Here is a 132,500-nt window from a genome sequence, read left to right on the forward strand (position 1 = left end):
TGAAGTTAGAAGGGTAAATGCATGCCAAGAGCAACAAGATGTCTGAATTGCTTTATTTGAGTGTGTAGTGTATGTGGACTTCACGTTCACTCTGTGATGCTCCTGACCCGAGAATCTTAGTGTGCTAATCTACATATTACCTGTTTAACATCTCTATAGCAACGCAAGCAACTGCCAACATGCGTCAGAGAAGTCCGTGACTGATTCTCAGTCCCTTTTCTGGTTGCCATGGACACGCTGGGGACTGACAACATCAGTGACGAGTGTCAGAACAGAGGAGAATTTCAAATGGTTTGTCATTAGCGGTCATCAATTAGTGGTTGTTAGTGCTTTGTACAGTCACACTCAGCAAAATGCCTATTTTGGAATTAACATCTACAGTGCTGATTGCTCTTACTGTGGTCATTTGTGTGTGGTTGAAAAGTTACAAACACTGCAGGTGTCAGTTCAGCACTGGGGCTTACTGTGTCCTAAAGCCCACCCTTGACATAGAGTATGTCTGCATGCTGACCTAAATGACTAGTGGACTTACATTCATCTTTAACACTAGTGATTAAACCAACACGAATCTAAAAACAGCAACATGGACCCATAAGGTTTTGAATGTTTTGAAGGGTCCCTTTCATGATGATCATGAAGCATCTGGAGATAGGAGTGGAGGAGAGGAGCAAGGAGAGGAGGAGGGGAGTGAGTGCAGAAGAGAAGCCCGATCCACCTTGCTGAGGGCTTCCACCCCTACCCCCCACCAGGGCCCCTGGGCTCTCTCGGTGATGCAGCCAAGCGGCCTGCTGTTAAGAAGAGAATGGGCAACACTGAGCCCAGCTCTGCTTGTTCTTGCCCTGCATTATTCAACTCACACCTGCGGTAAGCCGCGCCCGAAGCAGCACAGCACACACAATTGCTCAGTCTTTCACATGATTTATTTTTAGAGCCATATTGCATCCTCCCAGTCCTCTTGCTGCATCAGACTCAGCTATCCTTGCACATGCAGTAGGCTACTTTTACTGCAGTCCCCTACACACTAGCAGACATATAAGCTTAATATTCTCAATCTTAGCTTTATTGTCTCCCCAAGTGGTAGTGCTAGTCAGTTCCCAGTTATTATTGAGGCCTTCCCTGTCACCAAGGAGCTTCCAACCTGGGAGTCTGAGGGCACTAACTAGCCAGGGCTATATATGTGATCTAATAGATTGGCTGGCATTGCTAATCAACAGGGAGTGAACTGAGAGCACGGCTCAAAATCCAATCAAATCCTGATGGCTACATTGCAGTCCCACTATCAATGAACATCCTGTTTTACTCAGAAATATGTCACGTTAGGGAAGTAAAATGCCTTAATTTCTTTCGAAGTTTTCCTACATTTTCAATGTAGCTCTGTTGCATGCATTTTAAATGCCGCCCTTACAAAATAAAAAAGAAGGATTTTATCAAAGCATTTTATCAAAGCTTTTAACAAAGCATGCTAAAAGACAAGTATATCAAACAAGATGTAACTACAAAAAGAAATACAACAAATGAATGCAGGCAATCATTTAACCACTGAGAAGAAAAGTAGGCTAATAAAAATTTGAAAAATAAAAATCTGTCTCCTCACTTCTTCTCTCATGACTCCTCCTCCACCTCCTTCCCAGGCCCAGCACTCTCCCTTTCCATTATAACAACACCCACTCAAGGGAATAAGGTAAGAGAGAGTCAGACAGAGGGACAGGGTAAATGTGTGTGGACAACTCTCTGAAATATGCACCGACTGCTGGTTGTTTAGAGGGACGATCGGCAGCTCAATACCTACCTATGGTACATCATCTCTATCCCATACATCCTGTGCACAGCACCTGGATAGGCACCATTCAGAACACCTATCTTGATGAAAATTCATACTACTATATCACATTTAAGAGCATTTGCAGTTCTGCTGGGAGGGGGAGAGAGAAGAGCCACATGAGTAGCTAAGGAGACACAGGAAATGGTCGGTGTGTAGCCCAGGACATGCTATCGCACCACAGCTGTTCCATCTTACAGCCCACATATGCCCTTTCTACATTGCTATACATTCTTATTCAGCGATAGCCAGTATCTGTGCCTTCTTTGGAGCAGATGAGAAGGTGAGCAGAGAGGAAGTGTTTATGGGGTAATGTGGTTTATCACACGCTAAAACTAGCCTCACTGAAAGAAAATCTAATAGCATGCATTATTGATGCTCTCCAGTCATGGACCCATATGTAGGAACCACTTGCAGAAACAACAGCCTCCGTTTTACTGGTGATTCCTAAATCTATTTACATGCTTGAACTGGTGGCTGATACAATGAGATTAAACAATTTTTGTAACAATTAGCTCATAGAGCACATTGTTTTGAAGCAAAGCCTCTTAAAAATGATGTTATTCTAACAAATAGGTTAAATGAATTTCAGGATAGTTAATCTAGACTCTACTTCCTAGATATTTTATATTTTGTATATTTTGGTGTGGGATATTTTGTGTTTAATTATATACTTCATAATTTACTTTTTACTCTTTGTTTGGGAACTTCCATATTTGGAGTCCAAGTCTTTGATGCTGGCACACAGACACACTTCTCTTTTCAGGATTGGGGCCTCACCTACTGATGACATTCCACCATAAGTCTGTGATCAGTTCTGCATAATAGCATGTTTAAGATGTTGTACACAGCCCTGGATGGCCCCAGCCAGATACTCCCACTAACCAGAAAATGAATTAGTTTCATTACCATGATGTGTCGCATGAAAACTGTTGTCTACAAGGAGCTCTTTATGCGATCCAGGCACAAAAAAAATGTCACTAGAAAAAGACTACAAGTAGATGACAGTATTTTTTTTTTTACCCAGTTTTGTTCAAAAACCCAGATCAAACAAAATGACCTCTGAGTGTAAAAGCAATTTTAATCCTTTACAATATTAAAATGACAAAAAGCTAAATCAATATGAATTTGCCATGAAGACACAGAATGAAGAGATAAGATTAAGAAACTCCTTTGTACATGAATCTTTGACAAATCCTATCCTGTTATTGAAAGCACATCTTATATAAAAGACTTTGATAGCTTTGCTTTCTCCTGAGCTGTGGGACAGTAGTCTACTCTCACCCACATAATTCCACCACCTAAACAACGCCAAAGGCAAGCAATCCAAACTAATGATATGAGGCACATTCATCTCCACTTTTCAGGAGAGTTTATACAAAGAGCCCCTATAAACAAAGCTTCTTCAGGACTGGCACAAAACAATTTCTCTGGTTGGTGGAACATCCTGTTTGCTAATGCTGAATCTTGAATAAGTCTGGCTGTAGTGACCTCAGTTTGGGGATTTCCAGAGTTCTCCCGTGACAGTGAAAATGGCCTCTCTCTTCCAGAACAGAGAAGCTTTTCCTCTTCCTCATGGTTTTATCAGTAGTGACCATCAGTTGGACTGGATTTATTTTAGCTTCTGATCAAATAACTCTGTTGTTTTTAAGTCTGTTTGTCCCTCAGTCTTGTCTTTTCTCTTAACAGTGTCAGGGGTACCTCATTAAAGGGGGGTGGGGGTGAGGGAGTGAAGCAATAAGATATGAATATGATTATGTTCTTTGCTTGCTTCTGCCTTTCCTGACATTCCCACTTGAGACAAGCAAGCTTTGAGAACAAGAATGACAACAGGGCTTTTAGACTCAAGAAGGCTCTCTGATGGATGATCCTTGATGGGAAAAAGATAACTAGGCACTTGTTTATCTGGGAATTAATATTTCAAAACAAATCCTTGGTTAGGTTGTATAGCCAGCACAACAGCTAAAGCCAGTTTTTCTTGCTTGTGTGTGTGTGATGTGGGTCTGTGAGACACAGTTGGCTTTCTCTTAACACAATGGAAATTAAGGATAGGTCTCAGAGACATTAAGTTAGTATGTGTACAAATAGCTAACATGGCGACCAAAACCTTTCACTGCAGTTTATACAAACTGCCATGTTCTTAAATGACTGGAATCACCAGCCCAAATGAATAATTTATGAATTAGTTGAAGGCTTCAGCCATTGCAGAATCACAGGTGTCCACACAAACCTACATTTTATGGCATGTAGAATTTCAACTAAAACTGCCAAACAAGTTTTTAGTTGAAAATGCCTTCAATACCCTTAAGAAAAAGCCTGCCTTAGGGCTCAGATTGTCAAAGAGATACACCTTAATGAACATGAGGTAATACACATACTGATATAATAGTCAGTAAAATCTCTTTTAAACTGCAGCACAAATCTCAGTAGAAGGGCTTGTCTTGGGAGCTTTAAGTCCAGTCATGTCTCTGTCAAAAATATCCTATCCAATGGGTTCCCTCTCCACACACCAAACTGGTTTAAAGTGGTGTTTTCTGTTTATGTGAAGCTGTTATATTGTTTGATTAGATTACATTGGCCATTTTATGCTACTTTATTCTCTGAGCTCTCTGTACAAGTGCTGGAGCAGCAAGCTGTGGGTCTGAGTGCAATCGATGAATATTTCATCACTTTGAGACCTGACGCTTTCTCTGAGGGCAAGTCTTTGGTGGACTCTGTATGGTAATAACACTGTCCCAGCCCGATCTGGGCTAAGGAGTTTTCCAGCACATATCTGAACTCGAATTCAGTGTTCATACACTAAGGAAAGACCCTTGTGTATGAAATTGCCACAAATTCATGCCTATAAGGAGTGATGGTGAGTATGTAGCATGCACATGTGTGTGGGTTAGTGAAATGGGGGGGTGTGTGGTTATCTAATGTTACATGTTACATCATAGGCCTTTCCTGAGGCTTCCTGCATAAATTATTGGAAGTAATTGTATGCTGAGGTTAATTGTGGTATAAGCATAGGATTTTAAAGCAGTTAGTAAAGCAAGCTAAGTTTTGCTGAATAATAAACAGACAAAACCTGGCTGATTCCTTATTTATAGCATTGGAAAAAAAAACAGTGATGGCTTTGTCATGTACCACTCCCTTACAGGCCTGTCATCTTAGGGGCTATAGTAAAGCCTACAACCAGTCCTATACAATACGCCTAAGACTGTAGCCTACTGTAGTAGGCTGGTAGTAGTGCCTGAAAATCAGACATCTGAACAACATAATAGGAATTAAACCAGCTTTAGCCTTCTATCCATCTTTGGTATTGACCTAACGCCTCACTAATGAACTTGCATGGCCATGCACTGTAAATAATTTCTACACCTCTCTAGTGCAGCTCTGCTGGGAACATGACAGCCCCAGAAATGAGAGTGAGAGAGTATGTCTGGGTGTAACCTATCAAAACACCTCAGAGATGCTCTGACATTCGGGACCTAGATGTGACATTATGCTCTTGGAAATCATGTAGAGAATGGATGATGTGATTTTATTCAAAAGTCCTAGAATACAGCCAGTAAATTCCACCAGAGTGCTCTTTATCTTGCTTTAATCGGAGGCATCTAAATGGACATCTAAGCCTCAGATTTGTGAGTACTGTCATGAAAGTTGAGTCTAGGGGTGTCTGGAATGTGCTCTGTCATATTCTTTGAAAGTATCTGAAGCCATTGCTCTTTAAGAACTAGCTCCTCTTATTAGAACTTCTCTAACCTATTGGATGTACACAAGATTGAATCCTGGAGGGTTACAGCACAGTTTAGAATTTTCTCTTCATTTGCCCTATCTTGCTCAACTGGATAATTAACTGATGACCGTGAATTGGAGCTGCTATGTTGGAACCAAGAAAACGATAAAATGTGGTGCTACAGCCCTCTGGAGTGGCATTATAGTACTCTACTTTAATTATATCAGATAAACAGAGATATGGTTCACACACCAGCTCTAGTTCATAATTGTAAATTCAACTATAAAGTTAGAAAATCACTCTACAGGCTCTGCTTGACTGGAGAAGACAAAATCCTTTGAGTTGTCACTGAATTAAGCTTTATCAATCAAACTCTTCATATTATATTCATGCCCACATTTGAGTCTTACAACAATCACCTGGATGTGGTACTGAAAGCTCTTAGTTACACACAAATGAGACACAATTACAGACAAGTGAGAGCAGGAGGAAACCAGGATAGCAGTCACACCCATTTGGCTTTAAGCCACAGCAGAGAACAGAAGACAGGTAAGTGAAGTGAAACTGTCTTCATAGTGAGCAGCTTCCTAATGTAACACTGGCAACCTCTGCCTATCACAGAAGCGCATGGCACAAACTGTTTATCCTGGCAGCTACTGTGATCTATCCAACGCAAATGAGTGAGATCGGCATGGCAACAGGCACCCGGGTAATCAGCAGGCTTTGAACAGAAGCTGGCAATCAGACTAATATCTATCCTCCTCATCTCTGGGGAGTGCCCTCGGCACCCTCCTCCCCTCTCCCCTCTCGCCCCTCCCCCACCAATCTGCAGTCCAAATTTCCTCTCTGTCACCCTCCTTTATTCTGTTGCTGGCAAATTCTGATGGCCATGATATTAGACAATCAGAGATTGTGGAACCTTATGACTGAGGGACAAATCGAGTCATGATTGATTTCGGCGTCTTATTTCCTGTTGTGTATCACGGTGTTGATCAGTGCACACACAACCATCCTACCTAAAGGGGAAGTATTAGAACAAAATGGTTTACTGTAATTACAAAGCTTCGTCCCTGAGCACAAATTGAACAGTTACTTACTAAGCCTATTCAGCATTTTTGAGCATTTTTTATGTAGAAAACACAAATCATTTCCCAGGTTAGTTTCATTAATCATTCTATATAAGACGGAAAATACAAATATATAAATTTGGAATGTTCAGGGCAAGATTACAAATTATTTTAAGATGCATGTCTTTACAAATCATTTTATGTTATACGGCTTTACAGAGTAGCAGAATGGCACTCTTATGACATTTGATAAAATTAACAAAACTCCAGTGGGGTCACAAAGTTTCAGCAGTGGAGATTCCCTCTCTGTGTCGATTTCAGAAAGTGATCTCAGAGGGAGTACTGGTCCAGGCAGGAATGACTGAGCTAGCACATGGGATGAGTGATACCTGTCAGCAGGAAACCATCTGCAGCGCGAGCCCACAGGCTTCATGACTCAGCACACCTATCACTACCGCAGCAACATAACGGGAACTTTGCTGAGGTCTTACCACACTATTGCATACATCCATTGTAAATTGTGCTTTAGCAGGTTTTAAAAGCCAGTTCTTTTTTTGTGTCTTAGAAATATACTTTAACAGGACAGTTTGCATCTTAAATGCTCAGAATATTAAGGAAGTGCATGTAAAAATGAATATGCATAGTTAAAGTGCATAGCTATATCAATTCTAAATGAGTTAAACTGAGAATAAAAAGTATTCATTTTCTGCAAATCTCATCATCTCTGCCTGAAAACAGAATTCCAGACAGACAGGTCTTATGACTTTTTCCATAGCTGCCTGTCTCTGTATGTACAGGATATACTGAAAATAATTGTGTGTGGGTATCAGTGAGCAAGGTCTGTTTCTAGGCAGGTTTACAGGAGGCCAGACAACACCCTGCGCTTTTTTATCCCCTCCTCTTCCCTGAACAAGCTCACATTACGTAAGAGTGCTCCATCGCGCAGAAAGTGTTAGCTGACAGCCTGACTGATCTAGTTCACGAGCAGCGATGGCTGCAGACTGCCTGGGGGAGGTGAGGATGGAGGGTGGGAAAAGGGACGCAACAACAGTGCCTCTAATGATGTACATGTGCCGTGTTGCTTCTGACTACATTGTGAGAAATGGACATAACCTAACAAGACTACATCTACATAGAGTTGGATGGACCACAGGCTGAAATGAATTGCTATCACATTCATTGAAGCCATACAGATTTATCTTTCTTTTTTTTTTTTTTAAAGTAAGCCTCCTTGACTGCCTCTCATATGGCTAACCTGTGAGACCATTAACCGCCCGGGCTACAAAAATGCTGTCCATCTCTCCCTCTCTATTCCCTACCACCATATGAGTGTTCCACTTAGAGCACAGAGGATGCAGCATTTTAGGAACTCCAGATAAACCCGTGATACTCCCTGAGCACTCAGCATCCTGCATGCACTGACACATCCTCCATGGCTGCTAGCTCCCATGTGCGCTTCAGATAATGGAGTAGCTGAAGCCAAGTAGGCTGGATGCTTGCTGAGAGTCAGCATGAGGGTGTTACTGCTCTCTATCACCACTGTAGCCTAATATCCCAGCCAAGGAATCAGGACTATAGAGAGGATTATCTGAAGAGGAGGTACTGCATGAGGTACAAGACCTCCATCAGCAAGTCATCCTTTATTCTGAGCTGTAAAGGATGGGGACCCCAACATCCTTCACTCTGACTTGAAAGGGGCTGAAACAGAATAAAAGGACTGAAACAGAACTTGAAAATGGCAAAAGGTTTCTGTATCTTGTCAGTGCACATGAGAGAACAGCAGTGACATTGATGACATCTGTCAATGAGGAGTGACTATATCTACTGGTGTCTCTATAAGATTTTTAGTGTTATTCCTTACACTGTGGTAGGATTACAGGGACAAGAATCATTGTAAGCCTGTAAATGATCTGCAGTTTTTTCCAATGTGGAGCATATCAAATTACCCATTCTTTTTCTAGAAGGTGGAGGCCATGATATTTGCAATGAAAGGGCCACCACTTCCTGTCAAGGATCCATAATGTTTTGTTTGGTATCCTGGGTCTGATTTTAAAGGCCTTTAGCACATGCAAATATCTGCATGCGCAGTTTTGGCGACTTTGGACTCCTGCAAACATGTGTGCTTGGTAAAATCAGGCTGTATAAAACATGCCCAAGTTTGTAACATTAACATGAGGCTAGTTTACACCATCAGCCAGAGGCAACATTTGAAGAATTAATTCTCAGGGAGCCTCTTTGGCTTTTGACCTCTTTCAAAGATAAGCAGGTTTATCACTCACTGTGTGTCTCTAAATGACTCTACTCTACATGGAAAGTGAGATTCAAACACTGCCATTCAGAATGGCTGTATCCTTTTCATAGGTCATAAGATAAGATGGATGAGTATTGTAAGTGTAAAAAGCAAACCATCAGTGTTAGAATATGTAAAACAGTTATTAATTCCCATGTTAGTTATTCTGCTCTGTTGACTTTTGGCCTGCGACACTATCCTTCCTTCAGTAATGATTCTGCAACTCTGTTTTCATAAAAACATTCAATTTATACAGTGTTCACTAACGAAAAGATGTAAAGGAAATGTGCAGAGTAATATGAAGTGCCATCTAAAATTTGCACCCAGTGGAACAAAATAATTTTATGTGAAAAACATTATGCTAGTGATACAGTATTAACAAATATCTGGCAAGGGGAAAATGGGCACTTAACATCACATCCAATCAATACTGCAATCTCCACTCTCCTGGAATAAAATTAGTCATTATTTAGACTCTGTGTAGGTAAGCATCTTAAGTGCACTGCACTCACTACACTCACTGTCATCTTTCTCTCTTCCTCTCTCCTACAAAAAATAGTACACTTCCCATTAATGATTCATTCACTTCCACTGTAACAGACCACAAGGGTTTTGACCTGCAGTTCATTTATTAGAGATAAAAAGTACAACAATGCATAGTCATCCTGGTGACCACTATAAAGTAGTCCATCATTAAGGAGAGTACTGAAATGTATATTCTTTGACTCAGGTGAACAGTTGGACAAGGAAACTTGGTGTTTACATCAGCTGTAATTAACTACACACAAACACAGTGAGGTCACACAGTAGTGACTGGGAAAAACTCAGCTGGTAGTAACTGGAATGAAAAAGCTATCAGCTCACTGACATATATGTGAACTGCTGACTTGCCTTTTGGAGTCAGTGGTCTGGTGCTGCATGCCTACACTGCAATGGTTGTCCTTCAGGTACAAAAATCAATACAACACAACACCTAAGTGTTGGTAACTAAATCAGAATGGGAAGCTGGGAAATTGGTTGAGGGTCATCATAGCTTCCTGTCTAATTAAACCTTCTAAACCCAACTGTGTAGCACAGAGGTGCAAACTACAGCCATCTCTCAGATTTCTGGGGCAATGGTAGCTGCAATTCCCATGTGATATATGCTTGCCAGACAATTGTCTATAGATAGACATGCACAACCAAACTAGATCAAGCTTCATTTTGGGGAGGTGAGAGCAATCCTACAAATAAATGATTTTCTTATAGCAAATTAAATAATCACAAACGGCTACCCTCTATTTAATCACAGTGACTACTCAACTCATTGCTACAAAAATCTGCACCCTGACCTATAGCTACAACACATACAACAAAACGATGATATAAACAAGTGAGGGCCCACTTTGAGCCTTTTAGCGAATAAGATTAATTCTTGTAAGTCTATTCACGCATCTTACAGCGTTTGCTGGCATACATAACGATTAAATGTTCATCACCTACGGATGACTTAGATCAGGGGAAGAAGATACAGGTATTAGCTACTAATTTTCTAGGTTAGCCTACCATCTCTTGAGTCCAGCCACGCCCGCCGAGTATACAATATGGAGGGGGCTGTAACCGTCACGATAGTGACGTATTTTTCCTTAATCTCATTGGTGTAAAACCCGTGACTTCAGTTAAAACCCACCTTTATTCCCCGCGCTAGGCGGATATTGGTCAAATTCTCTGGCGTCTAACGGAAAACTGGACCTCGAGATACATTGTTATTGGTTGGCCCAGCCACTCGCCACACCCACTTTTTCATGTTCGGTTGACGGCAATCGGAATCTTTTCTCCCTCCAAACTAGCCGAAGAGGGTACTGGTTTGGTGGGGTGGCTTACTGGGACGCTGTGCAAGGTTGGCAGTTTGTCTTGTTTTTTTTCTGTCCGTCTTTGTCTCTAGATAGTCAGAGAAACGCACCTTGAGGTAGTTATTCGTGCGAAGTGTTGCAGTTTGGTATTGTGTGAAGAAAAACGGACCTACGAGAAAGATTCGGTCAGGCGCTAACAGCTACGTTAGCTGTGCTAGCTAACTAGCGTCTGTCTAAGAAAAAAAAAAAATCAGCAGCTGTAGCCAAGGATGGATGCGGTGGTAGCACGGTCCTTTAGGCGTACGCCTTTTAAAAATGACATCCACTCGTAACTCGTGTTATTTCAACAGTAATTTGAAGTGGTAGTAGAGTAGTGGCATTTGGTGTATTTCTGGTGGTTGTAATGGTTCATAGTAACGTTAGCTAGAAGCAACAGCAGTTGAACTTGTACGGCTTTAATCACCAGTCGTTCACCACGTCAGGTGAAGAAACTGGATTGTCACAGTTGAAAATGCGCATTTCTCTTTTTGCGTTGATTGCATGAAGCAAAGGGCATTTGTGAACGTTACGTTAAGAATAAATGGATTTCATTTTCTGACACACCTGCTTTATCTTATCCACCTAATCATCTAGCACTAGCTAGCTAACGGCACTTTTCTACATAGACATTCATGTAACGGTACATATAGGTGTTTGTAGGTGGGGTTTACGTTATCTCCCCGCTGCAGATCTTTAGCCTAATTAACATATCGTTAGATTAGCTAGTATTGTCGCTTGATTTAATCAGCCGTTCCTGTTCTGTAGTTGGTGATGCAGAATAGATGTGATGATAACGTATTTTGTTAACAGCTTAACTCGTTGGTCAATATCTTCCCATTCTGCAGGTGCGCTTAGGACACTTCAACTGCTTGCCTCATCCGTTCTTCTCATTCTTCACTCTCGCTCCTTCGACTGGACACACCACTCAAAACAGAAAGAGGAATAGATTGTATTTTACGACCAGACCATGGATAAAACGGAGCTCATTCAGAAGGCCAAGTTGGCGGAGCAGGCTGAGCGCTACGACGATATGGCGATGTCCATGAAGGCGGTGACGGAACAGGGCGCCGAGTTGACGAATGAAGAGAGGAACCTGCTGTCCGTCGCGTACAAAAACGTGGTCGGGGCCCGGAGGTCAGCATGGAGAGTTATCTCGAGTATTGAACAGAAAACGGACAGCCCTGAAAAGAAGCTTCAGATGGTGAAGGAATACAGGGAGAAAGTGGAGTCCGAATTACGTGACATTTGCAACGACGTGCTGGTAAGTCATTGCTGAGATACAGGCTGCAGTTTGTCGATGCTAAATTGAGTAAGGTTTCCTGTCATAAAATCTAAACGGCTATATGTGAATGTAAAACATTTATGTGGTTAATAAATGTTAGACAAGAAACCTACTTAGTGATATCAAACTCAAAAATGTGAGTTCTACATGACAGACCATGAACCTTAGGGTATTTTCACATTAACTTAATGCTCAAAATAAATGTAGGTTTATGGTACAAAATATCTATGGTGGATTATATGCTTCATTATAGGAATGACATTGCAGTGTGTAGCTGATTCTTCTCTGGAGCAATGCAGTGATTGATTCATGTAATGGTGCAGAGGCGAATGACCTGCCCTTTCAACTACTTGCAATCAATATGTGTAGCAGGCAGTACTACTGCATCATTCTCCTCCCACATCCAGTGACTTGGATTCTCTTTCATCCCTTGAATTTGCTAGAAATTACTGTATTTCTTCCTCAGTGGAAGACCACTGAATATGATCATAACCAACTCCCTTTATGGTGTGTCAAATTAAGGAATTTCCTGAATATGATTTAAGGTGAGCTACTTGCCATTGGAGCTGTTGGATGAGTCTGTCCGTTATGAAGGTGTCAAGTGCTTTTTTTTTTTTTTTTTTAAGTCTTACAGTGGGATTTATAATTGTCATTTTTTAAATGTTGTGACTAATTGGCTGAATAGCAAAGTTGCTTTGGTTTACAGTTTATGCAGTCTGTATGTTGAATAGCAGAGTACTTTTTCTAGCACCAGCTAAAGATGAGGTGTGTGGACAAAGCAGAAGTTCTCTTGGATTACCTGCTTCAGCCCCCTAGTGTTGGCTAACCTTCTCCTACACACAGACGTCCCACATGTATGTGTTTACCGTGCCAGGCCAAGGGAGGCTAGGCTGATGTTTTTTGCGCTGATTGATGGAAGATGGCTCTAATGGGTCCCTGTCATTCAGGAGGTGGATGTGGTGCTGCTCTACTCTTAACCTACCCAGCTGTACTGAGCTGAGGAAGTGCGTGCATGCTGTCTTATTATAAATAGGCCATCGACTTCAACTTGTGTATTAGCGGTGAGGTTTGTGCTAAGCTTCATGGGGCACTAATCTTGCAGGGTGATACAGTTCATATCAGGGTCCCCTTTAAACTGTGCTGAAACTGCACATTGTTGTGTGTTGCAAAAGGATTGATTTATCAAACAACTGATATACAGAGGACTAGTTTAAGAAGATTGTAAAGCTAGGAATGAGCATGACTGCTTTTGGTTAAGTTCACTTCCCAACCTTACTGATTGGTGATGATGAAAAGTTACATCACTTGTCTTTGGAATGCACCATTTCTCACTGATTTATAAATGTACGCTTAGCCTGAATTAGCCAAACAGTTACTCAAACAGTTACAGCAGTTATTATATGTATTTTAAACTGTAGCGTGATGTGATTCATCCATCCACATGGTTCAAATGACCTTGTAAAAAGGAGCTCAACCTACTTTTCTGGATTGACATTCAAAATCATGTTGCACAGTGATTGGCTAGGTCAAAACACTGAGGAGCATCAAAGATGTCTGTTTTTCTCTCTTATGGTGATGTAGCGAAGCTGTTTATAGACTGCCGGGTCCCTTTTAGAGGAAGCAGTGACATGGATTTCTTGGTTTAGGCTATGCTGCTATGTGGGTTTTTTTCACTGCACTTTTTGAACAGCAGCTTTCTCCTGGAGATGCTCTTTTCATTATCCCTACATCCAAATGATGAGTGGCAAGGTTCTCTTCTCCACTAGCTAGTAACCCTGCAGTGCATATAGTCTTAAAAAGCGTAAACAAAAAAGCAGACACATTTAAATGTGGTCAGTCTCACACTTGGTTTAAACTGCTAAAGACTTGAAACTTGTTTGTTAGAAAGATATGGATCATAGTGTTTCAGAGTCCAGTCGCATCAGTGCTCATGTCAGCTGTTTTTTCACCTCTGAGGTGAAGCTGATGATTATGCATTAGAGTACTGATCTGAGTGGCACTGAGAGCCTGCTCTCATTTGACCTGAGGGCAATCCTCCCATCCTCCCATCCACCTTTCTTACTCAACAGCCTGGATTTCTCCTGGGCAAAAGAGCATTTTAGGTTAGCACTGCTGTCCTCAAATGCTTGAGGAAAGGGCTGGGTTTTCACACAGGATGTCTGCAGATTGTGCTACACCAATGCGTGCATGCATGTTTGTCTATTTGATTTGCTTGGTTTGCCCTTATGCACCAAGTCCCAGATCATGGTGTTGCGGTCAAGAGAGAGAACCTCTGTATTTCTATTTAACCTATTTGGTTAGCAAAGCTGCATGCTTGGTTTATATTGTTTTTGGATGGTACAAGAAAATGTCTGAAACCACAATAAAAGATACCAGTGAAAAATATTATTTATGATGTGTGTAAGCATTACTTACCTTTTTTTAAAGAATTTCAGAAGACTCTGAATTGGTATGATACAATTTTGCTATCCCTTTGTCTTCAGGGGCTCCTGGGCAAATATTTGATTGAAAACTCCTCAAATGCTGAGAGCAAAGTCTTCTATTTAAAGATGAAGGGTGACTACTACAGATATCTTGCAGAGGTGGCCTCCGGAGATGATAGGAAGGGTAAGTGCATTTTTTTATATATATATATGTGAATATATTGCTCTTTTTTAATATATATATATATATATATATATATATATATATATATATATATATATATATATATATACACACACATGTTTAACATGTGGATTCATTGTTTAACCTAGTGTGATCTAAGGAAAAACCATTTAGCATTCTTAAGGGTTTTGTTTTTGCAAGTCTAAGTGGATCAATGTCAGGAAAGCAAAGGTGAGAGAAGGTCTGTGGTCTACACTTATCAGCTTGATTAAGAAAATGTATGGATAAGAATTGGATTAAAATGTACTTGGATGTTAGAACCAGCTGGGGTCATTGACTGGTACCACTGTAGTTTTTGTTGCATTTGCAAAATCCCTCTCATGGTTGGCTTGTAAAACTCTAAAAATTCCATGAGTAGACAATCAGTTTGCCTTTGTAGTAAAGGAGTTTAGTAAGCTTTTTTTGAACCTCCACCACCACTCTTGGCAAACATCCACGCCCTGTTATTGCTCTTTTTTGTTAGCATAGGCTACAAAACTTATTTGTACCATAATTAAAAACTCTTTAGCCACTCTACCTACAGTGGAAGATCTGTAGAACTTGCTAAAATAAAGACTAAAATAAACTGCATTTTAATGGATATAGCATTAGTCAGGGGCTTTTTGTTACATAGAAATGTCGTTACAACCATAAATAAATAAAATTATCAGAAAGATTGTATATGCTGACAATAGTATGTACACAACAGAATCTCCGTCTGGTTGCAACACAATACCGAGTACAGCACAGAGGTGTAGTGCAGAAGTCCGTTGGAACAAGTACTGCTTTGACCACTCCCACAAGGCAGCCAAGGCAAAAGACACTACTGCCTGTTTTTGTTTTGTTTTGGTTTTTTTTTGTCTTCCCACTCTCATAAACCATTATCTGTCCATTTTAATTTGTTGAAATGGATATCCTAGCACTGTGGTTATTCAGTTCTAGAGTCCACTACTGTGTTAACGAAAGTCATTATAGGGAAGCATCTGGAAAGGGGTGCAATAATTATTATAAAAACTTAATCATTTTCTTTTATTACAGTGGACAGTGTGATGGATGTGAATTTGCTTCTGAAATGAACTTCAGAATTGCTGTCATTTGTTGAACACAAATTTCACTAGTTCTGACAAACATCAGAAATATGAACTGATCAAAGCAAACCTGATGCTGATAACCTTTTCATCATGTGCTTCACCATGGTAAAGGCTAATCAAGTGTTTGTGTGGAGAGACTGGACCCAATATCCATTTACTTGCTGGGTGGGGGGTTAAGCTTGTAGGCTTAACTAAAGATTAATACATTTGTATTCCAAATGTTGTCAAGGAGCCTTGCAGTGCCTTAGGGCTTCCTTTGGTGTCAGTGAGTCAGTCTACTCAGCCCCTTGCCCAACTGGGGAGCCTCTTAGCCAGGCTGGCTTCTCCTCCATTCGCTCTCCACAGCCCACTAGCTTGTGCCTCCTGCCTCATATCAAACTGTCAAAGAGGACCTGCATTCCTCACTGCTGCTCTTTGTTACTGGGCAATGAGAGTAATGAGATGGTGACATTTAACCTATTTCTAGTGCAGCATAATACAGTGTGGTTTTATTGTTTTATTTGTTCTCAGCTATACCTTATCACTGATACCATCAATAAACTCAACTGGCCAATAAATCCTGAGTTCTAAAACTATACACAGGCTGTAATGTTGCCTGTTTTCTAAAAAGAAAATAATAATAATGTCCTCCATGTTGAGCCTGTCTTTCAGTAGCATCTTTTGTAAGAAATGAAAGTGTTACAGTGTGATGTCAACTATTTCATTTGTATTATCATTTTGTGTGTAATATTTATTTTCCCTTGTCCCCCATTTAGACACAATATCCAACTCCCAGAGTGCCTACCAGGATGCCTTTGACATTAGCAAGAAGGAGATGCAGCCCACACACCCTATCCGTCTGGGTCTGGCTCTCAATTTCTCCGTCTTCTACTATGAGATCCTCAACTCTCCTGAGCAGGCCTGTGCATTGGCCAAGCAGGTGGGTGATGCTCTCTTCAGCTAGGCAGCAGACTGGTGTAGGGAGCTTGGTATCTATGCTTAAGGCTGGTTTCCCAGAAATGGTTTAAGCCTTAGCACAGATGCTTCACTAGTGAATTACCATTTGCTGTTACAGGAGGGTAAAAACCATGTCTGGAAAAGTGGGCTGTAATATGTGAAGGTTTGCTTTGGCTGTGTACAGAGGTTTTACACAAGTGTACAAAGGTATAAAAATTGATGAGGCAAGGGGTGAAAGAACAGAGACCAGGGTAGGATTTGGAAAAGATACTTGCACATTCCTTTATGCTCCTCTTTAACCAAGCTGTATACTTTTGGTTGATAAGCCAATAGTCTAAAATGCTGCAACAGCCCATTTTGTGGTGGCTAGGTTGCCTAATGAAATGCCCAGCCTCTATGCTTAGCTATTTTTCAGTTAGGCTAGATTCAACACATGCATTTTCAAGTGACATTAGTGAATGGCTCCAACTAATTTAATGCAGAGGTATTTAGGTCACCTTGCCTTACATTATATTACACTAAGTTATGACTATTAATTTTTATTAGCCTGGCCACCACAAATTGGGCAGCTGTGGATTTTAGGTGACTAGCTTATCAGCCCAAAATATATAGCCTGGTTAAAGAGGAGCATAAATGAATGTGCAAGGCAAAGTGTGCAGTTCACAGTGGAGGGGATAGAAAGCCGGGCACTCTTAACTCCTGGAGATGTAGTGTTATTTTGGCCAAAAAGTTGGCCAATGCCAACCTCTGCCTGTGAAATTTAGAGATCACATCATTTCTTGTCATATCATGCCATTGTGGCTCACAAGTTAAATATGGCACATGTGCCACATATGTTAAAAGTAATAAACTGTGTGCACTAAGCGTTAAATTATTGTAATATACACTGAATGGCAACTTTATTAGGCACATCTGCTCTTTTACGATTGGAGCCTCCCTATATGGAAATTAGATACATTGACCCTGGAGTGCAGCATGAAATCAGGTGAGCTTTGGATCAGGTTCATTTTGAAATCATATTAGAATAGGGAAAATCAAGAGATCCGCACAACATCAAACGAGGAATGGTCATCAATGTTAACTAGCCAGGGCCTGTAAAACTGCCAACCCTGTGGAGTTTTCTTGTGCAACAGTGTCACAAGTATACAGAGAATTGTGTGATCGAGGAATAACATCCAGGGAAAGGAGATCCTGTGAACATAAACAACTCATCAATGAAAGGGGTCAGAGAAGGATGTTGAGAATCTACTGACAAACAGGCGGTGCACAGTCAAGCAAGATGCAGCTGAATACAAAGCTGATGTTCCAACTAACATATCCGAACTCGCTCGATGTTTTTTGTCATGGATGGCCTATAACAGCAGATGACCAGTTTGAGTGCCATTGTTGTCTAAAGGAAACAAATAGGCAAGACTCCTGGTGGCAAAAAGCACAAAAATTGGATCACTCAGCAGTTGAAAAACATTGTCTGGTCAGAGAATCCAGATTTCTTTTGCACCATGCTTATGGGAGTATCAGAATTTGGTGCAAGCAACATGAGTTGATGAGCCCTTCCTGTTAGGTGTCAACAGTTCAGGCTGGTGGATGTAACATAATGTTGTGGGGAATGTTTTCTTGGCACACCCTGGGTCCTCTGATACCTGTGGATGGACTTACCTAAGCATTGTGGTTGGCTAAGTTCATCCCTTCATGGCAGCTGTTTACTCTTTGGCAGAAGGTTCCAGGAATATGACAGCGTTTTCCTTGCTTCCCTGGACTTCATAATCCCCAGGTCTTAATCCTATAGAGCATCTCTGGGACGAGCTCGAACAGGTTGTTCAGAGCACATCATTACCTCCAACTAATTTGTGGCAATTGCAAGACGCTATACTGTCCACATGGGCCAAAATTCCTGCAGAACAATTTCATTTCCTTGTAGAACCTATGCCACTACGAAGTATTTTAGTTCTGAAGGCCAAAAGAAAGTATGCTATGCTGCTAGATGGGTGTGTCTAATAATGTGACCATTCCATGTAGACTGTTGAATTCACAAAAAAGGAAAGGTTTTGTGAATGAACTATACAGCAATGCTATGTCTAGCTAGCCTGAAGTGCTAGCTGTGCTAACACATTCTGGCTTGTTTTGCAGGCCTTTGATGAGGCTATTGCAGAACTTGATACACTGAATGAAGACTCCTACAAAGACAGCACACTCATCATGCAGCTGCTTAGAGACAACCTCACAGTAAGTCCCACACCCATACAGCTGAAGGTCAGGTTCAGGTGCAGAGATGTTACATATGTGAATAATGCTTGATTCTGAAAGTCAAGAATGAAATTCACATTCAGCATTTAAGAGTGCCTTTCTCTTTCAGTTATGGACCTCTGACAATGCAGCAGATGAGGGTGATGGAGGAGAAGGAGGAGAGAACTAAGATCCTGCCTCTTATCTCCACTGATAAAAGAAAAGGATTAAAAAAAAACTTTTTACACATTTTCATTCCTTTTTGTTTCACTCATAATTATTCTAGCCATGTAAACAAACCCATTATCATTACCAATGAGCTATATGTAAGGAAATTCCAATCGTCTTGTTTCTCCACCTGGCTTGTGGTTATGATGAATGGAAAAAAAGTTAAGTTGAAGTAACTCCTCCATTCTTTGGTTTTGTGGTTTTTGTCCTTTGGCATTTCTGTGCAGTGTCTGCTGTAGAAAAGTATTAGCCTCACCTAACGTCAATTGTCCGTTAATTGTGAGAGAACAACTAGTGTATGTCCTCTGCGAAACTGGTGAATTAGAGTTGCAATGGGAAGCAAAGGCTGGCTCAAGCAGGGCAAGCTTTCTTCAGCCATGCTGTGTTTCTCTGTATTATTGGCAACGTGTTTGCTGAAGATTTAATCTCTTGTGGACCGTCTTAATGTTGGCTTGAACACTCCCCTACTAGTACTGATGAGATTAAAGGTGGCTGTTTTAAACACACACACACACACGTATGTATGTAGGCTCTTTCAAGCAGGGCTTCTCATAAGCACCAAAAAACAAACAAACAAACAACAAAAAAAAAACACTCCATCCTGGTGAAGAAGTTCACTTTGTGTTATTTTAAAGCATGTCTCAAGTCAAAAGGTGCCACTTTATGATCGCTCATAATGGACTATTAAAAAGCATGCCTGTTTTTTGATGTACACTGGTATGGAAACCAATATTGCATACATGTGCTCTATTGTTGGGTTAATTACTTTCATTGCAGGGTTGTTCACATGTTGAGAATCTTTGATTTGTCCAGTGATGTTGATAGATATTTGCACCACTATTGTGTTTTTGCTAATCATTGATTGTAGTTCCCAAGAGCCTTGTGAGAATGTTAAAATTCCCTATGTAACGGCTATGTAACCTGAATTAAAATTATCATTTTATAAACCATATATTAAATCTCTGCCTTTTACTAAAGTTGATAATGTGGAACCAGTATCGGAATGCTCTTCAGTGAAAGTACCAACTGACTAGCAAACGTTAAGCTTCTTACATGTCGAAGGTCTGTCTGTCAATACTTAACGATAATACTGTTAAGACTGGGAAATGTAACGTTTCTTTGGGGGTATCTGGAGAATGTTGAAGTAATCCAATTAATTGGTTTATTATATAAACCAAACATCTCCACTGGTCACAAGCAAAATATCGGAGTGATGGAGGCAAGAAATAAAAATAGCATAACCTTAACGACCATGACCAAACACCTCGCGGGCCGAATATATCCTCTTACGTAACCCGAGCTTAATGTTAATAAAGTTCAAATGAGCGACGTGCGAATCGGTTCAATATTTGTGCACAATTGCATACATGGTTAGGCCCGTTTTAAATGGAGCTGCATGTTTCTGGGTAAATGCATGAACCAGTGAAACCTGTAGCGTGTACAGTAACCGACTAGTGTCTGGCTTCTTTTTTTCATATCCACAGTAGTACTTCCGGGTGTTTCGCTCGCGTTTGAGATTTTTTCTGTTTGGAAACCTTTTCATTGCTTCGCCTGCGTAATGGTGTGTGGTTATGATTGCGATAAAAACAAATGTAGTCCAAAAGTAAATGTGTTTCTTTCATTGTAAATATTAACGTGTTACGTTCTACTTTTGTCCCGTTGACACCGAGAGTCGACTCCATGTCCAGATGTTGAACACAGCCACATTCGCAGTCCATCGGATAATATGTTGCTGCTTGTCGTGTAAAGTAGGTTACGTTGCTATGACTTTGTCTTCTGCGAAATGAAACGCGTCGTTCTAATTTTAGTATCGTTACTTTTGACGGAATGCTCAAAGAGTGCTCCCAAGGATGCCTTAAACGCCGAATATGGTGAGTTTGGGACAGTGCAACTTGAGAGCCTTCATCATGTGATGTCGGTTCCAAAGACAACTAGTTGTATTCTTTGTGAACATGATTTTCACTAAAATAAAAACTCGTATCATTGGTCTGTTTTCTAAGTTCAGTCAAGAGTACGTTTGTTTTTTTTGTTTTTTTTTCCAGGGCTGAAGGTTAAAATGGCATACCTTTTGGATGTGAATATCAACTTTTTAAGCATATCTGTAATTTGATATAAATATGAATGGTCTAAGAAATATGAGTTGCAGAATCATAGTGTTTTGGGTGTGATTTTTTTTTTCTTTTTCAAGAGAATACTTCTGCAATGAAGTAGACACCAGCTCAATTCTAAGGTGTTTTAGGTCTCATGTTATGTTCTTCCAGGTCACCTTGGTTCAGTGCTTTCAGACTTCGATGTGCTGAGCTTGTCCAGCCTGCAGCAACACTCTGTTCGTAAGCGAGATGTGCAGTCACACACTCATGCGGAGAGACTAATAAGCTTCACTGCCTTACAGAGGTCTGTCCACTTTGGTCTCTAGCATCTGGGTGTCTGTGTGTAAGAGTTCTCAGGTGCACATAACTAGTAAGAGCTCATAAATCCAGGTTACAACAGTAGCTAGGGATGGACCATGCATAACTGACTGTAGTCACCAATGAACCAAAATTAAATTGGTCTTTATAGCTGAGTGTCATGGTGAAGTTTCATTGCTTGTAATGCAGTAAGATGCATGAAGAATGCATGAGTGATGCCTCTAGCTCTAGTCTGGGCTGTTCTGCCAGGCACTTCCGGCTCTACCTGGCTACCAATACCGAGCTGTTCACAGACGACTTCAGCGCTGTGGTGATGGGAGTAGGCCGCACGCAGGAAGCTTATGAGGTCCAGAGACAGAACTTCTTCACAGGCCACGTCATTGGTAGTCTTGTGCTCGTGCCAGTCATAAATCTGAGTTATAAATTAATCAGTGATTCACCAGCATTGATAAGTGCTGGCATAACATACTTGTTTTGTGTTTAGTTCAGCATAAGAACAGAACACTGCCAATAAGGGCATATCTTTAGAAACATTTCTTAATTATTTGTATTGTGTGTAAAGGTCATAGGATGAATAATAGATACTGTGTACACTGTTTATATTTGCTGATTTCATATATAATTTGTTGATTTCATATATATGGTTTGTAATGTATATGTACCTTTAATTACTAAAAAGAATTAACAAATTTTCACTATATTGCTTGTAATTAATTAATAGGTTAGTTATTATAAGTAGTGTTTATACAAGTTACTGCAAATTATTGCTTCTGCAGAAAAACCTTATGATTACATTTTGACCAATGCTTTAAAATTTGTTTTAAATGGATTTCTTTATGGGTAATATGCGTTACATCATGAGTGGTGTATCCTAGACCTAAGATCTTCCAGTGCCCTGTGCCATCATGCCTCTGTACACTTGTAGGGGAGGAAAGCTCACGCGTGCAGGCTCACATTGATGACAGTGACTTCACTGCCCACATCCTGACTGATGAAGCAGAGTACAACATTGAGGTTAGTGATATGCAACTCCTGAACAGTTGCCCTTGCTTCCTGCTTCTTCTCTGTCCAGTTCAACCTGGCCAGGAGCCAGCCCACATGTACACTTGGCTTCCTTCTAACAGTGATCACGTTTTGGCAGAGCATCAGAATGTAGTGAACGTCTGTTATAGTGTGTGAGCCTTTGGGTGTACTCTGTGTCTTGTTGTATATGTGTTGTGTATAGCCTCTGTGGAGGTTCACGGAAGGTGCCCCGGATGGACGCTTGCTGGTGTATCGCTCGGAGGATATCCGGAACATGAGCCGACTGGCTGCCCCTAAAGTGTGTGGCTACATCACGACACCGGCTACCCAGCTCCTGCCTGAGAATGTGAGAAGAGCCTCAGCACTGGAGGAAGAAGAGGAGGGTGAGGGATATAGAGGTTATGAAGTGTGCTGGTGTGAGACTACTTGCGTGGAACACAATGTTTTTGTGATCATATTTGTAGCACTGTCTTCATGATTGTTTTGCTTGTTTGTTTGATTGTTTTTTTTTGGGGGGGGGCGGGGGTATAGGTATCTATTTTACTCTTTAAAACAGCACATTGTCTATATGGATTTGGCTGGCCTGCTTTGTGGTCTGGGACTCATACATATTCTGCAGCTCTTTGCTCAGACACTGTGTGTGTGCTCCTTAGCCTCCGTTTCCATCGTGAGGCCTCATTATTCACGGAGGCCTAATTAGGGCTGGCTGTCATGGCACAGGGAACTGATGCCATGTCTGTGGGACTGGGGGTGAGGGTTGAGAAGAGAGCCACTGTTTACTGTTCTCCAGCACTGAAGAGCCCATGGGCTTTCATCATGCCCCGGACAGCTGGAGGGGCGCTCTAGGGTGCCAGAGCTCTGCAGTTTGGGAAACTGGATGATCTTAATGATCTATGATCTTTTAAATGTGTTTAATATTTCCACCAGCCCAGTGGCAGGAAAATCATGCATTGTGATTTCAAAAAGAAGTGTCTTTTGCTGGTGCTATTTTCATAACTGTCCTGAGTTGTCAGAAGAATTTAAGGACCTCTTGTCCTTGTGGCTTGTGCCTGCACATCCTGTATTACAGTTTCTTCCACAAAGCTAGTCACTTTGAAGGATAAACTGCAGTAAGTGCCTTTTCTTTGCAAATGTTGCCAGTTCCCGGGGTCGCTGACAATGGTATAAGAGATAATGGTAAGTCTAGAAAGGGCCATTTTTTCACCTGAAGTGACATTAAGTGTGACAGGTCCACCACGTTTTGGTGCAGGTCAGAGCAAAAAATGTCATCTGCTATTGCAAAATGTAGCTGTTCTCTATGATTTAGGTTGCCTGTTGTTGGATAACAATGTATACATAGTGTTAACTAAAATTGTGGTATTCTGTCAGTGGAGTAGACAAAACATTTTCCAAATGAACCCTTTCAGGAGGATGTTTGATTAAATTATTCAAGTTTTATTAAATAGTACATTGCAGTTATTTGAGCACATTTTAGAATTTGAGTGCAATTATAGAGGTTCAATGTTAGCATCATGAAAATTGATGTTAGCGTTTTCTGACATTCACACCCATTTGATCAAATTTCACAGCTAGACCAGCTAGAACCGATCACATTAGAGTGATCATACCACTCCAAAGGATTCAAATTATCACTACTCTCTCTCTCGCTCTCTGTCTCTCTCTCTCTCACACACAAACTCACACTCTCAGTGTCTTGTGCCTTTTCACAGAGCACTTGAGGGAGAGGAGGCAGGCAGTGGACCACAGTAAAAACACCTGCCCACTGCTGTTGGTGGCAGATTATCGCTTCTTCAGACACATGGGCCGCAGGGAGGAGAGCACTACCATCAACTACCTGGTGAGAGGACAGGCCACTCGCTTGGTTTAGGAACAGCATTTAATAGTTAGTAAGGGGCTAGTATTACAATAAAAAAAACTTTGAATAGGCTTTGTATGGATCCCATAATCCACACCTTAAGATCTTGGAACAGAGAATTTCCCTGTAGGCTGTTTTTTAGATGTAACATGTTCAGTGATGCCATGTTTCACCCTGCAGATAGAATTGATCGACCGCGTGGATGACATCTACAGAAACACATCTTGGGATGAGGAGTTCAAGGGCTATGGTGTTCAGATCCAGCAGGTGTGTGCTGATGTGGTCTTCTCTAAAGAAAAGTTCCTCTGGAGAACTTTATTTGTGGTTGTGCTGTGGGTATCATTGGTTATATCTTCTTTATACAGGAGCTAACCTGCTACTTTTTGTTTTGCCAGATTATAATTAACAGAAACCCCACCCCAGTGGAGTCAGGAAAGGCCCACTTCAACATGAAGGGGAGTCCAGTGAAGAACAGAGATGTGTGGGATGTGAAAAAGTTGCTGGAGGTCAGAATTTTTCATCATGCCACTCTGAATGGCTACAGTAGTTCCACATTATCACTGTGTGTATCAGTCCTAACTAAGCAGTGCGTTTGCTATTGTTTTTTAAATTAGATTCTTTGGTTCAGCCCTTGAAATGGTGAATCGATAATATATTGTTACTCTATTGTGTCTCTCTTTCCTGCAGCAATTCAGCATTGACATTGCAGACAATGCCTCCAGGGTGTGCCTGGCTCACCTGTTCACCTATCAGGACTTTGATGAGGGCACGCTGGGCCTCGCCTACGTGGCCCCAGCAAAAGACGGAGTTCCTGGAGGCCTCTGTTCCAAGGGTGAATACACTGTTTCCTCACCACAGTCACGTGGTGTTCCCGCTCCCTTGTAAAATGAAGGCAACCGTAGTTTGCTCTTAGAAAGCTTTACTAATCAGTGATGCTAAAATCTAAATGCGCAGATACCTTGTCGATCTGTTGACACAGTAAATGTTCCCATTGTTTTGCTTCTGTTTGCTTTTTTAAAGAGGGCCTACAGTCGAGTGACCACCGTGCCATGTTCCTGAACACAGGTTTAACCAGCACCAAGAATTATGGGAAAACTATTCTGACTAAGGTGAAGTAATGCATCAGGTGTTTATGTGCATACAGCCCAGACACAGACAAAATGGAGATAAAAAAACAAACAAACAAAAAACCCCAAAATAAAACCAACTGAGCCCCATTTCTGACCATAAACAGGAAGCCGATCTGGTGACCACTCATGAGCTTGGACACAACTTTGGGGCTGTCCATGACCCAGACGAAGTTCCTTACTGTGCCCCCAGTGAGGAACAGGGGGGCAAATACGTCATGTACCCCATTGCTGTGAGCGGGGACCGCTCCAACAACAAGGTTCACATCTTCCTAATGTACCGTTCAACCACTGTAGCGCTGTTACGCTTGTCTTTTAAAGACAGCTTCATGCCTCATTTGGCAGTTAGGCTGACACCTGTGTCATGTCCTTGTGCTTCTTCCCAGCTGTTTTCCAACTGCAGCAAGATCTCTATAGCCAAACGGCTGAGGCACAAAAGTGCATCCTGTTTTAAGGAGAGAAACAGTAAGGTGTGTGGGAACTCACGGGTGGAGGAGGGTGAGGAGTGTGACCCAGGGCTGCTCCACCTCAGCACAGACCCCTGCTGCACCGCCACCTGTAAGCTGCGGCTGGACAAGAAGTGCAGGTAGAGCGCCCTCGTGTGGCCAAGCTATAGCACGCCCGCTGAACAGCAGAGGAAAAGCTATGTCATTCCTGTGTTTATGATAAAGCCTTCATTATTATAACTGTTTGATGTAATTAAAACAGTATTCAGCATTTTTGTTGCATGCTGACATTGTGCACTTGTCTCTGTCTCCTACTGCAGTGACAGGAACAGTGCGTGCTGTAAGAACTGCATGTACGAGAAGCAGGGCAAGCAGTGCCAGGAGGCCATTAATGCCACCTGCAAGGGCGTGTCCTACTGCACAGGTGACACTGAGCTCTACAGGACTCAGATAATGTTAATGTGCTATTTCCTAATTCTGGTCCTGCGATATCCCTGCACATAAACTGAGCAAATTATAAAGACTTTTATAAACAGGTGTGTTTAATCAGAGAAATGACTAAATTGTACAGTGCAATGATAATCCCAGATCATAAATAGCCAACCCCCTGTTGGAAAATTGCATAATGAGTGTGTACAAATAAAGCGGCACCTGCGATGGTGGTGTAAACATTCTCACCTTTTCTCTCCACCAGGTAACAGCAGTGAGTGTCCTCCTCCAGGGAACCTCCCAGATCACACCACGTGTGTGGACAGTGGTCAGTGTCTGAACGGAGAGTGTGTGCCCTTCTGTGAGGCTTCTCAGAAACTGCAGTCGTGTGCCTGCAATGGTGAGCATTACCCTTGATGCATTTAGCACTGAGCCAACTCATTGCAAAGCAGATTTGGGCCAAATTACACCTTGTAAATCATATATTTATCAGTAAGGAACATTTCACTGTTTAAAAAAGTGAAACATTTGGGTTAGTTGTGTTTGTCACATTATCTATCAAATCATTTGTCATGTGGGTTAGCACATTGGGCTAACATAGGTTAACATGCTCTTGACCCCCCCCCCCCCCCCATCCATGGCACAGTGACGGACAGCTCGTGCCAGGTGTGCTGTCGCAGCGCGAGTGGTGTGTGCATGCCGTACCGCGACAAGCAGGGCAGCTTCCTGTACCTGCGCAAAGGCAAACCCTGCACCGTAGGCTTCTGCGATGGCGCAGTGAGTGACCCAGCGCGGATGCACTCACTTCACTCGAGGAAAAACACTTTCTTTCTGCTCTGCACTGCAGCACCTGCAGAGAGCCGAGTCTAACATGGTGCGCTTGATGTAGAGCTGACGGTAGATCAGATGAGAAGATTTGCAGAAAGAAAATTGCCCATCGTTGCGCTGCACTTATGCTGATGCTTTTGAAGGTGCGATCTTTGCCCGTTGATGTTGCTCTTGCAGGGTAAGTGCATGAAACAGGTGCAGGATATGATCGAGAGGTTGTGGGATTTCATGGACAAGTTGAACATCAACACTTTCGGTGAGTCATTGATGGACCACAACTAGCCACACGCCTGAGACAAAGCGCATATCGTGCACCGGGGACAGCAAAGGTGTGAGAGGACTCTTCTCTTCCCTCAGGGAAGTTCCTGGCTGATAACATTGTGGTCTCGGTGCTGGTTTTCTCCCTGCTCTTCTGGATCCCCCTCAGTATACTTGTCCACTGTGTGGTACGTCTCAAACACACGTCAATTGTCCTTCTGTGTGATTAGCACTTTTCTCAACAAATGTGTCCATAATTATTGCTGTTTACAATATTTACATTTTATTTGCTTCTACTCTAGGACAGGAAGCTTGACCAGCAGTATGAATTCAACACTAGATCACTCTTTTACCCCAGTGTAAGTAATAGTCAGTATGACAGTATCATTGATGCTGTACTGGGCAACAGATGTCATTATCATGCGTATGTGTTGTCAGAATGCAGAGTTGCTGAGCACCCTGGAGTCAGCCTCCGTGCGCATCTTCAAGCCTCCCCCAGCGGCTCTCTCTGTAGTGCCACGGTTCCATAACGCAGGCCCCCTGCAGACCAGCACCCCCCCTGTGCTTCTGCCCCCCGCCAGCCCGGCAATGACCATCTCGGGCCCACTGCCCAGCATGGAACACCAGCGCATGGCCACAATCCAGGAAGACCCAAGCTACGACTCCCACCTGGGTGATCAGGCCCCGGTGGAGGAGTTTCCCATGCCCAGCTCCATCCCCCGCTCCTTCGAAGACCTGACGGAGAGTCGGGAGCAAGCCCTGCCTTTCAGAATGAACAGACACAGGCCCAGGAAAAGCAAGGAGACTGAGTGCTAAAAAAAAAAAGAAAAAAGTGTGTTGCTTTGCTGAAGAGTTGAGAGCTGAGCATCACAGTGGAGTGAGTGAGAGTGACAGTATGAGTGTTAGAAGTGAAACAGAATAAGCGCTGCTTGCATAAGTAATGTGTGGGATGATGGTTACATAATGCTCTTTTAATCTATAGTATTCAGAAACAGCCAAACTGAAGGCAGCAGGCATTGTGGACTCTGAAATTCCATATGGCGTTAAGAGTGTTTATTGCCAAGATGACTGTATCGTGGTTGCTGAGCTGCATTTTGGGATATGCACTATGCACACAGTTCATAGGAGATCTACATATATGTGAGCAGCTTTATTGTTAAAGGCTGTTGAAGCTATTTACAAAGCTTTTTAGCTAGAGAGGTATGAAGAACATCTGGAGAAGCATGTACAGTGGGCTGGGTATGGTTCATCTGTACTTTTGTTCCTGCATATACATAACTGCTGCAACTTTGGACCTCTTTGGATAACTATAGATACTGTTACAATTGAACTTTACAGAACATAATGAATACTAACTGACTGCTGGTTCGTTAGGGCAGTGTTATGATCTCCCAGTCTTGGCGAGTTCAGCGTTTCCCCTACATTGACGCGTGTGGTGCAGGTGTTAGCTGGAGCATTTATCTTATATTAGCCTGTAGCTGGAGCATGCAGAGCTCTACCTTTCAGGAGAGAACGTTGTATAGCAAGAGGTGTAACAATAGTTCCATACTTGTAATGGTGTTACACAGATGTTTGGGGTTCTTTCTCATATTCACCAGCAACATAAAACTTACCAGTATCTTTTTTTTCTTTTTATTAATCAATTCCAAGTTTTCTTTTCTGGTGCTCTTTTATGCCAAAGATTATCTTACACAATTTACTGACATTAGTTTTTTTCTTAAATAACTGATAGTAGTTTATATTTAAGAAGTGGCCTGTACGTGCTCGGCTTGCACTGTGTGTACAGTGGGCAGATAATTGGCCTTCTGACATAATTCGAAAATACCAGTAATTCAGTAACTATATTTGTGTGAAATGTTAATGTAATTTTTTTTACTGACATCCTGTATTCATTGTACCTTTGGGTATATCCAAAGTGCTTTCTCTTGTGCTGTTTTGTGGATACTTTTTGTTTACTCTGTATTCTGCCACATTCAATCACCTATAGTACAATAAGCACAAACGTGCATAAAAACCCAGATCTTTGGACTTAGTTACATTGCAATAAATTAGCATAAGGCCGCATCTTCCACTGTAGTTTAAAAGAAACTGATGCCCAGTATAAATGTGTTTTATGTTGGATTTTATATCGTTTCATTTGTATGCATGTTTTCTTTGTTAATATATCCTAATGGTGATTTAACTTGGTACTTAAAAATGGTCGGGTGACAAACACTGCTTTATACATTTAAGATTCTTGTTTTTCACCTTTCCTCTGGTGTTAAATTCTGTGAAAACCTTTAGATATTGAACTCCTTCAGTCAACAGCACTGCAATTGTTATACTACAATACTGACTGAAGTATTAAGAATGTGCACGTCGTAATATTTTTGATATTTGAATGAGTTCTTTCTTAATACAAATTTTATTTACACAGAATATTGGTTACTTTTGTGTGTTTATGATATTCAAGTGCAATTGGGTCTAGAGAAGTGTACTTTTTAATTAAGTCAAAAATATTGATCCAGAGAAATAACATCTCTACTTTGAACATATTAAAAATGAAAGAGACATATCTGACACTATTACATATGTATTCAATCTACATCTGCCCATTTTCCTTAATTTAGAAATTTAACCCTAGGCCCAGCATCCATTTCTTTAGAGGTGCACTCCTTTTGTCATAATTGCATTGCCTGGTCCTGTGACCCAGGCTGAGGGGCCCTGGTGCCGTCTATCTCCTGGAGTTCTCCTTCCAGCTCACATCACTGGGTTCATGGCATCATAGAGCCTCTGCACAGCCAACTCCACCATCTCTCTCAGAGACTCATCATCCGCACTGCCTTCCTCATACTGCACGGTCTGCATACAGGGGCAGAGAGCTCATTAAGAACACAAAACACACACCTGCCACTTTAGAGCCCTGATAATCCTTAACTTTAAATCCAACCCTATCCACATTTTAACTTATTTTCCACTGTCTTCACACCTGACTCATAAGTAAAAGGTGGGGTGGGAAATCTATCATAATCAGCCTTTATAGGAGTCAAAGGGGCTATATTTGGGTTCTAGTGCATCACACTCACCCTCGTCTCCAGGTTGATGTAGGCAGTCTTGCCATCCACTGTTATAGACAGATTGCTTTTATCCTTGAAGTCTACACACTCCTCACCAAACATGTCTCTGTAAAGTGGAGGATGATGTGTATGCAACCATAATTGCAGATCATTATTATTATTACTGCCTACTGTTAAACTTGTTACGTCAATCCAATGTTCTAAAACATCTGTGGGCTTCTTACTGGAACATGATCTGTAGTCTGTTCTGGAACACGTCTAGATCCACCTTCTCTTCTTTGGGCTGTATGACTAGAATAAAAAGATTGCTAGATGTAATTGATACACTCCATTTCACATGTCTGACATCTATGGCCCCCCCTCCACCAAGATAAACTTTTATTTTGTCTGCTAAAACCATGTTCTTACGTTTCTGAGCTTTTGGATTTGACTGCACCTCCAGGACCACTGTGGTGACTGCATCAGCATACATATCGTTCAGCGGGTTGGCGATCCACTGTTACAGCACAGGCACATGGACATTTCAGTTAACATTGATTTTCCTATGCAAACATCATCAGGGCACACAGCTGTGCTGCATGAGCCTTCTCTCACCTCCAGTATGACCATGTTGACATCATGAACCAATGTGATGCTGTTAAAGATCCTCAATGTAGTTTTCTCAGCTGCTTCTACCTCCTCTACGTGCCCTAAAACACACCCAACCATACACACACACCCGAGTTGGCAAGAAAAGCCATTTTAGAGTACTTTGCTAGGGTTTTCCTTGTATAAAGGGTTTATGGCACTAGAGTGTACACAGCTCCAGCACAAACACCCAAGTTAAGTCATGCCAAGACAATGCTTTTACGAAATACTGTCCAAAAAACAAACAACAAACACCATTGTATAGCAAATAGTGCTTATTACACCAGATATTGAGACAAATTCATAAAACCTGATAGTAACTGCCTCACAAAAATGTGATATGGTAGTTAATTCTTAAAGTTACCATGGTGATATCACACTAGTGTCAACTTACTGTTATGTTAAATCACTTGTGCCCAAAATGAAATCCTTGAGGTAAATGAGGTCTTATATATTGAAAATTCACACCAAATTGACTAACCAGGTCGTGAGGCCAGTGGTATGCTGAAAACTGTCAGTTACATAAAAATTTAACGCATTTGAAACCTTCACCAAGATGGCAATCTGCTTGGATGATGACTTATATTTGTTAATATCTGACTATATCTGTTTATAGTGTCTTCCTTATTACTTAAGTATACATTTCTTAAGGCAGATGTTTGTGGGATTCAAGTCAAGCAAGTCACCCATTTCTTTGGGTACTTCTACTATTGCACTCCAAAAAGACCAAAAATCTGACTTTTAATCAAATGCCAATTAACTAAACGTGTACACACTCAGAATTTGTTGATAAACCACAAGTGTGACCAAACAATGTTGATCATTCAATCCACGGTTTCTTACCAAGAAATATACCAGTGGACAGGTTCAGGTTGCAATTTTTTGTGGAGAAGCATTCTATTATGAATCGCTAATGTCATTTGCAAAGGAAGAATGAAGCATGAGGAAACATGTTACCATGGTGTTTTTTGCTGTTAACACACAGTGCATTTGTCAGTAGGTTTTCTGAATGTGGCCCAATTTTTACATTCCCCTCTCCCCATATTCTACTTCACACACACACGCAGGAAACGAACCTGCCAAATGGTGCAACTGGCTGTGCAGTAGGGTGAATGGTCCAGTGAAGGGAATGGCCTGAGACTGTTTCACTGTGCTCATAGCCAGGTCTGTGTAATCTACACAAGGAAAAGAAAACATATGAGCATGCACAATCCTCCTAATCTCTCTTGATTATGCTCTGACAGTACAGCAACTCACTGGAGAGGTCTGAGGGGGTCAGAATGTGGTAACTGAAGTTCCGTTTGACCAGGATCCCAGAAACCCTTTGGCCCTGCACACACTTCTTATCAGCTAGAGAGCCCATCACCTGGGTGATCACACACACACACACACACGGTAGAAAATTGGTAAGATACCATAAAAAATGAACCGGTGGAACCCAATGTTTATACTACAAAATATCACAGAGTTTAACACTGACCTAAACATACTGCATACATCAAAACAGAAGACCACAGCACACAGAAGGGAGGCGAGTTTTCACCTTAGCCAGTTTCTCTCCTCTGAAGTTGAGCGTGACAGCCTCAGTGTTGCGTGGGTTATGCACCTCGATATGGACCTCGTCATTGTCTTCATACTCTCTGATAAGAGCTGCCTTCAGACGGGCCATCTCATTCTGTTCCCCATGCACCAAGATCTGGACATCAGGCACATGATGAGGAACACATCTCTATTAATACTTAGCCTAAAGAGCAGCAGTGATCAGAAGGAAGGCAGATCTCGAAGGAGACAGCTCACAACGTGGGGGGGTTTGAGCGCGCGGATAAACTCGCTGGTCTGCTGGTAGTCAGTGTGGGCTGAGAAGGAGATGTAGTCCACAGACATCTTCAGCTGAAGCTTCTGGCCCGACATGGTGGTGATCTCCTCCGGCTCAGACATGATGTGCTGTATGCAGCGCAGACAACAGGGACACGAGGGGAATGGTCATCACCTGCCCTCTCATTTGACAAAATGCAGACTGAAGAGAGAGAATTGCAAGCTAAATACTTGAGTTAATGTGGGCAGGGAAAGGTCATTTCAGGTCTACACCTTAGCGAGGGTTCCCTCCACGCAGTAACCGGCGATGATAACACCATTCCTCTTGTCAGTGCACCAGCTTTCAAACAGCTCTCTGGAAAGACCACTCTGCATCATACCAGGCGATGCCATCACCACACTGGGGCCGATGTCATCAAAATGATCCATGCTCTGAAGGAGGTGACAAAAGGCAGGAATAAGTCATGGCACAAGTTCTGCCAAGTTACTGACAGTGACAAGCCTAAAAAAACCAAATGTCTGGATATGTACTGAATGACCGGACCCATTTAATCGCATTACATTAGTGGGAAATTTTAAACAACAGATAACTCCAGCGACTGTAGATTGAAATTTTGTTGCAATAATTAAAAGGCTTATTTAAAACAATTAATATGTGCTATCTACGTTACCTAAATAATTCACTAACCATCTTACACTAGAGATGAGCACAGATCTTGCCATAAAAATCAAATGACAAAACCTGCCACACTTCCAAACTATCTGAATGTCTAAATATTCCTGAAAAATTTTAAGTGCCTATGACAGATCGTCAGATGCACGAAACCGCTTCTGAAGGAGGTGAGAATATGGCCAGCAGGAGCCATCTCTGCTCTTCAGGACTGTTTTGAAGACATCATGGATCACATTCAAGGAGGCTGCTACTGATGGTGACACTGTTAACCTGGAGGAGTATACAGCACCAGTGATTTGCGACATTAACAAGTGCATTGATGATGTTACTGTCTCCAAGACCATCATTACACACCCCAACCAGAAGCCATGGATGACTGCTGAGGTGAGGCATGCTATTGAGGACCTGTGACTCAGCCTTCAGAGCAGGCGACAAAGAGGCTCTTAGAAAAGTGAGAGCCAAACTGTCACAGGCGATCAGGGAGGCAAAGCGTGCACACGCACAGAAGATCCACAGACGCTTCAAAGACACCGGTGACATACGGCACATGTGGGAGGGCATTCAGGCCGTTACAAACTACAGGAAAACATCACCTTCCTGTGATAGTGATGCCTCCCTTCCAGACGCACTGAATGGCTTCTTTGCACAGTTTGAAGCACAGAACAATGTTGCAGCGGAAAAGTCCATCCCTCCGCAAAATGACCAGGTGCTGTGCTCGACTGTGGCTGAGGTGAGGCGAATTCTGTATGGACTTAACCCACGGAAAGCTGCTGGACCAGACAACATTCCTGGTCATGTGCTCAGAGAATGTGCTGACCAGCTTGCAGATGTCCTGACAGACATCTTCAATATCTCTCTGAGATGCACCGTTATCCCGATATGCTTCAAGAGTACTACCATCATCCCCGTGCCAAAGAAGTACACGGTGTCATGTCTCAATGACTACCTTCCTGTCGCACTCACAAGCATTATCATGAAGTGCTTCGAGAGACTCGTCATGAGACACGTCAGGACCCAGCTTTCCTCTTCTCTGGACCCCCTCCAGTTCACGTACCGCTCTACCAGATGATGCCATCTCTACCACACTTCACCTGGCACTCACACATCTGCATAAAAACAGCACCTACGTAAGAATGCTGTTCATAGACTTTAGTTCAGAAATCAACACCATCATTCCTCAGCACCTGATTGGAAAGTTGAGCTTACTGGGCTTGAACATCTCCCTCTGCAACTGGACCCTGGATTTCTTGACTGGTAGACCTCAGTCAGTCCGGATGGGGAGCAGCACTTCCAACACCACCACACTGAGTACTGGTGCTCCCCAGGGCAGTGTACTCAGCCCTCTGCTGTTCACATTGCTAACTCATGACTGTGCAGCAATGCACAGTTCGAATTACATCAAATTTGCTGATGACATGACTGTGGTGGGTCTCATCAGTGAGGACGAGTCAGCATACAGAGAGGAGGTGCGAGAACTGGTGTGCTGGTGCAAGGTTAACAACCTGCATCTGAATGTTGACAAAACAAAAGAGATGTTGACTTCAGGAGAGCATGGAGAGATCACTCCCCACTTACCGCCTCCCCACTTATCAATGGCTCCTCAGTGGAGACCGTCAAGAACACCAAGTTCCTTGGTGTTCACTAAATGGAAAACCTTACCTGGACCCTGAACACCAGTTCCATTACCAAGAAAGCCCAGCAACATCTCTACTTCCTTCAGAAGCTGAGAAAAGCCCATCACCCATCACCCATCCTCACTACCTTCTACAGATGTACTGTAGAGAGCATCCTGAGCAGCTGCATCACTACCTGGTTTGGGAACTGCACCGTCTTTAACCGCAAGACCCTTTAGAGAATAGCGTGAACAGCTGAGAAGATCATTGGGGTCTCTCTTCCCTCTTTCACGGACAGCTACACAATACTTTGCATCCGCAAAGCCACCAGCATTGTGGAATACCCCACACACCCCTCACACAAATTGTTCACCCTTTTGCCATCTGGAAAAAGGTACCACAGCATTCGGTCCCTCACTTCTAGACTGTGCAACAGCTTCTTCCCAGAAGCCATCAGACTCCTGAACTTTGGCTAATTCCGATTCCAAACAAATGGACACTTCTATACACACACATACACACATGCTTATACACATTCATGCACGTACACGTACACACACAAACACACACACACACACACACATATATCCATCCATATACACACACACATTTTTTGTATCGGACAAATTGTTGAAGTCAAACTTCACACACACATAATACACACTCCTTTTGCACATTCTTCCTCCTTGCTGCTAGAATACTGTACTAAATCAGTACTGTATTCTGAACTGTTTCTGGCTGCTACTGGTGACTGCTATGTTCAGTATAGCATGTCACTGACTTCTATGCACAAACCTGCTTTACATATTTCCAGTACTGTACTGGTCAAAATAATGTGCCGTCTGTTCACTGTGTATTGGTCCTGTCTTGTATTTATTGTATGGTATTATTGCACTCTATTGTATTGATTGCACTCGTGTAGCGTGTTGTCTGTTGTACTTGTTTTGTTGCACCATGGTCCTGGAGAAATATTGTTTCATTTTGCTGTATATTTGTATATAGCTGAAATGACAATAAAGCCTTTTGAACTTGAACTTTGACATGTCTGTGAGTTCAGTGCAAGCCTTAAGGCTCGTACAAAGGATTTTAAGAAAAAACTCTCTCTTCTGGTCTATTTTGACTATAAGAAGCGATATATTTAACAACATATTTAACAATTAGCAGAAGCACATTAGGGCTCAAGTTAGCCTAACAGCGGTGCTTCCAGCTTGCAGTGTCCACCTTGAGATTGCTGATGTGCTTGAAGACAAAGGGGTTGTTGATGTTGATGGCTTTTCGGATCTTGTCGTTCATGGCATTGACGTAGGTCTGGTACACTGCCATGCACTTCTTGGCCAGGGACGAGGCATAGTAGATAGGAATGTCATGGAGCTCTGGATGATTCTGCCAGTACTCATCTGAAAAGAGGCCAGAGGCGCCATCAGTGTCACTTGGAGTTCTTCCGTACAACATGACACAACACCCTCCACTATTCCAGAGCCTTTACCCAGAATAAGCAGCAGCTCCTGGGCTCGACCCAAGGCGAAGACAGGGATGAGGCAGCGGCCTTCCCGGTTCACTATGTCATGGACTGTGTTACAAAAGCGTGCTTCTCTCTCCTCTCGCTTCTCATGGATGTGAGTGCCATATGTAGACTCCTGTGAACAGGAAGCGGTGAGATTGTGTTATACTGTGCTCTGAGTGAAAATTTACCAAAATTGGGAAGGATTAACTATGTCTAGTATGACATACCATAAAGGTAACTGTTTGATCCTTACAACATGAAGCTACATAATCAAGGGACTATTACTCACAGTGATGAGGATGTCTGGTTTAACACTGGGAATCTCTGCTGCCATCAGATGTCTGTCTTCTTGACGAGAGAAATCTCCCGTATAAAGAATCTATTTAAAAAAAAGTAGACACTGAGGAAGTTAGGTCCATCATAACATGGTGTGTGGGTATGAATAAATAAATTAACTCTCTTCACCCACCTTCACACCGGCAATTTCAATCATGAACATGGCTGCCCCCAAGACATGGCCAGCATGGTAGCACCAGAATTTAATGCCAGCCACCTCTTTCACCTCATGGAAGTTAATTGTCTCAATCTTATCCATGCTCTCCTCTAGGTCTGTCTCTGTGTACAGCATGTCATCTGCTGAGATATTACTTCAGACACAGACAGGAACGGAACATAAAAGATTGCCATTATAATTTATCACTCACAGAAACCTTGAATTCTGAATGTTTTATTCATGTAAAAGAAAAGAATGTGGTTCCTATCTACCTCACTTTGACGTAGTCTGAAAGCAGCCACCGGTAGATGGCTTTGGTTGCATGGGTCATAAAGGTCCTCCCTTTAAAACTTGTTTTCTGTAAAAACCATGGCAACGCCCCACAGTGATCCAGGTGAAAACTAAGCGTGGAAGAAAAACAACGATATTGAAACATAGTTCAAGTTGAAATACATCTATAAAACTGCAACACTTAGCTATAAATCAAACCGAACAGAACTCACTGGCTGATGAGGAGTAGATCGATCTCAGCAGGGTCAATCAAATCAATGTAAGGCAGTGCATCCATTCCTTCTAGACCAGGGTGGATGCCACAATCCAGCTGTTAAGACAAAAATTATAGCTAAGGCGCTGTTTAACATTTTCATAAACCAAAGGTTCAAGCCAAAAGAAACGTACCATAATTTTACGTCCCTTGAATTCCAAGATGATGCATGATCGTCCCACCTCTTGGCCGGCACCACTGTCATTGATCCGAATGAAGTAGAAGAAAATAAAGCATAAATACGGACACTCGTAGCAATAACTTTGAAGACATATTCACAGCTAATTACTGGTTTAATTAATCATTGCCTCCTCATTTAAGTTATTTTATGTAATCTAACAAGGCCAGTCACGGGTAGGTTCATTTTGTAAGAACTACTTTATCAATACACTGGCACGAAACAGATGGCATAACTGGCACAACCTACTAGCTAACCCTACCTAGCTAGTACTAATAATCAGCTGACTAACACTAGCCAACTAGCTAGATAACTAGCAAACATTTAGCGGGGACACTAGCAAGCTAGTTAGCCGTCAGCCTAGCCTGCTAACTATAATGTATGAGTTTGAATGAACGCACAGAGGTCTTATGAGTAGCTGATCACTTTCCTCAGCGGGCACCGGGACATCTGATTTACGCTTTGTAGCCATATTTACAGAAGGCTTTTAAAGAAAATTTCACTAGTTAGCCAGCGGTTAACTAACTAATGCATTTCCAGCAAACTGTTTCGCTAATATTAAAAAAAAGACAACGCGTCTGCTTTCACTTGTGGTGTGAATATCGTCTACAACAACAACAACATCCGATATTGAGCTGCTAAAGTTCAAAATAAAGGTCTGACCTTTACTGCAAACGTAGTTTGAATTTATTACTGTAGCGTGATAAAACAATTTTTAAAAATACGTTAAATGTAATTAGGGAAAGAATACATTTATATAATGTTGGATTCAGTGGAACGGTCTTTACCGGCCATTTTGCCAATTTAAAATATAGGCTATATAATTTAGAATTGCTGTGTATTATAAATGATTGTTGTTTTGTATTTTTATAAATAGCAGACTGCTATTTATAATTTTTATAAATTGCAGCTTTAATTTCCTGGCTTGAAACAATAAACAGTAAAGTACATTAAGTGGCCGCTCCCTTTATTTTTACAGTTAACAGTTCTAATTGGGCCAGCTTTCTTCAGTGTGCTTCGCTATTGGCTAACTACTTTGTCTGGCCAAGTCTATCAGTAGCGCAGAGGTTACCAAGTCAAAAAGCACCAGGTAGAACCACCACCGGGTGGTGTCTAGGGGTGAGCGGACAGAATTAAAAGGGAGAAGCCATGGACAGATATAATGTTGCGTCTATCCGTTTCGGTCGTTATGGAGTATTGTAACGTTTTCTTAGAAGCTGTTGTTACTCATTGCATGTGATCTTTATTTATTTCTGTTAATCAGATGGAACTACTTTAACACTGAAGTAGATTACTCCAGTGTTAAACGGGAATAAACAACGAAATCTGAACTAATAGTCACTTCGTTCTCTAGTTATAGTTTTCCGTTTCGGCAAAACTTAATTTTATTTTGATTAAGACTGAAGAAAGACAATAGTCATGCCAGACCAATTAACAGTGTCTGAGTTTATGGACATAACCTTTGAGGACTATAAAGCGCCAACAACTTCGATTTTTACCACCCGAATGACTCACTGTCGGAACACAGTGGCCGCGTTGGAAGAGGTGAGTGAATAATTATTTTGTGAAGCGAAGCGTACAAAAACATTTACACGTACAAAAGTGCAGTAAGGAACTTTATTTTCTACACAAGTCTTCCGATTATTAAGATACCTATAAGATATTTAGCGTTTAACCACGTTGTTTGCTAATGTTTAGATTCTTTGACGAAAGAGGAAAGCAAAATTACTTCCTTCTTTTGGAATCAAAGGTTTTCCAATTCGAGTTTTGTAGTTGGAGGTGAACCTCGCCCATAATGTTCTAGGCATTCGCACGAGTCGTTCACTAGACTGTTGGTCTGTATTAAAGTATTCTGGAAAAGATGACTTGGTCCATGATTAAGGCCCGGACTTGTTACAGTCTACAATAAATGTGTGATTCACAGTGGTAGTTAATGTATTCTAGTCTAAATTCTGTTATTATTATTTCTGTTATTCTGCTCTAAATTCTGGCCTATTCTGAACATAGAAGAATCAAACTGTAATAAGAGAAGCTGTAGTGGAACTTCTGAAAACAGTGCACAATTGAAAAGCATTTGTGTTCATCACAGCCTTCGGAAGATAAAACCAACTGCCAAATAAAGGATCAGTAAGATATAGCTGACTACTAAATAAAGGATCCATAACTATGGTGGAATCACATAAATAGAACTGGAAAAACTTTTTTTCTGTAATTGAAATGTATCACTGTTTTATATACGCCATAATTATGTCATTTTCCTTTATGTGTCAGAAGAAACTGAAAGCTGTCCCCTGTGTCAAATTTCCACATCTTACATTTTAAATAATAGTGAATTAAATTCTTTTGTTAGTGAGAGACAATCCCAGTCATGCTTTTGCACCTGGAGACTTATGTGGCCTTTGAACTCATTCCCCTGTGGTACATGATCTTGGGTGTGAACTGCAAGGGCCTTATAAGTATGAAACAAAGATTTGGAGGCAAAGTCATAAATATTACATATTCTAGTTGCTTAGAGAGCATGAAGATGACCAAGCAGCAAATGTCTTTTGTTTTGTGAACATTACAAGACCAGTCCCTCCCTCATTGAGACCTGGGGCGGGGGGTTTCCTCAACTGACCAACACTACCAGCCACAGGATGCTACGTAGGTCTGAACTGACTGCAGTTCTACATAGCATCCCATGGCTGGTAGTTTTGGTCAATGGCTTTAGGCTAGTAACAAGGAAGTGACCTTCCCTCATGGCTCACAGCAGATAAGAGAGTCTGCTTCTGGGTGCTACTTGGTGCTGGCTACCCTGCAGGAGAGGAGGCTGATAGTGAGTTGCATGTATCACATGCAAAGACCTATTGTGGTATTGTTGTAGATTGTTGGGGGGTGGGGTGGTTGAGTATTGAGTGTTCATCTCATCATTCACTCTATGAAAACATTAAAGTTGTTTTGGTACATTAACTGGTGAATCCCTTAAGATATACAACTAAGGACAGACACACTCACACATACACACACATAGAGTAAAGATTGTTGTTCATTCTAATTAATGGGCAACACTCCCCTTTCCAGTTGTTCCACAAGTGCCCTGCTTAAACCTTCCTTTAATAGAAACTCGGTGCACTGTGCTTGTGCTTTCTTTCATGTTCTTGATTGTTCTGAAATGTGTCCCCTGAAGGGTCTGGTACTTCAGGGACCTGTTTACACCTGCCCATTCTATTTCTTATTTATTCTTTCCCTTTCCATTTAGTTACATTAATCATTTAATCAACTACAATGGATTTAAGATGCAGATTTGATGTCCAGATTTGAATACCACTGTCTTAGGGCATGTGTGCAGGCGCATTGACCCACAAGTCCTGAGTCTCATTAGCACTGGAAGAGTCATCTGCGAGAAGCCCCTCGACCGTGTTTACTCTGACTGCCGAGGACACAGTGCAGATAAATGTCTGGTCTAGTGGGTTTGCCTTGGTGGTTCCTGTGTAAACAGTGTCTGTGAGCTGTTGGTCTGCTCCTTACTCCTTCATTCACTCAGAGGTGAATTCACCAAGTGTGACTCACTCAGAGAGTTCAGGGCATTGAGGTGCAAAAGCATTTATGTGCTGATGAAGGACAAGTATTAGAACTCTGCAAATGAATTTAGATATTTCAGCCGGTTACTTATTCGTCTGTGTCATTAACGTGTTATTTAATCTACCATAATGCTTATGAGGCAGTATGGTAGCATTATAAAGCATTACAAAGTATTATAATGTATTAGAGGTTGCTAGTAGGCTTTACAGTGTGGTTACTGTTATTTTTTTTCCATGTTGTTTTATTGTTGCATGTTTCAAAATTATTCAAGACTGCTGATAACCACTCCCAATGACTAATGTACTCAATATTTAAAGACTGGGATTATAAGTCAGAGCCAAATGAATTGAGAAACCTTCCTGTCTCATTCTCTTGTTCAGTATCCCTCGTTTAAAAATCATTCATTATTTTGCAGGCTCTAGATGCAGACCGCAGTGTTCTGAGTAAAATGAAGAAGTCAGTCAAGGCCATACACAGCTCTGGTACCAGTGAGTATGCCAAGTGCTCATGTCAGCCTGAGTCAAGCTGTTCTTATAGCTACTCTTCACACAGGCTTCACACCACACATCTGGCATTTTTAGGCTTGCCACAGTAGCTCAGCTTAGATCAAAACCACCAGAGTAGCAATGGCACCTTTTTTTTAAGCACCCTAACCAAAAACGTTTTTGCCAAGCTTTACCAGACAATGGGGGGAAAAAACTCAGGCTACCTAAGAAAGAAAGGATAAAGTAATAAGATCTCTACAAAATTTGATGTGAGTTTTGTTTCACATTCCTTTCATTCCACCCACCAGTGACTTGTCTTAGCAAGCCTCTCTCCCTCTTTATATCTCTCCCTTTCTCCCCCTCCCTTTCTTTCAGTCTTTTTCTCTCTCTTTCCCTCCCCCCATCTCATCAGCACAAGCTCTTCTTAATTGCGCACTGATGTGCTGAAACCCTTCACGTTGCTTCATGCCAGTGCATGAGCATGTTTGTCAGAGCTGTGAAAGTATTCTGCAGCCCTGAATAAGGCAGCAGTGTCTGTTGGTGCATTAACAGAGAGCAGCATGGTCGTAAGGCCCAGGCTCCATATGAATGAGCAGAGGGCAAACTTCTGCAAGCTGCAAAGCATGGGAAAGATCCAAAAGAAAATGATCGGTTGGCTTTCACTGTGAGAAATATTCTGATTGAGTGAGAAAGTATTTCACTTCGTGTATTTCACTTCCCATGATTTCAGCAGTTCATTGTTCCTCCTAAAGTTCATTTTTCACCTCCATGGGTTCATAAGAGAAAACGTTGTACATGACAAACGTGCAGAGTGAAAAAACTTGTTAGAGAAGGAGATTATTTTAACCTTAGTCAGAGACCATAAGTGTGATATGTAATCTTTCATGTTTTGCTTGAAAACCACATGTATACTTTGAATACTGCTCAATATCAGATCAGTTTATTGGGTGCCTGCCCATGTGGCATTTAACGACATAAGAACAGACACTGACCTCATTCCACTATCAGTCCAATCACTATAGAAAAGAGCCCTTTAGCAAGTTCAAGGGTTGCTGTCAGTTTTCTATACTCTCTACCCGTCTCCACCATTTCCCTACACACCTAAAACACTGCTTTGTTTTCTGTTGATTACAGTTTGTAGTTTTGTAATGCATATATATAATCTGATGCTTTACTAGCCCAGTGCTCTCTGACAGTGAGGTCTTCATGTTAAAGGCACAGATTGGTGCGGATCTGATCTGTGACTGTGTATGTGGATTTCCCCAGCTCACGTGGAAAATAAGGAGCAGTACATCCAGACTCTGGAGAAGTTTGATGAATCCTGTGTGTACAAAGATGATCCAGACGTGTGCACTGCCTTCTTAAAGTTTTCAGTCTTTACAAAAGAGCTCACAGCTCTCTTCAAGAACCTAGTGAGTCTCTCTTTCCCTGTCTCTCTCTGGTTTGCTTGTTCTTCCTCCTATCACTGCACTATTTATTCACCCTTCCTGAGTCTTGGTGCTGTGGGATCCAGAGTGCTCACTCAGCTACTTTGCCATTCAAGGCCAGTGTGAGCTGTGTCTCTTTTTTTGTAGCAGTTATTCACTGTAGCTACCTCTGTTCTTCGTTCTCACACACACCCAAAGATATCCGCATTTTACTGGGTGGTTTCTGTTGCTGTCTCCCAGTTTCAGTCTGTTTATCTGATGATGGTGGACTGCTGGAGTGACTTGCATGCTCCAGAGCAGTTTTTAATGTAAGCCAAGAACTTCTGCAGAAGTAGACCGTTTGTCATGCTATACTCGATCTGCCTGTTTTGCTTTGTTCACAGCTGCAGAATATGAACAACATTATTACGTTCCCTTTAGACAATCTGCTGAAAGGAGACCTAAAAGGAGTAAAAGGGGTATGATACCTGAATCACCTGTATTAACACAACAATAATACACCCATTTAAAATACAGCCTGAAGTATATTAAATATGGATTCACAGCACAAAAACCTTGTCTGTTGGCCTCTGCCATATATTGTGTAATCATGGGTTGGGGTATGGATATGGCATTGTGGTGGTTGACCATGTGTGTTCTGTGTGGATGCACCCTACAGAAGCTTTATCCTCTGGGCCTGTACCTGGCCATCCACTGGTCATATGTTAGCTGACATGGCAATGTTTATACATTTAATAAAATAGAAAATACTAGTTAAATTATATATCAATGATTAAAAAGTGGTGATAACAGTAAAGAAAATTATTTTTTATTAGTAAAAGTAAAAGTTTACCCTGAGATGTGAAGCTAGAATACTCTTTTGTTGTGTTCCTAGGATCTAAAAAAGCCTTTTGATAAAGCCTGGAAGGACTATGAAACCAAAGTGTAAGCACTACATACACTCTTTACTCTCTCTCACACACACACACACACACACACACACACACACACACACACACACACACTCTGTTTACATACTAAATCTCTGCAGGCTGGAAGCCCTCAGGTGAATGCCAGCTAAGTTCAGGTTAACAACTGCTCAGTTCAGGTGAATGCAGGTTATGTTCAGGTTATGGCCCAGTGATCACAACCATGATAAACACTGTGTTTAGTATTATGTGCTCAGCAGAGGAGAGTTCCGCAGCTTACCAGGTTTCACTGGGAATTAATAAGCAATGAGGGTGCCCTGCTTGTGCTGAAGGAGAACAAAGTAAGTGGCATTCAGCTTCAGCTTTACAGTCGTATGTCACAAGAGCATCGCAACATCTCACTCCCAGCCCAAGGCCTTGGTGGCAAAACGCAATAGCCAGTCTGTTTTAGCTCAAAGCGTTGGAGCTGTTAGGATAAGATAAGCATGTCAGAGAAAAAATGGTACATTAGAAGGAGACAGCACATGGCCTATCTAGGAATTGTACTCTGCAAGCAAGCCCAACACAAGTCTTGCGCCATTAACGTGCCAGCATACCCCTGTGTCATCACTGCAGTAGTAAGATCGAGAAGGAGAAGCGAGAACACGCCAAACAACATGGCATGATCCGGACAGAGATCAGCGGGGGAGAGATTGCGGAGGAGATGGAGAAAGAAAGACGCATCTTTCAGTTCCAGATGTGTGAGGTGAGTGGAGCACTCTGGCCTTCTAGCCAGCTATGGCCACAATTGATCAGCAGTCTTCTCATTTCTTTTGTTCTGGGGTCTGTTCTGTTTTTCAGTATCTCATCAAGGTAAATGAAATCAAAATCAAGAAGGGAGTCGACTTGCTGCAGAACCTTATCAAATATTTTCATGCTCAATGCAAGTACGTTTTTCTAGATTTTTTTCAAAATATAAGAACAGGGTTTTTGTTTTTGCTTTTTTTGAGGATGTACTCCATAGAAAAGATTTGTAATTTTCCTTTTGTAATCAGTTTCTTCCAGGATGGAGTAAAAATTGTGGAGTGTCTCAAACCTGCCATGGAAAAACTGTCCACAGAGCTCACAGTAGTAAGATACCTTTACCTATTGCTAAGGGAGTAAATCTGAGATCTCACAACTGCTTGATTTGTTTATGATTCTTTATGTAATGACTCTATGAACCAAGAAACTCACATTTTACTATGATTTGGTTCAGTTTTAAAACATTTCAAGAAAACACAAATCTGATTGAGGGATCCATTTACACAGTAGTGGAATATAAATAATAGATACAGTGCTCAAAATGCTTCATTCTTTATTTATTGTATTTTTAAATTTAGTCCTAGAATATCCTAAGAATTTTGTTTTAGCCAAAAAATAGTTAATACTTTATTGAATATTATTATAAACAATTATAATAATTGAATGTGATTTGTCATGACTCATAAACACATTTCTACACCTCTATTACATGCTATTACATGCTATTACATCATCAGGCGTTACACCATCAGGCATTTCTAGCTCTTTTTCTTGCTGTATGCCAGATTAAACAGACACAGGATGGAGAAAGAAAGCAGCTGACGCAGCTCCGAGACATTATAAAGTCCTCCTTACAAACAGAACACAAAGAGGTGAGACATTATAAAGACCTCCTTACAAACAGAACAGAAAGATGTGAACTGCATACCTTTACATAGCGCACAGAAACGTAAAACAGATATTGCTGTATTTTTCAAAGCAATGCTCATAGACATTCTACTTGGCCAGGTGTGGTAGGTAAAGCGTTTTCAGGCTTTACACCTGTAGATTTTCTGTATTATATAAGTATTGGATTTCTTTCCAGAAAAATATCACAATGTAAAAGCATCACAGAATCTTCAGCCACAGAACAAAAGGAAAGCTGAAATTTCTGTTACAGGAACATCAGCCATATTTTGGAATCCATAGTCATGTGAACTGAGTAATTTTAATTTTTCTTGTTAATCCCTTCCACAATAGACGGCCATTTAATTGCAGAATAATGAATGGTTCAACTCGTATCAAGACTGGAAATGAAGTGAGAACAATGTTTTGGAAAGTTGTGTATTATTGTGTAGGATATTGTCAATATGATATCATTGGCTTTGACAGGACTCTCAGGCCAAACAGAACACTGGTTACAGTCTACACCAACTGCAGGGTAATAAGGCCTTTGGCACAGAACGCTCCGGAATGCTCTCCAAACGCAGTGAAGGGTGAAGGAAATGCCTCATGTGAAACATATTACAGTAACAACCTGTAGTGAACATTACATGGCCATTCTCTTTAAATCCTCTATTGACTTTGTACTAAAGTGCTATTTTGTATATATCATATATATTATATGCTATTTTAATGTTCTTGTACATTGAAGATGGTGGAATTGCCAGTTTAATTTTTTATATTGTCTTATAATCTTTGCATGTGAACATGATGTAAATTGCATCCTCTTGCTTCAAGTCTAGTGGCTTTTTAGACTGAGTGGTCGTGGTTGTATACCAGGGCTGAATCATGAAGTCTCCTGTCGCTGGGTTATTTTCAGGCTGAGGAAAGTGTGGCAGAAGAGGAAGTGTTCAGTGAAGAATGGACTTCTGACCATTTCCCATGGCACGGCAAGTAACAGTTGGATCTAGTATCGATCCAGCAACCCACCGTGTAACTGTACACCAAATTCACTAATGTGACGCTCCCTTTAAGATCCTTAGTTTGTGTAGGGTCACTGTGTAATTTTTAAATTTGAACAAATGGAATTGAGAGTAAGCAGACACAGGAGATGGGATGGAGGAACAGAGAGAGAAGTACAGTAGGTCAGTGAGAAGTATGCAAAAGGGAAAACTGAGTAAGCTCTGGCTATGTCTGAGCTACTTGCAGCCCCACAGCAGACTCCAGCAAGACAAACCTACTTGGGGTTCTGCCTCTGCACCTGCAGCAGCAAAAATTAGATTTTTTTTTCAAGTAGCCTTTTTTGTAGACTTAATGATTTAGCACATAAATGAGTCATGGGTGTTGTGCTGCCCTTTACAGGCAAATGCACCACCGGCCAAACTGAACCTGTTAACCTGCCAAGTAAAGTGCAACCCAGAGGAGAAGAAGAGTTTTGATCTCATCTCTCGTGAGTCTTGGCAGAAGCACCCTACACTTTGACTATGTCAGCGCCACAAGTCTTTAATTCACAGCCCTTTTCCAGTTCCTTGCTCATCATTTTCTCTTTTCTGCCACTTTGGAACAGATGACAGAACATATCACTTCCAAGCAGAAGACGAGGCCGAATGTCAAATGTGAGTTCGGCGTGTCGCGAGGGTGCACGTGTGTGACGAGACGGAGAGACAGTAGGACCTGTAAGGTTAAACTGCAGTTACCTGCTTCCTCCATTCCTCCCTGCTGCAGATGGGTGTCCGTGCTTCAGAACAGCAAGGAAGAGGCCTTGAACAATGCCTTCAAGGGTGAGCAGGACGAGGGCGAGAACAACATTGTACAGGAGCTGACCAAGGCTATCGTGGGTGAGGTGAAGAGGATGAGCGGCAACGACGTGTGCTGCGACTGCGGAGCCCCCAGTGAGTGCTCCACCCTCTCCACCTACAGATCCACCTCTCGGTCACACGTGGTTCACGGCAGTTGTGCTGGCTCCTACAATATCGCTTTCTCAACCCGTGTTCTAGACAACACACTGGTAGAACTCGGTTGGCTTTGTCAAGAACAGAGTCATGGTTATGTGTAATGAGAATACATGCAGAGCTTCCTGGTTGAGATACAGTTCAGCATTGTATCTGTTTCTGTAGCTTTATGTTGCTTTGATCAAACGTGTCTGCTAAAAGTAGTTGGAAGTGTAATTGACAGAAGGCAAGAGTTAAAATGTTTGTCTCATGTCTGTTATCTCCGCAGATCCGACATGGCTCTCCACTAACCTGGGTGTTCTGATTTGCATTGAATGCTCTGGCATCCATCGGGAAATGGGTGTGCACTACTCCAGAATACAGTCTCTCACCCTAGATGTGCTGGGTACATCAGAACTCTTGGTAAGTCCTGGTCTGTTGCCAGCTGGGGCAGTAGAGGCTCTGTATAAAGGGCTGAGGTGTATGACTACAGTGAATCTCCCGGCAGTTGGCCAGGAACGTGGGGAACGCAGGCTTCAATGACATCATGGAGGTGAACCTCTCAGGGGAGGGGATATCCAAACCCAGCCCCTCTAGTGACATGTGAGTGACCAATCACATTCTCACTCTCACCATGCTAAAAGAACATAAGCCACATGCTCCTCTTTTCTGACCACAACGGTTCAGTTGTCAGAAGCCTTCAGTCTGAAAAAAGCATTAGATGAATGTAGTTTAAGGTATTAGGCATTAGACTTTGGACTGATCTGCTTTACACGTAGCACGCTTACAGGTTGATTGCTGTGTCACTGCTGCTGTCTATCAGGCAGAGTCGGAAGGACTTCATCATAGCCAAGTACACGGAGAAGCGCTTCGCCCAGCGGCGGCGGGTTGACGGCACTGCACGCCTGCGCGGTCTGTACGAGGCAGTGAAGAACCGCGACATCTTCTCCCTCCTGCAGGTCTATGCCGATGGAGTGGACCTCACAGAGACCTACCCCATGCCCAACGAGCATGTGAGTTAGAACCCTCACTAACCTCTAATGCAGAGCTGCTGAAGAACAGCCTGGCTCACAGGCCCTTGGGAAACAGGAATGACGAAAGCTCTGCAGTTCTCTGGGTTCTGTTTTAATCCCATGAATACCTTGTGGTAATCTATGTTACCTTGTTGTACTGAATGACCAGATACCTGAAATGTTTCCCTCATTATTTAGTCATTTTTGGAGGTACACTGTGCTCACTGTGTATTACTGGTCGACTGGTTCTCCTTGTACAGGAGCCGGGTGAGACAGCGTTGCACCTGGCCGTGCGTGTTGTGGACAGAAACTCCCTCCATATTGTAGACTTCCTTGTGCAGAACAGGTAAGGCAGCGTTTCACAGGTGTCGCTGGATTAATTAAAAATAGAAGAAGAGATGTCATTGTGGTTAATTTGTCATTCCACAAGGATTATGTGTGTGTGTGTGTGTGTGTGTGTGTGTGTGTGTGTGTGTGTGTGTAGTGGGAATCTGGACAAGCAAACAGTGAAAGGCAGCACAGCACTACACTACTGCTGCCTCACAGGCAACAGTGAATGCCTGAAACTCCTGCTGCGGAGCAAAGCTTCTGTCATCATCCGTAAGAACCACACCCATGCCAGCACATCACTATAAACTGGAGTGTGCAGAGCAGTAAATAACACCATCACTTTACACTGCCTTCATCTACTGTATGTTCCTCATATGTCACCGGTCAACATTCAGCCAATGAAGTGGGAGAGACTCCTCTGGACTTGGCCAGGCGGCTGAGACACACACAGTGTGAAGAGATGGTGGGTGCATCTTTAATTTATGCAAATTGTAAAACCATAAATAAATTAGCTGATAATAATAATAATAATAATAATAATAATAATAATTTATATGGCACTTTCTTAAACAGTTTACAAAGTGTTTTACAGAAAAGTCAAAGTTAAGAGAAATAAAATAATTTAAGAATATAGAATAATTAAAAAAGTTAAAGGGATGAATAATATAAAACAAAATAAATAAAATGCTTTATAATTAATTCTATTAATTCTATTTTAAAACAATACATTCCTTGAGACAATACTGCTGAGATATAGGGGCAGAACACCATGAAAACACTTAGTTTGTACATATTTATATTTACAAACCATATAGCTATTTTCATGCTTACTAATGTTTTAAAAATCACAGCCACTCAGTTTGCTGTGTGTGTCTTCTAAGAATCTTTAATTTAATCTTTAATTACACAAGCTGTATGTGGGTGGGAGCTGTTGTCTAAGCCACGCCCATTCCTGTCTGACTCCTCCTCTTTCCACCACCCATGACAGCTAACCCAAGCGCAGACGGGCAAGTTTAATGTCCACGTGCATGTGGAGTACGAGTGGTGCCTGCACAACGAAGACCTGGATGAGAGCGACGACGAGATGGAGGACAAAGTGAGTGCGCTGCCCTGATGCCACGCAAACACTCACAGAGTAGCCATGTCACCGGAGCCATAACGCTTCAGCAAGCGAAAGTCCCGCCGTGATTTGGTATTATTTGGTTGCCTTTGCTAATTAATTCTGCCTGCCGGCAATATGCCAATTAGCAAAGCACGGGGGATTTTTTTTTTTTACATTCTAATCCTGAACTATACATAAGGATCATTTAAGGTTTCAGTAGATGCTGCGGGGCACGTGGTTGGGAGTGGGTTATGGAACTGAATGTGTTTGAATACATTTCAACGTGTTTGAATATGTCTTGCTCGCTCCTCGGCGAAGCCCATTCCCCAGAAACGTGAGGAGCGGCCCGTGAGCTGCTTCGTGCCAGGCAGTGCCACCATGCAGCCCAACATAGCCGCCCTGGCGCGCGACGTGGTCAGTGTGGTGCGGGACAAGCAGAGGGGCTTCATCCCCAGCATGCTGTGCAACGAGACGTATGGCACCTTGCTGGACCTCAGCCCCCCACCCTCCAACCTGCTGGGCTTCCCCCTGCCCCAGCTGCCCCCCCGCAACCCGCCTGCGGGTAAGCACCGTCCTGCCCCCGCTCTGCTCCACCTCTGTAAGCCTGCAGATATTCAGCTACTGTCGATTTTCAGGTACTGCTGGGTGGATGTCGATGGAGGCCGCAGGGCGGCAGAGATCTTCATCGGACCCCCCCAACCCCAGCAGTCCTGACAGCAACACCTATGGTAAGAGTCTGGCCTTGGTCATCTCAAACATTAGCTTATACTGTTAATGTTTAGGGTATTCAGTGCAACAGCTCCACATCATCCCATGCCCTTTAATGAGCTGTTAGCTATTGCTTGTTTCGGCTGGGTGATCTGCAGTGTTTTGCAGTCCACCAATAGCCCCGCCCTGCACATTTTAGTGGCTTCTCTGCTCGCAGTACACCTGCGTCAACACTGAGCCCACAGTGAGTTTTAAATGGGTTAGAACAAGGACAAGTCCAGAATGTGTGGTGCAGGTGTGCTTCAAGACCTAGGCTGGGTAACAATGATCTAATACATTGCTCGTTGCTACATAGGAGAGCTGGCCCATCTTCTGCCTGAAACCACAGTTTCTCTCTTCTGTAGTGCTGCCCCCTGCCCCTCCAGCTCCTCCGGTCATCAAGAAGCCCGGCACAACGGAGCACAAGCCACAGAACAAGAGTGCACCTCTACCTCCAGTGCCTCTCACGCTGCCGCCTATGACCTCACTGCCTCCGATCCCACCCATTCCCACCGCCCCGCCGGTCATTCCAGTGCCCCCTACTCCACCCCCTTTCAAAGCACCAGTACCACCTGTGCCTACACTGCCCAGAGGCCCTGCACTCAAACCACCCTCAGGGTATGACGCAGCGCAACTTTGCATCATGGGGTTTTCTACATGTGCAAAATCACTTTATTGCTCAATTCCTTTAAATATTATTTTAAAATTTTTATTTTCTCATTCCAGAACAGATAAAAGTGTTTCCAAAGCACTGCCTGCCAGGCCTAAACCCAGTGAGATCACTGGTATGTTCAGAACATGAAGGAATGCATGAAATGTAATGCATTTGCAAAACCTAACATTTTATTGTGTTGGTAGTGTGGAAACTTGATACTGTATAATATGGAAACACAAGTAAAGCTTTGATGCAGTTTAATACCTTTTATTTCCTGATCTTTTCAACAGAGAAGGATGGTTCTGTTCCGCCCCAAAGTTCAGTGACTGTGTCACTGCCTGCCCCGCCCCCTGCCCCCAAGCCCAGAATCCCCCAGCCTGTAAGACTGCTTCATTTTTACTTATAACTAGCCATAATACAACACATCCTAAACCATTGTTGTGGTTTGTTGAACGTAATGGCTGTCAAAACAAATGAAATAAAAAGTGTCAGACATGTCCTGAGTAAATCTGGCAGAAGCATCCTGCTGACAATATACATCACATTCTGTCTGCAATGTGCATGTGACAGAAACAGAAGCCTAAACGAGTGAAAGCCATCTACAAGTGCGTGGCCGATAACCCTGATGAGCTGACGTTTTCGGAGGGCGAGGTGATTATAGTGGATGGAGAAGAGGACAAGGAGTGGTGGGTGAGTGTAAGGCACATGCGCGCACACACAGAGCCAGCTGTGTGCAGGTTATGCCAACATCACCCAATTTTCAGGCAGGAACAAGAAACCAGGATTCAGTGTGTTTGATGCAGGGAAATCCTGCTAGTCCAGTTTAGCAAGAGCATTCAAGAACATTCTCATCAATCCAAGATCCTGCACTGATGGTCCTTCATTTTTCAGGTGGGCCACATGGAAGGGGACCCTACCAGAAGAGGAGTCTTCCCTGTTTCCTTTGTACACTTCATCACTGACTGATGGGAGCGCTAGTCTGGCAGAAGCACCAAGACTGGCTTTTTCCAGAAAGATGCTAAATGCTAATGCTAAACAGGGAGCAGATTGTGAGGTTCCATTTATTGCTAAAGGACGAACCCTAGTAATAACCTCACATAAGATATTTACAAAGCCTTAAAACATTCAATAATAGAAAAGAGAATAAATAGCTTCCTTCTCAGTGCTGATCATCTCACTCCAGTGCAATATGACTGTCTTAATGCAATGAGCAAAGCTTCATCATACCTTAGCCAACATGGAGATGGCCTTCTGGTAGCAGAGGCCATGTCTCTGCAACATCAATTTTTTATTTTAAAGGAGCCATTTTCTTTGTTTTTGAGTTTGGTTGCAGAGCAACTGTTAGTTTACAGTTTAGTTAAGTGACCTATCAATGTTTTAATCAATGTTTTCTCTATTTTGTGTTACTGGATAAGGTCATTAAACAATTTTCACTGAATATTTTATACCGTTCCAAACAATGGTGGTTTATTTTCTGACAATTTGACAAAGTCATGATATAGCTTGCCTTGGAAATACCAATACTACGAAAAACACATAGCTATAAATGGTTTCAATTAATTAATGCTAAGAGATTTCTTTTTTATGAATGCCATTATTCACCACGGAAAATGTTTCTTTGTCAAATGATGTGCATTTTAATGGATTTTTCAAACCAATCCTGATTTAATGTAGCATATAAAAATAAGGACTTTTGTTGTATGAACTTGCAGCTTTCCTTGTTAGTCATCACACTATACACAGAGCTAGCTGCTGATATTTACACATTTTCATATTTACCATTTTACACATTTCATTTACTTCCTTTACTAACTATCCCGAGCAGTACAAAGAGATAAACAAAAAAAAAGAAAAAAGAATGTGCCTTTAAAAAAAGAGACAACTTAGCAAGTTTTAGTGAGATCAGATTAATGCGTATAAAAATAAAACTTGGAACTTGTTGTGGTCACCCGACTTTACCTTCGAAGAGCAGCGGCTCTCCAACCAGTTCTTTTGTGAATGCATTTACAGCATTGTCACTTCATCAAACCAGTGTACTCCTTTTGGACAGGCTGTTCCACGGAATTAGAAAATAAGTTTTATGGTTTGGACCCTTAGGCACTCCGTACAGCAGCAGGTGCAGATGGAACATCTTTAGGTAAACAGAAGAGAACATGCACATTATTGACAGTTTTCCAGAACTTGTCCTCATTCCAATAGCGGTCTTTAACAGTACTCAAGTACTTTTTTTATTAATTTTTTAAAAATAACAGCCCCTCTCATCCTCCACTTTTGGCATGCAAGCAATTAGGTTGGGATTCTTTTTTTTTCACGACATGAGCTGAACCTGTGAGCGGTGCGGTCGTGATCCTGCTCTCCTCTAGTGTAAGGAAATGGCCTCTCCTCGGCTGCTCCGGGGCCCCGCCACCAGGCCCGTCTGTCTCACACGTCAGCACATGAATGGGGCCTCTGCAGCCCTTGAGGTGGACCTGGATACAGTCCTAGTGAAGGACACGAGGAGACACAAAGCACTGCTCACTGCTGGCCTCCATATCATGGTGCCATCCATCTCAGATAAGTACTTGTATACTTATTGACTTAGTACGTTTCAAATGAGTACTAAGTAAATAAATACATTTAATTTTAAAGAAGAAAAAAGGCCAAAAAAAATCTGATGTTCGGTGATGTCCTGCCTGAAATCACAAGTTAAGGTTTCTTAAAATCTGTGGAAATTGAATCTACAAACAAATGTAGCATATTTCTTATTCCTTGTGTCAATATGTTTTCTCAGTCATCTTGGTTCACAGCCCCAGTCCAGTCCATTTCTCTTGGGATTACCTCAGTGGGTGTAGGCACCTCCAGTTTGGTCTCCTCTGGGGCTTTGATGGCTATCACAGTCTGATCATGGAAGGCTCCGATCTGACAGATATCTTCGTATGTCACATAAGCAGAGGTGAAAAACAGTTAAGGACAATGCATGAAATCTCTGACGGAGAAAGACATCTCTGCAGTACTCAATTCCAAATCAGCCAATTTGTCTAGCACATATCTGTATTTTTACTCATGCAGTTCTTGTCCAATAATTGTTTTTTTTTCATCTGAAACAATTTATGATATACTACACACACACACACACACACACACACACACGTGAACACTACTGCAAGGATTACACAAAATCATCTACCCTCGGAGCATCTGTAACATTAACGCACACAACTCATTGTTTAAAGAAGTAAAGAAATTCTGGTCTATCTTTGATATTCCTTCCATCCTAATGGATAAGTATGACAGCTCATTCCACAGTAAGATTCTGGCCCTGGTTTCCTTCCATCTGCATGACCCTGTATGAAGGAGAATCTACAGGCTGCAGCAGAACTAGAAGTTTGGGAGGATATTTAGCATTCTCTTTGAGGTCCGTCAGGGCAAAGAGCTGTTGAGCACAGTCTTTGATGAGCCAGTCCAGAGCCTCCTCCATGGTCTTCAGGTTTAGCAGATCAAGCTTTACCTTGGTCTTCCACTGGCCTTTGAAACAACTAATGGGAGTCGGGCCCCTTGGATCAAAGGAGAGAAAAGAAAAAGTTTAACTGCACTTCACACATATATGCAGAGAATTGAAGGATAACTCATTTAAAATGCAACTATACTTCACTCTAATAAGAGTAGGAAAAGTAAGAAAGCTCATTTCTACTTCGTAAATGAGCACAGAAGGGTAATATAAAAATGTCATCTCTATCGTGATAAATATTCACATCACACTCTTCTGGGCACATGGTGCAACACTGTCAAAATAAAACTGCTGATTGTATAGGTCACATTTCCTTATATCATTATGCCATTTTAAAGCAATTGTTTAATCAATCATCTTATTGTTATCTTAAACGGCTTGTTTCTGTAAATGCTAGCTCGCTCCCAATTATCCATATCCTTTTAAAAATAAGGCACTACTGTTTTGCTTGTGCATAATGTATTTGTATTGTTGCAATCCCTCCTAAAAGACAGGATCAACGTAGATCCATCACATGAACCAAGAATAGCTGGGTCTGTACTTACACCCACTGGATCTTATTTTTTGACTTCTTTGTGATGAGTTTAATCCCATCTAGCACATTTGTGATGTCATAGACCCTCCTCTTGCGTGTCCCTAGTTTTTGTGATGCCTCGTTAAGGTCGAGAATTCCTTCTGGAGCAGAATGAAGCAGATCCATGAAGCGCTTGGTAAGCCGCCCGAGTGTTACTTCAGCGCGATCAGAAAGCCCTGAAAAAAAGCATGGCATCTGAACATATGTTCCCCATCTGTTTAGCAGCTAAACTAATTCAAAAGTGGGCAAATTTTGAAGGAAGTTCATATGAACACAATAACACTGACAGAGAGGTTTAAATATAGAAAGCAGTTACTAAAAAGTGATGTCACACGATTTAAAATGTGCAATCATAATTTATACCTTGCCTTGCTGGACCATGTTTTTGTCCCATGGAACTGTTGAGAGTTTCATGACTAAAGCAAGAGAAACAAATCAAACATAAAAAGAGACATTTAAAAATACATAAACACATTTAACAAATGTAAGACTTAAAAGGACTGACATGTCGTTTCCTCACCCCCATAGGAACTTACAGTCTAGCAAGCCATTCCTGCTCTGCTTCATTATCCATACACAGGGGGCCATCTTCTGTATTATCACAGTCTTCATCCTCGCCCTCTTCATTCTCATCATAATCATCGTCGTCGTCATCACAATCATCATCAGCAGCAGCAGCAGCAGCAACTTCAGTCTGTAGACAACCAAAGTTTCAAACAGGAGGTTATTTTTAAAAATCGTCTGCGGTGAATTTATGTGAATTGTTAAAACTGATTTTAATTAAAACTCCTTACAACCACTTCAGGTAGGTCCGAGTGTTCTTCGTGCTCATCAGGTGAGTTACATCCGCCTGTGCTCAGCGATCCTTCTAACGGAGGCATGATAGGAACCGCGTCGGGGTTTATACCAGTAGGTGTGATGTGTTCGGTCAGAAAATGATCCTCACATATCTGGTATTTATCCGTGGGCAACCGGTCCGATTCCCGTAAAGCGGCGAGCCACACTTTGATGCGGGCCTTATCTGTGGGAAAACTGAAAAATCGTTTTCGGGGGCGATTTGGTACCTCCCCCGGCATTAAATCGCTTTGGTTCTGGCATTCTTTTACCACGCATTTCACCATGTTCGCAAAACTGAAGAAGACGTGTAGCCACGTACATTAATTAAATCTGTTTATTTACGCACGTTGATAAATACGCACATCGAGACAACTCGAAGTGGCCATCTCGCGTGAATATTAATGGACCAATGAAGAACTCGGAAGGAGACGTTCTTCTTCTACCTGCTCTTTGCATTCCCCCCCGAAACACATTGCTACCACCTCGTGGACCGGAGAACTGAAGGTTTTTTTTTTTTCACAATTATTTTTATTTCCAAGTAACAAAAACAATCCTTAAAATGGGGCATAATTATGTTTAATTGTGTAATGTAAAACTGCAACAATGTAACAGTAAAATTGGGTCTGGAACATCATTTTTCAACCTAGTCTTCGGGTCCAACTAGGCAATCCTTATTTTTTGCTTTGTTCCTGCTTCCAACATACAGGAGCTAAGCCATTAAGAACACTGGCTATATATGAAATCGAATACTTACATACTAGATTTCAGTATGACCAAATGATTAGTATGTTCACATTGCAAAAAAAATGTATACTTAACAGAGCGCAGATGCAATACAGAATTTTCCGAAAACGCTGGTGTGCCGTAGAGGACACTTGTTTAAGCCCATCATACACCACAGAAAGGAGGATGTGTTTTGTTGGTTTCTTTGTTATTTAAATAGCGAACACACATCAGCTCTGGCTGCGTGCAAAGTACAAACCTAAAAAAATACTACATATGTTTAATTTTAATTTACATTTAATGCCCTTACTGAGCAAAGAAAACGGTGACAAAGGCAAAGGGTCGCTAAGACCTGTAAGAAAATCACTGTAAGAAAACATGCACTGTAAAAGATGTTCAGTTATTTAATTTAAACATTTTGTTGAACTTGAGAAGTTAAGTAGCACCAATCATTGTTCTGTCAGTTTGGTATTAGACGTTTGAAGAACTCAAAAAGCATTAAGGTTACTTTTTAACTTTAAGATAAATCAAATCTTTTTCACAGTATGGTCATGTTTATACAATGAGAAAAACTATCAAGCTATTTTAAGGATCTAAGATAGGTAGTTTTAAAAAATGGTCAGCATAGATGGTACATGACCTTGTCTAACTCAGAAAATTGTGCTTACTCTGTAGAGAAACAGCTTTATTTAATATCATGAAAGGCTATGGCTACACTTTTGACAGACATGCCTAATTTAACACCCAAGTTTTTTTTTTTATTATCTTGAAAATTACTTAACAATAAAATATTAAAGAGGGATTGAATAACCTCCTCAACACAATTAGCAAGCTCAACAATCAAATATGTATCAGTGGTCCTCTGCCTGCAGGGAGAACAAATATATTCTCAAGGCTACATGGATTAAACACTTGGCTAAACAAAAGCTATAGGTCAAACAGCCAAACTTTTTTTGACAACTTTGAATTGTTTTTTTGGGGAGAGATAATTTTTTAGGTGAGATGGATTGCCCACAAACAAGAGTGATGCCAAAACTCTGACAGAGAACTTAATTTTCTCGTTGTGCAATTTGACCACCTCCATTAGTGGCGATGCATTGGCACAAACACCCAAGGAGTTCATTGTATCAGTGGATATTATCAGTCCAGAGCCACAACATCTTACCCACACCGTGTGCCTGCTGACAGAGTTGCAAACTTTGGACAAGGGCCACGATGATGACTTAGCTTATCAGCTTCTGGGGACACCACAACCCTGTGAGGACTCTACATTGTTCTACTTCTCAACAACCCGCTCACCCCACCCAAACCTCCAAGCAACAGCGAAGAAGCTGGTATCAGCTGGGACAAGGCTGTCCCTTTCCCTGTCAGTCAGCCCTCACGTACCGTGTAAAATCAGCCCAGCTGCTCCTCTGCCCTCATCTACTGCCTCATCTCCACTTCCATGCCACAGACCTTCCTCTAAGAATCCTAAAACTCCTCCACCACCTGTAGATCAAAGAAAGAGACAAGCTCCTCAATCACAGGAAAAGCAGCTTTACTCTCTACCTCATCACCAACAGGAGCCCCACCAACATCCGCAGTTCTTCTCAATATTAGCTCAAATTAGCTCTCAGATCACTCACAAACAAGTCTCATTTAATTAATGATTTTATTAAAGCCCACAGGCTTAATTTTATGCTTTTAACTGCAACATGATTAAACTTATGTAGTGCCACAACTATATTAATTGAGTCAGCACTTCCAAACTTCCACTATAAATGTTTCTTGTACCAGCTGAAAAGGTGGAGGTACAGTCACATCCAATCAGTTGCTACATCAGCATTTTATCAGCTTTATCAACAAGATCAGAGATTTCCTGACAAAATCAGACCTAGAGAAACTCATCCATGCTTTTATCTCTAGCTGGGTTGATTTCTGTAATGGCCTCTCAACAGGACTCCCAAAAAAGACAATCATACAGCTTCAGCTGCTTCAAAATGTAGCTGCTACATTTTTATTAATCAGATTTAATTTAATTCTGGTTTTATATTTTTAATCTGTAATTTTATTTCTTTAAATGAACTTAATTCATTTTAACTTTAATAAATAGCATTTGTAACATTTAATTTTTTTTAATTTATTGGCAAAGTCTGTCCTGAGGTGATAGATTTCAGGTTGTAATAAACTTTGCTATTCTTCTATATCTTATTTGAAGCACTTTCAGTTACAGCTGTGTATGAAAAGTGCTATACAAATAAATGTGCTTTGCCTTGCCTTGTCTGTAGGACTGATGTTGTGGTGTGGCTGTCTACTGGCAGCATGGTCGATTCTGAGGCAATCTGTAATACTACATGGGGGGCTGGAGCTAGAACATTCCTCTCAACTGACTGCAGAGTTGATGCAGGGGCGTAACCTTCAAGATGGGCTTAAATGGTACACAGTATATGATTTAAGCATACAGGTGTTCCAAATACACCTACAGTATATTTTATTATTAAGTAAAAAAAATATATATCATAAAAAAAAATAATTTTAAATCAAAATGTTGGAACCAAGAATTCCTTCACATTTGTTAAGGTTTACTTCAAGACCAGATGCTTGAGAAAAATAAAAACAAAAAACTATCGCCTTAAGTGCTTTACAAACATTTTTGACTCCAGTTGTGTAATGGCACAAAATCTCAGGGTTTCTGAAAGCGTCCGACTGGCTTTAAGTCGATATATGTGATGATTTATAATGCAGGTCAAAAGAGCTGCAATTGATTAAATCCCTTCATTTGGAATGCCCTGCAACATCATCACACAGAAGACATTATGTCTGTCATGATTTGTTGTTTCTCCTGACAGCTGGGCCATTACACCGTTTCTTGTTTGTTAATATGGCTTGCAAATGACTGAAATGTATGTTCTGTACTGTACTGAACCCTATGTAATATCGAAACTATATTTTGCATGTAAAACTTATATCATTAATGTTAGCTAAACAGTTTGGTTTAGCCAATATTTACCTCAGGACAAATAACATCAGGTAACCAGGAACAAGTTAACAATTTAAAGTCTTTTCTGGCTAACTTGCAGATTTCTGAATGTATTACCTCTACATCATTAATAGTTTTCAGCAAAAATGATTAATAATACTCACATACATAAGTGAAGTCTGACATACAACCATTTATGTAACAATCTGCAGGCACTGGCATTGATAAGGTGTTCTTTGTCCTAACAAGCCCTTAGCTGGCCTGTAGTTGTCTCTTACTGCTTACAAAAAATGCAGCATGGATTTGTTTTTCAATCATGGATTTGTTTCACCTTAGACATCTTAAAAGGCCCATATCCTACATTTTTTAATTTTATATTTTTCCTTGATGTCCACTTACAATATTCACATAGATTTTCACGTACATGTTCCAAAAACATAATCATAGTTAAAACATAATCATAACAACCATTTTCTGACCTCTTTTTATCCCTTAGAATTAAACAGGTTATTTCTGGTGCTACATCTGTTAGATGGATATAAAAGATAAATGAACTCTATTCTGATTGGTTGCCCTATACTGTGTCTCATTCAAAAAGCACTCAGAGCTGAAACACCTGAGAATGGCACTGTAAGTGGGTAGAGCTAAACTGCTGTAGGCTGAATAAATGGACAAATGTGTTTGAACTTCTGACATCGGGGAAACGGTGATTTCAAAATGGGCTAATCTTAATTTCCATAAATGGACTTGGGGAGTGATTGGTGTGTTTTGAAACTTACAATACTTATATATTCTTTATTTCAATAAAATGAAGGAGAATCAGTTTTCCATGATAGTGGAATCGCCTAATATCTAGGTGGATCGAAACTGAAGTATTAATACTTCTGATCCTGGCTCATCCAAGACTCTATTTTGGCATTAAAGTATATTTTATATATTTATTTGTTTGTCAGATTGAACGTTTACCCTATCTACTAATGAAATTTAGAAATAAAATTAAAAAGAAATACGGTTCAGGTTAGGAACTACTTCTCCCTCTACGCCCCTCTCCAGTGAAAAAACAGGGACACATTACTTTGACGGCAAGAGCATGAGCAGATCCTCTCTGAGCAGACGTGCCACTAAACACGGGGGATTCGCAGGTTCTCAGAAATATGTTTCCAAAGGCATGGGGCTTGGACGCTGCCAGGGATTTTGGGCCTCATGAAGAGATATCACAGTGGGAGCCAATAAAAAATGCCCCTAATGTTCTGATAGCTTTTAGGGCCTTTGCCCATTGCAAGCCCTTGGAATAGTCTTTACTCTTCTCCCATATGGGGCCCCTGATGAGGGGGCTACTGATCTAATAAAAAGAAGAACAGACTGAAAAAAATCATATCATTTCATAACAAAACTCTCTATATAGCGTAAATCTATGTAGATAATTTATGTGTCCTTAACTCAAAAGAAGGTTTAAGTACACATACATTATGTAGCGACATTTGCCTAATACTATATGAGGTCAAAGTGCTTGTGTTTATTGACTTCTCAGTTGATAAGAAAAATAACTCAAACTTTATTGAGCATTACTGATAATTGAATTAAGATGTTTTATAATTGTATTCTTATAAACAAAAAGCAAAGAGAGAACTCTATTCTGATATTGGGATGTTAACCTTTGCATTTGAAAAGAAAATCTGTGGTGTTGCTCATCCCTAGTAATACCTGTGACTAACACCTCTGCTAATACTACCAGTTTGTGTCAGAACATTCAAAGGGTCTAGGACTACATAAACTAATATTTTCATCTTCTCAGAAAATGTACTAGTGGTTTATTTAAAATATTACCATTAAACTATAAACATGATATAATGTCTTCCTTTGGCTTGACATCAGAGTATCTTTTGTTTTGTATTTTTAATTCACATCATAAATTTCATAATCTCTGTAATTTAGTCCAAAAATAATCTAGGCCTATTAAATATAGGCTTGTTCATCACACAGTAACATTAATTATCCATTGTTCTCACATTAAAATAAGACAGTTTTTTCCCCAAATAATAATTATATATATATATATATATATATATATATATATATATATATATATATATATGGAGAGAGAGATTATTGTTGTTGCCTATGACCATCAGTATTACTGTAGTTAGTAGGGTTGCCTAGTTACCAGTAGTGGGCAGCAGTGAGTCTAAACAGCGGTCACCAGCGGTGGCTGTTGTGGAGAGCGATTGCGAGCGAATTTGGGTGCCACTGTCATAGAAAGAGTAGGCTAGAGCCCGCAGAATTAGTACAGAATCATGGCCACCGACACAATATCGGCTTGTACTGGATCCAGCTTGCTACAGCCGATAAGCGAGATAATCAACCTTCCGCTGGATCAGGTAAATGTTTAACGCAGACTTATTTGAAGTCTATGAAATGAACATGCCCTCGCAGGTGCAAAAATGTTTAAAGAGCGAGGAGACAATTACCTCTTCGTCTGATTATACCGCGAAGGAGGAGAAGCAGTTTTAAATTAGGCCTAGCGTAGTCGTATTTGGGATGCTTATTGTGTGATGTTTGTCTGTCTAATGCTTCATTTTACTGGCTAGAGAAGCTACAAATGGATTGTTCAATTTGCATGGCCAGTAAATATTTAGAGATTTCCATAGATTATGTAGACATGGCATATATAGACATAGTGGAAATACAGATCGAGCTGCTTGTATTCTACCATCCGAATGTGTCATGCTTATTGCAAAATGATAAACACCAATATAGAAAATAGTGTCTTGCAATTTTCAAAACGTCGCGGAATTTCAAATTTGCTTGCATTTGATGATTTGTCTTGGTCTCTGGATTTTTCGTTACCATTTCGGTTCTCAAAGTTCGCTTATACATTACACGGAGCCCAGGTGTGTCTGGTACAGTATGTGCTACATATGCAACTTCTCAACTGACACAATTACTTTGTTTTTGCCAAATCATCGCATCTTTTGTACGCAATACAAGCCGTAGGGGGCCGTGATGTCGCCTACCGCTGTTGCTGCAAATTCTTGACAATAAAAAGGTTAGCGTGTCCCTTCTTTTAATTCATGTCATAACACGTAGGCTGTGTTGATTCAGATTCAAAAATCAATGACCATTCCAGTCTAACAGTCCCTGATACTCCGGAGCATAAATGCCTTGACTCATATTTGGGTTGTTTCCCCTTTCGTGCTTTGTGATTACCTGATAAACAATGCAACAGCCTTGACCCAAGTGCTGGGGTTAGGAAGGACTGAAGGCTTTAAACGAGGCCACTAGTTGAGACTGCTGACGTTTTTTGGCAGGAATCATCTGTTCTTTCTGCGTTCCATTGATTAAAACAGTGTAAAGGCAGGCATTCTCTTTCAATGCCTTCAGCTTGCAAGTGGGGAGTGCCCTTAATTCGATAGGACCAAGTTATATGCCTGATTCAGTAAATCACCTATAGCGGCACAGACCTCTCTCGTTGTCTCCTTACCAACTGCAACATTCCAAGATGTGCAAATTATACTTAATAACATTTTCTTAATATAAAATCAGATGCAGCTGCTGCATCAGAGTAACAATGTAATGTAAATCTATCTTATTTTGTGGGTAGGCTCAGTTTCCGGTAAATATGTTAGTGAGCAAGCCAGAGATTTTTTGAAAGTTAGTCACGTGCATCAGGTATATCGTGACAGATTATCAGGTGAAATTTTCCCAGTACAAACCCTGCTGAAGTTAACAGGCAGGCTGTAATGTGATGAGTAGGTCTTTAGTTTATAGACATCTCTCTTTCTCTCTCCCCGTTCCCTCTCTCCTTCACACTTAACACACATACACAGACTCTGCATTCATGTTACAGAATGCTATTTGGAAGATAAAGTGTCTAGTGCTGCTATTTCATAGATAATTAGCTTTTTTACACTTGTTCGTGTATGGCCTCCTGAAAGCTAGCGTAGATGTTTCGGAAAAGGTGATGTGCAGCCAGTGTTGCCTAGTTTTAGGAAAGACACAAAGTGTGATACTGCATGTGTATATGGGACGCTGTATATAATAAAACAGTGCATGGATATGTGCTGATTCATGGAATTTATTCAAGTACATTATTCAAATAATTCACTATGTACACATTAGAGTCAGACTCTTGTTTGAAACATTAACTAGTCAGTTCAGTGAATTCATGGAGTTTACTAGCTTCTGACAAGGGCATGATTGATATCTCCACTGAGAATTCCACAGAGTTTGTCAGTTAGATAAAAGGCCATATTTACTTCGGTATAAACAAATCCATCTACTTCTTAAGTAATTGATTTGCTCCATGAAAGCGCTCATGTATTTGAATTCTTTTGGATCTAATTTATAGGAAACATATTTGAACAGTGTACAGGATGTACAGTATCTCTATCTATCTATCTATCTATCTATCTATCTATCTATCTATCTATCTATCTATGAATCTAATCTATCTAGAGAGATTGTATTCTTCCGCCGTTCTGGAGACACATGAGTTTGCAGGGCCCTGCCTGAGCTCTTTATAGCACTGGGCTGCTCTGCTGAGGACAGGGCGTTTCTCATTGTCTCTTGTGGGAAGAGTCAGTCAGAGGGATGTCTGCTAATTACACAAGGGAGAATATTGCTCTCCCAGGAGACTTGAAGTAAGGAGCCCAGGAGGATCTACATTTCCCCCCAATTCAATTTTTACTAGTTGGGGCTTCACTTAGTGACGTCCTTGAAAATGGTCCCTTCATTTCACACTTATGTTATCTGGGCTAGACAGCTAATCACACACTTCTGGCTGGTTGGCTGACTGTGAAAAATAGCAAAACATTGCAGACTGCTTTTTCATTTATGTCTTTCCTGAGCAACACTCATAAACTTGACACTTTTTAGAAGATAATTCAGATTATTTCAGGTTGCTTCTTTGGGGTGAGATTCCACATTTCATAGATAGATGACTGTTACTTGGTTCTCAAAGTGCATGTATTTTGTTACCTTCAGTGATCATTCATTCCACATACACCCAAACATTTCACATAATTTAAAAACATTTCTAAACAATAAAAGCTACAGTGAGCAGAACACTTCTTGGACTGTCTTTGTAGTACTGTCAACTAATATATGACTGGAACATTTGTGATCCTCATGGTAGATTTGGCTTGTCTGTGACCTGGGCTTTCTATAGATATTCACACCATTACTTTTGTTGCTGTACCAGTCAGTGGATTTTCATACATGCTCCTGTAGATTATCTGGTAAAACAAGGTCATGGGTTCAGTTCCCAGGAAACATAAGTATTGTCATCTTGAGAAATGTATGTAAGTTGTTCTGGATAAGAGCATATGCCAAATGCTGAAAATTTTATTTATGATGAATAACAGACGCATAGCAAATTTAAATGTGAAAAATCAGTATTGATTCCTTGTAGCAGCAAAAACTGGTTCGATAATAGTAACCACCTTGCTACTGAACCCTCTTCCAACTTACTTTTCCATTTCTATATTTAGAAGATTGAGTCATACCTGAGAGTTTATTTGATTCGTCACAAAGAAGGAACCAGTGTGCGTTTGCAATGCCTTTGTCTTAACTGGGAAGGCTGATTCCAGTTTGTTTTTTGCTTTTTTCTTTCAACTGTCGCATCGTTTTCAGTCAGATCTTTTGGTCAAAACGTTACTTTTATTCCTTTAACTAATACACATCCATATTTCTATATATGACTGTCTTTAACTGCTTACTTGTCCTGAGATGAGTGCCTACTGTAAAGTAGTTCTCCTCATATATAAATAATTGAGTATTGTATACATTGCTGTGAGAAAGCACTTAGTGCTCAAGAGGTATTTAATCACTGGGTAACTTTTGAACTTTTATTTTCTGTATGGCAGCCAAGGCCAGCTTTGTCATACACTAAAGTGTATTAATAAGTTAAGTGTATCAGATCATCCTCCCCCCCCAACCATGTGTCTGCTGTGCTGGGTGCTGGAGTTCCATAGTCTATAGCACGGAGAGCCTCTGCTAAAAGGCCCTACTGAATCTCATGGTACAACGACTAGTGGACTATAGTGCTCCAAGGCACTGTGCATGAGCTACAGAACAGTACCCATGTGGTAGAAAATTCAGCTGCCTCACTCCTGCACCAATCTCTGTGCCCAGATTTATTTGCCATCACTGGGCAACAGTCAGTCTGTGCCAGAAGCACTCGACATGCTACCACCGCTAGCATGGTAATAAAAGAACAGCAGGGCCCTGAGACCATAATTACCATGGGTCCTTTGATCCTTCCACCTGCCGTGACCATTTAGGCCTGTAAAGGGTAGTCCAGTCTAGTGCCTGTCTGATTTTTGCAGTGTTTACACTGGTGTCATTTTTGATAGGTTCATTTATGAGATTGAAAAATATATTACTGCACATTACCAGTGTATGTTCTGAGTATTAGGCTTATTGACGCACCCCTGCTTTTAGCTGAGCCACTGTGTGGAGGTCCATGGGTGTTATTTGAAAGGCCGGAGCCTTGTGAAGGAGGGCCATCAAGGTTGGTAAGGGCTTCGAGGAAGCCATCAATCAGGCTCAGCCTGCAGTCTCAGATGCCTGTGAAGATGGTTGATTGCACACGCTGGTTTGCATTCAACACTGGAACCACCTCTTTTATTTTAAGGAGGACCGTGTCCTAGCAACGAGCTTCTCCAGGATTCCCTCGGTTAAAAGCCAGAGAACTCAGGCAGTTTCCGCGTTGATAATTGTTTTGATTTTTTTTTTTAAATCTATGGAAGCTTGTGTATCTGGGAAGTAGAATTCTTGGTAATGTACAAGATGTGTATGTATGGTGTTTTTAGGTTGTACATTGGAGTGTTTAAATGTTTTATTATAAACATGGCTGGATACTATATATTGTACACAATTGTTTTTTATTCTCTGCTACTCCTGATGCAGCTTGTCTGTCAATCAAGCCCTACATAAATCCTAATACAACAGGTCATTTTAACATCAAATTGAACAAATATCTGATCCCCCATGCAATTAATTTTATTTTTGTCTACTTAGAACATCTTCATGTGCATTCTTGTCTACTTATTCCTGCGACTCCAGACTTGTATTCCTGTCCTGTGAGCAGGATGAATATTTGTTCCCTGTTTCCAGCAGGAATCCCATAATTATTGGGATTCTTGTCTAGTCACCCTCTGTTATCTAGATTTGCCAAGCAAACTTCACAGCACTGACGCTGAAGATATTATTTGATTGTCATTTTTGGATTTTCTCATCTTTACCCTGATCCTGATAAATGACCATAGTGTTGTCGTCTGTTACCCTACATGCTAGTTACAGATGCTGTAGATTTAGTGCCCCTTATGACTTCCAGACATTTCAGACCACCTGCCCTAAATCCTTTTGCTCCAGAAGTGAGATGGTGCTTTGAGTCACTGAGCCTGAAAACCTGATTTGTCTGCTTCCTCAAATGAAACTGCAGGATAGTGCCTTCTCCTACACAAAAGAGTCTCGTATGCATGCAGTATATATTGCCTCGTTCCAGTCTGCTCCACACTCTGGACAAGTGTGGGGCTGAGAGGTGAGGAGTAGGGCTCGGGTTTCTCCACTCTGACACTGGAGATCACGCACACCCAAGCGAGACGCGGGCCAGCACCTGGCTGTAATGAGAGGCATCAAAAGCCATGAATTAAAGAGACGTGCTCGGGTGTATGAGGGAAGGAGAGTGAGTGCTTGAACTGGGTGTGGAAGTGATGTAGCTTTTGTTGCTGAGCTGTCGTGACACACATGGGTGACTGTATATGGCTAGGGATATAGCAGTGTGTGCTTTTTGCTTTGTGTTTGGACCTCCATGCTATATTTTCTCAATATTAAGTCACAGCTGCACTGTACAATAGTTGCAAAGAAAGTTTGGTTGCATTGCTACCATATAAGTAAGCTACTTTGTAGTAGCTTGTGTACTGTATTGTGTAGAATGTCTGCGTACCAGAAGCTGAAAGACCAGCGTCTCACACTCAGGCTTTCCTCTAGCAGCTCCCATGCAGTGATGGGAGACTTCCATAATAGAGAGACAAGCTGATGGCTAGTTGGCTAGACTGGACATTAGGTCTCCAGAACGATAAGGAGATATAGGCTTAGTCCACGTTAACACCAGTAAATTGTAAAATGCTGTATTTGTCTTTTGGCTACAGAGTGGATTGGGCTTAGAAAACCCACAACACATTCCCACATAAAACCCAAATTGCAATCACTTTGAATCAGTGACTTTGATTTAGGTACAGTGTTTTGAGGGGACTAATATTTTTGTTCCCATCTTTGAATGCTTGAGGTGGAGTTGGTTCCTGAGAGGTTCAAAAGATAAGCTGTAAAAACAGACAGAGAGATAAAGGCTTTGATTGTTGCTGCTCTACTCTGGCTGTAGTCACACTGGCTTCCTTTCTGTCCTTTTTAACAATATCAGCTCTTCCAAAGCACACCGATCTTTCTGCGGATGTACGTCAGAACTCTCTTTGAATGTCTTTATTTGACCAACTCATTGTTGCTGGGAGCAGGAGCTTTCTGCGGATGTCATGGTTACAGCCCAGAGGCTCTGCCTCCCTGCTGAGCTTGCTGACAGGTAGCTGCCTGCAGACCTTGGCCATCAAGGCCCTAGTGTCCCTAATAGAACTAAATATCACCATAAATAAATGTATACACACACATACACATATATATAGCTACGAGTACCTTGGAATGCCACAGGCAAATGGAAATCACGAAGAGGCGACAAGGAAAGCAACTACAGCCAAATATCTAAGAGTGAGGCAAGTCCTGCAAAGTCAGCTGAATGGGAGAAACAAGATACGAGCTATCAACACCTATGCTCTGCCAGTGGTCAGATACCCCGCTGGCATGATAAGCTGGCCTAAGAAGGAGATAGAAGCAACTGACATCAAGCCAAGGAAAGTCCTCACAATGCATGGAGGGTTTCATCCCAAATCCAGAACTCTGAGACAATACGCTAATCGGAAGGAGGGGGGCCCGAGGACTATCTAGGATGAAACAACCAAGATCCAGGAGTACACCAGGATGACGGTTCCAAGGGGTGAAGATCTTAGTGATTTACCTCAGACAGCAGAAACCCGAGGAGAATGGGAATGAGGAGAAGCAGGGAGCATAAACCCCTGCACAGTACGTACCACCGGCAGAGAGTGGAAGTGGCTGATATGTAGAAATCCTACCCATGTCTGAAAAGGCTGGGTTAAAAGACAGCACACAGGCACTAATCATGGCAGCACAGGAACAAGCTCTGAATTAAAAATCAATAGATGCTGGAATCTACCACCCCAGGCAGGACCCCAAGTGCAGGCTGTGCAAAGGTGCCCCTGAGACAAACCAGCACATAACAGTGGGATGGAAGATACTAGCAGGCAGGGCGTATATGGAACGCTATAACCAAGTGGCTGGCATAGTATACAGAAACATCTGTGCCAAGTATGGGCTGGAAGCTCTAAGATCAAAATGCGATACACCCCCAAACATGGTGGAGAATAACCAAGCTAAGATCCTCTGGGATTTACAGATACAGACTGACAAAATGGTGATGGCTTATCAAGTAAGCATAATGGTAATGGACAAACAGCAGAAGAGGGCCGTAGTGATAGCAGCATCAAGAACCAGGAACACGAAAAGCTCAAGAAATACCAAGGGCTGAAAGAAGAGCTAGAAAAGACGTGATGGGTTAAGGCAACAGTGGTTTCCGTGGTAATCGGAGCACTAGGGACTTTGACCCTCAAACTGGGAGAGGAACAATATCCTAGATCTCCATCCAGAAGAGTGTAGTCCTGGGAACAGCAAAGATACTATGCAGGACCCTCAAGTTCCCAATACTCTGGTAGAGGACCCAAAGAAAAAGAATGGGGGAGGGTGAATAGGGAATTTATTTATATATATATATATATGTGTGTGTGTGTGTGTGTGTGTGTGTGTGTGTGTGTGTGTGTGTGTGTGTGTGTTTTTTCTTTCCAGCTGAAGGGAACCAGTCGTGCTCGAGCTGCCTTTAAGTCTGAAAACATTGCATGTGTACGGCAGACTCTTAATTTGCCCTCGGCCATAAGAGACGCTGTTTGCAGGAGATGTGACTGGCTTGGCTGACAGATTGGAGGCTCCCATCAGGGAATATTGGCCGTAAACTGAGATGCTCCGTGCACTCATGCACGTGTAGGTGTCTGTGTAACTGTTGCTGTCGTTGGAGCTGGCAAGCACATTTATCCTTGCTCACACACACGTGCACACACATACACACAGTGTCTTGGGTGAGCTCGGATTACATCTACTACAAAATGAGCATCCCTGCTTGCTTTGAGCCAGGCTGCCTGTGAGAGTCTGGTGGTCCTGCCATACCACTGTCAGGATCTGCTTCCTGCTATGGGCGTGGCTCTGTTGGAGACAGCGCTGTACTCCAGATATGAAAGAGCACTGAGAGAGCTGCTCTGAGGAGATTGTAGTAACGTTTTGTTTGTTTTGTAATGACATAATCAGGACATGTATTCACTCTGTTCATTGGTTTGTGTCCTTTGAACTGAATTAAGGAAAACAAAAGTCTTCTTCCTGTCCAATTCTCAAATTCACAGAACATTAGACAAACTATTTAATTTTTTCCAGGGCTCCAATGAGAGTCAGCTGATGCCTGCTATATGCTGAACACACTGGACAAGCTCAAAGCTAGTTGAGAGAGATTCTTTCCTCCTGACTAGATGATTACCTTGTTCCGTTTTATGCATGTGATGATCACATTTAACTATGTGAGCAACAGATAAGTTGCAGTTATTTAGATGCATCTGGTCTCTAGCAGTCATTTAGAGGTCAGAGGTCATTGTTAGTAAGCACGTTTTGAAAAGCATAAAATCATGTACATACTTAAGATGAAAGAGGCATTGTGGGGGAAAAAAAGAGGCATCTTAGTTTCACTGTTGTGAGGTTAGTTTGATGATGGCTGCTTGGTTACATGAGCATTTTGCTGGTGAGCCAAGTGAACTACTTTCTTTGTGGAAAAAAAATGAATAAATCTTACTTCCTGAATGAAACTAATTGATTCTTGGATCCTGAGGAGTGTCTGGCAGGCATTGTAATGCCCATCATTCTCCCTCACTGTCTCTCTCTCTCACTCTCTCACACACACACACACACACACACACACACACACACACACACACACTCGCTCTCTCGCCTTCTCTATTTATCTGTCTATTTCTGTCTCCCCCCACTCTTTGTTAGGCAGCCTGTAATCTGGCGGCTGTACATTATGATCCAAAGGATCTCCCATAGTCCCCTTGGTCTCGCCTGCGGGCCTAGCTGGTCTGCATGATGGCTGTGCTGGATGTTGCAGAACAAATGTCTGCTTGGTAGGGTGGTTGGGGGTTGGGGCGATTTTGGCAGACGGCTGTGCAGGCCCTGACTGTAGATCAGGATGGTAAGATGTCGGCATGCTGCCAGCAGAGGGCTCACCTTATGCATTCTACAGAGGAGAAGCCCTGACTACAGGAAGGGATGAAAGTGTGGTGAGGGTCAACATGCCATGCAGAGTCTTGACAGCATTAGCCAAACACCACCCCCTGGTCTGCTTCACCAGCCACTTCTGTAGCAACTGCAGAGGGTAAGGCAGAAGACACTGCTTTATCTGGGCCACAGGGTATTCTGGGTACTGGAATCCTGCAGGAACCCTCACAGGGAACTCCTGTCAGACTGTTTTTTTTTTAAATTTCTCTCTCCTATTGTAAAGAGCTGAATTATTCCTAACAAATGCTATCCCCCCCCAACAAGATAAACAACACCACCACAATTACCACCACACAGTTGGATACAATGGTACGGCGTGTCCTGCGCGTTCTTTTTTCTGAGACTAATCCCTTCTGCCGTGGCACTGACTATGTGCTCAGGTTGAGGCTTAACCTGCCTGTGACTCACAATCTTACACTACAGCTGTTTCTCGTCTGTCAGAATAAATCAGCAGATCAGGAAACTTTTGGAAATTTTAATATGCTGGATATGGAGACACAGCTGTTGTTGTTGTTTTGAAATTGTGCATTACATAATCACTTCTTTGTTTTATGTCCTGTCCAGACTTTGTTCCTCTTGTTTGAAATAACCCCTGAGACCGACCTGCTTGTTAAGCTTATTATCAGCAATAAGATGAATGTAATTTTAACTATCAAGAGGAACCAAAATTTCAAATTTTCAGTCAGAGCTGAAGGGCTAAGTGGAGGTCAGCGCACGCGTGTTGTCTTGCTGTGATAGGACAGTGACGCGGGACCTTCTATGTTGCAGGTCAACTTTGTGGTGTGTCAGATCTGTGCGCTCCTCATGGCCTGCTGCTTCCGCCTCTACCTGCACCCCAGCAAGACAAGCCCCCTGGCGCGACACGTGGTGGCTACGCTGCTGGGTGTCTACTTCGCACTCTTCTGCTTCGGCTGGTGAGTCCCCTCTCCTCCGCACCGGATCCTGCAGCCTGGTAAGACCCCTCTAACCAGCGCTGGTACAGTCTCTCTGCCCCATGCTGGTTTCTGTAGGCTGGTACGGTCTCTCTCCCCTGCACTGGCTCCTGCAGGCAGAAATTCTGAAAGCGCCTTTGGCCAACATGCTGCTGTTTTTGTCAGTCTGGCAAATCTGCAGCGTAGTGAGCCCAGAAAACTGAGATCAAACTAAACAATCATAAATAAACAAAACTGATAGGATCCGAGGTATCATGTTATTACCCGTGAAGCTTTTTTTGTGGTTCGTATTTGTAATTTATATCTTGATTTATTTATTTTTGTGGTTGGCATTAGTAATGCATAAAAATATTTATGTCGAGTTGAAGAAGCACTCTGTTGCATCATTGTGCTGTTGTAATAACATTACTCTTCACAGCCTTCTTGTCTTCTGAAGACTGAGGCGCCATCGAGGAGGGTCCCCGGGGGCCACGCCCATACAGTCTCTGCCCTCCCAGGGGCCACCCCACTTGGAGAATTGACTTGCATATGCATAATATGCTGCATAATATACTTCTGTTTAACATATTTCATTAGGAAATATCCATTCCAACCAATAATATCTATTTAAAATAAATGCAGGCAGCCAACCGTCACCGTATCACACTCCGACCCCTCCCCCCGCTGACGCTGTACAGCGTACTGGGTGAGGGCAGTCTGCATTTTGGTTTTGGTGTGCCAACCCGTTTGGTCACCCCTATGAAACATTTCATGGGTATATTGTAAGCAAACATCTTCCTATTTGAACTGTTCACAATAAACACAGCATAACATTACCGTAACTTGCTTCTTTATTAATAGTAATTTAATTAGCTTTTAGCTTTTTAAATCACTACCTAATAATTACATAATGTCCCCATTCCTCTACACCTGTGTAATGAGGGAAGGGCCCATTGCATGTTGCAGTCTGTCATGAATAGTGACATGCTTTCAAACCCTCATTAAAGGTTGAGTACAAGGCGTGCATGTGCATGTCTCTCTGTTCGCTGGCTGCTACATGTTCCAGAGCACTTCTAGTTCAGCTCTTTATGCAATCATCTTATTAAACAATGAGATCTGTGATTGCTGATGTTGGTCTCCCAGTATCCCCCAGTATCTGGATTAGCAGACTAGGTCCATGTTGTTGTGCATAGCAGGTCTGATAGGCTTCTGCTCTCCAGTTAGAGCTGATTGACAGGTCTGAAAGATAATGCAGAACGGCAAGAGGGAGGCCAGAGTCATGGGCTCTTCAGCCTGAGCTGTCTGTTCATAACTCTGCTTCCCGCTAGTGGGCTGGAGATGGAGGGGTAGAACTGGAGGGAGGGTCCTTAGCAGACGCCTGGGAATTTACGTTCACCCACTGCCAAGATGTCTGGCAACCATGGAGAGCTGCACACTTAAAATCTTGTGTGCGTTTCATTTGGTCATATGAGTTGCTGAATGTTGCACAACACTCTTCCATGGTTAACAGCACCGGTTCGAGCAGCTTTGAGACTGATGAACTGGTGCGAATTGAAACGTTGGCCTCTCTATGGAGGGAGACTTAAGATACCTGTTAGAGTGACCTAGAAAATTAATTCACTCATCCTGTAGCACAGAGCACAGGACAGGAACCAACCCTAGACAGTGCATCAGTCCACTGCAAGGGCCTACAAAATTGATTCCATTAAAAATGTATTTTGTTTACAATTGACCGAGAAGCAGGCAAACTAGGGAGAGAGGGGGAGGCTTTTTTGGACAAATGTAGAAGCAGGCAGGAGATGCTCGCTTTCTTTTACAATAAGAAAAATAACTGTTACTGAAAGCAGCGGCATGCGTGTATCACTATAGCTGCCTGTATCCGTCACTAGAGCGCAGTGTGCCTGTATGGTTGCCTGTATGCATTATTAGAGCACAGTTTGCCTCTATAGCTATGTGTATCTATCATTAGAGCGTAGTGTGCACCTGTATGGCTGTGTGTATCTGTAACTGGAATGTAGTATGCACCCACCTGGCTGTAAATATTTGTTACTGGAGTGTAGTATTCCTGCATGTATGTCTGAAAAGGCTCTTTGCTTCCCGTATCAGGTATGCGCTCCACTTCCTGGTGCAGAGTGGGATTGCCTATGGCATCATGATCTTGGCTGGCGTCGAGCACATGCACAGGTGAGTCCGTGCACTCTTAGCAACAAAATGTCCTCCTCATCAGCTCCACATGAAGTCACTCAAACAAATTCTGAATTTTGACTCTGCTTGTTATCTCAAATTTATACTACCTGGTAGAGATGAATACTATAGACTGTACTAAATGAAGGAATCAACATGCTTAAGTGTGTTGTCAGTTCCTGTATGTAGTAGTTGATCAAGGTCCAGTGTGTGGTTTGGTGAGTTTGGATCTTTCATCTTTATTGAATACCGCCTTCCTCCGTTAACCAGACCGCCCTGAGGCAGTTGACACCTGAAAGCTAAGGCTGTTGAGAATTGACCCAGAATGAGAGAGCGATCCTTGTATTTAGCCGCTGAACAGCAGACACCCTCCATCTGTTCAGTGGGAACGAAATCTCCAGTTACTCCGCTCGGTTACTGTCTGCTGGCAGCAGCCCAGAGTCGAATCCTGATCTAGACTAGTAGCACGCAGGGAAGAACAGCTGAATAGTGGGAATCTGCTAGAACTTTTAGGACGAGAGGTTGTGAATCAGAAGAACCATCAAAGTCCTCCTTTATGTCTCTGTGCATCCTCTGTGTTGGAGATTGCTTACGAGTAACACCTCTGGCTTTACAAAGTGTTGGAAATGACATATGAGGGATGTTATTCTGCTTTGGCCTCTTTTAAGGTTTCTCAAAAAAGGTCATATATCATTAGTAGTGTAGGCATGCTTACAGTGCAATGTGCTGTTGGGTGTTACACCACCACTGGGAGTAGACCGTATGTAAGAGAGGCGAGGGAGCCAAGGTCACAAACCTTTTCCGTACACTGTGGAGTAAATGCTGACCACACACATACACAAGCACCCTTACCTTCATACAGCCTGTGATCTTTTACATTTCGCTCACATCCGCAGTCTTCAGGGACCCGTGAGCTCCGTGTGTCATAAGCAGTGGGAAGGTGTGCGTTGGTGTGAGGGGAAGAGCGAGGCGGACGTCGAGCCGGGTTTGCCTGCAGAAACCCGGTGTGCACCACTGCCTCCTCACCTCCGCGGCGGGGGAGGGAAGCTGATTGGATACGGTGCAAAGCCAGTGCTGCGGCATCGCTATGGCTGGGCTCCAGATACAGACACACATGTGCAAAATCAAAAATGAAGACACCACTTTGGTGATAGATAATGGCTAATGGCAGTGCTGGTCGATGTAGGCCACTGTGCTCTTGTGCCAAGGCCTCACTGAGCCCTAGACAGACACAGGGCTATGGTATAGCCAGGTATGGTATGTGCAGGCTGTAGAAAGCTCTTCAGTGTGGAGGTTCTTGCTTTGGAAGGCTGGTCTCTGTTGGCCAGTGTCGTCTTCTCACTGCGGTGTCACAGCACTGTCAAAAATAGAAGGCTGGCAACCTGAAGCACTAGGCAGCCATGTCCCTCTGTGCCTCGGTGGTAATGAAACACCTGAGTGATGCTTAATGTTAGGCAAGTGTGTGCATGAGTGTGTATGCGTGTGCGTGTGTGTTTGTTTGCATGCACATTTATTTTTAGGTCCAACATGTCCATTTAGGTCCAACATTGACCACGAAAGCCATGGCAAAATAGGCCTAAGTGAAGTTCTTTTTAGGAAATCTGTAAAGTTAATTAAAAGGACATATTATGGTTTTGTTTATGGCTTGGCTATGAAATATAAATTCCTGATCATTCTAGGCATTCACACATAGAACATGAGATATATGTGTGGCAGCATGTCCTCAAAAGGTATGAAAGCAAATCTGTGTCTGTGTTTGCGTTTCTCTGTATGTGTCAGTGCATTATAATTATTGCCTTACCAGTAGAGAAAAGGAATGATTTCTTTAAAAATCAGTGGCTTTTTCCTTATCTGTCCGCACACACGCATACACACACTGCTATTCAGTAGTTCCTGCAGATAACCACATTTCTAAATCGCTTTGTATGTTAATTGCAGTTTTTTTCCTTTCCAATCCATGTTCTCCTTGCTTGGAACATGGAACATGGTGGAAGTTCTCACCCTGTTTCAACATAATAATGTTAGAACCTCGTGGAAAAGTAGCCTTCCCTCTGAAAGAGACACACATATTCCACTATCCTGCAAATGACCTTCAGGAAAAGCAGCATTAAATGCTAAAGATGTGTTTTTACTGGTAGACTTATTTTGTGCTGTTACTGAATTTGGCCTCCCAACTTCATAAGAACTCAGGAAATAATCAGTAGTTTTTAATAGGACCTGTAATTACTAATGCAGTTCCTCATAAAAATCATACATAATTCTATACAATTATCTGACTGATTACATGTAAGACCTGTAATTCATCACTTTTTCAGTTGTACCCAATTGCATACTAATAGGACCGATGTTCCACAAGCACTAGAATGAATGTGCAGTGAACCCTTCTGTGAGCAGAGATGCTTGTTGTAGGAAAGGACTCAGTCCTTTTCATTCAAACTCACCAGGTTCTGCTCAATTACAGCCTTACACACGTTCAGCCATCATCTTGAATAATGACAGACACATCTCCGCTGTTCACTTCACGATGTCTATAGAGCCTAGGAAAGGGAAGAAATAATTTCTCAGTGTTGGATATTAAAAGGGTGGAATGAAATGAAGAGATCTGAAGAGGGCTTTGTGGATCTTTGTTTCAGATACTGTTTGGTGTTTGCTCTGGCTTACCTTAGTTTCTGCCAGATTACCAGGGTCTATGTCTTTGACTATGGCATGTACTCCGCTGACTTCACAGGGTAAGCATGTGTGTCTGTGTGTGTGAGACTGTTTTAACTGCCTTGCCAATTCATATTTTTGCTAATTGTTTTAGATATAGGGCAACATTGCATTTTCATGTATTTGAGGTACTGATCGAACAGACAAAGATTCCACCAACAAACTAAATTTCTCCTCCGCTGCCTCCTCTATCTGCTCTGCCAGGCCAATGATGGTCATCACACAGAAGATCACCAGTATGGCCTTTGAGATCCATGATGGTGAGTGTGCTGTTGCCACAGACATCCCAGGCATTGTGCTCTTCTGTGGTGTGACGAATGCCACAAATGCTTGAAATGGGCCCAGATCAGCTCAAATGTGACTTTTGTGCTCATTCACTACAACTGGTTATACACAAGCATGCAAATGCATATGCACACACACACAGACACACACACACACACACACATACACTCATGCGTACCAAAATTGGACCTGTGTTGTATTTTGAGAGTAGAGTATATGTGTGTTGCCTACTAAAGTTAATGAAAGCACAGGGACAGGGGTGCAGGGCTGAAATGAGAACTCTTCATATAGCACCTTTTTCAGAACCCAAGAATGCTATACATCCAACACACAACTTTTACATCCAGTCCACACACTGGTGAGAAGCAGCAGCCAACTGCGCACAGTGTGCTCTCAACCAGAAACCACAGCCCCCTTGGGGACTAAATCAGGTACAGGAACGAGGGAGAGGATAACACCCAGGACAGAGCACCATCCATCACTGGGCATGCAGGCGTCCAATCAATCTCACACACACACACACGGGCAATTTTTAGGGTAGCCAATTTTTTAATCTTGCCTCCATGTTTTTGGACTGTGGAAGGAAACTGGAGACCCTGGCAGAAACCCACACAGACACAGGGAGAACATGGAAACTCTACCCAGATTGGGACACAAACCCAAGACCCTAGTGCTGAGAGGCAGATGTGCTAGCAACCAAGGCACTGTGCTGCCAAATAATAAATAGTAAAACATTTATGAGGAAGATGTCTTCTGTCCCAGATTCACCTTCTTAAGTAAGCTCTAGCATCTAATCGGACCAATGACCAACTCTGCATCTGAAGAGTTTATACTGAAGTGGTCCTAAACTGTTGTATGTTTTATAGGAAAACAGGTTGCATTAGTTTCACACAAGAGAGTTATAGATATAGTGAAGTGCAGAGAGATCATAAAATATGGCATATGAGAAATGTTAACCTACAAGAATATCACAATGTAAAAAAACAACAACCTTTGAGCTCCCCCTTTGAGTAGCGAGACAGTCCACAGAGACACCAGCAGTCTCAGCAGACACTGGGACGTAAACTCTGGGGAGGTCAATTTACAGCTTGCTGCTAACACCCACCAATTAGCTCCATTTATCAGGCCCAGCACTGGGATTTTAAAGGAAGCCTCTTTTATTGACTGAGAAGATCAGCAAGCAATAGAGAATAGGACACACCCTCATTCCTGAGAGAAGACTTCAGACCATCAGGGTGCAGACTTATCAAGGTTTCTATGACGTTGAACCTGAGTTTGGCCCTTTACACTGTCATTCTCAGTTCTCATTAGCACCAGCTGTTCTCTTAGTCATCTCTTGTGTGTTGTGCTTTTGTTCGTTAACGTGATAAAGACCACAAGTCATTGTTCCAGGTCTGTTCTGTTAGGAAGCTCATTCATTTTGTACCACAACAGGCATTTGGCATAGTCTGTTTTGATAACTCCTTCACTGAGGCCAGGTTAACACTGATTACTTCTTGGTGACATCAAACGAGGTTACACTGGGCTTTCAACAAAGCTTTCATTTACTGAAGACATGTGATGTGGAGAATACAGGTTTATGACACTATGTCTAGCTGGGAAATCTCCAGCATAGAATTTGGAAAGTATACATAGCTTTGAACTACTAAAGCCTAAGCTGTTTATAGTATAAAAGGTTTATTTTGTGTGCGTGTGTACGTGCGTGTGCATACGTGTGTGTGTGTGTTTGTGTGTTTTCACACTTTTTCTCTATCGACAGGAATGGCCCGGAAAGAAGATCAGCTCACTCAGAGTCAAAAGTTGCTCGCCATCAGGTGAGTGAAATAACAGAGCTGTTTAAAATAGATATGTCAAGATGAACCTTGAGTATGCTGTTACAAGCAAATGGGGAAAAGTTAGAAAAGTTTAGGTTTGATCAAGGATTGCACACTCATGGAAAAGTTCTTCCCCATCTCTCAGGTGACTGTTAGTGTGGGAGTTCTAAAGTTACTGGTGGTGTGGTGCAAATACAGAAATAGCTCTTTGCCGGCGCTGTGTTTAGACGGATGCCCAGCCTCCTGGAATACTTCAGCTATAACTGTAACTTCATGGGCATCCTAGCTGGTCCCACCTGCTCCTACAACGATTACATCGCCTTCATTGAGGGCAAGCCCTATCGCCACAGAGACCAAGGAAGCAACGGGAAGCCACAGGGAAAGACCAGTCTAAACGACCCTTCCCCCAACGTAAGTTCTCCTACGCTGGCCATTTACTGAATTTATGTAAAGCATTTAGAAGTAGTTACACTGTGGTAGGGCTACCAACACAAAGCAACTATATCTTCGTTAAAAATTTAACATCTTGCATTATGGTGGGAGAGAGACTCCCAGCTTTTAATGAGTTGAAACACCCTGGAGATGTGTATATATGATCTGCATAAACAGGGTTTCTCAGAGAAAAACAAAATCTTTAGCAGTTATTTACATACAACCCTAATTACTCAAAGTAATGTTCTTGAGTAAAAGATCTAATTTCCTACTTTATATCTGTATATCTGAGTAAAAGGTCTAATTTCCTACTCTGGCAAAAATAACTCTTTGGATGTTTCCCTCGAATCCAGTACATCACATTTTAGAGGTTTTTGTTATAATGTGGCATTAACTTTAAATGCTTAGAAAATTAGGTTATAAGTTTGAGAGTATTCATAACACCTCTCTATTCATACCCTTGACCCATTGTGTGGTGTAAAAGTGAATGGTTAAAATAATCAATTTGTGGGGTACACTCATCCTTTTGTCAAGCCGTACACTTACAGCCACATTGATAAGGTTCAATTTTATGAATGTGATGTTGGGTGTGCTGAATGTTAAAGTGTTCGCTCTCACATCATTATTCCTTCATCATTAGGGATGAAAGTATATTGAATTTCATGTACATAATTGTTAACTAACACCTTCTTCATTTTAAGTTCACACTAAAATCCATTTTTGAAGTGAGTGTTAGAAATGTTCAAAACTCTAAAAATGGATCATTGACATTGCCATGTCACAAGCATTTAGACTTATCAGTGAGTGTAAACAACTTGCAGGTAACATAGGGGAATGGTTTTATAGTTGGCTGTATTGTTTGTATTTCCTAAGTGCCATAAACACCATGCTTTTGTTTGTGATTACTTTAACATTTAAACTTTATCATATTTGTTTTCCCTTTTTAAAAGCAAGATGGACAGATAATGCTGCTGCTCCTTGTTTAATTGGTTGTATTATTGACTGAAATTCCAATACTGTGAAATAACAATTATTTACAAATTCCACTTATCAGCAAATAATATATTACCACATATATTTTGTACATTCCTATTATTTTATCTACTTTATATGATATATACTATTATTTGATGTTTATTTTTTATTGTCATTTTATGTAGACCTGATTGTTTTCCTGTAGAATGTTGTCTTTTGGCTGGGGAGGGCTGAGAAGTGATTTCTCTCTTTTATGACGTTTACAGAAGGAGGTTATTCGCAAGCTGGCCACCTGCTTCATCTCTCTGTTGGTCTTCCTCTCTGTCTGCAAAGTTTTTCCTGTGGAGCGCAACATCGACGATGGCTTCATCGCCACCACACCCTTCTATGCCCAGGTGGTCTACCTGTATTTGTCCATGCTGACCACCCGGCCTAAATACTACTTTGTTTGGACTCTGGGTGCGTGATTTCCTCCCCTCTCTCTCTCGCCCCATCTATCACTTTTCTTCTTTCTCCAGTATTTCTGTGCCGACTGTCTCTATAACATATTTGGAGAGTTTCTCTAGGATTTATTACCCTTGTCCTTCATGTGCATGCAGAACTTTCATTTCTTCACTAGGTTTCTCTAAACTTGCCTCGTCTACTACAATAGTGTCTCCTTCACAATATTGCTGTTTTCTTCGTTTTTCTCTAGAATTGTATATATGATTTATGGCTCTTAATGTTTATATATTATTTATACATCTTATATTTTCTTTCCTATGGATATCCCCTTTCATTCTTCATTGGAGGGAATTAATTAATGCTCTGATTCTGATTAATCGAAGCCTAAACTGACCTAATGCTCCATTTGTCTTATTATTTTGTTTTTACTGCCCTCATAAGACTAAACGGGGAATGGCAAGGATGAAATGATACCTGCTCTTTTCATATATTTCATATATAGTTGAATATTGATATCTAGAATAATATGAACCATATGGTATGGCATTGTTCATACCTCAGTCTTTAGAACTGAGAGACTGTGCACGGGACACTGTCAAATCCTTCACCTACAAAGTGACATCACATCCCGTGTCTGATCTGGGACTGTGTGCTTGTTGTCACTCTAAACAGCCGACGCCATAAACAACGCGGCTGGCTTTGGCTTTAACGGCTATGATGGCGAGGGACTGCCACGATGGGACCTCATCTCCAACCTGAGGATAACAAACATAGAGGTCAGTCCTGTTGCCCTCACACTTGTTTCCTTGATTCTAATCGGATTTGAGTTTCATCTGTGGTTCCTCTCTTTCCCTGTTTTAGCTTGCCACTAGTTTTAAGATGTTCCTTGATAACTGGAATATTCAGACTGCACACTGGCTTAAAAGGTAAATGTGGTGATGCAATCTAATTTTAAGTGCTATACTGAAAACTGTCATCTTCTCAATAGAATAATGATCTGTGAGAGCATGTGCCACCTGCTGGCCACAAATGGTATTACTATTGCAGTTTAAAACTGCGCTCTGAGGGGTCTTTCTCCAAGTATAATGTGTGTGGGGTCTGTGTGGTATTTCTTGTGCAGGGTGTGTTATGAGCGCTGTCCATATAACCCAACAGCTGCCACCTTCTTACTCTCTGCCATGTGGCATGGGGCGTATCCAGGCTACTACCTCACTTTCCTCACAGGCATAGTGGTCACCCTGGCCGCCAGAGCGGTGAGAAGCCCCCTCACACATCACACACTGCCAGCACACTGACATCCAGACTCACACACCACCAACACACACCACCACATGCACGCTGACGTCCAGACTCACACCACCAGCACACGGACGTCCAGGCTCACGTGAAGATCCAGCATATTCATGTCATTAGCAGAATCAAAGTGCATCTTGGAACAAGACAAGGAAAACCTTGATGGCATCAGACCTTTTCAGCTCAGCGAGGACATTGCCATTGCTACTGCATTGCCAGTGCATGGTTTTACTTTCCCTCTGCATGGAAAAGTTCAAACTTCAGCAGCAGACTGGAGAGAGAGAGAGAAAGCAGAGGAAATGGGCTTCCACTCAAGCAGTCACTCACTGGGGTGCTGAGGGGCTAGGCAGCTAAGAGTAAACGAAGATGGAGTGATGGTTTGGTAGTGGGTAATGAGCCACTGCCCTCTCGATCTGAAACTCACTGAGCCAGACAGAGCCCTAATGCCTAATGTGGAATCAGTGCTTTGTGTGTACCATATATTACTATGTTATTTTTCCTAGTTCATATTGGAGAAAAGGTTGTGAAGTGTGTTTCTCTTTTTCAATCAATTCTCTCTCTCTCTCTCTCTCTCTCTCTCTCTCTCTCAGGTAAGACACAATGTAAGACCATGCTTCTTGGGTTCACCAACACACAAACTTGTGTATGATGTCATCACATGGGCCAGCACACAGATAGCTATTTGTTACACTGTGGTGCCCTTTGTGCTGCTCTCTGTGGGCCCTTCCCTCAAATTCTACAGGTGAAGTATGGGCTAATACTCCATAATCATACACTGTCGCCTAACTTATTCACACTGCTTTACTTTCTATACAGTCTAAACCAATTTTATGCGAGATGTATTGGAACAGAAATGTGGCAATATGTTGTTTGGTGAAGATATGGGGCAAAATTATGGGAAAAATAATATCTGTAACACCTTTTGATTTCTCGCTTTCTCTGCCCTCTCCCCATCCCCTCAGGTCATGGTACTTCTCTGGCCACATAGGCTGCGTGCTGCTGGCCATAGCTCTGCCGGTGAAGCCTCGGCACCTGCGACTGAAGGAGCAGCAGCTTGGCCTGCAGCCCAGCTCCACACACAGCCAGAAGCACAAGGCCACATGAGCCTGTCACACTTCTGTGCATGTGCGTGTGCATACACTCAAGCGTGCGCACACATGCAACCACACACACACACACACACACACACACCGACACCAAGCAACGCTCCCCCACTCTACAGACACCCATGAGGAGAGTCAGATGTATGAAACTCAAACATAAATACAAACCAGCCTTCGTCTGGACTTGTTCAGTGGGTCGTCACACTAAAAATAAATAAATAAAAAGATGGTATCAGGACTCTGCAAAGACTTGAGGAGATGGGACTGAATCTCACTGGTGGCAGTGTTAAAGTAAGATACCATGGAAGCTCTGATGTGTAGAATTATGCAAACTTGCCTTTAAACTCTCCATTTCCCCTTGTTGCAATATGCAGGGTCTTGCTTTGGGATGTATATAGCGTTACCTAGCATACAACCATGTCACCATTGCTAGAATAATGGTAATGATTACAAAGGCCCTGTAAAAATCAAGTGATCTGAAAGAAAACAAAAGCGCTTGCCTCTGTGCTGATGTGTCAGATTGCAAATAGTTATTAATTTGTCATTCATCTTTTATTCTGGGGGTTATGCTTCAAGGGAGTATTCTCTTCTTATCATAAAGATGGTAAAAGTTGAATCAGAGTTTTGAGTACATTGCAATGCCATCACAATGAGCTTCTATGGTCCATGACATATCATTATTAGTATAGTCTGTGGCAACATCTCTTGTGCATGAAGTTGGAATATCATCAGATTTGCCCAGTGGCATAAACACTGCAGACTCTTCCCTGCTGATACCACGTGAAGCTTTAATAGGCATTTTCAACACATTCCATTCCAGAAACCAGAAAGCAGAGTTTTGATCTGGTTCTACACTTTCTACATTTCATAATTAAAATCAAATATGAAAAGGCTGTGTATAAGAAATGTTTGCCCAGTGATTCAAAGCTCAACTTCAGGTTTCATGTTTTTGTAAATTATGGGATTAAAAAATGAATGTTTTGCAAATTGACTTGTGTGTGTGTGAGTGAAATTACAATTCATGCAATTAATATGCCCATAGACAAGATAACGTATACCAGGTATAACAAAGTTTGCTTGGCATTACTTTGAAACTGATCTCCGAACTGTTCGTATTACCATACAATATACAGTGCCCATACTGTTTACAGTTCAGAAATAAGTAAGTGTGCCATGTGCTGACATTAAAGAAAAATGTCACCAGACCTGAGATAAAAGGGTTACCTAACTTCACTTTAGGGCTTTAGCTACAAAAGCTTTATCTGAGAACTATTGTTACAGTAAAAATACCTCATGTGCCCTTTACTCTCTAAGCATAAATGTACTTTGTTCCATTACAGAATGCATTACAGGTATACATTTTCTATCCACTGACAAGGTAACAAAGTGTGCTCTCTCTCTCTCTCTCTCTCTCTGTATATATATATATATATATATAAATATAGTTTATATATATATAATATATTTATATATATCTGTGTATATATATATATATATATATATATATATATATTTATATTTATATATATATTAAATATGTCTGTGTGTATATATATATATATATATATATTTATATATATATTAAATATGTCTGTGTGTATATATATATATATATATATATATATATATATATATATATATATATATATATATATATATATATATATATATATATCTTGTCTTGTTTTCGATATCTCGCTGACGTCATGTCATACGGCTGACGCGGTAGCAATGTGGCTCGCTAATACAAAGCTTTAGTCGTCCTCCAAAATGGCTGTTGTAAAGGATGGGGAGTACAAAAATAGCTAGCTAGATAGGGGAAGCAAGGGATTTTTACTGGGGAAACAGAAACCTCCTAGTGACAAGCTTAAAGCGGATCTTATAAACGTTTCTCTCTTTTAAGGTAAGACTAAAAAGGCTAAAATATTTTAGCTTTGTAACGTGTATTTTTTCTCGGTTAGCAACGTTGATGCGACTTGATTGACAGCTCATCTTTGGAAAAGAAGCGACGAAGTTCATGTTTGTCGCTAGTTTTCGAAAGCTTGTTATAAATATATTTTCATGTCTGATATCGCATTGTCTTCGTATTATAGGTAATAACCTTTCATATAAAAGGGAATCATTTCAAATTAAGTGTAGCCCGTGTAATCGGCTAGCTAGCTAGCATCAAGTAATCTATCGCGCTGATATAACCGTAGACTATTGACATGTCTACCTTGTCTAAGAAAATAGTGTTTGATGCGGCTGTTTGTATATTTTTAGAGAAAGGTTCTTCCGTGTCCCATTGCAATATTATGCTGCGAATATATCTAAAATGTAAATGAAATGTATATCGTACGACTAAATTAATTTTGGGATTCACTAGCTGGCAACATTATTACTCTTTAATCTAGCTAGTTAGCGTTAGCTAGTTAGATGTCTCTGACAAGAGACAATTAACTCCAGTATCCATCCACGCTGGCTTTAATGTAATCAGTCTGCTGCTTTGTTTATTTATATATGTTGCATTTTAAAATGGTCTACATTTAATTCTGAAAGACCTAACTACATAGGTAGGTGTTGTCATAAGTCTTTGCCCGTAAATGTACGGCATAATTATATCAAAATCACGTGGCACTTTGAGTAGTTGTTTCATTTTGTTTAATACATTGCTGTCCTTTCATTGCAACAACAGGAAGAAAAGCATAGTGTAATCCTTGTCAATTTGCTCAGCGTGTATAGATGTTGATAATGTGGAATAGTAGCTTTCATTATTTGATCTCTCATCTATATTGGCTAGTTTCTAAATTAAAGGTCAGAAATGTACTTTCTTGTTGATGAGTTGGTGACTAGTACATCTGGGCCTGTACTTTTAAAAACACAGCCATGACCTGTTACTGGAAGGTGGGGACAGTTCACTGGCATAGTCTTTCAAAAAACAGTTTTGGACACTGAATTAATAACGATGCCCTCAGAGTATGCTGAAGCATTTCACTCAACTGAGCATGTGCCAGAGACACTAGGCGTTAGCCAAGCCTACTGGACATGAATAAGACATGATACCTTGCAAATAGAGCAGGACACACAAAACATAAGAGGTTGTATGTGTTCAGAGAAAAGCGACAGTGGTCAAAACACAGGTGAAGAAAGGAGGTTCGCACTGTGAGTAAGGTGTCAGATTTTGTCTCATAAAAGATTGTCACATGTCCTTTCATTCAGCCTTTATTGTTCCAGCTTCTTTTGTTATTGGTCCTACATTTGAGTATCATGTAGAGTGTACATCAAACTGCATACTTAGTATACAGTAATGAGGTTAATTAGGATTTAGTCTCAGGTGCCAGTAAATCTGGCTCATGTCTCGCTTTATGTTTGATAAGTGTCAGATAAGATATTGTTTTGCAATTGCGGAATATTGTCCTCTAGAGTGGTGAAGGTTGTATCGTGTTTTAACGTGACCCTATGTTTTGAACACAGGTGAAATGTGTGAGGTATTTTTTTTCTAATTAGCCTTAGTCTTGTATGTTATTTATATTTTATTACTTATATTTTGTTTTTTATTTAAGTAGTGTAATTTCCAGCCATCTAGTTGTGCAAAAAATCCTGTATGCTGTCTAGTCCAGACTACTGCAGTGGCATTGAAAACAGAAGACAGGAACTGCTTCATGTTTGGCACTCCGTCAGTCTGTGTTTGTCCTCAAATATTCCCCTCTAACTACCCGAGCTATCAGCCTAAACATCAACTCCATTCAAGTAAAGTGGATGTTTGAGATGTACTTCACTCTGAAATCACCCAGGTATTCCATTTGCTTTCTTTCCCCTTATGATCCTCCCCTACAAAGTAGGGCCAATTCCTGGCAACTGCCTGGAAGTGGAGATTGTTATTTTGGCTTGTTTGTTTTGTTTTTAGTATCAGCGGTCCCGTTTTAAGGCACAGTCCTGGCGGAGGCCTGTGTTTTGCGGAGTGAGCTATCCTGGGAGAAGGAGAAAGCTTGTTGGAGCAGGTGGCTGTTGAGGTGCAGAGGGAAGCAGGCATGCTGTTCTCCTGGCATTGAGACTGCAGAGGTGTTATGGCCTCATATAGCTGGCGCTATCCTTATTCACCTTGACATTTTAAATGCAGATCATATATCATGCTGGGGACCAAGCATTATTACAACTCAAATGCGTGCTGAATAGTAGTAAAGAACTACATTTCCTTAGCTTCCTAATTGAACCTGCTCCTTTTATTGCCTTTCATTCAGTCTAGCTATCCATCTACAGTCGGATCTTCCATCATTTTTCAGATCACTTGGAACACAAGACTTTAGGCTGTGAATTGTGTGTTTGCTGTGACAGTGTATCCACGGTTCTGCTAAACCTTGGGGCTCTCTTCTCAAGGTGCCCTGGTGCTGAGCAACAGTCATGGACACCACCACCTCTATCAAGATGACCACTATGGCCATCCAGAACCTCTTCAGCTATGTAGAGGAGGAGAATCTGGCTGCCCTCAAATCACACCTGGATAAGTTCAAAGAGGTGGACGGGCGCAGTGATGTAAGTGGATTTCTATATAGATCCAACAGTCCTCATATACATACACACACACATACACACACACACACACACACACACACACACACACACACACACACACACACACACACACACACAAGCCTTATCTATCAGTCTGTCTCTCTATCACTGATAGAATGGACAGACTCCATTGATGTTGGCTGCAGAGCAGGGCAGTCTGGAGATAGTCCAGGAGCTCATCAGAAGAGGTGCCAATGTCAACTTGGATGATGTGGTGAGACAATTGTCACACTGCACCTTCAAAAGCATCAGACATGCACCATATATAGGTCGTTTTAGCTCACTGCTATTGGATGCTTACCCCTTTTAATAGGTATGCATTCCTTAAGAGCACACACAAAGAGCTTTGTTGTCACTCATCCAGTGCTCACCGCTCCACTGTTTCCATAGCAACAGTGGCCCATCATGCTGCAGTTTCCATGGTAACCAGTCTCTCTGCTCTTCTCTCATAGGACTGCTGGTCGGCTCTGATCTCAGCAGCAAAGGAGGGGCATGTGGAGGTGGTAAGAGAGCTGCTGGACAACAGTGCTTACATTGAGCACCGAGATATGGTGAGACACACTATTAACATAAGGACATTAACATTTGCTTAAAATGCAAATAAATAAATAAATAGCTCTAAAGTACTCTAAGAAGCTGTTAACACGTTGCATGAACATGCATTTTTGGTGATCGAATCATGTTTGGATTTTATTTGCGCACATGAAAAGCAAGGTGTAAATATCCCCAGGATGTGCTGTGTGTTGTGATCGGGCTATAATATATATACATATAACATTAAGTAAACGGAAATACATCTGCAGAGTGCTGACTTGTCTCTCATACCCAAAGAGTCCAGTAATGGTGTAGTATACCACCACTGCAGAACAAAGCCTTCTCTTCCACCAATGCAGATAATTCTGGTTTCATACAATATTTGACAGCATGTAACACACTGGTAGTACTGGCTGAGAAACCATGTTTACAGTATGAAGTAAACAAATAATGTATGTTTGTGTTTTTATGCGGGTGAGTAATTAATCTCATCTAGTCACACTGGGATGCATTTTAGTGAGAAGTCTAAATGGAATCCAGCAATAGTATATCCAGATATGATCTGGTTATGAAACATAAGTAACACATGTAAAATGTAAACTGGCACTTAGGTGCAAACATTTTATCCTTGTTTAAATGCCACTGTCACTTTGTTTAGTTGCTAAAGCTACTGAGTAGAACCTAAAGGAATGGTTATAAATATTTTAGAGAGGTTGTAGGGTGTATGGGCTGAGAAACGATTGTTTATTCAAGTGATGCATGAATTGAACTGTGACAATCTACTATGTGTGTCCTTTTGAGGGGTAACATTACTGTACAAGCCTACATCTCTTTCAGAACAGACGCTGACCTCCTTAAATAAGAAGCCAAGACAACTTCATTATATTATACATTACAGGGTTTAGGCCTCATTACAGGATTCTTGACATATAATCGCTTATTTGAATGCTTATTTGAATACTTATTTGAAATTTTTCCTGTTGCACAATATTACACAATTCATTATTAAAAAAGGATTATCCATTCCTATTTAATTGGTTTGATACAGAGGGAATGTTGATGGGACTGTAATAGAGAGTGTTTGTATTATGCAGGGGGGCTGGACTGCTCTTATGTGGGCTGCATATAAAGGTCGGGTGGAGGTCACAAAGGTTCTTCTGGAGAATGCAGCCAACCCCAACACAACAGGACAGGTAAAGAGAGAAACCTTTGGGGCTGCCCCTATCAAATACAAGTGGCTAAATGTCAATACATCGTTATAATGAAGTAATGAGGCCATTCTGATAAATCCCTGCAGAATATTAGTGACTACTGATTTACCGGCCATTCTGTGCTATGGTTTAGCAGTATAGCGTATATCCCATCATCTGGGCTGCTGGCAGAGGCCATGCGGAAATTGTCAAGCTGCTGCTGGAACATGGAGCCAAAGTCAACTGCTCTGATAAGGTGAACTGACCCCCATTCAAATAGAGAGAACTGAGCCTGTCTTAGCAGTTTCTAACATGGTGAATCTTGTGTGGCTGACCTGGGTGGGTTTGTTTACACCAAGTATGGAACCACTCCCCTGATCTGGGCTGCCAGGAAGGGCCACCTTGACTGTGTTATGTACCTGCTGGAGAATGGTGCCGATGTTGACCAGGAGGGGGCGGTAAGTTGAAGCTGTCTCTTGAGGGCCCATTTTCATGCTTGCCCTTAAATTCTCTCTCTGCATTTATGAGCTTGTGCTTATACAGTGTTGTCCTAAAGTCGGTCTGGCATTCCATTCTCTCGTACTCAGAATTCCATGACAGCTCTGATTGTGGCTGTGAAAGGGGGCTACACCGAGGTGGTGAAGGAGCTCCTGAAGAGGAACCCCAATGTGAACATGACCGATAAAGATGGCAACACGGCCCTCATGATCGCGGCTAAAGAGGGCTACACAGAGATAGTCCAGGACCTGCTGGACGCAGGCACTTACGTCAACATCCCCGACAGGGTGAGCACTGGATCGGTGGTGAACTGGAGGGCTCTCTATAAACTTGAGCAGAGCAGACTGTTGTAGTATTTCAGGCTATGGTTTTGAATATGTCTGAAGCCCTCATATAAAGGAGACAAATGTGCTTGTGTGTGTGTGCGCATGTGTATGAATTACACCTTTAGAGTGGGGATACAGTGCTGATTGGAGCTGTGAGGGGTGGCCATGTTGAAATTGTAAGAGCCCTGTTGCATAAGTACGCTGACATTGACATCAGAGGACAGGTAATGTAATGTGTAAATTACTTGTGATTTATTTATATATATATATAAATATGTATTAATAACTTTTTTTTCCACTGTAAGAAACTATAGTGCAAAATCAGTGTTTTCTGCACTAGGACAATAAGACAGCTCTTTACTGGGCTGTGGAGAAGGGCAATGCCACCATGGTGAGAGACATCCTACAGTGTAACCCTGACACAGAGACCACCACCAAGGTACAGGGAGGCCAAAGTCTTTTAGGGCATTATTATGTAAGAAAAGACTGGTTCTAGTGCAGGTGTTTTCTATGTATGTGTGTATGTGTGCGTGCCTCAGGATTCCGAAACACCACTGATCAAGGCCACCAAGATGAGAAACATAGACATAGTGGAACTACTCCTGGATAAAGGGGCGAAAGTGTCTGCTGTGGATAAGGTAAGATTCAGTTATGTGTACTTGTACATGCAAATGATATGAAATCTGCATATTAGGTGCGTTATTAAAACTGAGTTTTCTCCCCCATTGCTAGAAAGGGGATACGCCTCTCCACATCGCCATACGTGGACGGAGCCGCAGGTTGGCTGAGCTTCTCCTCCGCAATCCTAAAGATGGCCGCCTGCTCTACAAGCCCAATAAGGCTGGAGAGACACCATACAACATCGACTGCAGCCACCAGAAAAGCATCCTCACTCAGATCTTCGGCGCCCGTGAGTCTTTCTCGATGTGACCAGCTGTGTCACCTGCACCACTGTGCTGATGTGGCACTTGACCATATGTAACCAAAATCTTAACCAAGTCTCCTATTCAGAGATTTGATTGCTCTGTGACATCACACTGTTGTTTGCCAGACACTGTTGTTCCATAGCACCCTGTAAGACATTGTATATTTTGTATGTTTGCCATTTTGACTGAGCAGTGTTTTTTAGCACCTCTGTGTGCTGTGCCCCTCAGGACACCTGTCCCCCACCGAGTCGGATGGGGACATGCTGGGCTATGACCTCTACAGCAGTGCCCTGGCAGACATCTTGAGTGAGCCCACCATGCAGCCACCCATCTGCGTAGGCCTGTATGCCCAGTGGGGCAGCGGCAAGTCCTTCCTGCTCAAGAAACTGGAAGGTGAGTGCTGGGGAACGACAGTTCCCAGCTCAACATGCACTCATAGCCAGAGCCGAACAAACAGAACTCTGCAATCCCTGTTTACTTCTGCTGTCTCCCTAGACCTCTTTATGGTTACATATTTCCTCATTAAACCCCTTCCATTCCTTTAATTTCAGGTGATGAACACTTCAGTGTAGTTACTTAGTAATATGCCATCAGAGTACTAAGTAAATGATAAGCCTGAAGAGTAAGAGATTAAACCCAAACTGTGAGCTGACAGGATTGGCTAAGGTAATGCGTTTGTGTTTCTCCACTTCCCAGATGAGATGAAGACATTTGCCGGGCAGCAGATCGAACCTCTCTTCCAGTTCTCTTGGCTGGTGGTTTTCCTGTCTCTCATGCTGTGTGGCTCTGTGGCTCTGCTGCTTGGATTCACTGTGGACCCCAAACTGGCTATAGCTGTCTCCCTCAGCCTGCTGGCCCTGCTCTACCTATTCTTTGGTAAAAACAAACAAAGAAAAAAAACACCAAACACCTGGAATGTTTACCCTACCATGTGTACCATGTGTATATATCCTATGTGTATATTGCACATTGAATCTTACACTTTGCCATTTACACTGAAGGCCAGTGCAGCTACCAGTGTCTCACTCATGCTAAAAGCCTAGTTTTGAATAGCCACTCTCTCCCCCCCGTCTCTTTGTCTTTCTCTCCCTCACTCTCCCTCTCTTTCCCTCTCCTCAGTGATTGTGTACTTTGGGAGCAGGCGTGAGGGTGAGAGCTGGAACTGGGCCTGGGTTCTCAGTACCCGACTGGCGCGTCACATGGGTTACCTGGAGCTGCTGCTCAAGCTCATGTTTGTTAACCCGCCGGAGTTGCCGGAGCAGACCACGCGAGCTCTGCCTGTCAGGTAACACAGCTTTACCTTACCAAAACTATACCACAGGTGTGTGTGTGTGTTTTGAAGAATTAGACACATTCATCTGTTGTTGTTCTGTGTGGGTCTGTATTTTTAAATACCATTACACCCTGCTTCTTGAATCCTAAGCCTGTACTATAATTGGTAAACGGGTGAGCTGATCACCTATAACGGTCATGCTTTTTGTCCCCAGGTTCCTGTTTACAGACTACAACAGACTGTCCAGCGTGGGTGGAGAGACCTCCATGGCTGAGATGATTGCCACTCTCTCAGACGCCTGTGAGAGGGAGTTTGGCTTCTTGGCCTCCAGACTCTTCAGGGTCTTCAAGACAGAGGACACTCAAGGTAAGGGCTTTCCCCAGCCTGTTGGCTCTAACAGATACATGTCCTTCTTTGACTCCAAATGTCATTTAACATGGTGGCTGATCATGTTGTTCATGACCCTCTTTTTACACCAGGCAAGAAAAAATGGAAGAAGACGTGCTGCATCCCGTCTTTCGTCATCTTCCTCTTCATCCTCAGCTGCCTGATCACAGGTATGGCCTTGCTGGCCATCTTCAAGGTGGACAGCCGAAACCAGACGCTAAATGCTGTGCTGGTCGCCATGGCGAGCGTGGTAGGCCTGGCGCTGCTGCTCAACTGCCGCACGTGGTGGCAGGTGATGGACTCAGTGCTCAACTCGCAGAGGAAGAGGCTCCACAGTGCCGCCAACAGGATGCACAAGCTCAAGAGTGAAGGCTTCATGAAGGTGGGTGCACAGGCCTTCATTATAGGGTACTCTGCTGCAGTGGCATGTATCATGAACAGGCACACTCCCTTCCAAATATTGATCCAGTGTCTTCTTTAGAGACATGGTTGCTTCTGTGGGATTCATGTTGCATAGCCTGGCGTCACTCTGTGGTCTGACTCAACTGACTTCTGCTCTGTTCTGTTCCTCCAGGTGCTAAAAAGTGAGGTGGAGCTTATGGCTAAGATGGCGAAGACTATCGACAGCTTCACTCAGAACCAGACACGTTTAGTTGTCATAATCGATGGCTTGGATTCCTGTGAACAGGATAAAGTACTGCAGATGCTGGATACGGTGAGGAATAATAGTGCAGTACAACATGCAGCCAACAGAGGTTACTACTGGCTCACTTGTTCTTAAATGACTAAAACATAAATTGCATAAATTGGTTTTGAAATGAGAGCCAATAAACTAGATTTTCCTCTTTATTTACTTATTTAATTTTTTTGTTGTGAAAAGCATGCAGATATTCTAAAAATTCTCAAAGCATTAATACAAGAAACATCTGCAAATCATCTAAAAGCCAAAGATTTCTTGCTTCTTGGACATTGCTGCTCATCAGTTTTCTGCACCTGTTAATTTGTTGTAATTCTGCTGATCTCCAGGTGAGGGTGCTCTTCTCCAAAGGGCCCTTCATTTCCATCTTTGCTAGCGATCCTCACATCATCATCAAAGCCATCAACCAGAACCTGAATAGCGTACTGCGTGACTCCAACATCAACGGGCACGACTACATGCGCAACATTGTGCACTTGCCCGTCTTCCTCAATAGCCGCGGCCTCAGCAGCGCTAAGAAGATGTGTGCACCAGCGCCAGCTAACGGAGACACTGGCAACCCCGAGGGTCAGTGGGATCACCTGACCAAGAGACTCTGTCATCACCTGTTCCGTAGCTTCTGTCGGGAGAACTTAGGTTGAGAACTTCTCTTAAACTTCTTTGCTGTTTTTGTGCTGCTCCTGCCTGCAGGTTGGCATGAGGAGCTGGACAGGAAGCTGTCCCAGCACAGTCTGGGTGAACTCTCTAAGCTCGGCAGTAAGACCACTCTGAATCGCAGGGTGAGCTGGCCAGCCTACTCCACAGTGCCCTCCACACCTCTGGCTCATGGGGAACTATCGGATGAGTCATTGTCTGCATTCACATCAAACCCCCAGAGCTATGAGCTATTAAAACCAATAGTCTAGCATTAATAGTCATGCAGGACTGTTATGAGTTTTGCAGTCACAGTGTCTGAGTAGCAGCTGAACTACAAGGTTAAATTTAATATTGTCCTCTATTGTCCTATTGATGTCCTCTTTCTTGCACTGTAATTGAATGAGGCTAATGCAATAATGTCTTCTAACATGTTATAGGTCTATATTATCAAATATTTTTGCTTTATTGAACTGTAATGCAGATAAACATTTACTGTTACCTTGTTTTTGACTTTGTGTGAGAGATAGCAAATATTGTGTGAGAGATATCAAATGTCTTATGAGAGTACTTTACCGCTTTATTGCATGAGAGTGTTTTGCATATATCTGAAGTTGATGTCAGATGTAAAATGTTGGTTCTCTCTCTCCTCAGGACACATACCGGCGTCGTCAGATGCAGAGATCTGTCACGCGTCAGATGTCCTTTGACCTGACCAAGTTGCTGGTCACCGAGGACTGGTTCAGTGACATCAGCCCTCAGACCATGAGGAGGCTGCTGAACATCGTGTCCGTCACAGGTAAGAAAAGCCTTCACACATATGACATGTTCTCTTAAATCTAGCCTCTGTCTGTTTTAGTAACTGTGTCCCCACCCCCCAAAATCACCTGCACAGGCCGCCTGCTAAGGGCCAATCAGATCACTTTCAACTGGGACCGGCTGGCGTCCTGGATCAACCTGACGGAGCAGTGGCCCTACCGCACGTCCTGGCTCATCCTACACCTGGAGGAGACGGATGGGATCCCTGACCAGGCATCACTCAAAACCATCTATGAAAGGTGCCCTGATGTTTACTGTAGCACCCATCACTTCCTCCGCTTAATCAGTGAAATATGTGTCGGAATTATATTAAACTCTGAGTCACGAAACTGAGTCCCCCCTCCCCTCAAGAAGTATCTAGCTTGTCTTGATGACAGTGTGATGATGTAGTCCAGAATGCAGTTTTAAACTTGAGTCCATGAACACTTATTATTCTTATTCTGTATATCACAATTGCAAAAAGTTAGGTGTTTTGGTTTACATTAGAGGCCTGAGATATTCTCGAAACATACAGACTGCACAAGTTTTTTGTACTCCATCAACACCGCTTGCACTAAATTGTACATATCTAGTCTGTGGTCATAAGCTATGAGCCACTCACTGTAATTACTGCGGAGCACTCTTATGCATACATGACCTGTATATATTTGGATTCACATTTTTCCTTCAGTGACTAAATACTGTGGTGTTTCTTAGCAACATTTAAAAGTTAAGCAATCTGCATTTGCATTTGAGGAATATGGGGTCAGTAAAGTTTGAATGTTTTAAATATCTCTTTTGAAATCCCCTTTGGTTCCCATAAATAAAAACATCGGAATTTTATCTTTGTAGTAAGAGGTTTGGCTATTCGAGGAGCTGTAATTTCACCATGTTGTGTTAACACTGGCTACCTACACACTCTTCCCAATTTAATTCCATGACCCTTAAAATGAAACAAAAACATAATCAAGATATAAGAGTTATATGTGCATAATTTACTTTTTCAGTAAAACCGTCAACTCTTTTTGTATGGAGAGTCGACGTGGTTTGACACAGTGTGTGCATAAGCCAAACCTTTGGTCAGCCACACAAAAGTCTGCATTGTTTGAAGTAATTCTTCATTTCAGCAGTTCCATATGACCTCAGAAGGTTCTGGAAGGTCAACATTGCCTGAGATTGTTACCTTTGTCTTTAAAGAGTGTTTCTGTCCATTCTTATTTTGTGCAACAGGATTTCCAAGAACATTCCCACGACTAAAGATGTGGAGCCCTTGCTGGAGATCGATGGAGATGTACGGAGCTTTGAGGTGTTCCTGTCCTCACGCACCCCGGTGCTGGCTGCTCGAGACATCCGCACTTTCCTCCCCTGCACGGTCAACCTGGACCCAAAGCTCCGAGAGATCATAGCAGGTGAGGAGCCACGAGATGGTCTTTTCGAGTCGATATACGAAAAACTCAGGATAATTGATGTAGCATAATCTGGCTGAACAGACTGGGGCCAAGAAGTTCAGGAATCCCCAATAACCTAACCTCCAGTGAAGGCGAGTTTCTCAAAAGCATCATAACACAAAGATCATCGTTAAATTAAAATATTACACTGAAAGCTCTCTCTCTCTTAAGGTGATCTTAGCACTTTGATGCTTTTGGGAAACCTGGCATTATGATAGATTGGGGTGGACCACTTTGCTCTCTTTATCCACAGACGTGCGTGCGGCTCGTGAGCAGATGAACATGGGCGGGGTCACCTATCCCACACTGCCCCTGCAGGATGCTGCTCCCCGCCCCACCTCCATCTACAGCCAGCAGTCCTCGGCCTGCTCACCCACGGCCTCCTACAACGGGCCTTACAACCCGCCCGGTGTGTCCCCTCAACCCCACAGTGCCTACTACAGCGGCATGGCCGGGCCTCAACATCCCTTCTACAACAGGGTGAGTGTCCCTGCATGGCCACCGTGCTCAGGCCTGCTTCTAAGATCATTGAGGCTTACCTGTAAATGCCCTGGTATCCAAATGGTTGTATTTTCCTAAAGAGTTCCTTTAGAGTTGGATGAGCAGTGTAGAGTCAGGTTTCACCTTGCTGTGTTTGATTGTATTAGTACATATATACTGGTCTAGGCCAAACATTTGTTTTGAAATTTTTTGAAGGTGGTCTATACAAAGTTATGGCTACTGTTGTTTTTTGGGAGTGATTTTGATTGATCCATTTAAGACTGATGATCATTTGGTCTGGATGTGTTAGTGCTGTTTTCTACCCAGCTTTGCCAATCACAGTCTGCTCATATAATGGATGAAGGACATCTTTTACATTGCTGCACTTTCAAATGAATTCCAATTCCAGCATCCGATCAGCAGTATTTCCCACTGTCCCTCCTGTCTGGAAAAGTTTTTCATTTATCTGCTCCCCGACTTGTCATAGCATTTATTTTTGTCATTTCTATTTAGCTGTTTAGACATTTAAGTTTTTATCCTGTATGCAACAATCACATCCATATCCTAGCAGTATGTGTGTGTGTGTGTGTGTGTGTGTGTGTGTGTGTGTGTGTGTGTGTGTGTGTGTGTGTGTGCGTGTGTGTGTGTGTGTGCGCGTGTGCGAGTGTGCGAGTGTGCATGTGAGCATCTCTTTTCAATTTGCATTTAAGGTTTGTGTTTGTTTTCATTTGCTAAATTTTGTTTCCTTCTTCCAAATTGCATCTCCCAGCCATATTTCCCCCACCATGTTTACCTGCTGCCACGGCAATACGCCAGCAGCACTGGCCACGCCCACGCCCCCGTACCTCCACGCCCACTCATTAAAGCGGCCTGTCCCAGGGACGCTAGCACTGCAATCGTAAGTACTGGACCCTAGATGCAGGCCTAGATCTAGACATACTAGATCTGGATGTTGTCATGCTTGTGTGTTTGTGTGACTCCTTCACCCACTGACATGCTCTTTTATCCTCTGCCTTCTCTTATTCTGCTTCCAGCAAGACATGTTTCTGATTGTCAGGCTTATGATCGATTTAGCTCAGACCAGTCCTGGAAAATGGATTTGTTTTTATTATGTAGAAACGAATGTTAGTAGCACCGATGTTACGTTGTGGTTTCATGTGTAAGAAATTATGAAGCGTTGCACAAAAAAATGTTATAGACTTTTTAAAGCCAAACCCATAATATTTGTAACATTAAAGCTATTTACTTTGTTGAGCATGTGTGTGTGTGTGTGTGTGTGTGTGTGCATGTGTGTGATTTCCTACAGTCTGTTCACACACACACACACACACACACACACACACACACACACACACACACACACACACAAACACAGAGGCTGCCAGTGACGTCAACCACCAGCTGTCTAATGCTCACTGAAGCCTTTAGTGGTAGAAAAGCTCCACCTGCTATGGTGAAAGCCATACCTTCTCTCTTGATTCACTTTTTTTTTAATTCACTCTCTCCTTGCCATGTCCTGTATGAGGTTCCCTCACGCTCTCCACCCCCTGTGTTTCTTCCTTCTCTCTGTTTGAGCAGTTTAAGGTAGCGTCTTTGAAAAAGAAGCAGGTACTGAATCCCTCCAGACTTGGCTTACGCACTGCTGTTGTGCCTTCCATGTTCATGCTGCCCTTCCTTTACAGCACTCTTACACACTCCCTTTCACTCACGCACGCTTCATGCGCTCTGAGCACTCAGCTCCCAGCATGCCGTATGGGAACAGTAGTAGCTGACATGGTCACAAGGGGAATGAGGAACTAGTGTTGAAGAGTAATGTTAAAGAAGCCTGTCTTCATGATTACCTTTGAAATAACAATAAATTAAAAAGCTTTATAATTTTAAGATGACAGTAGCACTCCTTCCCCCAGAACATCCTTTCTTGCAGCTTATCTAAAAGGTCTTTCAAAGTGATATCTACTCTTGAAATATCATTGAGCTTGCTTGTTGTTAAAAAAAAGCCATTGAATTGCAAGCTTACACAGTAAAGGCTGGACAACTGAGGTTTTGAAGTATATGCTCACGAGTTTATCTAATTACTCATGGTTGAAACATCCTCTTGGTGTGCTGTGAGAAGAGCTTGCAGTTCCTTGATTAGATGTGATTATAATTAATAGAAATAGATAGTAAGTAGTCGCTTTTAGTTTGAAGCTCACTGACACCTTGCTTACTTTCTTCCTGTATAACCCTATGTTTCATTGAATTTTAAATTTAAGGTCTTTTCCTACCTTGCCAATAACTTGAACTGTATACTAACAAGCAGCATGGAATTTAAAACTTTACTCAGTTTATCTCATCCTGAAGGTTTCAGAAATGTTGTCGTAAAGGTGAATGTGGTAATAATGCACAGAAGGTGATGGTTTTCTTTGGGCCTGTGCGTTGTTTGTGTCAGGGCACAGCCTCTGTGATGTCAGGCACACCATCTGTGCTGCTCAGCTCCATGAACACAGATATGGTTTGTGAGCGCGTCAAAGTAATAGAAGGCATCGACCAGGGCATGCTGGCCCAGTATACTGCTACCATCAAGAAGGTATTTGTGTGTGTGTGTGTGTGTGTGTGTGTGTGTGTGTGTGTGTGTGTGTGTGTGTGTGTGTGTGTGTGTGTGTGTGTGTGTGTGTGTGTGTGTGTGTGTGTGTGTGTGTGAGAGAGAGTGTGCTTGAGAGCGAGAGAGACAGACAAATAGAAACAGGGAGGAAAACATGTACGTGCTAATCTGAATCCCTATTTGTCTCAGGCCAATGTAAATGGCCGGGTTTTATCCCAGTGTAACCTGGATGAACTGAAGAAAGAGATGAACATGAACTTTGGAGACTGGCAACTCTTCAGAGCATCAGTAAGTTATTTGCCAAGCAGTATGCACAAAGAAATGTACAAATTTATAATGACAGGTGTTAATATATCAGTGTAGGTTTATGTATCAATAATCTTGATTCCACCATATATGTAATGTATGTTTTATATAGAGAGTCCTGTTTTAGTACAGATTCATTATTTATGCAATGCAGTTTTATCAAAAATGGAACGTTCTAACATTTTAAGAGTATTCTTAATATTACTTTAACTAAACTAATCCTGTTACTAACAAAGGATATTTCCATATTTTTCTTCCAAATTGAGGCTTTGTAGTGAAATGAAACAGTGGGTGGCAACAGGTGTAACAAAGGTGACACTTTAATGACAGCCTGTTGTGTTCAGGTGATGGAGATGCGTCACGTGGAGAGCCAGGTCTTGCACGAGGAGGCTCCCAGCGAGCAGGGCAGCATCATGGTGGGCCACAGTGAGCCAGGCAGGCATCGCGGAGCTCCAGGCCACAGCGGACCTGCTAACGCCGACACCTCGCCCATGTACAACTTCAATCTTAGCTTTGAGGAGCTCTCTACTGTGGGCCTGGATGAGCCAACCAGACATGCCAATCCACCATGGATGGTAGGTGTTTCACAAATTCTCAAGGTCCTTTTCCTGTTACCGGCAGTGCTTGAGCAGGTCGATTCTCACAGTATCTTTTGCCTTCCACAGAGCACCACACACCGCACCCCCAGCATGACCAGCCTGAACTCTCAGGAATCCTCCAACGATATCTGCAAGCTCACTGACAAGCAGCAGGCAGAGTACCGAAATGCCTACCAAGAGTACATAGCCTCAATGGCTCAGCTGGAGGCGGCAGGCAGCGGGGCAGAGAAGCCCGTGCAACCCCATCCAGGCCAGTTTATGCACTCCGGCGCCGATGACAAAAACAAGGATGGTGGGGATCAAGATGGACGCAAGTCCTACTCCAAACGGGGGGGTGGGAAGCCAGCAGTGGACGCAACTGATTATGCCTCGACAGAGGGTGCCACTCTAGACCCCATCAGTGAGGAAGATGAGAAGGTCGACCATGGCTCCTCCAAAACCTTGCTGGGACGGAAGACCTCTGGAGAAAAGGTGGGTCTCTTCCAGAGTGCTGACCTGAAACTGAAGGCTGCAGGGGGTCTGCGATACCAGAAGCTGACCAGCGACGATGAGGAGTCGGAGGAATCTGACAATGCCCCACTGCTCAAGGATGGGAAGAAAGTAGAGCCCAGACGCGTTGAGAGTGAAGAGCGACCTTTGGCCAAAGGTAAGGAGTACCTCTCGGACAGCATGCTGGATAAAAAGGACTCGTCTGACTCGGGTGTCCGCTCTAACGAGAGCTCACCCAATCACTCTCTGCAAGATGAGGAGGCTGACTTATCGCAGTCTGAGAGGACCAACCTGATTGAGCTGGATGAGGAGAGCCTAGCCCGCAAGAGAGGCCTGCCTAGCAGCCTGAGTGGCCTCCAGGACCCAGCAGTCGCACGCATGTCTATTTGCTCTGAAGACCAGTGCAGTCTCTTGGCCAGCAGTCCTGAGGAAAGCTGGCCTTCCTCCAGAAGTTACAACCTCAACCGCACACCCAGCAACAACACCCTCAACAACAACACCAACGTGCAGCAGGGAAACCGCCCGCGTCAGCCAACTGATGGTTCTAACACCACCTCCTCCAACACCACTAGCAGTGAGGTTATTGTAACTCCTGCTTCCAGCACCAACACCACCACATCCACCACGCAGAATGAGAATGTTCGTGTGGTGCACCTGAAGAGAGGTCTAAAGCCAGGAGACCCACCTGAGATCTGCACTGTGACCTCCGACACGGTCACCTTCGGGGAGGAGCGTGAGAGCATCCTGTGAGAACCTGCACCCTGGTCTTGGCAGACCTTCTGCCCAGCTTTAGATGTTTATGTGCCAAGCTTTAGCTGTTATGTGATGCATGTTAAATGGTGTAATGCTGTTGGTTCAGTATGGTCCTTGCATTTCAGTATTGAATAGTAGTAGTTGGTCCAGTGTAGTTTACTGTCTGCAGTGTTGCCTACATTCCTGATTGTCACGAATGCCTTTTTCTTATTCAATAATTTGATCCAATCGTTGATAAAGGGTATGTAGCATCTAACAGTATTACCGTCTCTCCTGCTTTTGGAAAATACTGAACTACCTAAGTAGAACATGAGATGTCAAGATTTCTTCTAAAAGAGCTGTGATTATTATGGGCTATAATTATTGGAATAAGTTTATGCAGCAGTTAATCTAAAATGTAAAGCTTTCTGTTTGGTCTGGTCTTCTGGGCCACAACTGACACTCAATTTATTTTAGCTTGACCCTTAAAAAAGGCATGAGTTTAATCTTTTGCCAGATTCTGAACTGCCAGAACCATATTAATGCTTATCGCTAACTTAGTCGTGAAGAATGGTGTTGTGATGAATTGTGTCAGTTGCATGTTTTCTGCACCCCTGTCATTGTAGAGCAGTTTCCTGAAAATTTTGATCGTAGGACCCAACTAAAAATGGACTTCCTTCAAATCACCCAAGTCATCCATTATGACTGAATTACAGTATGTGATTATATATTTATCTTTGCAACTCATGCACCACTCACATACCCAAAACCTGTTGGGCATCCTGAACCGTATTTTAAAAACTATGTAGTAAGAGGATTAGCAGTGAGCATGTATGAGCGGTGAAAAGCATGTGACTAAATGTCAAACGTGAAATGGCATTCTCCAAATCGCATGCAGTTACTTTAGATTTGATGTGTACTTGTGTTAACTGCCTAGCTAAGGCGGGAAATTTGATTACATGAGAACTGTCTGTAATGTGGAGCAAAAATAAACAATAAGTTACAGCTACTGTGCTTGACATTTTTCCTCTGATGGAAAACCAATAACTTGAGAATTTGCATGATCAAATTTTCCTCACTGAATTTGCTTTAACTAACATAAACATCTAAACATTTTTACCCCTTAAAATGTTTCTATTTCTACATTTTATTGACTTCCTGTAAGCTTCATTACATACTTTTTCTGAAAGGTCTGCATGAATGACGAATAGGACTGAATAATTACATTTTATGTTACTTCATTAGAGAAACCTTGCGTAATTTTTAATATGTGCTGCACGTATCACTGAATAATAAGAATAATAAAATACGCAGGCAATACCAAGAGCTATAGAAGGGTGGCATCGTCACATACTGCGATAAGTTTATGAACAATGGCGCTGTACTCCATGTTACAGGGTTTTGAGCAGAGACAGATTGGAGCCAAGCCCCAACCCCCAGGACCTAGTTGACTTAGGCTAAGCAATAATGGCAAACGTCTATTTTCGTAGCCCACGTAATATTTATTTTATAGAAAAGTGTATTACAGTATTTTTACAAAATTATTTAGCATTACAAACATTACATTTCAGCAGAAATAAAAGGAAAACATTGATACGCGCTACCGCAGTCGGCGCGTGACGAACTGTGTTAGAACCGCTCAAGCGCTCCATTTAGGCCTATTCCCAAACTACCATAGCGGAGCACAGCTCTCTGTCTCTCTCTCTCTCTCTCTCTCTCTCTCTCTCTCTCTCTCTCTCTCTCTCTCTCTCTCTCTCTCTCTGTCGCTCTCTCTCTTTGTCGCTCTCTCTCTCTCTCACACACACACACACACACACACACACACACACTTACACTCTCTCTCTCACACACGCACACACACAGAGGACATGATAGTTTATGAGTGCTGTGACCACACCAGAACTGTAGTTTGACACGCGCTTTGTACCTTAACAAAAAAGGCAGTGGGGTTTTTTTTAAATCGTTTTCTTCATTTGCTTTGATCTATCAGTCCTGTAACGAAATCTTCCTTTGGAAGAAAGAATGTGTAGCCTGTAGATAAATATAAATCACACAGAACGGTTTATCTCCATTTGAGGGAAATCCGTGTCATTCAAGACGAAGTCCAGGCAAAGAACACGGAAGAATAACAAAAAAGGTCCTGTTTTTGCTCCATGACCGAAACACCTGCGAAAGACTGGAAGAGAGAGAGGCGTGTTTAGAGAAGGAAAGAGAGATCCGGACATGCTGGCGCCAATGGGGACCCGCGCTGCCCCCTTTTTCAGACTTTTAACTAAACACCACGGAAACCAGGCAATCCTAGATTACCGACAATATGGTCCAACGAGAACCTATTGAAATGTTTAATTGACGATATACCTGACTACTGCATACATAAACACAAAGAAAAACTAAACGCGATGACTGACAACATAGCGCGTAAAACCCTCCTGTACTGCACTACGCAAGTACTTGGATAAGATGGGTAAGCATTTCATTAGTGCAGCTGATCTGAACTTTGTCGTCTGTGTTGTCGAATATTGAAGTACATTGTGACAAACTGGTCGGTGTGTCTTACCAGTTCAGCGAGAGATGGTTGTATGGTCATCTGAAGTAATTTCTCTCGGGAAGTAACTCGGCTGAAAAATAACATATAAGCAATTTTACAACCAATTCGCAGTAATTTTACACATTCGTTCATTTTTATTTATTTATTTTTTTAGCTTAGTGCGCACAAGCGATGTTTACATTCACTGTTCACACACTGATACGGTTTTTCCAGATGCAGTACAGTGGCGCAACGTTTTTGCAGAAATTTTTTTTTTTTGAAAGCCTGTGTGAGTTTAGCAGAGATAAATACGATACTCCAGATTTGCTCGCACCCTTACCTGAGAGGGACTACTGATATCAGTACTCAGGGAAATGACGGATTTCCTTGGAGTGGTGTGACCAAGATGCCGCTGCGATGGTTGTTGAAGCGCTTGTGGGTTTGCAGACGCTGAGCTGGAGTCCAGTGCAATCTGAAGGTCCAGGATATAATCTATTACATGCTGCAGTATTTCCATTTTACTAACGTTTCGGTTCTGTGGCAGGCTGGGAACGAGCTCCTTCAGTCTGCTGTAGCAGTCATTCATATTGTACAACAGACTGAGTGGATCATCTAAAGTAGTCTTGCTCCTTGAGACACCAAGATTATGTTCCGTTCTATAAGGAATAGTCTTCCTTAATGGTAGCACAGGGCTGATCGCCTTCATAGTCGATTGAATCGGTGTTTCCCTATTAAATTTCGATGCACAAATATCTCTTAGAATTCTTCACAAAAGCTTGTTGTCTTTGCATTTATATACCAAGCGGACCGGGATTATTATACGGGATGAAAAATTACCCCGATTGGCCAACGTGTCGACGTCAATCCGCAATTTAAAGCAACAGCATTGGTTACATCTTGAAGTACATGAAAACCCTCCCACATCCTCTGCATTCTTTCCTCGTGGTGATGAACTCTCCGAGCGACCGTACTGGGATTGGAGGCACTTACACGGGATGAATTTAAGGTTTAAGACATAGTGCGAATCCACCGATACGGTTTTTTTTTAACCTTATATCTATTATAACATATAACACATAATAATGTCTAGCTTCTTAGATTATTGTTAAAGAATAAAAAATATATATCACGTTTTGTATATGCTACGAAAGGAACCTATTGGGTGTTCGGAATGAGCCACTACCTAACCCACCCTTATGCAAAACGTCCACAAGAGGTCTATAGGGTAGTTCCTACTTCACATAGGCACCCAAGAATGGGTGATGAATTGGCAGCGTGCTATTGCGCACTAGCCGACAGTTCAGGCCGCAAACTCCTGGTTCTTGCCGACTCTCCGGCGCCGGCCCCGTGACGTCACCAATCCACAGCCACCCTCGGAACCTTTGCTCTCGGCACCGCAGAACTCGCTGGCGTGGCTGTAGGAATATGTCTGACCGTGTCCTCGGGTGACGTTAAACTCCAACCGGCTAAAGCTGTTTTTGTTTCGGCTAGTGCATAAATATACATTTGGCACACCGTTGCAACTTTACTGAAACGTAAACGCAAACGCTTAAAGTAAGGAATAAATTAAAAGAAGCCTGCAGAAACAGTACATATCGAGGATGCACGCTGCTTGGAAAGTTTGGTGTCTTGAGTTTTAGTTTAAAATACAAAAGATAAATCAGCAAGTCGTCATTACACAGAAGTAGGCCTAGTACTGGTGTTTATGCTTTGCGGAGTGATTTTCTTCCCGATATGCTGGAAAACAAATCTAATCTTACAATACTGAATAGCATCTCTTGGACCATCACAAGTCGAGTTTCTCTGGCGTGCCCGTCTTTCTCTCCGTGACCTTTATTGCTGTAAAGCAGTCAAACGGAATAGAATTACAGGGTAATAATCTTTTCTCAGCTGTTTCAGGAAACTGTGACATTAACATGTTTTCTTTATAATGGTTCCAAAGTGGTGCCAATACTCATAGACTGCATACTTTGCGACATATATGGGGTTGCCAGATGCCTTTGACCAAATCCACCTTAAGGAGGCCCTATTTCATGCAGTTCTCACAATTTTCACAGAGATCTTTTATTTTGATTAAAAAAAGGATGAATATACCCAGTCAGAAAGACACTATTAAACATTATCAGCTGCCAATAGAGAGACAAAATAAATCCCTCCAGGAAATTGTTCATGACGTGAAAGATTTTTAGGTGCTTTTTAAAAAGCAATTTTGAAAAATGTGTTTAAAATTTTACATTATAATCTAAACTGCTATCTTAGAATGAAATGATGCATTAAAAAGAACAGTATTTTGCTAAACTAGGCATTTACATGTGTATCTGCACTCAATATCTATTAACTACTTCATGCCATTAGACTTAAACAAAGCCTTAAGACTGAAATTTGTTTGCCTAAGGTCAGTGATTTTAACTGCAGTTTCACCCATATGTTAGAAGTTAGTGAATAGTTCAGCCCCACCCAAACATTTCATGTAAAATGAACTACCCCACAATCCCCACATTCAGTATAAAATACATCCCAACATCAACATCTGGCTGGACGTGTCTTCCCTGCTATTCACTCACTGACACTGTGTGTTGCCAGACCTCTCAGTCCAATATCTTTGGCTACATTCTTGTCATTGATTTGTGTAGTCTAACTGATGGAAAAGTGTTATAATTCATTAGTGCAAAATTGATGCAGTTGTTCAGTATGTTGGAAGTGAAATTGCAGATAAATTGACGGATGAGGGCTAACCCAGGACAAATACAGTTTACACCATGGTTAAAATCATTCTTTAAATTAAATTTAAAAAATTTTCTTTGCTTTCTTTAGTTTTTATTATCCTCCCAGTTTTTAGTCTAAAATGTGTCATGTAATTAGATCTTAGCGCATGTGCTATAGTTCATAGTCATTTTCGCAGTCACCCTCACAGGTCTCACAAGTTCCTATGGTGTCAGCATTGCCTAACTCTGGAAATTTAACTTGTCCGCTTTTCTTCAGATAACTTATTTATGTGCTGCTGTCCTGGTAATACTGCTAAAAATGAGATATGCCTCAAAATTACTCAGTATATGAATGTTTGCTTCTTCCCATGATGTGTTTACCTTTGTATTCAGTTCAGCCTCTGGAGCTTGTCTTCTCTTGAGTGCTGATTATTGGCTTGGACATTCAGTAATGAGTATTGACCTGAGTTGCCTTAGTGCTGGGTTTGTTGCTAGATGTGTCACATGAATAGGGTTTTTACAGTTCTCTAAGGAACTGTGCCTTACTTTTGACTATTTTTTCCCACATACCGATAGCTGAAACTTATAATATAATATAATATAATTTTGCCTTTTAAAATTCTTTTATAACTGATGTTATGAGATATTGATCCTGCTATTGATTTTATGTCCAAATTTTAGGTCAAATTAGGTTCAAAAGATATATTTTGTAGGATAAGCTATATTTGTCTTTACATTTCATTAAAACTATATTATATACTATTTTGTTATGATCTTGTGATCATACAGCTTTAATAAATTAACCATATACAATTGAATAAAGTGTTTTATTAAAAACACTTGCATGAACATGAAAGTTATCTGGATATTTAGCATCTGGTCTGTAGAACAAATGACTAAATTTGTAGGTTAAAATAATTAAATAATTGTGTTTGGTCTGGCAGCAAAGTACTATATGATGTGGCCTGACCTAAAGAACTGTAAGTCTGGCAACTGAAATACTGATAGGTAGGCAGCTCTTTTGCATCAGTTATAGTTATTAAAAGTAAATTATGTAGAGCTGTCAGGACCTACAAACTGTGACCATTAAAATCCATACCCTGGTTCAAAGGCAACTGTTGTTTGTCCGCTTGAGAACACTTTCTCAGAGTCTAATTAATCAATAAATCAAACAAAGGAAGCTGGAGAGCATGATAGGCAGTTCCACATCTGTAACTGCAACATATCAGATCACACAGAGCCTGCTGGCCTGGGGCTTGCTTGCCTCACTGTGAGAGATGCCTCAGGCATGACTTCACAGCACAGGTGCTGTTAGCTGCACTGCCTCATAGTAGTGCGGCAACATCAAAGGCTGGAAGCAGAAAGATTTGGATGGTGTCTGAACTGGCTTCAGACCTGGCCCTGGCCCCTGCGTGTGCAAAACACACCGAGAGTGTGTGAGGAGGAGAAAAGCACAGTTTGCTCAGAGAGGTTTGTGTGGAAATAGAAGAGGTCACACCTCACTGTTAGGAACGAATGGAGGTAGAAGGTACATTGATGGCCATTTTTAGCTCTGCAGTGTACTTTTGTAACAAGAACTAAGAACTACACTTCTATAACCCCCCCCCCCCCCCACACACACACACACACAAACACATACACAGGTGTGTTATGGAACATAATGCTAGTTTGCCCCAGAGCTCTTTGGGCTTCCTCAACCAGGTCTGCATCAACCGCAAACAAAATCTCCCAACCCCTCTTCCACAGAAATGCAATGTCTCCACTCTCCTCAGCTCCACCTAGTGTCTCCATCTTCCTCATCTCCACCCAATGTCTCCATCCTCATCTCCACCAAGTGTCTCCACCCTCTTCATCTTAATTCAGTCTCTCCACTCTCCTCATCTCCACCCAGTGTCTCTACCGTCCTCATCTCCACCCAGTGTCTCTACCCTCTTCACCTCCACCCAGTGCATGCTGCTCTTCATACCTCCTTTTCAGCCGCGTGGCTCTCACGCCGATCCGGTGGAGGCTGGGCACTGCGTCGCCACTGCCCAGGTGGGGAGAGTGAGTATGCGCTGTCAGAGGGGCTGTGCGTGGCTGGGGGAGATGGGTGCAGGGAATGGGGAGGCTGGTGCCCACAGGGAGAACACCTGCTCACCCTTGCCCAGCTCCCTTCCACCTGCCTCAGCTGCAGGCTGCCAGGCATCTGCCCACCTCTGGGTAATGGAGCTGTCACAACTTCAGGCCACTTGCAGCACAGGCACTGACCTAATTTATGTGGCCTGTCTCTTACTCCACAGCCTGTCCGTTATCAGTCTGACTATTTCATGTATCTTATGTGTTCTCATGTGGCTATGACACAATAAACCCCAGGCTTTGCCTGGCCATTGTTGTGAATTTACATTTGTTTGAATTTGGCTCTAAATAATGTTAAGGTGTACTGTATGCTTTGCTTACACAAATCAGTTCACAAATCTCCAGTGCTTCAAAGGAAATACAGGCATTTTGCAGGTATTTTGCATGCAGGTGTATAGCAACAGCTATACTTGCTATCACACCTTCCCTATCCATAAACTCTCTCTCTCTCTCTCTCTCTCTCTATATATATATATATATATATATATATATATGTGTGTGTGTGTGTGTGTGTGTGTGTGTGTGTGTGTGTGTGTGTGTAAGAGAGGAAGCATCATTTGATCCCTCTGAATGGCAGATATGTTAGCTTTGATGGAAATGTGTTGTCACAGTTTGGTCTCCTCTACTGTTTGTTTACAGAGCACTCTCCTTCAGCTCTGTTCTTCCTTATCTCTTGAGGCTAATTCACTTTGAGTCATCAGGGATGGTACACACACACACACACACACACACACACACACACACACACACACACACACACACACACACACACACCCGATGCTTTCACTCACCTTCAGCACTTGCAGCAGAGGTCATTGAACAGATGGGCATCAACCTTGAATATTTGAACCTGCGCGTTTGAGGCTGCTCTCTTAAAGCTTTCACCAGCGCACTGCCACACAGAGCCCAGTTCAATGCTGCCTGGATGTGCCATTCACACCTCGGTGCCACTCATCACCTAACTGCAAGCCTCCAAATGATCTTACGGCCAAGGATGATGTGTGTTCACAAAGGGGGCTGAAATTCGCAGCTGGGAGGGAACGATGCATTAGAGTGTATTTTAAGCAGCTGCGCCATGTTTCTTTGGCTTGGGCAAAATGGGACTTAATAACCAGGCACGAGCGTCAGGCACGGGAGACGCAGCTCGCAGTCTGCTGCTGGAAGTTCATAAACGGAGAAATGATTGCAGAGACGCAATTAATGTCAAACTCTTCGGGATATGTGGCATCTCACTGACATTCAGTCATCATTACAGCAGCTGGAAACAATAAAAGCGAATATTGCAAAGAGCGCAGCCATTGACTTGGCCCCTTGAGTGCGTTTTTGGGAAAGCAATAAGCCATTAAACCATCCCCAGCTTGTAACTTACTGTTCGGCTGGTGAAAAACAAAACAAGGCTACATTCTCTTCGTGTAGCATGACATCGTAGTTTTAGTGTCGATACATCTACGGAAATCCGTTCAGGAGACAGGGCTCGTCGCGCAACATTGTAGACTGGATCATTTCTTGAGGCCTAAACACTTTGCAACTGTCCGTGCAGCCGATCTACACGTTATACGTAGTAACCGCTGCTATGACGTCTCTCCCGTTCTCGCTCCTCGTTCGCGCCATCTGAGAGATTTACCCCGGCGAGGGGCTAAGTGCTTAACCGATCTCATAATCGGTTAATGTTCGTGGAGATGATTATATAGCCACGGCCTCTCTGAGCAAAAGAGCTATTACAAGCCATCTGTGATGCGCCACCCGTACTCAGAAGAGGAGCCGCCTACCTTTCAACGCGCTCACAAATCAAGCCCGTGGTATAGGACCTCCCTCACATACAACAGCATCGCCAACAGCATGCACTACACATTACAGGTGTATAATAAACACTTCTAACGAAGCAACGTGTTCTCTGCTGAACGCTGAAGTTTATGCACTTATTACCGAGTCATGTAGGCTACACAAGAAATGTTTTTCTAAATAGATATGTACCAATGTAATACCACAGAGAATCTACAGATTTGAAAAAAAAGGTAAGAGAATGACATACTCAAGACTATGGCACAGTGAGTCAGTGGGTGAGCGAGTCTTCATCTTTGGTGAGTGTCAGACTCTGTAAGTAGGGTTTCAGCCTCCCTGGGATTTTGATTTATGAGTCTGATATGGTGTTATTAATCACCAAAGCGTTTTGTCATGGCAAGTGTTTGCCATCTCATGGTAAAGAAACAGGATTGGGTCCAAGACCATTATGGAGAAGAGTGTCATTCCACCCGGCTGGCTACTCTTCAGCCTGCCGCTCTGTTGCCCTAACGATCTAGGCATCGCAAAAATAGTGCAAAAATAGGAGCAAGAAATCAGAATAAATGACATAAGCATAGCATTCTGATTGTGTAGTAATTTGACGCAGCGTTGAGGGCTGAACTTTTTGTGGAGGATGCTGGCGGGGGGGGGGGGGGGGGGGGCGGCGGGGGGGGGGGGGGGGTTTGAGCTGCTCTCGGTGAATCCTGAGAGGAGACAATAGCTTCGATTTGGGCACGGCCTTTCCTGGCCCAGCTGGAGAATGCAGCAATCAGCGCAGCAGCAGCGCGACGTGGAGGTGGTCATGCCCCCAGTGCCTCCCAGGTCTCTCGAGGGCCACTTGAGCCCTGATGAAAATCACCAGTAATCACTGATTGCGCAGTCCAAACACACATGAAGTGTATTTTGAAATGCAGCTTTGTATTGCTCACAGCTACTTGGCACATAAAGGTGTGGGGATGTCAGTCTAAGGCTGTTAGCACATGAATGAACTTTTTGTTTTGTCCCTGGTTGTATTGTAATATACAAAAAATTCTAAATGTATATAAACATACATAGATCAAACTCTCCACAGTTGTGCCGTCTCAAAGACCCACAGCCTTGGCTGATGCTGAAGATGGAATGGAATGCCCTATCTCCGATTTGTTTTTATTTCCAAGACGATTGGACCTCCACCCTGGAATAGTTCGTTCATTTCCCTGGGCAAGGACATCCGCATGTGTGTGCGGCAGCCCCAGATACTGATAATCTAATCTGTCTCTGAGGAGATGAGGAGGGGAGGTCTCCAGCCCACAGGGTGTTCCTTATGGGCTGATAGGCCAGCCCTCCCTGCCAGTGCTCACTCGGCTTATGCTGTGCCGCCGCAGCAAACACTAATTATGTCAATTTCCTCCTACTATTACAACTGGGGTGAAAATAGACAATTACATTATGCTCGCTCATGCTCTCAGTCTCTCTCTCTCTCTCTCTCTCTCTCTCTCTCTCTCTCTCTCTCTCTCTCTCTCTTTTAGTGTCTCCGCATCTTTTTGTTGATCTCTCTCAGTCTCGTCCTCTGTCTCTTATCCTGCAATCAGGATTTCTCCAAAGCAAACTCAGGCTGCTTCCTCCCCCAGGGCGTCTAATCACACCCCTTGCATTGGGTTAACACCGGCACCATCCTGCTTTTCACAGCTCTGTGTGTTGCGGTGGTTCGGAGGAGGATTGTAAGAACTGCATATCTCAGCAGCTTCCCAGCAGACAGACAAGCGCACTTCTTCTCTCACTCTAAGGGGAAGTGGATGACAGGAGGAGAAAAGGTGGAGTTTCCCAGATATGCTTAGAAAAATGTTTATTTGCTGCAGGTATTAATTGAGATGCCATTGCTCATTCCTGGTTTGAGATGGCTTTCCACCTTGCTCAATTCAATCTCTTTTATTTATTTATTTTTACCAAGAATTTTATTCGTAGAACATAAAAAGCAACATTTATGCTTAAATTTACGTTACATTACAATCTTGGAATAAGATTGCTCACAAATCAATGATTAAATTAACAATGAATTATTAATCATACATTACTATAGGATTCATGATTTATTTCTGATACCTGTCACCATTCTACTCTTGAAGTTCTGAAAGCAAACCCAGTCTGTCTGACAGCACACCACAGGTGTGTGAACACTTCACGTACTCCTGCTGCTGTGTGCTGTGGTCCAGCAGTGCTGACCTGAGCAGCTGTAGCTCAGAGAGGGGAGGGCCCAGCAGCCGGGCCGTCAGGGCTGCTAATGCCTGCCAGCCGAGTGGCAGAGAAATGGCTCCGCCAGCAAGTTCAGCCTGTGCATGTCTGAATCTGTCAGGAGGGTGTAGCGTCAGGGCCCACGGGGAGAGTAACCACTGACCTGATGGGGTTCTAAGGAACATGAGATGAGATGTTAGTCCCACAGCCTGGGAAGGCATAGGAAGGGATAGATACTCTTGTCATGATCAGGACATGATGAAGGAACAAACCTCTTCAGATGTGAGCATTATGTCCACATTGTCATGGTTATATAATAATAGGTTTTGTCTGCTTTGGTGTTGCAAAATATTATTTTACAAAATGCAGTTTGTGCTGAAAAAAATATTGTTCAAAGTTTTAGAGGGATTTTCTGACTTTAGTATTTTGTTAGATAAATCATTGTAATGTATTGATGGTTGTGGTTATGCTTCAATTAAAGGAGTTGCAGTGACATCCACCTTATATATTCTGTGCATTTGAACTGAGTTCAAAAGTAACGTATAAAACATCACTCAGAGGACATGACTACAAAGATTTATTTTTCCTTTTTCTCTTATTGCGCATTAGTTTCCCATCAGCCTGATGCTGTTCATGAGTGTCATGGCTACAATTCAGGGAGCAAGTAGAAATAAATCTAAATGGAAATGGATTTTTTTTTTTGCGCAATCTCACATGTGTTATAGTGTCTGCTGCGCACATCTGTACAAACAGAAAAAGAAAGAACCCTTTGCTTCACTCATTCCATGCTTAGCCTAGCTTGCTTATATCATAATGGACAAATAAACAACTAAAACTATTCATCTCAATTGTTGCATGAATTACTTCAATTTATGATCCAGTGTGGCTGTATAATATTTATTCACTGGGTACCAAATCTAATTTACAAATTACAGAGCATCACCTGGGTGCTTCCTTTTGCTTCTATGAAGGCCTCTTTGCTGTGTGAACATATGAGTGCTAAAATCGCCACTCGGTCAAACTTCTGTTTTTGCGCTTTTATCCTTGCTTTGGTAAACCGATCCAACTTTAGCAAGCAGGAGATAATGTTTCCAGCTTACTTATGCAATTATGTTTAATTACGGAATGCACTCCCACAGTGAGTGTGCCAAAAACAATTAAGGACAAAAAACCAAAGCAAACAAAAGCAACACAAAAGCATTTGGGCTCGATGCCTCGCTAAATGGCATCACGTCGTCTTTGGATAGTGCTGTGCAGGGAAAGTGACCCAATGTCCTCCAGGGACATTAGATATCATCTGCTTCTGGTTAATTATAGCTACCATGGTGGACCTCAGTAATCTGTCTCTCCTTGCCATCAGCATGCAAAGATGAGATAAGGCCAAGCCCATCGATGTTTGTGTGCCTGCAAAAGGTCCCAGTGCACTACATAATTTGCAGCCAGTCGGTGTTGATTTTTGAGAGAAGCATGCTTAATGCTTTAAACCCAAAAATATGTGCAAAGGACCTCATGCAGTAGTTGTTTGAGTTTTGCGTCTGGGTCTTGTCACTTTGCAAAAATTTGATCTTGGTTTTGAGAGGATGTCTGATGAAGATGTTCTTTTAATGACACAGGTCTATTTTCTGAGAGTGTATGTTGTTCTACAAGTTTAGCAAGGGTAGGAACTTTAGTTTCCAGTTGGAATTAAGGGAATATTTTGTGCAAAATTAAATGTTTATCATTTCATTATGTCATGTCTAACAGCGGTAATCTTTGGGAAGAATTTTTGTAATTGCCAATGCACTCTGTGGTTGGACTAGCTGAAATTAGTGGTGATCATACTTCATGACTTTAGAATGGAGATATGAATGTGTTAAAATTCCAGAAACCAACAGATGAGTCATATGGTCATGGTGTACTCTCTGTTCTGGTTGGCTAACTGTTCTCTTTATTTTGTTCCTATGCCAAAGTCACATGATCACATGATCTCTAATAACAGAAGCTTGTTTTTTTCCATTTGCAGAGCTTGTGAGGAATATTATCTGCCATTATCAATTGCAATTCATTCTTATCACATAATAAATGATGGACTTTGGATGGAGTAATCCTTTAATGATGAGAAACAGATCAACAAATACTCTTTGTATTGCATCTCCCTTAAATCCACTGTGGCAGTAAAGTAGAAAATGAGAACTGCATTCAAATGAGGAAAGAGAATTTGTTTCATTTCTCTTTGCAGTGTATCACATCGTTGTGTATAAGCACAGACCTGTGGGAGACACCTAACAACATCTTAGCCTAATCTTCTGTTAGATAACCTAATTTCAGCTTTTAGGCTAGTGTAAAATATTAATCAATAAAAATAAGAATTAAATGTAATAAGAACTAAGTAGACACAACTTATAAATCTGGAAAATAAAATATTTAATTTAAATCTATAACCTTCTAACTTGCATGGCTTTGCTATATGATGCTGTCCATTTTAAATGTATTAGTTTCACATTTCACACAACTGCATAATTTGCGTAACAAACAATACAGAAGTCAGTCACTGAGCAAGAGTTCAGTCTCCTGTTAAATATGCACAGCTAGAACTCTAGAAGTATGACCCCTAACTGTAATACATTGTACTGCATACCACAGAGATTGTCTAAGAATTTGAATATTCCCTGGTGTGTGTTTGTGCATTTGTGTGTGTGTGTGTGTGTGTGAGTGAGTGTGATCACCCTGGGCAGCAGCTGTATTGTCATGGTGGCCTACTGTAAGCTGTGTTTTGCATGTGTGCGTGCAAGCAGGCACTAAAGCAGGCCCATGGCATAGCTGAAAGGGCTGATACTGGGATAACATGCAAACAGGGCAGACGTACAAGCATGACACCATTGTGTGACAGGTGTAACTCGCTCAGTAGGTTTGAGCTCCTTTGCCTAGAACTGCAAACTGGCAGGTGTTCATGTTTCTGATAGTCAGCGAAGGGCAGAGGAATTCAGATCAGTTCCAAAGTTTGTTGACACAACGACGTTACTATATCATTAAAAAAGAGCAGGGAAACCAAGGAAACTGACCCAGTAAATTGTGTGCGACTGTGGGGACAGCCCTGTTGTCAGAGAGTAATGCTACACAGGGAGTGATAAGTGACAGCCTCGGGAATGGGTGGGTTTTCAGACACTTGTGGATAGTACTGTAATTGACACAGACACATTATTTTCCTCCACAGAGAAAGTCATACCAGGAGCACTTTTTAGAGCTGAAACCTTCACTAAATTTATAACACCAGTCCTGCTAAAGTTTAAACAATTCGCATTTCTGTTGATGTATATTCTTCATCCATTCCAGGGCTCTCTCTTGATTTCCTGGTCTTTTTGTAATGCACAAAACATCATCACCAATAAAACGTTATGACTTATCCTGCCTATCATTTGAAAACTGAAGCTGATTTTCATCAAGACTTTTACTGGAGTCTTGAAGGGGAAACCGGAACACAGATCTAATCTGGTAAGTGTCCTCCTGTTCGATCGGCCCCCATTAGTGGAAGTACTGTAGAAATATGTCCCGTGGCTCGTAAAAGGTCCTGGCACTGTGCCTGCTCTTCACAGGCCGTGAGTTCGGCTGACGCCGCGTTGCTGTTTTATTCTGTTACTCTGTGCCAAGTGCACGTTTTTTTTCCCCCTTGAGGTGTGACACGTGGAAATCTGTTCCTTACCAAGCTGCGACATCAATTTTACAGGCTAGTAAATGTCTTGTAGTGATGGGCAGAACAGAACTCCATTCTGAAGATGAATAAACTGCAGAGTTAATGAGAATGCGATCGTCACGTGAAGGGGAAGGGAGACGCATAACGCTGTCAGTAAAATGGCTTTTTTGGCTCACTCCTGTGACAGAGTCACAGAGAGAAAGCTCTGGTCTTGGCTAAAGTAATCAAAGCACTTGCACTGATTGTAGATGGCAAGCCCTATGATGAACATGAAAAGTAATAGGTCAACAGCAACTTGAACTGGCCAAAAAGTATATGTATCATAGTTTAAACAGGCCAGAAGCACCGCGTTTTTATATTGGTGCAGTAATGGTGTTATACTGGCAATGACTATGGTAGAGCAAAGGCCAGAACACAACATGTGGCTTTGATATGCCTGTGGCTTCTGGGTAATGTGGTGTTTTTTAGATTTTTGAGGAAATATTGGTTAGAGAGAGCGGCAGAAATACTTTCCGCCAGAAAGTGACCATGAAGGAGCAGTGAGCTTGACAAATAGTTTCCCTTTCTGTAATACAGATACATTCTATTACACACACGTTAACCAAGGCAGGGAAGAGTGAAGAGGCAGGCATGAGTACTCTCACTGAAGCCTTAGAAGTGTCACACTGTGTGTGTGTGTGTGCTGGTACAGATACAGCCATGAGTGCATGTTTGTATGTGGGTTCAGAATGATGTTTTTGTGCCTCTGTGTGTGTGTGTATTCATGTGCTGGTGGAAAGAACACTGTGGTGTGCACCAGTTCAGGCTGTGGGCGGAGGATCAAACAGGCGAAGGGCACCAGGAAGCCAGGGGCACCAGAGCCCCTGGGCGCCAGGCCCTGGGCGGCGGGGAGCCCCAGCTGGGGAAGGCAGAGGCCTGCTGCAGCGTGGAGCTCTGCCTGTCTCTGGGGCCCAGGCCCTGCTGCAGGTAGCTGAGCCATCTCATCTGGGGAGCAGGCCGGGATGAAAGGCAGGCACACAGATGTTGCTCCTGATGGGGTGTGCTGGCCCGGCCAGGAAATGTCATGTTCGGCAGCTGGTGTGAAGCCTCTGCTCTTTTTTGTCCATTCCATTCCACACAAGTTTAATGCACATACATACACGCACACACACCCACAATTGTGCATGGGGTACACCGTTGTGTTAGGATGGGCGTTGCTGGGTGGGCATGCTGCTGGCGCTGTCTGACTGAAGTTTAAAGACGAGATTGGAGGTCAGAGAGGAGAGGCACAAGCACAGACTCCTGCACTGCCTGATGGTGAGGGTGGCAGCTGCACCGAGCTCAACACCATCTCACCCACAGGGAGGGAGAGAGAGAGAGAGAGAGAGAGAGAAAGAGAGAGAGAGAGAGAGAGCGAGAGAGAGAGAGAGATTCAGCAGCATCTGTCTGACTTTCCCCATGGGCTCAAGCCTCCTACAGCACCAGGCTGGCCAGCATGAGATGGTACAGCAGCAAGGTCACCTCCCTCCCTCTCTGAGTGTCACTCTCTCACCCTGGCCCCTCTCTGACTTCTGCTCTGGCCCCACAGGTATGGCTTCTGCTTAGCTCTTACCACATTAGATATGTGTGACATACTTCAGCATGACGCACGCTGCTGCGGTATGAAGTTGCTTGAGATTATCATACACAGCTACAACAGCTGGTGTCATTTGTGCATTTAAGATTGCAAAAGACTGCCACCAGGATGGCTGCATTCTTTAAAAAAAAAAGAAACAAAAATTGTTCTCAAAACATTCCGAATTCAAATCGATCTGTTGTGTTTGTGCAATAATCCAGCCTCCATGGGTTCATGGCAGTTTGTGCCCCTATAAATGTGCATGGTACTGGTACTTGAGAACTACAGATGCATGTGGAGAGACTTTCTGTGTTGAGCAGTTTGGATGTGGAGCAGACAGTGTGTGATATGTGGGGCACTTTCCTCCTCGAGTCTCCGTGGAGCCCCCATCTGTTACTGCAGCGCCGTGTGTGATTCAGAGGGTGGTTGGGACCAACTCCCGCTAGCCTGAGCAATACTTTAAACACACACACACACACACAAATGTGCGCACAAACACATACAGATGACACCCATGCACACCCAAATCCATCATCCACTGTCTTTTTCAGGTGGATTTGTAGAGAAAAGCACAGATGTTGGGAACTTTGGATGCCTGTACAAAGATCCAGCTTGCATTTATTGTGAAATCATAAAATGTTTGTACTGTTGGCTGTACATAAGAGGCATCTTTTCAAATTTTGTATACAGAACATCCCAGTTATATTTTTGTGGACAATGATGAAAACAATGTAAATCTGCATATGTATAAAACAACTTGATGAACAATTAAAGCAAACAGACATATCTGACTTGTTGGATGAAAAGATCACAAAGTTTGCGCAATGTCCACTTGTGCTGATTGTATCCTATGTGGTGGGTAGTGAGATAAAAGGTGTGTAACTGACCCCTGCCAGTGGATCCTTAAAAAGCTGGTTAATGCTTTGGAGTGCGTGTTGGGCTGGGACATGGAGGCGGGTGGAGGCCGCTGAGGATGCTGGGAGCAGTGCGTCTGCTTGTCTCCATCTGGAGCTGGAGCTGGTAATTATAGTTGGGAGAAGTGCCCGCAGCGCGGTGCCAGCTGCCAGTGGGGCAGCCCAGGCAGGCTGGCGCGGCAGGCGAGGGCCAGCCGAGCTCCCCCGGCCTCGGCCGACAGCACCATCAACACCTGCCAGCGAGCCGCTGGGCCACAACCGGCCTGCACAGCCAGAGGAGGGGCACCTGGACCTGGAGGGAGAGACAGAGAGAGAGAGAAAGAGAGAGAGTGCGCAGGGATGAGTAGGTGACCTGACACAGCTTGTGGCTTGTGTAACTCTTCCTTTCTTCTGTCAGCACATGCATGTGAAGTCTCCAGGACCAGCCCTCCCAAGTTCTGGGGCCATACAGTGCACTTTAGGCGTTGCTTTAGAAAGCTTGCCCTCTGGTGGTTACATGAAGGAAGTGCAAGTAATCTCTAGCCAGAACTCTATGGGCCAGTCTCCTGGACACAGATTAAGCTTAATCTTGGCCTAAATTGTAGGGACCATAGCACCCTTGGCAATTATTTTTAGGCAAAGCGTTATCTTAACCTGGGTGTGGGCAACCAGCTCTCTGTGCACGGGGGCACCAGAACTGGGCATCGCTGCAGCTTCTGCCCCAGCAGGTCAGCCTGCTGAATACCCTCCCGCCATCAAAACACACACCTGGACCAATCAGGAGTCTTTCCATTACCACCAGGACCATCAAGACTCATCCCATTGCACACCATAAATGCCTTTCTTTGCACACCACAGCACACCTGTACTTTAAACCCAAGAATGACCTTGTGATCTTGTTGGTTGGTAGAGGTAATATCCAGTATGTCCCCCACCCTTCGCCTGTTTTAATAAACAAGTTTTCACAGTTTACAGACTTCCTTAGATGAAGAGCACATAACTAAACGTACATTATTATGCCAGTGTGGCCATCGTGTCCTGGCCTGTATGATGCTTACTGTACTGTGTTCATTGTATTTCCTGTTTCATCTCCACTGGCATGGTTGTGTTGTCATGTCCCACTTCTGTAGTCTTGAGTTCTTTGCTGCTGTGCTGTTGCATTGCACCATGGACTAGAAGAAATGGCATCTCATTCCAGTGGATCAAAGGGTAAGCAGAAATGAAAAAAAAAAAAAAATTAAACTTCAACCTTAAACTTGATGAAAAATCTAGTGATTGTGTTCTGTGCAACGAGGTGGTGTTAGGAACTAAATGTCTTTCATGCCTCATACTTGGGAAAAAAAATGAGCAAGTTTTAATGTTTACTGAGAAATTTTAAGTTCATAGGCAGTGACCTTTCTGGTCTGAGTTTCCTGCAGGTAACATGCTCTCCTCTTTGGCCAACACCCTGAAAGAGGCATGACTGAGGGCTCCATCCCCGTCCCAGGTGGGGGAGCTCAGTGGCGCGTGGTGTAGCCCAACCCAGCCTGCTCCAGCCTCTCCTGCGTGTGACCGGGGGGGGGGGAGGCTTCTGCTCAGCACCGACACAGATGGTGCGGGTGGAGCAGCGCATGAATTTGTGATGCGGGGGGTGAAGCGGTGCGGGGCCAGGCAGATGCCCGCAGGCCCCGCGAGGGGCCCTCTGCCCGGCTGGCCGCAGACGGCCACGCTGCAAGCAGCTGCTGCCGCATCGTACCCAGAGCCCCGCGCTCCCCACGAGAGCACTGATGAGACTCTCACTGCACGCCCGACGAGCTGGCAGAGCCGAGAGCGTCTCTCCCTTCTCAGCTGTGCAACACAGTACACACCACGAATAACTGAAGAAAAGGACGTCTTTGAATTAGAAAGTACAGTTCTATGTCTGAATGGCTCTGTGCACCCTCTGTGGCCTTTAGCTCTAGTAAAATGTGTAAAATTCTAATTTCATATGTAGTTTTCCTGATGTAATCAGATAGACATGTGGTCTGTCCTATATTGTCAGATTTGTATGTCCCTGAAGCCTGCTATTTTCAGCTACAGTCTGGACCATATCCACATGAAGACCAACCATGTCTAAGTTATATATGAACATGTAAATAACTGCACAACTTCAATCACTTTGCTGACAACATGTAGCCCTTAAAATACGCATTTCATTATGTAAGGAAAAAGACCACACTTCTGCATTTCAACACCGTGGTTATATTTATAAACCACAGAAATGTGAATCTCCTTAAAATATAGCCAAAAATAGCAAATCTTATACAAAAATTCTCACCCCAACTGAACCCCTGCCCCGAAAACAGGTTACAACCATTTCAGACTAAAGGAATCTTACTAAACTATTAGCGTTGTATTATTGCACTTGCACAACATTCGTTGTTTGCAAGTCCCCCTCAAAACATGTAGAGCAACAGACTGCACAGCTGATTCCTCAGAGGCTCCGGCACATCAGGGAAGGGAGTTGACACGTGGGTATTCAGCAAGAAACAAAATACGATAACCAAAAAGGAGGAAGAGAGGGAGAAAGAGAACAAAAATACACCTAAACATTTTACTATTTACCACATGAATTAGGTACAGTAGTAACAGTGAATTCTGTGTGAGACAAGAGATTCTGTGAGGAGTAGTAATACAAATATGAGTTAGATATGACTCACGAGCACAGGTTTTTGCAGTGAAATTAGAAATTGTTTAGCCACATTCGTCTCCCAGCTGGAACAGGGCACCACATACAGCAAGAGTAAAGCACCAAGAAACTAACAGAACAAGTGGAAGATGATACCGAGGTCACAAAGGCAGCTGCTGCTACAAGAACATAAAGACAAAATTCAATGTTTATAAATTGGAAAAATCAGAAGAATGTATTAGAGTCGATTAGCTTGCTAGGAGACACACGGAATTACAGCTATTAATACAGTCAGCCTATGACTAGTTCTGCATTTTTTCATACTTGAAAATCAAACCAAATAAGCTTAAGCAATAAAGTAAGCCAGGAGGAGCTTTGGGAGGATGAGAGGAATAGCGGACATCTCCGGAACCAGTGCGCTGTCCAACTGGTCTTCAGAATGGGATTCCTCCTCACATTCCAATCCTTCCTCCGGATGGCAGACATCCCAGTACCCCGACTCCTCTCAGAGCCGATGGCTGTGGAACATTCCTCACCTCTGCATACGCTCCAAAGGGTCCCACAAAGAGTCCCGCAAACAGGGCAGGTTTGTGAGAGAGGAAGAGTGTGGGACCCGACAGCAGTGGAAGAGGAGGACTCCAGAGACTTCGTGCAGGGAGTTGGGAGTTTTTGCAGGGGGTGGGAGCCCTACGTAGCTCAGAGGTTGTCGTCCTGGCGGCGGCAGTTGCATTTGCAGCATAAGATGAAGGGCATGGCGAGAAGCAGGAACGGGGAGGCAACCAGCAGCAGCAGGCCGAAACCAGCAAATATACCCACCACCTAAACCCAGAGACAGTGCACAGTGTTACACACGTGTGAGCAGTAGGAAACATTGACAGTTGACATTCACTGCCACTAGGGGGTGTTGATGGCTTGATAATTAAGGAGTTCAGGCCAATACTCTCAGCCTATTTCTGCATTTTTTTGGCGAGTTTTCATAAGGTGTGTCAGTAATCATGGGCTTGACTTGAAAACATGATCAAGAGTGGATTTAGGTCAAATGGAACAAATCTTAATTCTGCTAAAATGGAATGAACTATTGCATATGGGACAAGAGGTTCATTCATTCAGGGTCAACTGCCAGGGCAGTAGTGTTTTTAACACACTTCACAGGGTTTAGGAGATAGCACTCATCACTTAACATCTGCAGGAACAGCCAGCACACATACTTAGACATGCATGCAAACACACCTGGGTGCACACCTGTACACACACCAGGACGGGTGATGTAGAAGGCCAGGTGAAGGGGTTTATCTGACTAAATCCCCTGTGTTAACACTCTTTGATACTGATCCCTGGAGTTTGTCCTCTACATGAAGCAAGCTACATTTACCCTATTAAATAATATTATCTTGTAGTGTTTATAACCAAAATAGTCTGTAAAGGTAACAATTGCGCCCTTCATACCCACGTACCCTCCATACCTGTGTCCGATGCCAGATGACAGATACTCTGGAATGACCCAGTTTTTTCCGACATGGTCCTTTGTCGTAGTGCGTCAGTAAGAAGTCATCCTGGGAGAGTGGATGAAGAGTATTAATAGAATTTTTAAATACACAGTGGCCATCACACAGCTGACAGTGACTACACATATATATTGATCAGCCATAACATTAAAACTTCCTGCCTAATATTATGCATGCCTTCTTCCTGTCATCAAAACAACTCTGACCCATCGAGGCATGGACTCTACAGGACCACTGAAGATGTCCTGTGGTATTTGGCACCAAGGTGTCAGCAGCAGATCCTTTAAATCCCTGAAGTTCCATGGATGAGGCATCCATGGATTGGACTCGTTTTTCCATGACACCACACAGATACTCGGATTAAAATCTGGGGAAGTTGGAGGTCTAGTCAACACAAACTCTTTGTCATATTCCTCACACTGTTCCTGAAGAATATTTGCAGTGCGGCAGGGCCTGTCGAAAGAGGACACTGCCATTAAGGAATGCCGATGCCATGATTGACAGGACACAAGGTTTCCTAGCAGATCGTTGCCCAGAATATCACACGGCTTCCACTGGCTTGCCTTCTTTTCAAAGTGCATCCTAGTGTCAGCTCTTCTCCAGGTCAGAGACCCACATGCACCCAGCTGTCCTGATGATGTAAAAGAAAACGTGATTCACCAGACCAGGTTACCTTCCTCCTTTACTCCATGGTCCAGTTCAGATGTTCACGGTCCCATTGTAGGTGCTTTTGGCAGTGGACATGGATCAGCACGGGAACACTAGCTGGTCTGCGGCTACGACAGAATGTTGTCTGTTCCGACACCTTTCTATCATAGTCAGCTTTTTCAGAAATTCTTGCTATAATAATTTGTGTGTGAGATGAGACCAGACAGCTAGCCTTTGCTCCACATACACTGTCCTTCCTTGGACCACTTTTGGTAGGTACTAAATACAGCATACCGGGAACATTCCACAAACCTGCCATTCTGGAGATGCTCTGACCTCAGTCATCCAGCCATCACAATTTGGCCCTTGTCAAAGTCACTCAGATCCTTACACTTGCCCATTTTTCCTGCTTCTCACACTTCAACTTCAAGGACTGACTGTTCACTTGCTGCCTAAAAATGTCCCACCCATTGTCAACGTTCTATTGTAACAAGATAATCAATGTTATTCCCTTCACCGGTCAGCAGTTTTAGTGTTGTGGCTGATTGGTTTCTGTTTGCAGTAAGAGATAAAGAGAGCCCTGTTCAACATGCGTGGTAGTCAGTGACTCACATCCAGTGACTCCAGGCAGTACCAGCAGAAGGCATGCTTGCAGTTCGTACACATCATCTGAGCACAGCCCTCATCTCTCTCAATGTACACTTTACACTTCGGACAACGCTTGATCAGAGCCTCGTCCTCCTCGTGGCTACCCATGGAACTAGAGTGAGGGAAAGAATACAGAAAGACAGAGGGAGAGTGTGTGGACAGTAGTAGTAAGACAGAACAGCCATTCAGAAGAGTCTCAAAACTCAGTTTCAGAGTCCTCTCTGAAAACAAAGGCAGTTCTTAGACTCACAAGTACAGAGACAGCTTCCCTGAACCAGATATTTACATAGTTGTCACAAGAGTCACACACAAGACTGCACATGTGAATATGTAAAATGAAACCGAAACGCAAACAGATTAACAATGCACAACATATGACACCCACATTTTAAAAAAATCCCCCAAAACAATAAACCCTAGTTCTGTTACATTATTATATCTCTGTGTAGCTAATTAGCTAATTGGTACAGAGTTGAGCTTTTCTCAGTTAATGGTCTCATGCACTTAACGTTTACCTGTATTTGCAAACACGAAGTGCACTGCTCTGGAGCATTTATCTGTATTTACTGCATACAGTGCACAGTTCATAACATGTTTACCTGATCAGTACACTGTTCTTGAATTTACAGGCCTAACGTGCTCTGCTCTGGAGCAATTTCCTGTAGTTTCTAGCAAGACGTGCGCTGCTCTCGAGTTTGTATCTGTATTTACTGCATGAAGAGCGCTGCTCTGGAGTGTTCACCTGTATTTACTAGCATGAAGCACCCTCTGGCGTATTTACCCGTTATCCTCAGACTCGAAGGTCATAACAGGCAGGCTCTCCTGGCACACCTCCCCGCCGTGCCAGTCAGCCTGGCATGCCGAGCAGAAGCGCAGGCTGCAGTCGGGGCACTGCACCAGCTGGGCCGTGGAGGCCTCTGTTGCCTTCAGCTGGCACACGGCCTGGCACGAGGAGGACGGGCACCAGGTCCGGCAGGGGTCCAGCAGCACCTCTGCATGATGAGCAGTGATAAGTGTTGGCATCCATCACAAACATTATGGATCCCCAGCCAGCTGTACTAGATGGCAACTACAATTATTTACATCTTGTCTACAGAGTCCAAAAAGGTTTGTTTTTGAGAGGGAGGAGCGTTTGTTTTAACTAAACTTCACGGTCGATACCAAAACAATGAACCCAGTGGGTTCACATTCTCTCCTTTTATAGTCATATTCCATTTGAATATAGGTGAGGTTTTTTGCAGAAAGTCATCAAGGAGCTCTACAGAGTATCCTGTTATTATAATGTATGTCTTTTCCCTAAGTATTAAATACAAATTCAAGCAGATTTCAGAAAAAAAAAGAACTGCACTGAAATAGTCAGAATTTCCAGCAGGGTGATACATGGAAAAAGAAAACCCAGATGTGTAAGCAATTACAGCAAGCTTGTTTCAGGCCTGCGTTCCTCTACCCCGCAGGGGTGCAACTAAGTTACGAAGCTCAGATAAAGCATGTGGAGGAATCTACAACAGCAACCTGCATTTCTGTAAATGATTCCAGTCACAGGGGAAGTCACCTCGCTCAAACTGCAGCCTTCTGTACCGCTGCATGACATCTGCACTCACTATAGATTCAATCTTCAGCAGACAGAGAAAGCGAGAGCGAGAGCGAGAGAGAGAGAGAGAGATGGGGGGGGGGGGTGTATAATTTAATAAATAATTATTTGAATAATTACAAATATCCTTGTTAATAATGGAATGTGCTATTAACTTTTAACTGCTATTTTATTGTGTATGTAGAATTAATCATTGTAGCCAGAATTTTATCAGTGGTTCTGGCATGTTCATCACTGCTCATGTTCCGGGCCCAGTGGCAGACCAGTCTCAACCCAGCATTAAAACGCATGGCCTTGAGTGTTGAGCTGGTACATGCTGAACAGGCACAGCAGTGTTGCTGGGTTTTTTATACATGTGACAGTGCTAGGTTACTAGTGGTCCGTCAACCAAGAATAGATTTCCCCCAACAACAGTCAGGAACTGCCGAATGATGTAGGGCTATTCGACAGGTACTAGAGACTGTGAATGACAACAGATAGGCTGCCTGGAGACTAGAGAAGTAAGCCAGCAACCACACAGCAAACTGGCAGAATGACATTTCAGTGAAAACAGACAAAGAATATCTGAAAGCTTCTTCTAATAAAGTGGTGTTGCTAATAAAGTGGATACTGATGCACACACACTAAGTAAACTTTTGCTTTTATACTTTTAATACAGTGGAGAGTCTGACAGCATACAGGTGTTTGCTTTACCTCGCTGTCCTGCAGTTCTCCGTGTTTTAGACAAGCGGAGTCTGGGCAGGTGATCACCGTTTGCAGGCCGTCTGTGATCAGCAGCTCGATGTAGCGCTTTAAACACTGTGAAGGAGAGCTGGTTATGCCTATGAGCTTGTGATGCTGAGGCACCTGTTAATAGTGGATTAGCATCGACATAGGTGAATCATTTAAGTGGGAAGACGGTGGAGGGCAGTGGTTCTTTAAGAATTCGGAAGGTTGTTAATTGGAGTCCCACTCGGATGTCATGGAACAGGTGTTCTTCATTATGTCAGCATGGTTTCAAATCTACATATTATAGCAGTTTTAAGAAAATCCTGTAACTCCATTTTTGCCTTTTTTTGTTTACAACATTTGACATTGTGTGCCCTTTACATTGGGGAAACATTTCAAGACCAATGGACCTATAGAAATTGTCTGAAATGGAATGGAATGGAATAATATCATAAATCGACTAACATTCTTTTCTGTCAGGTTCTGTATCCAGACTAGAGGTCCACTCACTGGGATGGTGATCATATGCTTGACTTTAAGCTTAACCCTATTTGTCATACAAATTCAGAGTCACTTGTTGGACGCCAATGCAGAGCTCCTCACCTCGCCACAGAAGATGCACTGGCACTGGGAGACGGTGCTCATGTGCTCCGGTGGGAACTGTCCCAGGCAGAGCTTGCAGGCCAGTGGGGTGGGCGGATCCCTGGGGGATGTGCTCATGGCTCCTGGGTCCATGGATCTGAAGCACACAGAGATAGGGAGCACTCACATTCTCTCCCTGCAGACCTCACCCGTTCATACCAGGCAGTGTCAGTTACATGATGAACAAGCTCTTCCTGACTATGGTATATGATTATGCAATAAGGCATCTGGAATATGTAATCCACAAAATTCTGTCAAATAGTTTTGTTTTGTCATGTCTTGGAGGCTTGAAAATGACAAATGACTAAAATGACAAATTTGAAGCTCTACCTTCACAAATACTAATGTACAATTTGTCCAGTTGATGTAGGTACCTGGAAATTAAAGCCTTTACCAATTATGATGTAATTATTATATTTCCTGCCACAGCCACAGGGATTTAGGGAGCTGTTCCTACTCATTTCTCTCTGTGCCAGAAAAGTTCACAGGTCCAGTCAAATAACAAAAGCGTCTCAGTGCATGTCTCTGCTTTTCTTAACAATCCACTGTGAGCTTAACAAACTCCTTAAGAACAGTTATCTTCATCCACAAAAGCAGTGGGTTGAACAACTAAGTATTACATATTCATAAATCGAAAAGCGATACTGTTGAACTCACAGTTTTCATATGGTATCGGTCCATTCATAGGGATAACGTGGTGCACCAGCTTTTTGCAATGCTGACTTGCGCTGTGCCAACACCGACACTCTGCTTTTCAGTGTCCTGCTAATTACCCGCTCCGCCCAGACCTGGCTCCCACAGCTGTGGGGCCTTGGCGGGACGGCAGAAAGCAGCATGTTACCATGACTCCCACGCAATAAACTCTCATACTGTGGTAATATGTCACTGCTCAGGCTTGGCACTAGGTTCGGTCTCGCGGAGGCTGAGAGGACATGAGGGGAACTCGCAGGCATGAAAGCTCCACCACTCATCTCCCTTATTCTCCAACCACCAAGTGCAGCAGTAACACTGCGCAGAGTGAGTGCAGGCACACACAGGCCTGCCTGCAGCTCCACAGAGGGCAGGCACTGAGCCTCAGCTACACCATGGCTCAATATACCTGAGACTGGTAGAGAGAGAAATAAAGTCGAGTCAGAGAGCTGTGCTAAGAGGCACGTTTTATGTTTTAAGTACACAAATATGAGTGAAATTATTAAATTATTACATTACTATTCATATTAAAAAGGTCCACATAAAATCTGTTTTGAATCTATCCAGATTAATTCCAAATCTCCATTCTGTCATCTGTACCACAGGTAAGTCATTACATAAACACACCCAGCTGCACACATCAGCAAAAAAAAAACCAGCCCAAAAAACAACAAAAAAACCCACAAACTATTTACCACAAATATGAGTAAAGCTAAAAACAAATTAAAACTTTAAATACAAAAAAATAAATAAAAACACCCCCAAACAAATAGACAAACAAAAAGCATTAAACCCTTGCAATGACACATACCAACAACAAATGTAATTTTTTTTTTTGGTTATCCCAGAATAAAAAAAAAACTTGCTTACTTAATTTCCTTGAAAACAGTGCATTTTTCCCATCACTCCCCAACAAAACCCATTACAACTGAAGTCTTTTTCCCCTCCTGTCAGCCTGTTCAACTGCAATAAAAGCATCTTAAGTTGCTCCTGGTTCTGCTCATTTCTGGCATGTTCAAACTGGCATGTCACTTCTGCATGCGATGAACTGAACACAGATATGAGCACTATCAAATAGCTAAAAATGCACCATTTAATGCACCTGTAATCATGCTCATGTACTGAGAAGGCAGGGAGGATCTCAAGCTAAACAGTGTTGTCTGTTTAGCACTCCAGAGAGAAATGTTGTCCTGATGATGCAGGTTCACAGAGAGATCAACCTCTAGTGGCAAGTTGTGAAAGCCTTTTGCTTTTGGAGCTCTTGCATAACCCATATCTCGACTGCACCAACTCGCATTACAAGAATTTTAGACTTGGATTTGTTCTGTTTGTATTTGATGTAAACTAGGACATCTAGCTGTTAAGGGTGGTGGCTGAGATCACTAATGCACATACACCGAAGAGGTATGGAGGTGCGCACCATGCCTGAGCCTCAGCGCACCAAGGGTTAGCTAGTAAGAACCTGTTAAACACCATCAACAAATGTGAACTGCAGTCTGGTTTGGATTACAATACAAAGTTTTCTTAAAAATAAATAACCCTAGATATGCATTAGTCGGCCATCCATAGCTAGATTACCATTTCCTTACATATTTGTGAAGGGAAGGTCTTGTTAGCCTCCCTGGCATAAGATAATGTGGCACTACGTCATGTAGCATTAGGCTTGGCGTATACATCTTGTATCAACATGTTCTGGGCAGTGCTGCTACAGTGTCTTATTAGAACCAAGCTCAGCCCAGATCAGCACACAGCACAAGGCATTCAGGCCTGACACAGGACACTGCATGCATAACATCACCTGAGAGCACTGCGTGCATGACATCCCCAAGAATGCTGCAAGCATGACATCACATTATTTGTGAATAAGTAAACTGGCTGACAGCAGTGGAAATACCATCACCAAACTTTCTCCTGATCTTGCCCTTACATTAACTGAGCACTGACGAAGAAACATGATATACTCTTCCTGAAAAACTTCCAGTGACAGAATTCCATTTGTGAAGGTTCTACTCTGCTACATTTCTTCTGGTTAAGGGTGTTATTATTGTGAATTGAAAGCATTTAAATGGTTAACAGCAGACCTGAACCCCTCTGAACACCTTTGGGATGAACTGGAACAAGCCAGGCCTTCTTGCTCAACATTAGCACCTGACCTCACAAATGCTCTTTTGACTGAATAAGCACACATTTTCACAGACACCCTCCAAAGTCTTGTAGAAAGCCTTCCCAGAAGAGTGAAGGCTGTTCTAGCTGCTAACAGGGTGGGGTCATCTCCATTTTAATACCCATGGTTTTAGAATACAATATCCAACAAGCTCATATGGGTGTGATAAATGTCCACACAGTTTTACATGAACAAGTAGACAAATTGACAGCAATTGTTAAGGTGAGGGCTGGGATTAATCTTTGAGAATGCTTATGAAATAATACACATGCAACATAAATGACTCCACATCTTGGCAGTATAAAAACTGTAAAAACACAAGTGTGTGCGCATATTTGTGTGGACCAGGAACACTGCAGGCTGGCAGGCACAGCATGCTCTGGATGTGAAGAGTTCTAGTACCACTAATGAAAGGCCCATTGAGGGTATGCCAACTGCCTCAGCATGGGCCGGGCTGGGGTGCAGGCTCCAAGAGCGGGCCCTAGCTCCAGCACCAGGCTCTCACGGCACAGCCAAGACGTTAGAGTCCCGCCCTGCGAGTGGGGGCCATAAAAGTGAAAACCAGAAGAGCAGAAGACCCAAACGCAACACACTTAGGGTTATTTTGGGTCAGCATGAAGCCCAAACAACTGACACACCCCAAGTGAAGTTAGGGAACTAACAACGAACCACCCCATAAGGTGTGTCTGCTGATGAAAGAGGCAAAAGAGCCAAGAAAAGCATCCAGATTCGCCAACAGTCTGACCCAGAGCTTGGCTGAGTACTGCTGGGAGTACTGCTGGGAGTACTGCTGGGAGTACTGCTTCACATCCTTCAGATCCAGCAGTACACTCCCACGCTTGAACCTTGCTGACAGATGCATAAATCCATCTGGGAGAGGCTTTGATCTGGTCCTGGGAGGACCTCCAGCCAATTCAGCTTTACATTCTTCTCCAGATTCTCCAGTCAGTCTGTACACGCAATGTCATCTATACACGTAATTGCGTCTGTACACGCAATGCCATCTGTACTATTTATCTCAAATATGAGTAAAACTAAAACAAATTAAAACTTTAAATACTAAAAAAAAAAAAAACTAAAATAAAAACATCTCCAAACAAATAGACAAACAAAAAGCATTAAACCCTTCCAATGACACATACTAACAAAAAATTGAATTTTTTGGTTAA

The 132,500-nt window shown here is 42.5% G+C and overlaps 8 protein-coding genes across 28 annotated transcripts in view; 5 read left to right on the top strand and 3 right to left on the bottom strand.

Moving 5' to 3' along the window:
* The first annotated feature begins 10,619 nt into the window (after positions 1 to 10,619).
* Positions 10,620 to 20,126, top strand: ywhaqa (tyrosine 3-monooxygenase/tryptophan 5-monooxygenase activation protein, theta polypeptide a). The gene is made up of 6 exons (XM_026998973.3): positions 10,620 to 10,776; positions 11,614 to 12,029; positions 14,534 to 14,657; positions 16,543 to 16,706; positions 18,851 to 18,946; positions 19,077 to 20,126. Exons 2-6 carry the CDS (start codon positions 11,736 to 11,738, stop codon positions 19,134 to 19,136), a joined length of 738 nt encoding a protein of 245 aa, XP_026854774.1. The 5' UTR covers positions 10,620 to 10,776; positions 11,614 to 11,735; the 3' UTR covers positions 19,137 to 20,126.
* Positions 20,127 to 20,568: 442 nt separating this feature from the next.
* On the top strand, positions 20,569 to 29,966 carry adam17b (ADAM metallopeptidase domain 17b). Of its 4 annotated transcripts, none has more exons than XM_081717919.1 (19): positions 20,569 to 21,045; positions 21,436 to 21,504; positions 21,832 to 21,965; positions 22,508 to 22,596; positions 22,808 to 22,988; positions 24,315 to 24,442; positions 24,641 to 24,727; positions 24,856 to 24,966; positions 25,148 to 25,292; positions 25,481 to 25,569; positions 25,695 to 25,847; positions 25,974 to 26,173; positions 26,354 to 26,457; positions 26,728 to 26,862; positions 27,109 to 27,239; positions 27,468 to 27,546; positions 27,648 to 27,736; positions 27,851 to 27,907; positions 27,987 to 29,966. In XM_081717919.1, the coding sequence occupies exons 1-19, from the start codon at positions 21,002 to 21,004 to the stop codon at positions 28,362 to 28,364; spliced, it is 2,403 nt and encodes an 800-aa protein (XP_081574045.1). In that variant the 5' UTR covers positions 20,569 to 21,001; the 3' UTR covers positions 28,365 to 29,966. The 4 variants fall into 4 exon arrangements, with proteins under 4 accessions (XP_081574045.1, XP_026854745.3, XP_081574046.1 ...); XM_026998944.3 differs by having other exon boundaries at positions 20,570 to 21,045; positions 21,436 to 21,568; XM_081717920.1 differs by lacking the exon at positions 21,832 to 21,965 and having other exon boundaries at positions 20,570 to 21,045.
* Positions 29,967 to 30,010: 44 nt separating this feature from the next.
* cpsf3 (cleavage and polyadenylation specific factor 3) lies at positions 30,011 to 38,653 on the bottom strand. Its single transcript, XM_026998945.3, has 18 exons — positions 38,453 to 38,653; positions 38,008 to 38,071; positions 37,833 to 37,930; positions 37,602 to 37,730; positions 37,306 to 37,483; positions 37,126 to 37,215; positions 36,819 to 36,969; positions 36,554 to 36,729; positions 33,320 to 33,478; positions 33,029 to 33,175; positions 32,775 to 32,927; positions 32,489 to 32,597; positions 32,308 to 32,406; positions 31,199 to 31,293; positions 31,013 to 31,100; positions 30,829 to 30,895; positions 30,614 to 30,710; positions 30,011 to 30,389 (listed from the first exon to the last, which is right to left on the bottom strand). Exons 1-18 carry the CDS (start codon positions 38,521 to 38,523, stop codon positions 30,288 to 30,290), a joined length of 2,073 nt encoding a protein of 690 aa, XP_026854746.1. The 5' UTR covers positions 38,524 to 38,653; the 3' UTR covers positions 30,011 to 30,287.
* A 478-nt stretch (positions 38,654 to 39,131) lies between these two features.
* asap2b (ArfGAP with SH3 domain, ankyrin repeat and PH domain 2b) lies at positions 39,132 to 53,359 on the top strand. 2 transcript variants are annotated; one of them, XM_026998950.3, is made up of 28 exons: positions 39,132 to 39,596; positions 42,028 to 42,100; positions 43,364 to 43,509; positions 43,908 to 43,982; positions 44,399 to 44,448; positions 45,048 to 45,177; positions 45,273 to 45,358; positions 45,467 to 45,542; positions 46,001 to 46,087; positions 46,587 to 46,690; positions 47,017 to 47,086; positions 47,499 to 47,586; positions 47,704 to 47,752; positions 47,862 to 48,028; positions 48,357 to 48,490; positions 48,576 to 48,670; positions 48,891 to 49,080; positions 49,341 to 49,426; positions 49,565 to 49,680; positions 49,806 to 49,873; positions 50,399 to 50,506; positions 50,831 to 51,074; positions 51,148 to 51,240; positions 51,625 to 51,877; positions 51,986 to 52,044; positions 52,205 to 52,293; positions 52,485 to 52,604; positions 52,806 to 53,359. In XM_026998950.3, exons 1-28 carry the CDS (start codon positions 39,471 to 39,473, stop codon positions 52,878 to 52,880), a joined length of 3,057 nt encoding a protein of 1,018 aa, XP_026854751.2. In that variant the 5' UTR covers positions 39,132 to 39,470; the 3' UTR covers positions 52,881 to 53,359. The 2 variants fall into 2 exon arrangements, with proteins under 2 accessions (XP_026854751.2, XP_081573930.1); XM_081717804.1 differs by lacking the exons at positions 52,485 to 52,604; positions 52,806 to 53,359 and having other exon boundaries at positions 51,986 to 52,076; positions 52,205 to 52,292.
* A 168-nt stretch (positions 53,360 to 53,527) lies between these two features.
* On the bottom strand, positions 53,528 to 57,260 carry e2f6 (E2F transcription factor 6). The gene is made up of 8 exons (XM_026998951.3): positions 56,770 to 57,260; positions 56,512 to 56,669; positions 56,339 to 56,391; positions 55,947 to 56,151; positions 55,292 to 55,447; positions 54,732 to 54,846; positions 54,241 to 54,394; positions 53,528 to 54,045 (listed from the first exon to the last, which is right to left on the bottom strand). The coding sequence occupies exons 1-8, from the start codon at positions 57,094 to 57,096 to the stop codon at positions 54,008 to 54,010; spliced, it is 1,206 nt and encodes a 401-aa protein (XP_026854752.2). The 5' UTR covers positions 57,097 to 57,260; the 3' UTR covers positions 53,528 to 54,007.
* Positions 57,261 to 62,727: 5,467 nt separating this feature from the next.
* mboat2b (membrane bound O-acyltransferase domain containing 2b) lies at positions 62,728 to 85,134 on the top strand. 2 transcript variants are annotated; one of them, XM_081718379.1, is made up of 13 exons: positions 62,728 to 62,872; positions 72,762 to 72,945; positions 75,011 to 75,088; positions 77,722 to 77,817; positions 78,002 to 78,057; positions 79,842 to 79,896; positions 80,124 to 80,307; positions 81,570 to 81,762; positions 82,420 to 82,523; positions 82,609 to 82,673; positions 82,868 to 83,000; positions 83,631 to 83,782; positions 84,003 to 85,134. In XM_081718379.1, exons 3-13 carry the CDS (start codon positions 75,057 to 75,059, stop codon positions 84,142 to 84,144), a joined length of 1,212 nt encoding a protein of 403 aa, XP_081574505.1. In that variant the 5' UTR covers positions 62,728 to 62,872; positions 72,762 to 72,945; positions 75,011 to 75,056; the 3' UTR covers positions 84,145 to 85,134. The 2 variants fall into 2 exon arrangements, with proteins under 2 accessions (XP_081574505.1, XP_026854714.1); XM_026998913.3 differs by having other exon boundaries at positions 72,762 to 72,907.
* A 760-nt stretch (positions 85,135 to 85,894) lies between these two features.
* Positions 85,895 to 103,600, top strand: kidins220b (kinase D-interacting substrate 220b). Of its 7 annotated transcripts, XM_081717752.1 has the most exons (31): positions 85,895 to 86,046; positions 87,738 to 87,916; positions 88,500 to 88,655; positions 88,810 to 88,908; positions 89,147 to 89,245; positions 90,323 to 90,421; positions 90,573 to 90,674; positions 90,778 to 90,876; positions 91,006 to 91,203; positions 91,368 to 91,466; positions 91,583 to 91,681; positions 91,782 to 91,880; positions 91,975 to 92,152; positions 92,397 to 92,561; positions 92,865 to 93,044; positions 93,288 to 93,453; positions 93,656 to 93,807; positions 93,921 to 94,210; positions 94,403 to 94,543; positions 94,855 to 95,092; positions 95,216 to 95,304; positions 95,813 to 95,957; positions 96,054 to 96,216; positions 97,187 to 97,365; positions 97,658 to 97,884; positions 98,654 to 98,782; positions 99,463 to 99,492; positions 100,313 to 100,450; positions 100,655 to 100,753; positions 101,116 to 101,346; positions 101,437 to 103,600. In XM_081717752.1, the coding sequence occupies exons 3-31, from the start codon at positions 88,524 to 88,526 to the stop codon at positions 102,607 to 102,609; spliced, it is 5,238 nt and encodes a 1,745-aa protein (XP_081573878.1). In that variant the 5' UTR covers positions 85,895 to 86,046; positions 87,738 to 87,916; positions 88,500 to 88,523; the 3' UTR covers positions 102,610 to 103,600. The 7 variants fall into 7 exon arrangements, with proteins under 7 accessions (XP_081573878.1, XP_035380135.1, XP_035380136.1 ...); XM_035524242.1 differs by lacking the exon at positions 87,738 to 87,916; XM_035524243.1 differs by lacking the exon at positions 87,738 to 87,916 and having other exon boundaries at positions 90,576 to 90,674.
* A 16,187-nt stretch (positions 103,601 to 119,787) lies between these two features.
* rnf144ab (ring finger protein 144ab) overlaps positions 119,788 to 132,500 on the bottom strand; it is a 46,509-nt gene continuing 33,796 nt past the window's right edge. For 5 of the 10 annotated variants that reach the window (XM_081717928.1, XM_026998995.3, XM_026998997.3 and 2 more), the window contains 8 exons: positions 128,439 to 128,574; positions 127,821 to 127,925; positions 127,089 to 127,149; positions 126,318 to 126,528; positions 125,501 to 125,648; positions 124,199 to 124,288; positions 121,147 to 123,554; positions 119,788 to 120,401 (listed from right to left, as the gene is read on the bottom strand). In XM_081717928.1, coding sequence (XP_081574054.1) covers positions 123,432 to 123,554; positions 124,199 to 124,288; positions 125,501 to 125,648; positions 126,318 to 126,528; positions 127,089 to 127,149; positions 127,821 to 127,925; positions 128,439 to 128,570 — 870 coding nt within the window. In that variant the 5' untranslated portion in view covers positions 128,571 to 128,574 and the 3' untranslated portion in view covers positions 119,788 to 120,401; positions 121,147 to 123,431. Of the gene's footprint in view, positions 120,402 to 121,146; positions 123,555 to 124,198; positions 124,289 to 125,500; positions 125,649 to 126,317; positions 126,529 to 127,088; positions 127,150 to 127,820; positions 127,939 to 128,438; positions 128,575 to 129,134; positions 129,583 to 132,500 lie in introns of all 10 variants that reach the window. The other 5 variants (XM_026998999.3, XM_026998996.3, XM_026999001.3 and 2 more) reach the window with 4 other exon arrangements.

Source organism: Electrophorus electricus, chromosome 7, assembly GCF_041902795.1.
Source record: "Electrophorus electricus isolate QZ-2024a chromosome 7, ASM4190279v1, whole genome shotgun sequence".
Taxonomy (NCBI): domain Eukaryota; kingdom Metazoa; phylum Chordata; class Actinopteri; order Gymnotiformes; family Gymnotidae; genus Electrophorus; species Electrophorus electricus.

What these genes read in the sequence shown, in the direction of transcription:
- ywhaqa (XM_026998973.3), top strand. Translation starts at nt 11,736, where the DNA reads ATGGATAAAACGGAGCTCATTCAGAAGGCCAAGTTGGCGGAGCAGGCT. An exon ending in CCTGTGCATTGGCCAAGCAG is followed by an intron (nt 16,707 to 18,850) that starts GTGGGTGATGCT and finishes CTTGTTTTGCAG; the next exon opens with GCCTTTGATGAGGCTATTGC. An exon ending in TGCTTAGAGACAACCTCACA is followed by an intron (nt 18,947 to 19,076) that starts GTAAGTCCCACA and finishes TTTCTCTTTCAG; the next exon opens with TTATGGACCTCTGACAATGC.
- adam17b (XM_026998944.3), top strand. Translation starts at nt 20,958, where the DNA reads ATGAAACGCGTCGTTCTAATTTTAGTATCGTTACTTTTGACGGAATGC. An exon ending in TAGGCTTCTGCGATGGCGCA is followed by an intron (nt 27,240 to 27,467) that starts GTGAGTGACCCA and finishes TTGCTCTTGCAG; the next exon opens with GGTAAGTGCATGAAACAGGT. An exon ending in GTTGAACATCAACACTTTCG is followed by an intron (nt 27,547 to 27,647) that starts GTGAGTCATTGA and finishes CTCTTCCCTCAG; the next exon opens with GGAAGTTCCTGGCTGATAAC.
- cpsf3 (XM_026998945.3), bottom strand. Translation starts at nt 38,523, where the DNA reads ATGGCTACAAAGCGTAAATCAGATGTCCCGGTGCCCGCTGAGGAAAGT. An exon ending in GATCTACTCCTCATCAGCCA is followed by an intron (nt 37,731 to 37,832) that starts GTGAGTTCTGTT and finishes TTCCACGCTTAG; the next exon opens with TTTTCACCTGGATCACTGTG. An exon ending in TCAGACTACGTCAAAGTGAG is followed by an intron (nt 37,484 to 37,601) that starts GTAGATAGGAAC and finishes CTGTGTCTGAAG; the next exon opens with TAATATCTCAGCAGATGACA.
- asap2b (XM_026998950.3), top strand. Translation starts at nt 39,471, where the DNA reads ATGCCAGACCAATTAACAGTGTCTGAGTTTATGGACATAACCTTTGAG. An exon ending in ACACACAGTGTGAAGAGATG is followed by an intron (nt 49,874 to 50,398) that starts GTGGGTGCATCT and finishes CACCCATGACAG; the next exon opens with CTAACCCAAGCGCAGACGGG. An exon ending in GCACTCAAACCACCCTCAGG is followed by an intron (nt 51,878 to 51,985) that starts GTATGACGCAGC and finishes TTCTCATTCCAG; the next exon opens with AACAGATAAAAGTGTTTCCA.
- e2f6 (XM_026998951.3), bottom strand. Translation starts at nt 57,096, where the DNA reads ATGGTGAAATGCGTGGTAAAAGAATGCCAGAACCAAAGCGATTTAATG. An exon ending in AAAAATAAGATCCAGTGGGT is followed by an intron (nt 55,448 to 55,946) that starts GTAAGTACAGAC and finishes CTTTGATCCAAG; the next exon opens with GGGCCCGACTCCCATTAGTT. An exon ending in AGGTGCCTACACCCACTGAG is followed by an intron (nt 54,395 to 54,731) that starts GTAATCCCAAGA and finishes GTCCTTCACTAG; the next exon opens with GACTGTATCCAGGTCCACCT.
- mboat2b (XM_026998913.3), top strand. Translation starts at nt 62,789, where the DNA reads ATGGCCACCGACACAATATCGGCTTGTACTGGATCCAGCTTGCTACAG. An exon ending in CTACTTTGTTTGGACTCTGG is followed by an intron (nt 81,763 to 82,419) that starts GTGCGTGATTTC and finishes CACTCTAAACAG; the next exon opens with CCGACGCCATAAACAACGCG. An exon ending in TGAGGATAACAAACATAGAG is followed by an intron (nt 82,524 to 82,608) that starts GTCAGTCCTGTT and finishes TCCCTGTTTTAG; the next exon opens with CTTGCCACTAGTTTTAAGAT.
- kidins220b (XM_081717752.1), top strand. Translation starts at nt 88,524, where the DNA reads ATGGACACCACCACCTCTATCAAGATGACCACTATGGCCATCCAGAAC. An exon ending in AAGTGTCTGCTGTGGATAAG is followed by an intron (nt 91,881 to 91,974) that starts GTAAGATTCAGT and finishes CCCCATTGCTAG; the next exon opens with AAAGGGGATACGCCTCTCCA. An exon ending in AGACCACTCTGAATCGCAGG is followed by an intron (nt 95,305 to 95,812) that starts GTGAGCTGGCCA and finishes CTCTCTCCTCAG; the next exon opens with GACACATACCGGCGTCGTCA.